Here is a 144,179-nt window from a genome sequence, read left to right on the forward strand (position 1 = left end):
TGGCTGAGCGGGCTGAAATCTTGCCCACACTGGCAAGAAATTTGGTCCCATCTTTGCAGCAGTCAATGTCTGAAGGAGTGCTAGAGTTTTATAGTGTCTGGCTTCTAACTGCAGACATGATCAGAAAGGGACTTAGGCATAGACTTCACCTTGGGCATGTGTGCCTGAGCTAAAGTCACCAGGGACCACTATCTCCCTATGGGCTGGGGAAAGGAAGGAGATGAGCACCCACACTGACCACTACTTGGGCATAGGCTCCTGTTCACATCAGAAGGCCAAATGGCATTATGTGTCCGCACCTAAGCATTTGCCACTCATTTTTCAGGCTGCTAATTGGCCTGACAGTTGCCAGTTTTGCCACAGTGGCTTCCCTGTGTCCTATGGTGCCTGGAAAACCCCTTGGTAAGAGGAGCAGCCTGGGGTCTTGTGGCGCAGGAGGGCTGAGACCTGCAGCCACTGCACTGCTGGACTCTGCAGAATGGTCTCAACAGCAGACAGGAGCAAACAGGGAGAAAACATTTGGTAGCCCAAGGTGTGCACCAGTCTTCAGGAAACCATCAGTCTAACCCAGCAAAGCCCCAAAGCAATGTTGTCTCCTCCTTACAGCCTGTAGGTGCTCGTTGCCATTCCCTACCATTGTAGCCACCTCTCCCACCACAGGCACAGCATGGCTGCTGTGGTGTAGATGAGCACGGGTCTCTTTAGTTGACTTTTTCTCTGACTAGCAATTTGGATGAGCTTGGCTGGGGACATAGAACACAGGGTGACCTCAGCCCTGCCAGCCTGGCCCACCCTTTCAAATACTCTTTCAGAGTAAATGCATTTCTCCTTCTGGCACCCTCAAGAAGAAGGGAAACAAAAGTGTGTCCCCTCCACCCACTTCAATATAGACTTTTTGCCACTTCACAGATTCTGTGGTGAAGCACAGGGGGATAGAGGGTACCCCTGGTAGACATGAACTGTGAATGCACGAAATGCTGCATGAATAAGGCATCCCTCAAATGAAATGATGATTGCTGTGAACTTGGTCTGAGACATCTGTATGTACAAGCAGGCAAACACTCCCATGCATGCTTTTGTTGTCAGTAGTGGGTATTAGAAGCAAATGAACTCTGTAGCAAAGGGTCTATTTACTTGCCCTGCTCTGCACTGCTGTGAGCTTTGAAGACAGGTTTTTTTGCTCTGTCACTGCCTCCTGTGCTCCATTCCTCAATTGCCCAATGCCTTGTGGAACGGGGTGTTTCTAAAACATCACTACTGCTCTTGCACCGCTCAGCAGCAGTGGCCACCATTGCCCTGTACTGTGCATGTCAGTGTGTTAAAGGCAAGCAAGTTTTGATGAACCTGTTTTACTCTGGGTTTATTCAGTGCCTGAAGCAGCGCAAAGTCTGCTCTGTGGCTTTGAATGGCATCAGTGAAATGATTATATAAATTGATGTGTTATATTATTTGGAGCAGTTTTGTCCTCTTGCATTTGACAAGACCCAACCTGATGCAGGAACATTAAAGCCCAATGTATTTGAGTAACTTCCTTATACCACTTCATTTTATTTTATTTTTATTTCTGAAAGGTGGGAAGTTTGCTTTTGTGCCAGACCGTACATAACACAAACAGTGCCTGGGTGCAAGAGTGAGAAAGATGAGACAAGGAAGCATCTTAAAATTCAGGCTGGGGTTTGCATTCAAAACAGCCGTGTAATAAAAACATATTTGATTAGCCTACCAAAAACTTATGACTAGACATAAAATCTCCTTTGTCATACCTATTTGAATTCTTCTTAATTATTTGCTGGAAATTGACAACATTTTCCAGCCAATGCCAAAGGAGTGATTCATGCTTTCTATGGCTTTCTGAATGCACTATGAAAGAATATTAAATATTAACTGGCCTTGATGATGCTAGGATTCTGAGGCATGATGAGAGCTGTCATTTTTATTATTGTTGGAATTTTTGCAGTTATAAATGCTGAGTTGCTTTTATATTTTAAACAGCATACATCTCATTTCTACTACCTTATCTTGAACAAAATCACACTACATGTACATATCAAAATGACCAGAGCTGAACCAAGAAGTGTAACTGAATAAGGTTCTTTATTAGGATAAGGCAGATTAGATTCATTGTTTAAAGGTATTTGCAGAAGGCTGCTAAGCAAACCAGTATAACATTTTCTGCAGGCAAAATTCTGAAGCTTGCAGATTATGAATGTGTAACTATATTGTAAAACATGCTTTACAAATCTAAGCCAGTAATATGTCAGTGGGTTATCATTAACATCTATTTATTTAATGATACAAAAATCCTTTCATGTAGTGTTCTGGCTGCATGTCCTTGACTTCTTTCTTTTTGTTTTCTTAGGAGTGAAACTATTAAATATAAGCTGGTGATTTACTTTATAAAAAAGTCCATATGTAGTTGAAATGCTGAAAACAACACTTAAAGTGAAGTGAAGTTTGATACATTAAAGGTTTAAACAGCAGCAGCTGGGAATATATGCAAGTGCAAAAATAATTATGAAAAACTGAAAACTGAAAGGTGTAATAAGTAGAACCAAGATTTTTCTGAATAATGGGTATCTTGTTAAGATCTCCAAAGAACTTCTGCCTGTGTTAAGCCTTGGCTCAGAAAGGGACTTAGGTCATGTTTTCACTATGCAGTCTTTGGTAAGAAGATCTGATCAAGGAATTTCTGTCTTCTGGAGCCTGGTCAAACCCCGCATCTTCTAACCTACAGTTGTGTTTATGGGACCAGGCTGGGGAGCAGTTGGTGAGCTTACCCACTGCTTTTAAACAAACAAACAAAATAGAAATGCAAAAGAAAAAAAAAAAAAAAAGTCTTTTTTGTGACTGTTTTTAGGTCAAAAATCAGTTTTATGATCCAGCTGAGAGCCTGGCCACATGAACAGTGTTACTGAATCAGCACAGGTGACAGAAAAGAGGTAGCAAAACAAAGAAAAGGCAGGGAAAATGATGATTTCACTGCTAAACCGTGTTTATCATGAAACCACAGTACTAGGCTCCAAAATACCTTTTCAGTTCCTGAATTAGGCTCCGATTCAAAAAGGCACTTAGATATATGATCTAACCCATCTCTAATCAGGAAGGCATTTCACCACTTGTTTAACTCCATGCATGTTTAAGTACTTCATTAACCAGGGATCAATGGTGGTGGGATAATTCCTTGATTCAGAGCTTTTGGGACCTTTGCTCAGATTTTCTGTGTCCAGTGACTCCCTTAGAAGCAGGGGACTGCGGAAGTGAAAACACTCATTGCTGTGGCAAAGGAACATAGGCTGTAGGCTGGCCTGTGAAAAGCTGTGTCTGTACCAAGTAGCAGTATTGCCACAGTCCAGCCAACACCCAGAAGGAATTTGCTCTGTCTCTGAATACAGTTGGCCAGGTAGAGGCCAACAAATGCATTTGACCACTCAGGTACTGAGGTGGGTGGGAGTTAGTGAGCAAGCCCGATCCCTGTAGTTGTAATGCTGTCTCTGCCAGACTGTGAGACTAGGAGACTCCAGTGGTGGGCTTAGTGTGGTGCTCGATCTGAAGGAAATAGAAAGCTGCACAGGTCTCCCAGCTGAGAGCATTACAGGTCTTTGTGTTACTTAAATGTTCCCTTACCACAGAGCAGGGTTAATTATCATTAGCATGACCAGTGGCCTTTCTCATCCTAGTTTATGCAACTGAGCAGAGGCTGGGCAAATGAGTCGGTGCCATTGACAAAAACCTCTGACATTCGTGATTTGATGCTCGATTTCTGTGCCTCGGTGCCACAACCTCTGCTTCTGATTAGGATGAAAGAAACTCAGTGTCTCAAATTTCACGTGAAGATGAAAAGACTCAGAAAACCTTTTGGTTCCCCTGAAATAACAGCCCGTTTTATGGCAGTTTTCAGTTTCAATTACTGGCTTCAGCTATTTAAAGTATAAACATCCTCTTGAAAAGCCCATTGTAGTTCTGTTGTTTTTTTCAAATCACTGTTTTTGTAAGCCACAGTTATACTTACATAAAAAAAAAAAAGTTCCTGGTGTAAATGTCTGGTGTAAATGTGCATGTGTGGTGTCAATAGAGGAAGTTCTACCACAAAGGCAACATAATCGCTCTCTAAAAACAACTTTTCAAAAGCACTGAAGTTTGTATTCCATGCTTCAGACATTTCCAAGAAACATTTCTGACACACCTACATGGGCACTGGAATAATTCCAGCACATTTGTTTTGGCCTGAAGGTATGAAGATGGTTTGGATATGGCCTCTTCATGTCCCTGTCTCCTCTGTTGGCTGAGGGCAGGAGGTCTACCCACAGCAGGCCTCATATCAGATCAATTAAGAACACTAATTATTCTGCTGACATTGATGTATTTACCCTCGCGTCTAAGCCTGGGTTCTGTATTTGTCGTGCTCTTGTTTTCCCTCAGTTTCTTATGGGCTTGGCATCTCTTCTCCTCAGTCACATATGGCTGCAAATGACTATAACATTAAAATAATAATAATAATAATAATAAAGGTGCAAAAGGTGGTGGGAATGGGGAAAGACATGCAAAGAGCAATGTCACATGTATCATGTTTGCTTTCCGCCAGGTGAAAAAGGAGTTCTGCATGTGTGCAAACAATAGCCTGTCCCATTTTAACATTTGCAGTTCCAGTGACAAGACCAGTAGAGAAGCAAAATGAAGTTTTCTCTTTATGTCATTTGAACTGAGAGATGGAAATTTTAGTAAAGGGTTTTGGAAGGACTCAAAGGGAGAGAGTGCTGGCATCAGCCCAAGGGAGATGGATTAAGAAGGGGAGATTGGTGAAGCACTGAAAGGAGAAATAAATGGATCTTTTGCACCAAGTGTCATAGCCAGCTCTTCCCACACCATGACTGCTGGCAGTGATGCTCCTTATTGGACCTGCCTGCTTGCTTTGGGTCACCCCTCCATCTTTAAATAGTGCACTTATTTAATTTGGAGAAAGTGCCTGCAATCAATAAAAAGAGATCCTTTTATCTGCCTCATCAATCTCTTATTAATGAACATGCACTTTTTTTCTTTTTAACTTCTTGGTTACGGTGCTTTTAATTTCTCAATGTATGGGGAAAAAAATGGAGTGCAATCGAACACATGATGGAGCATTTGATGCCACATATTGCTGCTTGTGTCTTTCTGAAGAACTGACATGGTCTTACAGAAAAGTAATGGTCTGGGGGGAGATTATTCGTCCTGCACAGCTGTGTGGTCCTCTGAGCATCCTTTTTTAAGCTGTGATCCAGCAGACATGCGAACAGCACATAACCACCTGTGAAGGTAGTTACTTCCCTAGTGTCCCTGTAGCTGCAAGAACAGAGATAATTCTTAGAGAATGCTTGTTGTGGATTACACACACTTCATTTAAAGCAGTTGGATATTTGAAATCCAATGGTTTCCATGAGAATGAATTGCCAGGCCAAATTTCTGAAACCTTCAGCAGATTTGGGTGTGCTTTCAGCATGACTAAGAGGTCAGTGGAGCGCAGGATATTGTCAGTTATGGTTATGTATCTACTTATGCTTCACTCACATGTTTGTGGCTGGCCAGAGATAGAGGTCCTCTTTAGTGTGGTAATACATCGTCTACCTCCTTTTAGGACCTGTAAAACTGGAGAAACAGATATAGCTTGTTCATCCTTATTTCAGGCTGGAGGTTAATGCTTTGTGTTTCTTCTTGAGTCTTTTGGGAATGGAAAATAGCAAAAATAACGCTCAGTTCTTTACAGAAACACTCCACAGAATGAAATTACAGTTTTGTAAGCCTGCGTGTTTCAACCTGTCACTTACACATGGCAAGAGTCCAAATTCCAGTCACACATTAGCTTCATTAGACTAGAATCACACCACTTTTTCCTGTAAACCAAGGGGATCCAAGCCACATAATAATCAGAAACACGTCTTTGCATAAGGACCTAACAGGCAGGTAATTTTCTTCCTTATCTTTCCATACTGGCCACCAATGGGCTACTGTAGTAAAATTTTGTTACCTACAGGCCCACGCTCCTTGTTTTCCTCTAGGTCTCCCTTTCTATTAACCAGTTGCAGGCTGTTTCCAGGGCACTCATCTCCTCAGCCCGGGCCATAACCCACGGCATGCCAGTGCTAGTGTGGCACTACAGAAATGCAAAAGGCCAAGTAGTGCAGCTGCCAGATGGGATTTCCACCTTGCTTTGGGGCAGGGGCGGGAAAGACCCCATCGACAAGCACACCTTCATTTCATGCATGTATCTGCAGAGACAGAGACAGAGCCCGCCGGCCCTTGCCGCAGCCAGGGCGCGCAGGGCAGCGCGCTCCCTTGTCGGTACGGAGCGCGGGGTTGCATTTTTTGCCCAAAAAACCCCGAGAGGAGCCATCCCCGCGCCGTATCGGGTTGCAGCATCCCGTGCCGGCTGTCCAGGCCCTGCCCAGGGCCACCTGCGAAGCGGTGCCCGGGAGGCATCCCAGCCGGTGATTCAGCATCGCCTCCCTCTCTGGCGCAGGGAGCAGGGTGCCGCCCTGCTCCCTGCGCCCAGAGCCCGCGGCTGGGGGGCGAGGCGGCTCCGCAGGCTCCCCGGGGGGCAGGTGAGGAAGAGGAGGAGGAGGAGGAGAAAGAAGAGGCGGAGGTCTGAGAGGAGCTGGCGGCGCGGTGCCGGAACGGGCATCCTGCGCGCCAGGTCCGGAGGTGCCGCGGGGGAAGGGAGGTGCGGCAGGGGAGGGCACTGCAGCCGGGAAGGGAGCCAGATCCCCGCCGAGATGCTGCGGCCGCCGAGGAGGCGGGGAGGGCTGCGGGGGGGCTGCGGCTGGACGGTGGCGGGGAGCGTGGAAAAGCTGGGAAAAGGGGGGCACCGCACCCCCGGCGCTCTGTGTCTGAGTCCGGCCGCGGCCCTGCACGCAGGGGAGCCCCTGGAGGTGTCCCCCGGTGTCCGTGCGGTGTCCCTGTGGGGGACACAGCGCCCGCAGGGGCGGCAGCAATAAGCCCGGTAATAAGCCGTCTGTCTGTCCAGCTGCGTGGCTTTAAACTGGTTGCTTTAAACTTCTCGGCAACCCGAGCAGGGAAGCTGCGAGATCTCCACGTGCGTTTATTTCCCTTCGCCTCGGCGCCGGGAAAATGTGAGCAAAGCAGAAAGGTGCTTCTAAAAAGGGTGGTCAAATGCGGGTAGGCTGGAGAGAGCAGTGAATGCTACAGAAGATTAAACGCAGGTAGCTTGCCTAAAAGGCTGGTGCTGGAGAGATGTGGACCTGGTGGTGGGATGGACGTAGCAGAAAGCGCAGCTCAGAGCAGTGTCATCAGGAAAAGTGTCTCACTGGAAGTAGGTAGGTTAAAAAATTAGACATGAATAAAGATGGCAAGACATTTTTAAACACTTGTGTCAAATACTCAGATGCTGCAGTCTCTCATCTGTGCAATGAAGAGAATATTCCCAGCTGGTTCTCAACTTTGAAGAGCAAAGCTTCACACCTGAGAAGCAACTTGTGTGTGCGAAAGCGCGTGTTTTTTCCAGATTTACCACTCAGTCTAAGAAAGGATGCTATCTTTCCCTAGACACATTGCCTATTTGTACCCAGAGACCGTCACAGTTGTCACAACGATGCTATGATGTTCCCCCTTCTATAGTTGTGATGTTGTTACTGCTGTTTGAAACACGTTTGGAGATACTTGAAAGAGCCTGCACTCGTGCAGAATATTGTCAGCTAAGTAGTGCTTGTGCTTTGTAATAAGAGGAGCCATGCACATAACTATGCGATGCAAGCTGTTCCTTTCGAGGTTACTGATCACATCATTAACCTGAGGACCAGACACTTCGGTGGTATTGTAGACTAGATTGTATCATGATTTATCTTTTTACGTTCTTCCAGAGAGTGTTATCACTGGCTGTGCTTTAAGGTAAATTCTCCAGGCACTTGAATGTAGCATCATGATTACTTCAGTTGGCTACCACAGTCTCACAGGAAGCTCTGTGATCAGACATCCATCAATTAGTCCTTGACAGGAGAGTCTGTGGAAACACTATGGGAATCATTGAGATTTTGATAAACCTTTTTTAATGCAAATATTGCTAATGTTCCCATGGAGATCTCTGTGAATGGGGAGTATTGTGAATTATGCTTGAGGAAGACAGAAGAGATAGGTAGAGACAGGTGCCTTTTTGGTCACTATGAAAAATATATAACTGCAAATGAAATTCCCTTTTGGATTCCTGACTAAAGTACCAGCAAAAAAAAATAAGTTCAGGACAATTTGAAGTACTTAATTCTTTGTTTCCTTATGCAACCTGCAAACATTTACACTAAGGAGGAAGGGGGATTCACACTGCCAAATCTTTGATGCAAATGTTTTCACAAAGTCCAAGGTACTGTAAATTGCATTAAAAGCCCCTCTCCTCTTATATTAAATATGTCTGTATTGTCACAGACGTGCACTTTTCTGTACGGTAGGATTGGGGATAGGGCTGATTCTGATCTTTATTAACTGGTCTGTTCATTTACACTGCATTACACTGCACTGGTGGGAATGGGACTAAGTGCTAGATATTGGTGGAGGTGAGGAATGACAGGCAAACATAAGAACAAAATGGAAGCCTCGTTAATAATAAAATTCTTTGAGTTTTTTTTTGTTTGTTTTTTTTTACTCTGAGGGAGAGTGAGGACATATTTTAGCAGCATTAGCAGCATGCCAGCTCTTCAGGAAAATGTTAAGGAGTTGGCATTAGTGTGAAGGTTTTGTTTTTTTGGTTTTGGATGGTTTTGGAAGGGAGTTTGGAAAATGCGAAATATTAAAAAAAAAAAAAAAAAAAAAAAAAAAAAAAAAAAAAAAAAAAAGAAAGTTGTTGTCTACGAATTAAATGTAAATTTTTCAGACGTGGGAATGAGTTGTTTGTGTTGGGCTGGGAGTTTTTTTATTGTGTTAGACTCAAGGTGCATCCCAGCATTATTCTCAGTGAATCAAACTTACTCAGAGGCTTGTAGAGAAAAGCTCTCTCTAGGTGTTAGGCAGGGGGAAGCTGCTGCTGGAAAGCGGGCTTCCCCCTGAGAGAGATCGGGTGTCAGACTCGGCGAGCCCAGTCCAGCCCAAGGCGCTCCCACCTACACCCCGTCCTCTCCCGGCTTTGGGAGACCGTGCCACCGGTGTCTGTCTGTCTGTCTGTCTGTCTCCTCTGACCGCGCTCCGGCGGCGAAGAGGGAGCGGGCGGCAGCGCGCAACTCCTGCCTGCTCCATCCCTTTGATTTGATGGCCTTTATTCTTCCTAATTGGATAAAATAGGAAGTCACTGACAGTCCTGCGTTGCTGGGTGCACTGATTTCCCTCAGACCAGCCCTGCAGAGGGCGGGGGGTGGGGAAGGGGAGGAAGGAGTGAGCCTGTACATCAGAGAAACAGGCTGCAAAGGGGGCTGGGGGAGCGGGGCGGGTGGGGGAGAGAGAAGGAGGAAAGTGAATGAGCGCTCAAGAAGGACAAAGAGGGAGGGGAGAGAAAGGGAGTTACCATCGCCTTGGCATCTCTCTTCCTTTCAAACCTCTGTGTAATGATATTGTTTGCAGTGATGCTCAGACAGCGAGCACCTGCTGCTCTGTAATGATTCAGCCTCTTTCAGCCGCCGCTGTAACGCGACAGGATGCTGCTGCTACTGTCACTTCTGCCGCTGCCGCTGTTGTTACAGATTTTGCTTTTGCTCCTTCTACCGCATGACAATTGTTTTCCTCGCCTAAGCAGATACCAGCCTCAGATGCTCAAGGTGAGAGTCTTGCCTTTCGCTCTGGGCTATTGGTTCACTTAATCTGGTCAATTTGTTTGCTCGTTCGTGGTTTTCTTTCTCTCCACCCTCCTTCCCCCCGTTTTGTTTTGTCGTGCTTGCTTTCGGGGGGACGTTCTCTCCCTCCCTCAGAAGAGCTGGAATTGCTTGAGAGGCGTTTGAGGAATTATAAAAGTGGCCAGGAGTCGGGAGCGCAGTAATCGCAGAGCTGCTCTTGCTTCAGAGAGGCAGCGAGAGCGGCAGAGGGCTCGGGGCGGGGGGCAGGGAGGCCTCATTTTCCCCCCCGTGCATCCCTCCTCTCTCAGTTTGGATGGTGTTGCCGGGCTCAGACCTTTTGTTGCCTCCTGCTCTGTGATTTTTGCAGAGTGCTGTGAATATTTCTACCGTCTCTTTTTGTCTGTGTCTCACAGTAATGGACTGTGGTAGAGTTAAGGCCTTTTGGAGGTGAGCTGTGTGAGAACTGATGCTTAAACATGTCTGAAGTAGCCGCCGACACTTTCCCCAGCCCCTCAGCTCAGCTGAGCCCTGATGCATCCCTCGACGGGCTCCCGGCTGAGGAGAACATGCCGGGGCCCCACAGAGAGGACCAGAGGGTCCAGGGGGTAGCAGGCCTTGCCGCGACCTGCTGTGTGTGCCTGGAGGCAGAGCGACTCAAGGGCTGCCTCAACTCCGAAAAGATCTGCATCGCCCCTATCCTGGCGTGCCTGCTCAGCCTCTGCCTCTGCATTGCTGGCCTCAAGTGGGTCTTTGTGGACAAGATTTTTGAGTATGACTCTCCTACCCACCTTGACCCCGGGAGGATAGGACAAGACCCAAAGAGCACTGTGGATCCTACAGCTCTGTCTGCCTGGGTGCCTTCAGAGGTGTATGCCTCACCCTTTCCCGTACCTAGCCCTGAGAGCAAGGCTGAAGTGACAGTGCAAACTGACAGCTCGCTCGCGCCCTCCAAGCCCTTCTTCCTCCAGCCTTCTCTCTACAACCGCATCCTAGATGTTGGGTTGTTGTCCTCTGCCGCACCTTCGCTGTCACCATCTGCCCTGGAGCCTACCACCGCATCCCAGGCGCAAGCAACAGAAACCAATCTCCAAACTGCTCCAAAACTTTGTAAGTAGAAGCTATGTGTTTCTTCTTTGTTTTCCCTTACACACACACAAATAAATAAATAAAAGGGTTCCTAACTGCTCTGCAGCTGTTGTGAATGAGGGCATGTGACTGTGATGCGCTAAGACGGGTACAGCATCTCTGAGGAGAGCACCTCAGGGCCTCTGAACTTTTATGAGGCATGCAGGGCAATGGACGGGGCTTTGTTTTGGACATTTGTAAAGAGCCAGTACCACCCTTTTCTCTGCATCCACCTGTGGGGAAGCACGTGATCTACTTCAAGGGTTTATCTAATAGCTATTCTGTGTGGTCTGCCAGGCTATTTCTCTCACAAATTTGGTTTGTGTCCTCTGCTGGGTCTTCAATGTGTGCTCATTTTCTTTGCCTTGCCTGCAGAGCACTTCTGTTACCTCCTTCCTGAAGTCTGTTGCTGGCATACATCCCTGTCATCCTCCTGAAGCAGTCAGGGAGAACAGTGGGAAAGAGCGACAGTGTATTTAAAGCAGTTAGAGACTGGGAAATTATTAATTTAGCAGTTAGCTTGTGATCTTGCCCTTTCTTTTAAGAGCATAGCACTATTTCTCTGCATCTGTCCTCTCCTCTAGGAGCTGATTCTTGTTGAACCTGAGATATTTCCTCATTGACTTCTGTGGGGCATTTCAGGAAAGTGTTCTTGTCCGTGCCAAGGCAGGAGGAAGCAGTTTCCAAATTAGTCTTTGTTCATCCTTAAAGCAAAAAATATCCAGGGTACCTGCATTATTTTCTCAGTAGCAATCATAAAGCGTCAGAAAACCACATTGCTGAAGTGTAATTTCTTTGATATTATAATTTGTTTGATACCCATCAAATCTGGAGGAGATGAAGCCAGCAGTTCCTGAGCTGTGTAAAACTGTGCTACACCAGTAAAAGAAAAGGCAGTGTGCCATTGCACCAAGAGCACGGGGCTGAGGTTTCCTTCAGAAAGCTGCAATGATCAGAACAAGCAATTTCCTTGCAAATTGCCTAACAGGACCCCATCTCATATTTCTCCCTTGTGCCTTCCCTATAATGCCGCAGGATGTCCACCCTGTAGGTGTTACATACTGGATCTCAGTCCTGAAGTTACCAGAAGTTCACTATTGAGTTTAGCCCCACCAAGACCAGATTCAGTATAGATATGTATAAATTGGATTAGACATGGCATTTTGGGGCCAATCCCTTTTGCTAGAGAAAAAGAGCACGATTAGAGTGATTTCAGTGGAGGTCCTTCCAGCTGAAAATTGGTCCTGGACAGCTAACTAGGAAAACGATTCCAGAATCACTGAAAATTTAGGTATTCCTGTAGAATCCCTGCAGACTTTTGCTTAGATAACAGGTGACAATGGGATATTGGATTAACAGCAATTTATCTGACGGAAAGAGTCTGATAGGGAAATATTGCTGTGCAGCTAAGTGACAGGGCTTTGTCTATGGGAAGTAAGACATTATTTGAATTATTGGGTCACTTCACTACCTTTGCAGGTATACAAAGTTATAGTAAGTGATTTATTTATTTATTTATTTATTGATGATGCAGAAAATCTCTTTTGTAGTGCTGATATTTTAAGGGGTACCGAAGATGCGACAGCTCTTTTTACTCTATGTAGTTGACCAGGGAACACCATCTAGTCAAAATGGCCTCTTTGCTGTGTGTGGGAGAAATGACCAAAAGCTAGTTATGTCAGAGCAACCTTCACCCTTTTGAATTTCCACATGTGAGGCAAGCCTTTCTCAATAACCTGGTAATCTCATTCTGAAGTAAATGAACGGCAAAATAAAAAAAAAAAAAAAAAGAGATTCTTTAGAGCAGTTACCAGCAAAAAGCTGTTATCTGTTTTCAGATCTGCTCACATCTGGGAAGTAAACGGTTGTCCAGAAATTAGGTGGTTGGGTTGTTGGTATTTTTTTTTTTCTTTAACTCTCACCTTGATGTTCTTAACAGAAATGTGTTTTAAGGTGTCATAGACTTCCAGATAGGCACAGACTGAAAGGAGAGGAAGAACTGGCAGCAGGTCAAGCTCAGGTTGCTCCGAGTGAGAAGGTTGTGTAGCTAGCAATTATTCTAACCATGGCACGTAATCCTGGATGTGGCAAGGGGCTGCAGTTCCCTGCAGCTGTAAGAAAATATAGCTGGAAAAGTGCACTGTGGAAGATCTGCCTAAGAATTCAAGGAAGCATGAAAAGAACTTTTTGGACAGCTCTAAAAGCACTGTCTTGGGGTTTTTGAAACAGCTGCATTTCAAACATGTCGTTCTGCTTTATGTAGAGCAAGATTTGTTGGAGAGGTTGACAGATTGCATCAGTGATAACTTTTTTTTTTTATGAATGCCTTTGACAGCTATAAAATTCTCAAAGAGATGGCTTGGAAAGTAGCATCTGTAAATTGGATTGTCCCTTCTTTGCCTCTCAGTGTCCTTTTTTCTGTTCCAGGCAGAGTGAGGTAACTTGTTCCCAGAAACCCCCTTTTATGCTGATAATATTTTCTCTTTCAGTGTAGAACTTAAAAAGAACTGACACATCGCATATTCTGTGGTATTTTTTCTGAATCAGGCCCTTCCGTGAGTTTCCAAGTCCTTTTCTCTTCTTCTCCTCTCTTATTCTGTCTTACTCAGCATATTCCCCTTAAAGCTGTATCCTTCAAGGTCATCGTCTGTTGAGAGCTAATTGATTCTTCTTTTTCCTGGAGCCTGGGAGAGAAAGCAGAAGAGAGACAATCCTAGTAATTGTGTCTGGTGCATTAGATTCAAGACTGGTCTCCCTCCTATTACCATATTTTACCCTTTATCAATACCGAAAAAATCTCTTCCTTTGTGGTTAGTTTCCATCTTATATCATGGCTCTTTTGCCGAAACGGAAGGAAAGGTGAATATTTTAAATCATCCCCATATTTAGGGACCGTGTGAATCTTAGCACAATTACACCCAAGAAGGTTTCATTACATGTGGGATATAATATTACTCACTAGCCTACAGTCTCCCTCACTCTATGAAGGCATGGAAATTGCAGAAATGCTAACACAGTTCAGCAGCTATATTCTACTTCTTCTTCAGTCATCACCATTAAATACAATTCCACCGTTTACCCAGCTGAGTAACAGACTCATTTTGATAGTACTGTCCAACCTGTGTTTTCATGATAACTACATCCATACATCTGCAAACAAAATACTCACCTCTTTACAGATTTTCCCATTGCCTTTTCTTTCCATGTAAGTGGATTTCCCCCTAAACAAATTCAGCTTTTAAACAATTTGGAGAGGAGAACATTGACTGGACATGGCACTTCAGGCACACCAGGGAGCTGTGAATACAAGCACCCAGCAGCAGAAGCAACTTATTTCATGGCTGATACCACATGCAGCTTCTCACGACAGTCCCAAAGCCCCACTGGCAGCCCTGGCTAGGGCATGCAGCACTCCCGTATTTTGCCTGTGCTTTGAAGTAGAGGTGCACAAGCCTTGGGCTGCTCCTGCACTCTTCTTGCTTTGGGCTTCCTGGCCCCCTTGAGATGTAGTGGGCTGATGGGCTAGCTGCATGTCCATCTCCCAGCCTCTGTCTGTGCCCACCAAGCTGCGCTGGCCATAACACACAGACGTGTGTGGATGCTTAGCTCTGTGCACACACCTCAAGGCAGGCAGGGCTGCTAGGCACAGACAGTCACTTGCTGGGATGGAGAACAGCTTCATCCCCCCTCACCAGTTTGGAAAATTAGGTGAATGAGAGAGAAAGCACCACCACACACTGCTGTTAACTACCCCTCCCTGGGACCACTCCCATTTCCCATTTCTGACTTCTGCGGCCTTTTCAGGTGTCCTTTTCTCAGCAAAAGCTGCTGTTTTCTTATTCTCTGTAAAAGTGCTAAAAGAAGACTGGTAGTAGGCATTTACCTGGAAATGATCTGGACTGCCTTCAAAAGTAATCCCGGCACAGTAGCTGAATTTCTAATGCCATTTTAGAGTTAGGGATGGGAAAAAGTTAAAAGAAAACTAGCCTAACACATGGTTTGGTATCATACAGTAAATGCTTCTTGCAGTTCTCGCTGCCTCTTTCACCTCCACTTGTTCTTTCCCAGTTCTGCATTTGATGTCCTTTCTCCTGTAGACAGTGATTTGCAAAGGTCTGTATTTTATCTCTGTGGCAGGCTGGAGGGAGCCTTCCCTCCAGGTACAGTTGCTGCAGCCTGGGGGAAGGTTCTGATTTATGGACAGTGAGAGTTTGCTCCTAGCAGCATCAGATGCGTTTTTTGTTTGTTTGTTTGTTTGTTTGTTTGTTTTTTGAAAAAAGCCTAATTTTGGCCCATGCTCTGCAGTTCAAAGCCCCACTACAATGCTGTAGGATTGACTCTGTGCCTGGCAGCCTCTGACAGTGTCAAGGTCAGGGATGTGTCAGAGAGCTGCAGGGGGGGAGAGTGGATGATGCAGCACAGGCTGTGTAGCAGCTTTCCCTATCCTCACTGTTATTATGCAGGGCAGCACTGCCAAATAGACTGCTTTTCTCCCAAAGCTTGAAGATGCAGGAGGAGAATATCTTAAAGAAAATGTTTTTCCATTTGTGATACCATGTTGGAGTTGATTAGCCTCAGACACCTAGCCTAAGTGCTTACATTAGAAAGCTAAGCTGCCTTCAGCGTCCTAGTCAGCATCAAGGAAGAGACCTCTCCCAGGGTGGTTACCAGAGTGAGACTAGCAGGAGTAACTCTTTCCCCAGTTAAGTGCTGGCAGTTCTTGTAGTTCAGCTTCTAAGTGTCTGCTGCACAATGCAAAAGCCAGGACTTTTCTCTGACACTTGTCCTGTGAATTAACATCTTGTCACAAGAAAATTCTAATTAATCGTGGTTAAGATACCACACAAGTTCTGAGCCTAACTAGAGCATAATAAAGAGATGCTGATCTCCATTAACAAGCAGCAATAAAGCAAGTTCCAATGCACTGAGCCAGCCCAGATTTTTTTTTTTTTCCTAAAACACTCTTTTCTGGCTTCCCAGAGGTCTTGGTGGCTTATAGATGTATTTACTTGCAGTAATACTCAGAGTTAAGTGCTGTTGGGACTGATGGGGTCAGATGCATAAGATGTTGCAAATTTCAGGGAGTTCAGGTCAACTAAGCCTTCTGAAGTGGTAAATGAGGTGTGCACATTTTCTCTCCCCAGCCCAGTTCATCACACTGTCTACACTGTCTACAAAAAGCTCTCAACAAGCACACACTTTGGTCAGATCAATCTCTTTTTTTTTTTTTTTTTTAATCACCCCCTTTTTTAAGAATGATTGCTTACACACACAAAAAAAAAAAAAAAAAAAAAAAAAAAAAAAAAAAAAGGTTTTCTTCTATTTAACATGCAGAGGCCTGAACTGATCAGTCCTTCTTTTCGTTCTCTTTGAAAACACCCCCAAAATCATGGCTTTCGAAACTACCTTGTGAATGAGGTGTTTTCTTTCATGCACAAATATCATGTGCAGATCATGATGGATAAAATGTTCTGAAGTAATTTCTGTTAGTAATAGTATGAATTTGTGAATATTAGCTTCCACTTGCATGTCTTTTTAAAAGCTGCATTTTACTTTGCAAACTCCACTGAGAATATCTTATGTGTTCGTGCTACGTGGAAATTCAGCGTTGCCTTCTTCCTCATTTAAACACATAGGCATATGTGAGTATAAATAATACAATAGGTACATGAAGTATATGGCCATTGCTTCTTTATTAAAAATGACACTTTGAACTGTACTGCATTGTAAGTTTCTAAGTAAAACTGATTACAAATTGATGCCATTAAAAAATAAAATACAGACACAGGGTTTGAATTTTCACTGCAGGGGACTGAAATTATCATATTTCAGTATCTATTGTACTTGTAAGTGAAGTGCTTGATTTCCTGTTCATGCACTGCAAACACACCCAGCTGCCCACCTCAGATTTGCAGTGTCTCACCTTCAGATGCAGAGAAACCTCGGGGAACTTTCTCAGCATCAGATGAGAAGGCAGAATTTGGCTCGCTGGAGGCTAAGCAGCAGGTTAATTGTGATGCAGAGCTGAAACAATATAAATGAGCATTTTCATCATTTGCAGTCTTGCTAATGGAAATGCAATAGATTTGCTGCAGAAATCCAACTCAGAATCAATAGCAATGCAATGAGGCAGCTGGTTCGGGGAGAGCACATGTGATGCCAATCTACTGCAGACAGTACCTGGGCAGAAACTGCTCTGGCTCTGCATTAGGAAAGGGCAGACAGCCCTAGAAGATGCCACAGCAGGTGATGAGAGACTTCTGATAGGAAAAAGCAGGCTTTACCTAGTATTGGGCAGTGTTAAGAGGTAAGGTTTTCTGTGATTGAGGGAAGATAATTGTTTTCTTTGAGAAATTCAGACTACTTTGAAAAGAAAGATGTCTTTTTTTTGTTACAAGGTACTAAGTGAAGCAAAGAAGAGAGTCATTGTGCTTAGGGTCATGTTCAGAGCACATGAAATCAGGCAGGACAGTGCCTCTTGGAGACAGATAGACGCATTTGGACTATCTCCTGTTAAGGGCTCCTGCCCTCTTGCTCCCCAGACAGACTGCGGAGATGAGCAGGCTCTGTCTTTATGTAGATTGCTTTATGGCAGTCACACTGGCTACCCTTACTATTTATACTGCAGGCAGCCCAGCATTCTGGAGAGTGAGCACTGCGAATGTGAATCAGATCTTGCTCTTTCACCTTAAGATGTTTTGAGAAGGCCCAAACTCGGTAGGAGGTACACATTAAACTCAAAACCCTGAGCATGACTGTTGTTCAGAAATTAGAGAGCTTTTGAAAGCAGCAAGGGAGAAGTACCTATGGTTTGTTTTGGGGTGATGTAAGGCTGATATGGCTGCTTATTTACAGCCTGTCCTTTCTCATCCTGTCTCCTGTTCCCCCACGCCCCAGCCCCAATTCCCAGTAGAGACTTAGTCACGAAGACAGAAGGAATGGTTTTAGCCGGAGAAAGATAGGCAGGAACAAATCCACTGGGACAAGGCTGGCTACCCCTCAAGGCTGCCCTAAGCTAAACCAGCGGCAGGGTCCATCCTGCTCTGGACAAGTGTTGGGATTGCGGCACCCATCTATTACCTTTGCTCCTGCATAGTTTTATGATGAAAGTCTCATTCTAATACAGATCTTCTCACTGAGCATATTCAGCTTTTCCACATATGCCTTCACTGCCCCCCTCCCCCATTTTTTCTTTTTTATATCTGTGCTTCATCCTGGAACTTGCTGGCAGTGCATTCTCATAACTCAGACAGCTTTTTATTTTGGCAATGAATATTGCTTCAGTTTTTGAGATGAAAGGAAATCAATACTGGGTTGGTAGTCACATGGCGCAGGGGGGAGTATATGAAGCTATGATCTTCAGCATGATTCGTGACATTGTTCAGTATTTCTATGGAATTCCTGAAAGAGATTTGAATTTTACATTTTTAACAGTCAATTAATTCATGTGATTAGACAGATCAAAGGAGGAAAAAAAGGAGTATCAAGCTTGTTCCACAGCCTTTCTCTATGAAAAAAAAAAAAAAAAAGACTCTATGCTCATAAAAGACAACCCGAGTCTTCTAAGGTGGTAACTGGAAGTCAGTGTAAAGCTTCTGGAACTGGATGTCAAGAAGAAAAGCTTATGCTTTGCACTGTACTAAATTAATTTGGGCAATGAAATTAGTTTTTCAACTTGAACAAAATTGTCTGAATTCTCACTGGCATTAAGATTTTGTGGGTGGTAGCTCTGTAAAATCTAGCAGAGCATTGGAATGCTCTGGTCCATCACAGATGATAGATGATAGACAGACTACATGACACAGAGAATCTTCATAAGGTTTCTTCCAGACCTGCAGCAGTTGTGGTATCAAAACTGATAGCAAGACACTGTCTGCCTTTTCCCTTATTCCATCATCTCTTTTAAACAGGACCACCTACATTGACTTCGAAAATATGTGTTTGTATTCCAGACATTCATTCTTTTACACTTTTCCCACCTAAATTAAAAAGCTCCTCCAAGATGTGCATTTCCCCTCACAGAGGTGATTATACATTGCAATAATCCAAGTCTTTTTGACAAGACAGGCAGGCTGAGCTCCATAATTCACCCCATAGAGGGAATTGTTTTCAGTCCTTGAATTTTTTCAGCCCCCTTCACGCTTTCTTAGTTTTCAGATAAATAGAGCTATAATTTTGATATGATACTTGCACACCGGCTAGTTCAAAATCCCAAGAAAGGAAAATAAAAACTGTTCGGTTTCTCAGTCATTGTTCAGAAACACCCAGAATGCATGAACTAGCACCAGTGTCAGTTTAATATTTTAAGCAGTAAATAAGTAATGATGTCCAGTCAAAGCAGAAGAACCATGTATCAAAAATTCAGGGGCCCTCCCTATCCTGATTCTTGAGCTGTCCTCAGGGTCATGTGGTGCTTCTTGCTGGGGTGCAACAACAATCTTAATGGACAGTCAAGCGAATAAAAGACCAAAATTGCCCTTCTTTGTCAATGCTACATGTTTTTTAGAAGAACTTCCACCTTTCTCGTTCCCCTGCTGGTTCTGTCGTGCTCTGAAGGATGCCCCCAGCAAAGATTTTTGGATGAACAGGAGCTCAAGTGTTTTACATGTAACTGCGCAAACTCCACCAGTTGCTTGACTTGTGCTCATGTTTCCAAAGACTTCTCCCTCTGTGCCTGCTGACACTTCTTGCACTGTTGGCCCAAGAAAAATTGCAGCAGCATGCTCATAATTTAGTTTACTGTCTCAGCTCTTCCAATGTTTGCTTTTCCACAAGTGATAGCATCTTCAGAACATGGGTGTGTGGGAGAGTAGGATTTTGGTGTTTGTGCATTGCTCCTGCCTACCCAGCTTCAGGACAGATCTATGATTGCATTTCTTCTCACATTTTTGTCCCATTATGGGTCTGCTGCATGGTCTCAGCCTGGCAGCGTTGCATGGTGCCCAGGATTCTCATATCATTGCACGACATGGGAATTCAGGAGCATGATCCTATCAAAAAAAAGTCATAATAACTGATAGTTTCAAGATCCTTTTGTATTTTCAAGATAGCACTTCTTGGGCTGTGGGGATACCCAGCCGGACAGTTACCAGTGTGGAAGTAATACTGCCCTGGTAAGGGAGACATGTGTTGAGGTGAAAGAGACAACTGTAGGGGAATGGAAGAATGATCATTTCTGTAGCTAGGCTGAGCTGGTAGGGGAACAAACTAGTGTCCCTGAATATGCTGTTAGGGTTTTAGGAAGTTAAGAGCGTGGGATAAGAGGGATGACTAAAGGCTTCCTGCTGTATTGATGCATGGGCTTGGAGAGGCTTTAAGTCATACAGGCAACAGAGGAACATTATCAAGTAGCCAGAAAAGTGCAGGGAAACTGGGAAGAAGCAGTTATATATACAAAGTACAGGCAAGCAGAGGATGCCTGACACTTTCTTAACTGGAAGAAAGCAGAAAAACCTGTTCCCTAATGCCACAGATAGCTGTCTGGGACCTTACAGGAAGTCTGGAAACAGTTTCTCCCACTGCTTAGGGGCTGGACTATGAATGCAATCACCCGTTTTTAGGCCATCCTGTGCTTCTCAGGGAACCTCTGCAAGGATGATCCTCTCACCACCCATCCATGCTAACTATAGGCTCCTCACCAATGCTGAAGTTCAGGGACCCTTGCACCTTATTTTCCCCAGCTTCCCTGAGAGCTGGAGCTGCTCTACTCTGCCTGTGCACAGAGCAGTGTGGCTCTGTGTCACTGAATTCCCTCCTGTCGCTTTGTGCGAAAACCATTGGTGCACGGCAGCTATTGCCTTATGGAGGTTTATCAGCCCATCCTGCTTTTCTGAAGACTTTGATTTAGCATTAGAGTTAACAGATTTTGAAGGTTATCAGTAACAATTTTTGCAAACTCCTTCAGCTATGTAATTTTCATGACATACCGCTCTGTGTGTATTCTGTTTGTGAGCACATAAAGGCTGTGTTTCAGGATCAAACAGCCAATCAATGCACACAGTCTGTTTTTCAGAGTCAGTTAACAGAAAAATACCCCAGAATTCCCCCCATGCTCTACAAAACAGCATATAGCCACTAAAGCTGACATGTATGCTGGCATTGATCGTGCAAAGATTCGAGAACATGGCTAGCAAATGCTCTGTTGCTTGCTATCTCCAAGCTTTTGAATTCACCCTACAATAGAGATTAATGGACATCCCTCAGATAAGTAGCTTTTCAAGCAACCCTGTAATTTTCCTAATTGTTGCTAATTGACTGTTTAGTGTTTGCAGTTTTTTCCTTCTCCAAATTTGGAGAGAGGATTAAAAAGACATGTTCTGTGAGCGTACACAGATAACTGGTTACGAGCCCAGGAAGCAGATTTACTAGCTGTGAATCAGCGGAAGTATCAATTCCCTTAAGCCACTTAGCCAGGCAGAAGATGGCAGGGGAGGGGAACTTGATAGCGTGGGGAGTGCTGAAGACAAAGAAAATAGAAGAATATTCTGACATGTCCTGAACAGGACTGAGATCCACCAAATGTGGCATGTCAGTATGCCAGCATTCAAAGAAGGGTTTGGTATCTAAATTGTTTTGCCCCTAAGAGTTATTTAGCAGGTTCCTCATGTTGTAGACTGGTATGTGTTTATGCTCTGCTCGTGCATTTTTAGGTCAGAAAATATCTACAATGTCTTCTCTGGGCTGTTACTGATAATTTCAGAATTCTCATTTATTTTAACAAGTGGGTTTACTGGCACTGCTGTTCGATGTTAACTTAAACTTCATTTATACATTAGTTTTCATATTTCTCTATTTTGCAAATGGGTGGTGATGCCACAATGACAAAAAGTCCCTGATAATTAATCCAAAATGATGACTTAACAGAAACACTGAGAATGTTTTTTAGAAACACAGCTTGTACATATTGTGCAAGTCATGTAAATCCTACACTTGCAGAGAACGACTTAAAAATGTCAGTCAACAAAGAAGGATCGGGCAAATGATGCTACCATGAATTGTGTATACCCATAGGTCATATCAAAAGAGAAGCTTCTGTGTATTCAGATATGCCAAGGAAACACCTCATCATGTGAGAGTGAACTGAAAATAGATTACTCAAGGTAGAAATTAACCACGTATTTTGAAGAAAAAGCCAGCTCAACTGCTGGCATTTTTTATCAGGGGGTTAACTGACCCGAATCAATCACACAGTAAGACCACATGTCCCAGCCATTACTGCCACCAACAGCACCATGTTTGCTTGCTACCCCCAAGGTAAGCAGTTCATATCTCAATCTCAACAGGAAAGAAGCTTTAGTAAATTTAAATCCCACCCTCTGATGACTGTGGTGTATCCACCCTCTGGTGAATATAAATTTCTTCATCTTTGCAATAAATATTTGAAACAGCTCCTTACCTCCCTGCTAATTCTATTTTTTCCCTGAAAACTGGTGGGGAGTCCAGCCTCACTGATCTTTGTTTCATCTTGTGTTGAGTTCAGGAGCTGCTCTGTTCCCTTCCAGTTCAGCTTGACCGCTCTGTGATTCAGTGTAAAAATAGAAGAAACCTTGGAATGATCACTTGAAATATAATATGATTCTGCTTTAAATTCTGCTAGCTTAAAGAGCCATTATGTCCTGTTCTTGTGGGGACCCTGTAAAGTGAACATCCTTAAAACACAGGAAGACTATAGCAGAAGGATCACAAACCCACTGATATCTGTGCAACTGTGAGAGGTTGTGGGGGTGCTCACTTGCTAATAGAGTTTTTAACGTTGTCAGTTATTTACTTCCCACGTGTGATCTCAACCTCAATCTTTCTTGTTCTTCACTCTCTTGCAGCACTAGTGATCTGCCCTTTTCTTTGCTTAGGAAGCCTTCATGCTGCTTGGCATTCTCAGCAGACTTGGACCGAGAGATCTGCTCCCGAAGGCAGCTCATGCTCTGAATTATGCATAAGTCCATCACAGAGGGGCTGCACTTCATGGCTCTTATTTGGGGGTGATGATGTAAGAGAGTCAAAGCAATACGGTGACACTTTTCATTTTTCATGTCCTAGCTCTGTTAAGAGCAACCCTTGAATTGTGTCATTTTTCTCCCATGTGACTGTTTAATCACCTGAGAGAGTACCAGCCAGAGTTTTGTGGTAAGATTGATTATACTCCCAACAAAGTGCTTCCTTCATCTGAGCGCCGGGAAGTAGCCTAGTTTAGAAGCTAATGGGCTTCAGTCTGAAGGGGAAATGGTGACTGTGATTGAAATGTCACTTCAGAATACTGAGATCCTGGGGAGGCTGTTGCTGTGGAGAGATGGGGAAAGATATTCTTCAGCTGGACCATACAAATCTGTGCAATGGGGACACTTCAGCTTCTCCTTTGAAAACATGCAGACATGGGAGCGTTCAGACCTGTAAGGAGAGAAGGATGTTGCTGCAGACATAAGGCTGATTTTGTTTGCCCTGGTAGCCTGCATTGCCATAGTACCGGTGCTGTGAGGTTTGCAACGTCACTGCTGCTGTCAGCAAAGAGCACTGCGGGACCAGCTGGGACTCCAGCTAGCATGCCATGTGATGAACAGAGCAGTGAAACAGTGATATTCCACTAAACCTCCCAACACACATTTTGACACCAGCCTGCACTTACTTCCTCTACAGGCCTGTGGGAGAACTCGGGAAATACACCCATCAGCCCTATTTCACAGTGATTGAGTCAATAATAACATTGTAGGTGACAGCTTACAAACACTTTGCTTTGCTTGGGTGAATTCACAGCCTCTGAGCACCAACAGCTCCTCTTAGAGAGGGCTGTATGATTTGGTAGGTATCATGGAGGAAACCTGTGGCAGTGCTAAGAACGCTATCTCACAGCCTGAGAAGCAGCTGTCTTCTCTTTAATGGGTGACATGTGCTAATGAAAATCTAGGAAGGAAGGGGAGAAAAATCACAAATAAAAGGTATTAAAGATACAGAAGAATGCTGGTATGATTTTTGATTCTCAACTCCAGGTTATGTCAGTTTGTAGTAAGAATTATTGCTTAAGATATATAGAAAGACACCAGAACTTCACTGTTAAAATGCTTTCCTTTCCAACATTTATTGCTAAAAATGGATGAAATAAATGTAAACAAAATCAGATCCTGACATTTCAAGTTAGGCTATTTTTTTTGTCATTGCTTCATTGAATGCAATGGACTGTTTGCTAATGGCTTCGTTCAGGAAAAAAAAAATAGCAATGTTGCACTTCATTGACATTTGACAATTGAACATTTAGCCAAAGTATTGGCAATACAACAAGTATTCGACATTTAAAGCTCTAACTTTGAGAAATGTGATTGGGGATCACATTTCCCAAACACAGAGCTTTAAATGTCGAATAGTTGTTGTTCCCTTTGGCTGAACCTCAACCAGCTGCAGAATCTGTTTGTGTTTGTTTCTGTTTTCTGAGGTTATTTTATTAGTTTGTTGGGTTTGGGTTGTTTTCATTTTTAAGTAGACATTTGTTGCATCTTTCCAAATCTTTGCTGTTTTCAACTCCATGAATAAGTGTGCAAAATCATCTGGTTGTTTTGAACACCACCTACTTCCATGGCTTTTTTTTTTCTTCACTACTCCATGTATAGCATAGGTGCAGACCTCACTTCCTCAGCGACTCATGGAGCCCCATTAAATTTAATGGCCTTGGCTTGCACAAAGAAAGGTTACAGGAATGACCTTTACATCAGCACATTCTTCAGCAGAAAAATACACCCGTGCCAACAGTGACCAGATATGCCAGGCACCAGGAGGAAGGAACCAGCATTGTGCTGGATGGAGGAGCATGGTGGGGATGAAGAGGAGCTGTGAAGCTCCTGCTGCCCTGCAGCAGTGGCAGGGTGCCAGCCCAGTGACCAGGCAGGAGGGCAGTCCCCTCAATGCTGGTTGGGGAAGGTGCAGGCACACAGCAGGTATGCAGTGGCTTAACAGGTGAAAAGGCAGACCCTTGAGGAAGGACAGGATGGGACATCAATGTTCTCTGAGTGCTGGTTGCATAGCAGGGGGATTCACAAGTCTGAGAGTGATCTCTTCAGCAGAAACCCCCTCATAGCTGGTCAGCCCTGTTCAGGAAGATTTTTTCTCTTTGCCCTTCACTATTGTCATTACTGTAATAAATTGAGGATAATTGTTTGGCTTGAAACAGCTCTGCCTTCTGCTGTGTAGGTGGGGAAATGATGCCAGGAACAATCCTTTCTTCTCCTGCCAGTTTGCTTTTCTCTGCAGCAGGGATACTATACATACCAGTCCTGTATAGCTGCTGCTGTTAGCAAAAAACAACCTAAGCACTACCTCAGCTAGAAATGCAAGATTGATTACATTAGATGTGCTCTACTCCCAGTGTCCTGCATGAAATCAGCTCTTGAATAGGTTAATACCATTGCTTCAGAGTGGAAAATGCCAATGTTAATACAGGGTTTGTAATGGATAGACAGCTTGGTACAGAGCACAAATGTATGGAAGTGGGTTGCTGGCAGACTTGTACCTGAGGAGGAAGGTCAAATGAAGGTTTGCATGTGCTGATGTCTTCTATGCCAAAGTCAGCACTTGACCAATTACTGGGACACCCCAGAAAGCTGTATCCTCTGTAAGCCTGAGTTCAGCTCTGCCACGATGCTGTTTACAGAAAACTCAAATGTGTTTTCAGCCATATCCCAAATAATTCTGCTGCTTTAAAGTGAGGGCAGGATACCATGCCAATATTTTAAACACTGCTTAGAAATGAAACAGAAAATGGAAGATTTCTCTTTTGAAACTACAGACAAATGACTGGTAGCAGGGCAGAGCAGATGATGCCTATTGAAAGGATGAGAGCCTTGGCAAGATCACAGAACCACAGAACTGTAGGGGTTGGAAGGGACCTCAAAAGATCATTGGGAGAATCTGAAGAGGAATCCTACCTCTTCTTTGGTACCACATGAAGTCTCCAAAAGACACCAGTTCTTAGAGGGATGTCCAGGCCCTCTACTCCAGTGGCCTAGCATGGATGATGAGGTTAAGAGGTTTAGACGTGGCTTGAGAGCTGGGCAGTCCAGTTCTGCTTTGCCCTTACACTCTTATGCTTTTCTCCAGTGGTTCATCAGGCAGAGACAAAAACTGGCCTTACCAGCCATATGCTGCCCAGGTGATGCTGTGGTTCTTGGCTCTAGGGAGATGGATGTGCAAATGAATGGACAACTGGCTTTTCCATCTAACTTGTTTCCAAGAGCCCCACTTTAGTTCAACTTCTGAGCATTCCTGTATGATCAGTGTTGCCTCCCATTTATAAATGTGGTGGCTGGCACTGGGCTACTCACAGCCAGCACAAAGATTTGCATAGAGTTGGGGTAAAATGTGTGGTTTGGAGGGGTGCTCCAAGAGAGTGCTGCCAGTCCATCAAGGACTGGCAGCATATCTACCCTAGGTATCTATCCCTAGAGAGAGCTGCGCAGAGCTTTGCACCGTGCTTCCATGCCCTCAAGGACCACATGCTGCAAAGAAACTTGTATGTGGCACCCCTTTGATGCTAGGGAAATGGAGAACCGTTGTTGGAGAAATGGTAGAGTCATGAGATAACCAGCAGGTACTTGAAAAGCAAACGACACACTGCCCCTTAGGTGAAGAATGTTGTTATGGTACCCTGTATAGGAGGCCCTAATCTTTCCTTGGAGTGAGACCCCACCAACATAGTTAAATTCCGTGGCTCAGGATGCACTAGTTCTGTACAGTTTTACATATTTTCCTGGCTTTTGCACCTTCTCAGATCATAATGTATGTCTCTTCTGAACCACAACTACTCTTAGAGAAATGCAATAGCAGTAACTAACTACAAGGCAGGACAGCGACATCTCTGGGGCTCCTCCTCCATTTCTTCTGTTACTGGGCAAAGATGCATATTCTGTGGAGTGCTGCTGTATGTAAGCCATGAGGCAAAATGATCTACACCTCTTAGACACAAAACAATGAAGAACCATTTGGCTTGCAATCTCCTGGCAGCCAACGTGATGCTCTGCCATGCAACACATCTGTTTTGCATTCAGATCAGGCAGAAAGGAAACACGTTGCAGGCTATTTTTAGCATTTCAAATGAGTTGGTGGGGTACTGCAGTGGGCTGATCTCTCATAAGAACTAAAACTAGGAAACAAACAGCTATTCTTTAGAAGCTACTTCTGAAGCAGAGTGTATGTGTGAGTTAATGCCTGTTTAATGAATCTGTAGTTTTAGACCTGAGTACTAAGCATTTACCAAACGCTCCAGTACCTCTAAGGACCTGTTTCATTTACTTTGCTGGAATGACCTCTGGGGCTGGTGTGGACTTCTACAGGTATTAAGTCTTAATATCTGGAAGACAATTGAGAAGCATGGATTCAGGATGTTGTAGGTGGTGGCTTTGTATGGTACAGCGCTGTCCTTTGACCTTTCTTGGAGATTTGACAACCCCAAAACCAAAACATCTGTAGTAAACAAGGTTTGTTATCCTGTTGCTGTCACTGATATTTCTGATTCACTGTCCGTCTCTCAACTACCCTAATTTACTTTGTATTTTCAAAGTAGTGTTTTTTTAAGAGGCCTCTTGCATCCTGAAGTGGTTCAGTGGTATATTGTTTCATAATCACAATACTTTATGTCATGTCCTGGTTATCTGACACTTCTAGAGAATGACAGTGAAACTTAAAGCTCTTTATCTATTGTCTTGGGACATGGCTAAGACCTCCTTCCACTTAGGATTCAAGGTCTTTATGGGAGAGAGGGGAAGTTGTCATTGCTTCTTACTAGGCTAAAATTACTATATCATTATGGAGATTAAATAGAATAATCTTGAATGCTCTTAATGTATTAACATTGCCTGATTCCAACTAAGAGCTGGTAGAACAATATTTCCAGGGTACCATCTATTATTCATCTCTCTTTCTTCCGCTAAATGAAAGACCATAGACACTGAGTGTAACTAGTTTTACCTTTGCTTCAAAAGAAGTGCCAAGCTGTTTCATTTTTTGAAGTACAATTCAGTCAGGTCCTTTAGAGAACTGCACAGATATCTGCTCTTGCCATGGCCAGGGAGGCCGTCATTTATTCTAACCAGAAAGGGCTCTTCAGGAGTATAAGACATAAACAGAGAACAAACCATAAAGTTTAATAAATCTCCGGAGATAGATAGAAAGCTCTCTAGTAAATGAAGATTCTCGTAGAGCCTCCCACTCCCTTCCCAGTGTGTTGCCAATTTTAGGGAAAATTAAACAATTTGGCAGGGGACAAGGCCATACCATTTCCCTCAGAACAACAGTTACAGCAGGCCTTTCCTAGCAATGTTTTACTCAGTTATTCTCACACAGATCTGTTCTGCTCAGTAATTGCTTCTCATAAAGTACATTTGTCTGCATAACTCCTGCTTTGTCATTCCTGCAGTGCAGGGTCTCACTGGCCCTAGCAAACGGAGCTTTTCCAAGCTGAGGAACAGCAGAGAGGGGTGTTGAAATCCCTCTGGGACTCAGGCTGCCACAGAGGGGTACTGCACCAGGCAGTATTCACCTGGGTCTGGACTCTTCCAAGCCATACACTGACTGAGCTCCTTACGTATCACAAGTGACATTCGTGCTCCCATATGTCATTTCACAAGCGCAGTTGTGCTGCTCTGTGCTGCCCTGTGCAATGCAGGCAACAGGTTCTGTTTTCTCAGGGATGGCATGGCAGCATCTCTTCACGTTTGCCTCTTTGGCATCATGGATGTGGCAGCTAATTGCAGCATGTTTCCCAGCTCTTTCACATGTGTGCCAAGTCATGCTGCTCTGCCTGGCCCACTGGGAGATGGGTAATGCTCAAATCTCATCACTATCAATTGGATGTCCTAGAAAAGATAGAGCAGCCTCTGCTGTAACTCATGACCAGCAGAGATCAGCAGGAAATGAGAGGGTTAAAATGCACCTAAATCCTGGCATGCACAGGTTGTCTCTTTCCCAGTCTTGTGATTGCTGACTGCAGGCTCTTCCAAGATGCTGAAGGACACTGCTGAAGGTGAAATTCAGCCCTGAGTGACTGGGTTCTCAAGCTTGGGCGTTGCATCTCCAGGGTGAGGCAGCTCTTCCCTCTGCTCTAGCTAGAACACCAGCCTTATCAGTGTTGGTTTTGAAGGTCTCTGTGAAAAGACAGACTTCAGCAGGACCAGAATTGCAAATAACTGCAAATGATGCACATATATGTGGCTCCTTTGGGTTTCTGTTGTGGGTCAGCATAGTATTTTCAGATCCTGTTAACAGCTTGCTAGTGTGACTTTGTTGTTGCTGGCATTATAAGGTATGTCTTGAGGCTTCAACCTGCTATGCCAACAAACTGAGATAAGATGCAGAGCCCTTCTTTAAGGTGTTCAGTACAGAGTCAAGAAAGACAATACATGTAGGTTGGAGGGGAAAAAAAAGTGTGATTGCACTTGTGCTGTGAGGCCAATTCAGAGCAAAGGGCTGAATCTAAGGCTCTTTGGTCAAGTCTTCCCTGCTGTTGCTACCTCCCACCATCTCCTGCTGCTGGAGCTGCAGCCATCAGTCAAAGCTACTGCTCCCACACTGTTGATCACCACCCATATGCTCTGGGAGAGCAGCTCTCCGCCTGCTGAGTGGCATGCATGGAGGCTCCAATTTGGCAGCTACGCAGTTTTGGGATAACCCAGTGCTGGGGCAAAAACTCCTCAACCAAACACTGCCAAGTACTGTGATCTGAAATGGACTCACTCTGCTGGTTCAAGTTTGTTCCAAAACAGATGGTGGAATAGCTGTGCACTGTCTGGCTTTGCTGTGCTCAGGTGTAGTCTGCCCCTCTGCAGCCAGCAAACTGCTAAACAGCAAGTGCGGAGTGAAGCAGGTACTTGCAGTTTGTTGCATTGCTGGAAATTAAGAAACCGAGTGCAAACTCTTGAGGGAAAGCACACGGAGTTGCAGTCATCACACGACAGCTCTCCAAGGGTTCAGCTCCGCATGGTAGCGGGGCCAGTGCAGGGAACGGGAGGCTCAGCACAGCACTGCAAGTCTGTGCCCCAGCAGCAGAACCTGCTTTCTGAACCAGCTGGAAGTCACTGCTGATATATGTCAGCAACCTGAAAATAAATAAATACATAATAAATAAATACAAAATAAATAAATACATAAATAAAACCACCAAAAAAAAAAAAAAAACGTGCAGCTGCTGGCCCCTTCATGTGGCAGCTCCCAGTGCATGCAATGTAACATGAGAGCTGCTTCGCACACCAAGACCACTGCCTTCCTCCTCCCTCCAGCCCTGCACCAGACACATCCCCAAAATTTGCCCTGCAGGAGAGCTTCTGTGCCTTGGCTTTTTTTTTTTTTTTTTCATGGACAGAGAGGAGGAAAATCCCTCAGCACAGGGATGGTTCTGTTTTGTGTTATCTGCCTGGAAATAGTCATGCTGACAGTAAAACTTGTGGAAAATATGTGTTCACCTACTGCTTGCAGATGCTCCCTCCATGGCAAACTGCTGGGACTCCCTGGTAGGAGATAAAATTGCAGGAATGACCATATGTGGAAGGGATTGTGTGCTATGTGTGTCAATACATGTCAAAGGTTGTTATCTCTCCCCCTCTTTTCCCCTAAAGAAGCCGTACAAGATGGATGCCTTGTACTCCAAGAAGGAGTTAGGTCCTTCTAGCAAATCTCCTTTGGTGTCATCCAGCATGCTTAGGTATTTAAACCCCTCTGAGAATCAGTCTGTTCATGAGAGAAAGGTTGCACTGCCTCTGAAAAATAAATCCTGCAAGACGCATCCTTGGTCTACTGCTTCCCTTAAGCCTCTCCCAGTTTGGGGAGAATTGGAAGCAAGTCAAAAACGAAACACGGCAGTGCTTTCCACTGCCTTCTTGCCTACAAAAGGGAGGTGACAAAAGCCACCGTACTTGCTGTGGTAGCACGTTTTCCCCACAGCATCTGTTCAGCCATTATTCACCCAGGTTGGCAATAAAAGCTCCTGCTTTGTGAATTCAAGTCGTGTAGATGCTGGGAGCTATCAGCTGTATTGTGGCCCTGATTTGGTCAGCTGTTGTCAAAAACTACTAAACTACTAATGACTATTGATTAAGGGTCTGCAAATGTTAATGAAGATAGCTGTTCTTAAAGCCTCCTTTATAATAAAAAGTGCCTTAGAAATATGGCCTGGTCAGACCAATCCTCTTAGAAGTTGTTTGCAGTCAAGTGAGATATTCTACCTTTCAGCACTTAAAAGATAAGCGATGGAGAGCGGCTTGTAAAATCTATCCAGATATAGACGCCTGCTGTTCTGCAGAGGCCAACAATTAAGCTGTTACCATGAGACTGTCACTATTCAGAGCTCCTGTGACAAAGTGTCAGCCCCTTGCGTCCTGATACTACATGAAAATCTGTACTTCTTTCCTCTCCTCTTTTATTTTTGCATTAATTTCCAATCATGATGACTGCAAAAATAAGCTTAAAAATGCAGGCAGCTGAAGTTCAAAAATCCAGAGGCCAAAAAATAATGTGTTGTTTTAAAAGAGATTTTCATTTTCAAGCCAATTTCTTGATTTTTGAACACTTGGGATTGGCAAGACAGACTGTATAACCTTTTATTGAGAACACAGGCTTCAAATCTTGGCATCTTTAGGAATATGGATTTTAATAGAACTTTTTTTTTTTTTCTTTTTTAGTTGCAAAACACTTATTTTAATTCATCTTATTTTATGGCTTCTCTTCAGACCATATTTCTGGATGACTTTTTTTCTTTAAATAACTGTCCTTGTTCCACAAAGACTCCAGTTTGGCTGAATGAGAATATAAATAGGCCCATGCATGGTATTGGTGGAAGATATGGATGATGTTACAAGTGTCTAAAAGCCTCTAGAATGTCTCAGAAACACTCAGGGCAATTGTTGAAACTTCTGGAATTCCTCCATTAGTGTTTTTTTCCCACAAGAAATGACAATTCCATCCCTGGCAATATACATCCAGCATCCTTTGAATGACACTAAGCTGCTGAATCATGAAATTTGCTTTCCGTCATCCCCCTGAAAAATCTGATGTGTTCGTATGCACATATGCAGACACACATAACATGACCTAACCATGGAATATTACTCAAATGCGACACTGAGATGTCTTTGTCTCCTCACTAATTCCCCTACCATTTCAAGAGCTGCGTGTCCTGTGCTGCAAAGAAAGTCATGTTCCTGAAGCTTAATGACTCTCCCTCTCCCGAGTCTCTAAAGTAGATCTGAGCCAACCAAATGGTTTTCTCAGCTGCCTCATCAAGGTGGCAATTTGTGCTAAAAAATTAGCTACTGTTTCATGATAAACATACCCTAAAAACTAAACTCCTTTTGATCTATTGTCTCGTGTCAGTGGTCTTAACATATGGGTTTAAAGGTTAAAGAGGGAGATTGACTCAAAGCTCATTTGATCAGTATCCTTCTACTAGAGGGGGCACAGAACAGGTTGTCCAGCTAAACAACCTTCTTTGAAAATGAGAAGGAACATCTCATTGGAAAGCCAACGTCTCCCATGAATTAAGCTCCATTTTACATTGGATTGCAAAGGGGTAAATCCAAAGGACAAGTGCTTGATGTCAGTAGAGAAACTGCACCCTGACAAAATCAAGAGTTTGGCACTTAGCGACTTGTTATAGCAATGGTCATTATGTTGTTACACAGCTAAAACTAGACCAGAGATCTAAAGTATAAATGCATGTAGTTTCTGTTGCTCTGTTTAAGCATTTCTGACCTTGAAGTAGCTCATGTTTCATGGGCTTATAGCTGTTCTCTGGACTCTTTCTGGTTTGTCCATATCCTCCTACTTTTAAGAGTAGTCTCATACCATGCAAGCAAGAACAGACTGATGCAGCCCAGCATGGGGTGTGCTTTTTCTGTGACTGTTTTCCCACCATTTGCAATCCATAATAAATCTGAAGTCTTTTACTAGAGTCATTCTTCCCCCCTGCGTGTGTGTTGTTGATTCATTCTGCTCATATGTCCCCATTTAACAGCACCTGTGTATTTCCGCAGTCCATTTCTCTGTTTTTTTCCAAAATCCCTTTCCATGAAGATACTGCCTACTACACATTCACACTCTCACAACCATAACCAAACTTCTCAACCTTTACAGTTTTGCCAGTGCGTGACACAGGCCATAGCAATGTGTGACAAATGACAGAAATGTGGAACATTTGTGCCCCATTGCATATCATGCTGTAACTACAGATAGTAATCGCTTTTAACCATAAAAACTGTTTACAGAATGCTTTTCCAGTGAGCGTGAGTCATGTAAATCAGTTTGTGTCACTCACTTGTTTATACGCGATTAGAAAAGTGGTCTGTGTGGCCAGTTATCTGATGGCTGAGGATCTCAGCTGGGATTCTCCGTTAGTACCTGCATGAGTGAGATGTTGGCCACAAGAGCAGAGGCCATCCCCTTGGCTTAGCTCCAGAGCTTGTCCTCTTCCATAGCTCCGTGGATGAGCCTGCACCTCCCTATGGAAGCTGGACTGGGTGTAACCATTTGTAAATGTGCTGCCGTCTTCCAAAAGGCTCTCCCTCATGCACTCAAGGCTGAAGCATGGGGATTTCTTCTCCCTTCGGTCCCTGCCGGCAGCACGTCAGAAGGCAGAGTGTTTTGGACGGATCAGACCCCAGCTGTCAGAGAAATGAGTGAAATGGGATTAGTGTCCATGTCTGAGAACACACCAGCTTGCTTACGCCGCGCTGGAAGCATGTGGCAGAGCTGGGGATAAAACCCCATTCCCTTCCGGCAGAGCACAAAACCTTAATTGTATAACCTCTTCCTCCCTGCGTACGGTTTTGTCAGCGGTGGCTACAGAGTCAGCAAGTGGAAAGCAGGATAAGGCCAGGAAACAAAGCATGCATCCTGCAGCAGGAGCAGTCAGCAAGGGGCCTGCGACCCACGGGGACAGGAGAACCCCAGCACTGCTTGCCTGGGAGCCTCGTCATCATAAACGTGGTGGTAGAGTCTGGAAGCAACATAAAATAAGTCTTTTGTCCTCCCCCTCCAAACCAAAACGAACCTAGTGAATGCATCAGGAGAATAATAGTACCAGTTTCATAGCAGCTTTAACCCAGCTCACATTTAAATGTGCAATCTCACACCCGTTCTAAAAACTTGCCACATTAGAGATTTGCAATTAAAATGACGGAGAACATTACTTTTCATGGGATACTGCAGAAAACCAATGCTTTTTTGTGTGTGTTGTTTTTAGAAAGCTGTTACCACAGTGCCCTCATTCCATAAACATATCGAATTTGAGAATAAACCAGAAGTGAGGAATAATTCAGTCACCAGAATGGGAAGCGTAAGAAGCTTCTGCAAAAGTGCAAAGATGTCTGTTTGGTTGCCTGGAAATCCCTTGCTGTATTTCCTTCTGTAATTCTCACTTGCACCAACCCCAAGAGTCAAACATTATAATAGGATCAGGCCCTGAATGACAAAGAAATAGATAACCAAAACTGACTTAGCAAAACGCAGCATCTTCCTCCCCTCCCCAGCTTATTATGGGAGTTATTACTTATCCTGGTTAGACGAGCAGGGTTTGTCCAGGAAGAGCTCTCACCCAGGCTTCACCAGGAGCAGTCCGGACACAGAAACACATTGCTGAAAGTCCCATCTCCACTCCACCCCCTAAAAAGAAGAGGAAAGGCATATTTTAGTCTTATAGAAACCAAATAAATTTGCACAAAGACATTGCAAGTGTGGAGAGCTGCAGCTGCTCCTACATAATCTCTGCAGCTGAAAGTAAAAAATAAATAAATAAATAAATAAATAAATAAATAAAAATAAAAAACCTCTAATAAAAAAAAAAAAAACAGGTTCTGAAAAATCTGTTTCCTTCTGCAGTTACCACTAGATCTGCACAGCAACAGCCACTATATAGTGCTTTGCATTCATTAGTTATTATAGTTATTTTAATGAAGTTCTTAAAGATGTTGGAAAGCATAAAGTGCCATGACCATGCTGCTCAAGATTTTTTATAAGCATTGGCAATTAATGATGAGCACTAAATTAGACAGCTTTTTCAGTTTCTTGGCAAAAATATCTGCAAACATATTGCATAATAACTGTTCTCAGGACAATGTTCTGTTATGGAAATTCTGTCATTCAGGCAAATATTTTATAACTTTTCAGAGCCTGATAATTTTCAGACCATAGCCACTTATTTCACAGCAAGAAGACAAGAAATAAAATAAGACATTCTCATTAGTGTTCAGTCTTGCAATATCATTAAGACAATTTATTATTTCAGTGGAAAAAGCTTTCCTAATTCAACAGCACTTATTGATTTTTGCTTTTGCCTTCATAGTACCTGTTTGGTTTATGGCCATGAAGAAGTGTAAGTTATGGAGTTCTGGAAGATTAGCTGATGAGTTTGAATGCTTTGAAGCACAAGTATGAGCTGGTCTTATCTGAGAACTAGATATTATGTTAAAAGATAAAAAATCCATCCCATTGAGGAAAAGGTATGTCATTTTTAAAAGAACGAGGCTGCTGGGAAATCTGAGAAAGATACACCCAGCAAGGGGTAATAAAACAGCATAGTAAAATGTCAGAGAAGAGGTTTAGCAGGGAATGGATGCATTAACCAGTGGAAATGATAAACTTAGGACTGGGCCTGGGCACTGGACAGCATCTGGGGTGTTCAGGAAGGGCTTTGCAATAGGGAAAGGTGGGTATGGGCACTGCTTATAGCAGCCCCTCTGCGAAACACCCAGTGGTGACTAACCAAACACAGCTCCTTTCTGACCCACAAGCCGAACCCCAGGGCCTGCAGCTGGGGAAGTGCCAGTCCTGAGGGGTCCACGCTTTCTGCCAGGCACTAACCTTGCAGCTCCTGCAGTCAGCTGCCTCTTTGCAAATGGTAGCACATCTTCTCCCTCTGTACGCGGCATGGGATGTGACTCGGGGGGCTGGCTCCTGCAATCGGTGTTTGGGGAGCCTGGCACACACTGACCAGAGCAGGAGGTGTTGGAGGCACCCTGTCCATCCGCTCATATTGTCCATGTCCAAGTGGTTGGTGAAGCAGCTTTCCCAGTGTGGTCTTGCCAGGAGGGTGTCTGTTAAAGCTTTGCAACTTTATAGGTAATAGCAATAATTGCAGATACTGGATACAGGGCTGGAGATTCCCAAGTTCCTAGCCAAGCCTTCACAGTGGATTACTTCTAGGTCTTCTTGCCAGCATCGTTTTAGCAATGCATGAGCCCCTTTGGGGTGTGATGATGACTGCCTATCTGTTGGAGGTGTGTTTCTGGATGTGCAAGGGAGGACACACCAGTTACTCTGGAACAGTGTTCACACCTGCACTAGTTAGTGTGGATAACAGCATCCACAGCAAGGGAGCTTGGTCCAGGGCCTGGCAAAACAAAGCACAGATGGAGTCTGCCCTGTCTGTTCTGCTGCCAGGTGGGTGCCACCGTTTCAGGTTTTCCCTTCCAGATTCAGTCATGCACTTACATATGGCAAGGGCATTCCCTTTCCTTGCAGGTGTTGGTGTTGTGGCAGCCTAAAGAGACCAAAGGGGCAGGGATTAAGATGGTGGAGCACTTGGGCTGATGAAACATTTCTCCATTTGTTGGACAGAACTAAGGAAAATGCCTAGCTCGGGAGGCACTTAGGCACTTGAAGGAAAACCATTACTTCGGGCTTTTCAGCACAAGGCAGATATGCATCTTTTTCTCCCTGAGGATATCTCTGGTCACCTACTGTTAGATTCCAGCTGAAGGTGAGACATGAGGCGGTTCCACCTGCTAGAGAGAAATTTAATAATTACTGTGAAAAAGCTGTCTTCCTCCCCTCATCCCATTGTGTTCCCTTCACTGGTGCAGCCTGCAACTGTGAGTCATCTGCCTGGGTCTTAATGAAGTTAGTCTGCAGTGTCAAAAGCAATCAAAGTGCTTTTGCAGAGCAACTCCACACAGTTGCCTTTAGCCTGTCCTTTCACAAGTCCTGTGCAGCATCCGTGGAGACTCCCCTGCATCTGCTGGGGAGCAGTTGTGCTGTTTTTACGTGTGGGAAGAGCAGAGCAGGACTGCTCTTGCACTGGGCACCTTATTGCTCAGCAAGTTGCCCTGTCCTGGCTTCAGCAGCATGGCTTCTGGAGGATTCCCAGACCCCGATGTTGTTTCACAGTCCCTGATGTTGAGGCTGATCTCCCCTCCCCACACAGGGCCCTCAAACCAAAGCTGAAGCTGACACAGAACAAGCTCTACACAGAGCCAGAGGAAGTGAGCAGGGGATGGACAAGGCTGAGTGGCAAATGCATGCAGAACACGAGGGCTGAGCCTTCCCTAGCCAGGACAGGAGGTACCCAGAGGAGAGTGCAAGAAGGTGGTCCAGAAATTTACAGTCAGAAATGCAGGCAGCTGCAGATACAGGGCAGGTGAAAAACAAAGAAGTAGCAGGATTTGAGAGGAAGGCACAACAGGTGCAGTACTTATTAACAGCTCTTATTCTAAAAAGGGGAAATATGGCAGAAATGAGGTAGAAGCTTGCTTTGTAGGTTTGACAGCACCAGAGACCTGTCTGCCTATGCATCCCAAGCACATCTGCCTGACCCCATGCTAGAACAAAGAGGATCCCAGTTCGCTTGCTCCCAGTGGTCTGAGTTTTGCTTCTTCATATTTTAAGCTTTGCTCCTTGTCACCTCATTCAAGCAAAGCAGTATAGATGTATATTTTAGTTCTTTTGTGTCTCATCTGAAAGCTTGTGCTTTCCTGCAGATGACTCTGTGTAACATTTCCTGGTAGTTAATGGAAATAGGACCCGCAAGCAAGGATGTGTGTGTGTGGTCTCGGGAGGTGATGTGAATGCTCAGGAAATGTCCTGCATCAAAGGACATGCTTCTTTGCCATGCAGCAAAGAAGGTCATGTTAGGAATAAGCAGCCTGCCCTACCTCTAGCCTGCAGTCTGGCAGGAGCTGCTCCCGGACTGCTCCACAGTGTGTTTCCTTCCATTACAAGCCTAGAACAGTGGTGTGAGTGAGCTAACTTCATTTGCTCAGAAGGATGCAGGTCTTGTTTTGTTGCTTCAGCATGGTTCTGAGCTGGTAGTTTCCTCCTCCCTGGATCCTGGAAGCTGCAATCCACTGAGCATGAGCAGTGATGGTATCAGCATTGATTGGTAAGACCATCACCCACCTCTGTGCTGGGCATATCTGCCCTGAAGCTGGTCTGAGTAACAGCATAGAAGCCTTTGTGAAGTAATTAGTTCCAAACCAGCCTTCTCCACCCCTCCTTCTTCTTTCCACACACACGTGCCCCTCTGGTGAAGGTGCAGGCAGCAGGGTCTGTGTTTGGGCAGTGGGACAAGAGTTCAGGAGGTGTCTCTGCATCCCTGAAGAAATGCAGTGGTGACAGGGAGAAGCAGAGGTGCTGATGGAAGGAGGGGTGACATTGACACCTCCTGCCTCTGCCAGCTTAGCAGTTCAGAGCTGAACAGTGTGTTGCAAGGCTTCATGTCACTCTGCAGGTGTTGTTTCTGATCTCCGCTGCCCAGCAAATAAGTCATGGAGAGCCCCAGAGCCTCTGCCACAAAGTGCCTATTTCGGGAAGGTGCTGCTATTCTGCAATATAGGGAGCAGAGCCTTCTTTCGTGAAAATCACAGAGGAAAGGCAAGCAGCAAAGCTCTCATTAAATAAGTAAACAAACTCTAATGTCATGCAGACAAACACAGATCTCCTTGCATTTCTCTCCCTTGGGCAGGGTCTGCGGCACTGCATGTTGAAAAATAGCGATTTGCAGCATTATGAAAGGAGAAATGTTGCATGAATATTTAAAAGACCCAGAAAGTCAAAAACAGCTTAGTCATGAGTGAAATAGCCTTGCAACACCCCATTAGCTGCCTGATGTTCTCTTGCTGGTGTAAAACTTTACTGCTTCTGCAGCACTGCTTTTAGGCTTATCTTTGTTTTTAAAGGGCTGGGGTTTTGGATGAAAACTGATCCACAGCAGAAATACCTACCCCGGGCATGAGGAATGTCACATGGAAATTTCCAATGACAGCTGTCTGAGGCAGGCGGGGGGCTGGAGAGAGGCAGGTGGTGCCCTCCGGGTGCACACAACTCTCATTGTTGGATCTGCAAAGTCAGATGAGAGAAACTCTCCGTTCCTGCACAACGTACAGCACTGCAGCCAACCCACTTGTGGTCAGTACCATCTCCAGGCTGTCATCTGTGAGGCATCCCTCTTTATTAGCATGTCAGCCCTAACGAGCTCCCTGCACAGCAGACATGGAGAATCTGGCTTCTTGGGAGGTGGTGGACTGCAGCCATTTGGAGTCTTTGAGCTCACCCTGTGGTGTCACCTTCCCCTGCCCACAAGCTGCAGAGGGATTGCTTTAACACCCTCATCTCACCCTCCCCCTTCAGCCATTAGGTAGCTGGTCATTTAGGAATGAGGGGCAATGCTGCACATGCCCCTTGAAAGACTGCTTCACCATTGGAGCTCTTGCATATTTCCATCAAGCCAAGAATAACAGAGGATTATCAGAAAGTGTTTGAAGTGACACATAATGTGAATTAGCTTTGGAAAACTGCTACCCTGTTTGCAAGTTTGCGGAGTGCTAGTCCAGAAGCAAAAAAAAAAAAAAAAAAAAAACAGTTTACAAATTAGATTGTGAAAAGCAAATGTTAGTCATCAAATACTCATTGAAATTCAGAGATAAATGACTGGGGAGACTCCCAGCCCTTGCATATTTTCACTTCTCCATCAGTGTAGCAAGAGCAATGTTTGCCTGCTGGGGCCTGATTCTTCCTATGTCACTGAGAGAGTGCAGTGGTGTATATTTTGAGGATAAAGCTGGAGCAGGTAAAGAAGTTACTGCCCCTGGCTGTTCCTTACTGACAGTCTTCTGGAGTGATGGTCCAGCTACACTACTGAAGGCATCATGTACCAATTTGGAGTAAATCCATGTAGATCACGGACAGAATAACTGTTTCAGTGAAGTCAGGTTAGAAGTTGTCCTGCTGACTCCATCCTGCTATGAGGAGAAAAGAAGGACTTCATAAGCAAGAGAAATAAAGGAATTCTCTTTGATAATTTTTAAAGAGATTGGGAAAAAAAAAAAAAAAAAGAGAGAGAGAAAAAAAAATAGTCCTGACTTAGAGGCTGTGTATAAGGCTATTAAAATAATAGCTCTGTTTAGCTGAATGTTACTGAGCAGTAGCCATATAGAGAGTCTTATTTTATGCAGTTGTTTGCAATGCATGAGTCTCCTTGGGTTTGTCTGGAAATGTAACACTACCCATTTTTCTTGCATTGGTTTGCTGATCTTTTCATTGCTTTCTGGTGCCTCAGACCATCTGAGGTACGTCTTTAGATATGATGCGACATAAAACAAAGAATAAACATTTATTATGTCTGTGCCCATATATCAACACTTGGAGTACAGGGTGCTGCTAAGACCTTTAGCAGAGCTCCTTCACTTAGCAGATTGTGTGCTGCTTCTGTCATCCCTGGCTCTAGCAAGGCATGTGTGGGCTGTGTCACTCTGGTTAACCCCTCTTGTTCCAGGACCCTAGCTTGGCTGTGGATGCCATGAGGCACATGCATTTGTGAGGTCATCATGGTAGTTAAAATTGTGTCAATGTTTTAGGGTTTTGTAGTGATATCACATGGCACATAACACAGAATGATGCTCTATTCAGGCTTTGTGTCTAGTCTTGCTCATTCAGTATATAAGCCAGCATTGCAAAGAAAGAGAGGAAGAGAAAATGAAAGAAAAAGAAAATGAAAAGGTATCACTTCTAGCAGTACCCCCTGAATGAAAAGACAGTGGAGCTGCTGTTCTGTGATCACAGAATTGTCGGTGGATTTCCTTATTGTGAAAACTCACAATGGAAGGGGAGAAAATCCTTGGATGATTCATTGTCTGTGCATGAAGATGGAATCTCATTACTAACTTCATGAAATGCCTCCCAGTTTCCATAAGAACAGGAAATTTTGGGGAAGGGATGGTGGAAACACGAAGAGAAGGGAAAGGAAAATGACAGATACAGGATGAGGTTTGAACACTGCACTGACAGATACCCTATCGTTGCCTAGTGTCTAAAAATAGGCTCCTGCTAGCTTATACATAATGGATATTCAGTCTGTCTTCAAACTAGGTGTGTGCACATTTTACAAACGCCTCTTTTCTCTCAAGGACAGAAGCAGGCTGCAATCCTACCTCCTCCCCTACATACACACATGCAGGCATGCACGCAAACTCCTGATGTTCATTTGCACTCATTTAGACTTTTGTTTAGACTAGGGATGAAGCAAACCCTGCACACGCAGTATAAATAAAAGGCTCCAGCTCCCACATGCACCAAATCCATTTATGCTTTCAGAGGAGTAGAAACGGACTCGAGAACCAGGAAGAATGAGACCCTTGTGTGTGACTGGCCAAGGAGGAGCTGCTAAGGCTTGTTCAACCCCCAGAGACTTCCAGGGGCAGGTTTCCAGCTGGTGTTGCTCTGAGGAGCTCTTGTAGCCAGTGGAGCTGCAGGGATTTACGGTTGCTGAAGCTGAGACTCCCAAGGCTGCAAGCATCTGGTGCTGACTCACCGCTGGGTGCAGGGATGGTGTGAGAAGGCCCTGACATCTCACACCTTCTGCAGCAAAAGCAGCACTCAAAATGGGAGCATGGCAGGACCTGGTCCCCACCGATCCCCAGGGGAAATGCTCGCCCTGCCAGCAGCCCAAAGAGGAAGCCAAGGAGCTTTGTACAAAGGCTGCCAGGCTGTGCATTTGTTTTAAATTTTGTTTTAAATTGTGTTTTCTCTTCATTGATTAAAATGGGATTTCTTCATCCAAATTGCCTTCTTCCCACCACTACCTCCCCACTCCCAGCCCCAAGGAAAACAAACCTAAAAAGTAGCTTTGGTCCCAGACTATTGCTTCAGTAACTGGACTGGGAATACGCACAGCCCTGCACACAAACTGCTGCCTGGCTGTGCTTCCTAACGCCTGCCTGCATGAGCTCTACCCCCTGTCAGATGTCTCAGCTTCCACATGTGCTCGGTGAGGAGCAAGATTTATTGCAGTGATAAGTGGTCTCTGAAGTGCAGTCCTGCTGCTCAGTAATTGAAGCCAAGAGCCAGGCTGTTCCCAGGCCTCGTGTGACTCTCAGCACAGCCAACACTGCCTATTCCCCGTGGCGTCCCTGGCTGTACTTCTTCCCCATGTCCTTTCCCAGTGGCAGACTCCCTGAGAACTCTTCTCTTGCCAGTCCTATGGCTTAGCTCCACACAAGCAAGGGTAAGCTATTCGCTTTTTAGGTGTATGCATGCTTTCCTGCTCCTACCAACTTAAGTGTTCATTAAGGGAAAAGAAAGCCCTCATCTCAGCTCTCCTCTTGTCAGCAGACATCAGTCATGAGCGTCTTCCTTGGCAGTAATAAACGGAGCATGCTTGGTGTGGACAGGTAGAGTTGCCAGGCAAAGCTGGCTCCCCTGAACAGACCTTTCAGCAGGGGCTTCCCAAACATCTGTCCTTTGAAAAATCATGTCTGGAATGGATAGTGGTCATTGCTGGATTGGTATGAGGCAGCCCAGACCAGATGGAAGGTCCACACATCGTGATTGGTTTCATTCTTGTTTACTGGCTTTACTGTTCGCGTGAGGCTTTCCCTGACACCTTCTTTATGAGCCCTGCCTCACTGCTCAGGCCCCAGCAGGCAGATGCGCAGAGCCTTCTGCTGCGGTCCCAGGGGGTCTGAGAGCTGTTTCTGCATGGACGTGTTTGGGGAAAGCATCAGGAAATGAGAAGAGGTCAGACCGCGAGGACGGGAGGATATGGCTTGAGTTACTTCACAGCTGAAATGTGCTGACTCAGGGCAATTAGGTATTTTCCTAAGTACTGTGCCTGTCTGTAGTTCCAATTCGATGCAAGCTGTGCAAAATGTGGAGGGACACTGTGGCAGGGACTAGGCAAAAAATTGAGGAACCAAACCAGAGGAGCTGGTTTCTCCTTGCTTCTAAGACTTGTTTTATCAGACTGACTGTCCTGTTGGGGAAACATTCAGGTGGTTGAGGCTTCTCACTTGCCTGGCAGGGTGGGCCCCAGGGTGGGTTTCTGGAATGTGAGACAGGCACTCACAGCATGCAGAAGCCAGTGGGGCAGTGCCTGAGGGCACTGGGGTTGTAGTTCCCCCCATTCCAGCACAAAGAAAGAGGCCAGAAAGTGGAAATAAGGCACAGTTTCCCAGGGTGTCCTGTTTCTACCAACTGCTGTGACCCTTGGCAATAGTGGAGGGGAAGAAGAGAGACTGCATGCAAAGAGCTCAAAAAATGAACCAGAGCTGTCAGCATGACTGAACTGAGATCTTTTATACCTACACACATCTTGGAAGCTATTGGCTATTAATTAGCTTCCACATTGCCAGAACAAGTCTTATCGTGATTCTGAATAAGTGCCTTTGAATAAAAACCATGCTGGAGATGTCTGTGGGCTGGAGGGAAATAAGGTGCATATGGGACAGGGCAGTCATTCACAGACCTCTGAGTGTACCCAGCCTGATGAACACTGGCAGCAGAATCACTTGGCTTAGGAGCAAAGACACTTGGGATGCAGCATTAAGGCCTTCAAAAATGTTCATGATTCAGTTGCAGCACAGATCCATTCAGACAGACAGCAAGTGGTCCAGGTGATGCTGGACACTGGCAGTAAATTCCACAAGCTCGGCGAGCCCAGGGACATACAAGATATTGTGTTCGAGCAGTGTACCTGTAATTACCCAGCAGCTGTGGTGCTGGGGCTGGGACCAGGGCTAAGCTGACACTGTGTTAGTCAGCCGGGGAAATATCACTAAAAGATATTATGTTCAGTACGTACACCTGTCAAGCCAAACCCACTGCAGATGCAGGGACCTACGCTGACCTCTGTGAAGTTAAACTCCTAAATTACCAGCAGAAAGAGGTGATTCTGGAGTATAAGGGCAGTGTGGGAGTAGATGGATTTGTTGAGGCTGCAGAGGCCTGAAGAGCCATCAGTGGGCTCAAAAGCTTACCTGTCTTTTTCCAAGTCACAGGTAATTTACCAAAAGATACTGCCTCCGAATACAGACTTTACCACATTTAGAAGTTAAGGTTTAATATTGTGTATGTGTTATGAAGATTTCTGCTTACTTATGTTATTGAAAAAAAAAAAAAAAAAAAGAAAAAAAAAAAGGCAACTAAATCTTCTGTGGAATGACATGAAAAAATATTGCAAGTAGACAGTATTAATAGTATTTACTGTATTTATAGCAGGGCATGCTTAAAATGGATCATCAAAAAAGGCTTCATGTCCATCATTAGGTTAAAAAAAGGTTTTGTCTGCATTAAGATGTTAAGGAAAGCATCAAAGCTTTCCTCTGAATGGATGACACAGCTATAATCAAATGAAAACTTTTGCAGAGCTCCAAACGTAAAGTAATAAATATCCCTGCAAGACAAGCATATATCTTCAGAAGAGGAAGAAGCTGTGCACAAGATCTTCACAAAGATCTAGGCAATAACTACAATACAATGGGGCGGGAAGAGAGTGAAGGGTGAGACTGACCAGAGAGTATATCTGCTGTTTTGGCATTAATGACCAAATCTGAAAGGCCCTGTGGAACAAAGTCTGTTCTCAATAGATAGATAATCTCAGATAATAACGGGACAAGCCATACAGGACAGAGAAGGAACCTACAGGCCCAGGAAAGGTGAGGAACCAGAGACACAGTTTAGTTATTAACACTTTCTCTAACAAGCTGAGTACCTCATTTTCAGGCAAAGGCAAACCTCATCAAAATTAGTTTATGCAGAAAAATAAATAAGTAAATAAGTAAATAAATAAATAAATAAATAAGAATGTCAACTTTTGTTCTTTGTTGCACAGCCTGGTGAAACACTGCACAGCATAGAGAGGATAACCCACACTGTAGCCTGTGGTCGTAGTGGGTATGCATGGCAAAAATGCCAGACAGGAAAATCTTGCAAGACAAAGAGCAGGTGGAGGAGACTCTTTACAGCAATCACTGACTAATTCCTTACAGGCAGTCAGAGAGCCACAAATCTTACTGATGGAAGGAGTCTATACCTGGCCCATATTTAGGAAAAAGGAAAAAAAAAAAAAAAAAAAAAAAAAAAAGACTCAGAGTCAATAAAAACTGCAGAAATGGAGAACAGTAATACTTCCTTAGTCAGAAAAGTGGCTGGGGGCTGGGGATACAAGTCTGGAGGTATCTGTGAAGCATCAAACCAGTTTGGAAGACACCAACCACATGGCAAGGAGAAAAGTCCTGAGACTGGGCCTATTGGAGCTGACAATCTGGACTTTGGATCACCTCCTAAGAAAACAACATGGAAAAGCATCAGTGAGAGGGAGGAAGAGACCATGAATGTAGGCTGGAAAGTAGAAGACAATCCCTATGGGTTGGAGCAGCGGTGGTCTAAGCCACCAGGGAGATGGACAGAAAAGAGTAAAAAGGCAGAGAACAGACACTATACTGCAGTATTTCAGGTGAGATTTATTCTCCATGAATTCACCATCCCCATCAGTTCCTCCTCATCCTGTTTCTTCTGCATCTATCCCACAGCAGCCATGAGGGTCCTCCTCATGCTCCAGCCATGGGGGCTCTTAGTCAGGATCTGTCACTGTGCTGGGCAGCTTGTCACCAAGGCTTTGCCATCATCTACAGACACAGACAGACATGCCTCAGGATTTCAGAGAAACACCAGGACGAGGAGATAGGTTAGAAGCAGACTGTGAGGAAATTGTCAGGGGTGACTTGAGTTATAGTCATCTGGGGTATTTTCTTGGATGTGCTGTAACAAGATGCTGTGCTGGGTGACCTTTTCGGTGCTGTGTTTTCTTGAATTGTGGTCCCCTAAAAATGACTGTTAGCCTGGTGCTCCGAAGGCTCTTTTCTTTATTGCATCCTAACACAAGATACACATAATAGTAACAGGTTTTCTGTTTATCAGCTGAGCATCTCCAAAGAAAAACTCTGTTACTCTTTATTTCCCTAGAAGTTTATTGCCTTTGAGTTGCAGTCAGCATCCCCAAGTTATAACACCCTAGTCTGAAACACAACATGTGCGTTGTGTCCCTGATGCCTTCCAAGAAAATATTTTGCAGCCAAAAAAAAATACTGGGAGGGAGGGGAGGAGAGAGGGATAATATATTGAATACACTGGGGGACCTGATATTACTAAAAACATCTGCACAGATGGCCTTACAATAGACCAGGAAAAGTGAACACACTTTCTAAAGTGATGGTGTTGTGTTTTCCACCAAACCAATTTGTTTCAGAAATATTTATCTATGTGATGAGATCTTTTAATTTCCCCAAGTGTTTAAAAAGTCTCCCTTTCTCAAGCAGGTCCTGTCTTTGGCATTTTTGAAAGGAAAACTATCTATAGGAATTTTAAAAAGGAAGAGTACATCCAGTCTTTTGCCTTAATCACCTTAGCTCCAGCAAGTGTAAATTGCATTTATGTGCACCTAAAGTGAAGAAGAGTCTATGATGCCCGTGGGACCATGGGACTGGCAGTTGAATGAATGCCTTCTGTTGTGCATGATAGAAAGAAGCATGGTTATTGTAATTAGTTCTGTACTGCTCCATGTTGACGACAGAACTTACTCCCAAAGATAATTAATATAACACATTTGCTAGGAAGTGGACAAGCGTGGTAGCCCCAAGAAGATGACACTACAGCCTCCATTGGGCTCACCTTGTACAATATGCTCTTCCCTTGCACCCTGTAAGGAGTACCTGCCCTGTAGGCAGCAGCCCTGCTGAGCTTGAAATCTCCTTCAGAAAGCCATCCCAGCTGAGTCAAACTGATGGGTTTCAGCCCCTATTGTGGGTCTGGTTGCTCCTGTGACCTCCTGGGAGAGGCCAGGCAGGGTGTGAGTTGGGTCCCCTTTCCTGACATTGTCTCTCTGTGCTCCCCTATGGCTGTGCAGATGAGATTTCATCACGTAACTTAGCAGTATTGGAACATCAGATTAAGGTGAATTGTGATCATAGTGAGATGTGCTCTTCTTTCAACTCTGTCATCCTCCAAATTGGACATCAATTACCCCACAGGTCATTGTTCGCTATCAGAACAAAAAAATAGAATTAAATATCAACAACCATGAAATCAGTGTTTCCTGCTGATTTGTGTTTGTCTTTAGCTGTGCTATACGCACATAAATTAGTTCTGCATGTTGTGGTTCCCAGATTACCTCCAGGGACATCTTTTACATAAGAATTTTTTATGCTTTCACTGCTTCAGGTCCAAAGTGACCCAGCTGCAGCCACCCACCCACTGCAGGTGACATTTTAGCTTCAGATCTCAGCCACCTCATGACCCATCACTCACACTACCATGGCTTGTCCTTGTGCTGTGACAGGCCTCGTACTATTGCTGTGTCCTTTAAGTCTGCTACCCGCTTTGCTTGTTAGAAACTAGAGAGTGGATGAAAGACAGCAGAGGTGTCTTGCCTAAATTTTCAAAAAGCACAAGTGATTGCGGCACCATCTGCAAGGTCGAGGGCTGGAGGAAAGGGCCAGTCTGGAGAGCCCAAGAGCACTGCAGTTGGGGATCTGCGATCCTTAAAGAAGCCTTCCAATGAGTATTGGGCAAAAATCAAGGACCCACTTCTGCAGAACCTTGAATGTGCTTCAGGGAAGACACAGGTGCTGGGCAGGAGGTGAGGGGGTGTTTGCTCACCTGGCTATGGGGCCAACAGCACCAAGGTGCTTCCACTCCCCCTGCTCTGCCTCAGCTTCTCATCTGTCCGGGGACCAGACACCTGGGGAAAGTTTACCCTCCTCCTGTCAGACCCTGACTAGCATTCAAGCAAAACAAACTTTATTTAAACACTTGTTTAGAGATTAAGTGCAAAACCATTTTCCCCTGCCAAGATCCAAGCTCAGAGCTTTCTGTTTCCTCTGCAGCAGTGAATGACATCATTACCACTCTCTGACACAGTGCTAAGAGTGAAGAAAGCCATCCAGCGCTGCACAGAAACAGAAAGCAACCGACTAGAAATTTTGCATAACAAATGCATGAGTTTCTTTTAATCATGCAATATTTAAATTGTACTACAGGGAATCTGATAGCTGGTGCCTTGTAGCTAAGGTTGTACAACATTTTCCATTATGAGCCTATGCTGCCAGTCATTTACAACTTTGACAGGCTTTGACTATCCAAGTGGAAATTTTCCCTGCCTCATGCTGTAGGCAGAGCACTGTTTGGAAAGCTTCAGTGGAAAACTGTTTTTTGTACTTCCGAGAACATGGCTAGGAAAGTGAAGAGCAGATTTTCCTGTGCTGAAAAACATCTTGTGTGTACTTAATGGATGTGCTCACAGCCACACAGGCAGGTTGCTGTCTAGGTACAGAGTAACACGGCTGCAGGGACACCACTAGAAAGTGCATATACTCCACATCATATGTCATTTACAGCCTCACTGCACTTATCAGGAAGGTAACAGCCTTGCTAATATTCAGGGAAGACAGTATATTGATTTCTAACAGCAGTAGGCAGCATTTCCTATATATCCTGTATTTCCTATATTTCCTGTATTTCCTATAGACACATGCACACTGCTCCTTCCCAGACCCCTCATTGTGAGCATTAGCTCCCTTAACTCTATCTGTTGCTATTTTTTTTTGCCCATTGGCTTTGAAACCTTGTCTGAATTGGGTGAAATCTACACATGGTGTATGGTCTGCATGAGAGGCTTGACTTCTGGCAGTGGTCCTGGAAGTCTGCTCTGGGCAGGATTTACTGGCCCACTGGGCTCCTGCCAGATCCCCAGTGGCTCATAATCTGTTTCATTCAGCCTGGTAGCATGGTATTTATTTCTGGCATCACCCAGTTTGTACTTGTGTGACAGTTTGTACCTGTGGGCTCGTACCTGTTGCTGTTATGACCAAGATGTCTACTATATTTCTGCCTCCAATCATTGCCAATGCCATAAAGAGGGGATGATGGGGAATTAACAGGAGAACAAGGATGTCAGCAACAGACTGATTTGATTTAGTGGGTTTCTGCGAGGAAAGGATAGATATTATACTTACCATGGTAATCCGGTTCTCCCAAAAAAGAGAAGGGGGGAGAGAGGAGAAGCTTCACTTCAAGGAGAAACTCGCTGGTTTCAGGACTCCTGAGAGCACAGGAGAAGCTGTTTCTGCTTTTGGCACAGCTGCCTGATTCACCATTAAGAGAAAATAAAGGTGATCTGTCTCCTGGAATGAGTCAGCATTGTACACTGGGTTGAGAGGATTTTGACGTGTGTTGCTTATCTTCTGGAAGACTGACTCTCTGGGACTGTGACTGAAGACCACATTGCCCTGAAGCATGTTTTTTTTTTGTTGTTGTTTTGTTTTTTTGTTATTGTTATTGTTGTTATTGTTTTCCTTTCTTTTCTTTTTTTTTTTTTTTTTTCTTTCTTTCTTTCTTTCTTTTTATGAATGATCTGGTTTTCATTTAGCTGAAAGATACAGACTAGCTGATTCACTTGCTGCAGCTTCAAACTACAAATGGAGAGCCAATTAAAAATTAACAATAGGAAAGAGAAAACAGTCAGGGATAAGAGCTGGCGTGATCAGTGATCCTTCCAATTGCATTGAGAGGATGTAGCACAGGCCACATTTCTATTTTCCCCTTTGATTTGCTGTGAGAGGCTGTGAGTAGTGTTAAATAGCTTATGCTGCTACACTTCTCCCATTCATTTCCATAATTTCTTCGTCATCTAAGATAATGCCCCAACAGACAGAAAGAGCGTTGGCTCTGAAACAGTGGCTACTTGTCAAACTAATACTGGCTGCTCCAGGAGAAAAGTCCCTCCTATATGTCTAAATCCCTTTCACTCTCTTCGTCTGCACTTCCCTCTTCTATTCATTTGGCAGTTTTTGTTCTGAAAGCCTCATCTCCAAATCAGCCATCATTTAAAATGCTGGGATAGTAATCATAAAGCAGTCTGGCCAGTATTTTAACGAGCATACAATATTTCCGGCATTGGAGGAGATTCTTTTGTTTAGTCTTTTGAATCCAGGAGTGTGTCTGTGTGTGTGTGTGCATCTCTGTGTATGTGCATAGAGGGGGGGATTGCAGAGAGGCAGAAGAGTATCTTTGGTTGTATAGTTTGCTTTGCTAACCTTTCTACCTGCTGTATGCCCTTTCTCACCACCTCTCTGAAGCTGAGAGACTGTGAGCCTTCCTTTGCTGCCCCAGAAAACTGAAGTCCTTTGGTCACACAGCGCCTGTAGAGCTGAAAATGTACAGGAGCATTAACAGAGCATCAAGCCCTGCACTGCCCGTGGAGCTGCAGCCCCATGTGCTGTGGTGCAGTGCCACCAGCCTCAAAGCAGCAGAGATGGGGGCACAGGGAGGTTACAGAGGCTGCCCAAGGTGCTGACTGCTGAGGCACAATGTAAGCAGGAATTAGCAGCAGGTTGGCACTGCAGGTGACAAAGCCCTGGCTGAAGGAATAGCTTTGGGAAACAGCTGATCTGGAAGCAGAAGGCTATTGAGGTTTGGGAATCCCATATTTCGAACAGTGCTTTAGCCTGGGACTTTGTCTATGTTCATTAGCTGAGGAAGGATCTTCTAGGCTCAGAAATGGGGAATTAAGTGTCCCATTGGCAGTCAACAAGTGAGAGCAGCATCCCATCCACCAAAATGCTGGGGTGTCCCAGCATCTCCTGATACAAAATGGAGTCTGCTTGTGACACCAGACATTGGCATCGGTTTGCCCTTTAAAATCTTCAGCAGATTGCCTAAATTTCTGTCTATTCTTTCACTTGTCTTGTCTGTTATTATTGCATTTGCTTTGCTTAAGAAAGGGAAAGTTCAGAAATACCTCTTAGGAGTTGTTGGGGAAAAGAGGGTAGAGGGCAATAGCTTTTGGTAACCCTGCAGCATTTCAGGAAGAAGACCATATGAGATGGTCTCAGATTCTCACATCACATTTTGCCCTTAAGTGCATTTTCTCCTGCAGCAAAAAACTGTTATCTTTAAATGCAGTTTTGGACTCACAGAATGGAGATGGTGATTTCCTTTGTGTCCTGTCCCATTGCAGACACCTCATCAAGTCACAGTGCAATAATTTATTGTAATGCTTTTACATTTTTTCTTCCAATGAATATACTGCATAGCTCTTCTCTCCACAAGCCCTCATTTTCTGTGTTTTTTCTTTTCACCTCCACACACTCCTCAGGTTCCTTTTCAGTGTTATGTATCGTGATGGCAAAGCTCTTCAATGTACTATTACCTTGCCTTGGTACAGAACAAGTGTCCAAATCCTTAAAGAAGTACCATCTCAGAAATGCCAGTAGTCATAAACCCATTTTAATACCACAATTGCAATCAGTTCTTTTCCCCACCACGATGGTTTCAAAATCTGTTTTTGTGAGGTACAGATTTTCACACAGCCACTGTAAAAATCAGGCTTTTCTATTTCAAAACAACTGGTGGTCTCTCTGCAGCTCAGGCTGTGACTAGCTTTCCTTGTTAAGCCTGGAATTAATCTCCTCTTTTCCTGCAGCCAAATGAAATCGGTCCATCTGTGATGTACATATAGTTTGTTCTTCCTAGGGACTAATAGTTTCAGAAAGTCAAGGATACCTGAATGGGAAAGAGGAAGGTTGTCAAACACGAAAATTCAATATTAGCATTTTTGCATGTCTCTGGTGGCTACTGGATGGGATAGAGAGGGAGGATGACATACAGAAACAACTCCATCAAGAAACCTAGATATATGTTTTTCTGTTGTGTTAATTGAAAGCCAATGCACTGGTTTGTGTAGAGTGCAGCATTGTAGCCCTAGAGGAATGGATAAACCAAATATAAACTCCTCCAAATCTCTGGCTTGGATTTTCTAGTTACATTAAAATAGATCTTCTCTAAGTCAGGGGACTGAAAAATTGCAGCGATCTAGCTATGTATTAACAGAGGTTGATTTACAGTTTTATAATCACTTAGTATTCCTTCTCTTTTTGGCATCCTGTTTTGTGTCACTAGAAAACGTGGCTGCTTCCAGCTTCAGACTTCTTAATTTGTTAGCAGTCCAGGCAGTGTTGGAATGAGGGTGATTCATCCTTATTTTACCTTTGTAAGCACGTAAGCACAAGCAGGCATCAATCCATATCAAAGTACCACCTCTTTTAATTAAGCAGACACATTTCATCTGTTATTCCAAAAGGCCAGACGTCCTCTTTCCTTCTGTGCTCAATACGCAAAGAAATGTTAGGTAGCACAAAGACAAGGCAGGGCAGCTGGGGCACTTTGCGTGGGCTGGCCCTAATAATTGCTGGGGACATGAAGTCTTCCCAGTTTGGAGTGGGGCCTCAGTTTATCTTCAGTCCAAGAGTATTGGCTGCACCTACAGCTAGGCTGCATTGTAGTACTTCGTCCTGCCCAAATCATCTGGCACTAGCTTTTCCCTCCAGATCATTCCTGTGGTTCATCATCAGATATTAGCTACTGTATAGGCAAGACTACTCCATGCCTACAAGTGTTGCCAGAGTGTCCACAACACCGTGCCTGCACTCAGCAAATTAGATGTTCTTACAGGCTTTACCAAATGTAGTTCTTTCTGATGGCAACAAAGGAGCCCCAAGAGCAATCTTCCTTGGTGCATTTTTCCTGTGTGAGTTTCAGGCTATCTTGGACCTTTCAGTGCAGCAGAGGATGTAAACCCATCATATTTACCATATATATGTGACAGCTAAAATCTTGAGTCATCAGGGATGAAACAAATTGAGTTTGGCTATGAATATGAGGTTCAGAAACTGCTTGTTCAATATTTTACTACACACACTTCCATCCCTCTTCCTTTGGTCCTCCATTGTCCTTTGTCCAGTAGCTGAGGTTTAATCAGACAAAGCTAAAGCAATGCCCAGAGGAGGTGTTGGAGAGGAACAGGCATGTGGGGTGAAGTTTGCCCCCTCCTGTTAAGCTGGTGTGCCTAGCCATGTGACGCACTGGAGAGCTGCTGTTGCCAGGTAGGAGTTTTCTCATTTATATCTGGTTGGAAGCACGCGACCTTGAATGTCCTTTGCAGATTTTGCTGCCACCATTCAGGTCGTTGTCAGTTGGAGGCTGATGGTTACATTCTGTCCTCACTCACTGTCACCTCCCATATGCTCCATGCCCATGCCCCATCCCTGAGGCACATGAGAAAGAAACAGCAGGAGATACAGGTCCATAAATTTGGAGCTGTGCTTTTACACCGTCTAACACCTGGTAATGCTGAGAGGGAGGCAGCATTATACCAGCAGCCAGGTGACTAGGTGCCATATTTTGGCTCCACATGGGTACGTGTAGCTTTCTCCCAGGTAGTACAAACTTAGAGGTCGGGTGGACTACTTTCTTTGTAGTCATTGCCCAGCTCATAAGACCTGGGATAAGACAATAAGTTCTGTCTCTGAGGATAAAAATAAGTCCCTACATAGTCCCTGAATGGACTTGGAGACCAAAGTGCCCTGTCCTGTCCCACCTACAAACTGCCCATAAATCACTAATGGCATGTCAGGTATCCTGGAACTAGAATGGTCCATCCATGCCTGTGCAGAAAGTAGGCTCCACATTAGGTCACGAATGAACTCTGCATCATTTTCTTCTCCCCTTCATATCCCTTAGAAGAGACAGAAGGGAAGCAGAGTGGCATCATGCACACTAGGGAAAAAAAAAGAAAAAAAAAAAAAAAAGTAAGAAAAAAAAAGTTAATGGGGCAGCTCAGAGGAGTGAAAGGCTTGCAGTATTTTCCTGTTTCCTAAGTGCAGTTGCTTCTGCACTTTGCCCTTGCTCCATGACTCACCAGAGGCAGCATGTTCTAGACTCACAGTGTTTCCTTGCTTGCGAGACAATCTGTTCAGAACCAAAGCAGCAAAGACAACAGCCGTCAGGAAGAGACATTCTCCTCTATCCATCATGATGGCATTTTATGTGGCATTCAAGGAGCTGGTGAAACACAGGAGAGGTTAGAAAACCTGTGACCATGGATCTTTGTGTTCCTAACTTCATTGAAGCATTCATCCTACAAAAATGGCATTGCAGAAAATAGATATGCACTTGTGCCTATTTTTACTTCGGAGCTGCGGTAAGCAGCACAAGATGCTTTTACTAGGGCCTTTGTGTCTCTGCACAGAAGCACTTGGAGTCATTCACTGTTAGTGAAGTGTTTGAATGCCAGTGGAAATTTGGAAATCCTTGGCTACCTTCTTGTCTCTTGGGGAGACAATTACAAAGATGCTTAGTTTCCTAATCCGCGTTAATGACTCCAACTGAAATGTGTGGATATTTGGATACTCATGCGAGCCTGTCCTCTTGCCTTTGAGCTCTCAAGGTGTGTGCACACAGAAGACTGAGGCAACACACAACTTAAAAGAGGAGGGAAGTGTCTTTAGTGGCTGCTTCTGTAAGCAGCTCTGAATATGCAGCACCCATCAAAAGCTTAGGGGTAATGAGTGATCTGTTTTTTCACTGAAACAGAGCCAATTGAAACATCAGGATCAGAAGGAGGTGCAAGCAAGGGACCATGACTGAGAACCAATACCCTCTCAGCTACCAACACTAAAGTAAAACTAAGGTTACAAAAAAATATTATGGTTGTACAGGATCCCAAATGCAGCTGGTTCTATATGCTTTGTAAGGAGAACTTTGTAAAATTCACTTTTATTTCTCCCACCCTCCATTTGAGAGAGCAATGCAGAGGGCATTCTTTCTTCAGTACAATTTGCATCTGTCATTAACCATGAGTAAAGACTTGTGCAAGAGCTATGCTCTTCACTGCCTTTCCTTTACATGTGTTTGTGTTGTTTTTATTTTTTACTGCTTAGTAACACCCAGTGCTGGATAAATATCTGCTGATCTTTTGCCCAGTCTAGCAGTGAGGTCATACACCTGTTTATGCTCTCACAGACTGTTGTCATGGTACCGTGACTCCAGACATCTCGAGAAATGACTTTATTGTGAGACCAATTAAGACAAGGGGCTGCGATGCAAATTTCTTTGACAAAAGACAATGTCCAAGCATGCAGATCCACTGCAAAGGCAAAGTGCAGTCCTGCAAGCTCACAGTTACCATATGTTTGCTGTTTTCACACACCTTTCATTGATTCTTTTTGTGTCATTTGCTGAACATCTTGTTCTTTGAAGTACTGCGGTAGTTTTGAGGCCAACACTGTACAATGCTTGTACCTTGTCTTGCGTCATCTCAGACCTCCCATGAGCTTGAATGTATCTCCCAGCAATTGTTCCCTTTCTGTTCAGCTGACTTCATTGAGTCCCCTGACCACTGGCTACCCGTGAATGAAACTGCCACACTATTGCTACTCTGCCTTTAAGTACGTAGTTGTTGAAAATGAAGCAGTTTCACTTCCTCCAGTTTAGTAGGTGACAATGATTGAGTGGCCCGGTATGCCCAGAATGGCACTGAAATTGATTTGTTAAATTGGATCAGTTGTAAGACCCAGATTTTTATTAGTTAAACAGCTTGCTTTGCTCAGTGATTAATGTGATTGCAGGACTGAAATCTGTTTTTTCTAGAAGATAGAGAAGACAAACCCTTATGAAATACAAGCTGTGGCACACATCTAATTATCAGAATGGTGACCAGAGCAGTTGTTAAGTGTAAGGCAATGCTGTGTTTTTGAAGTCAAAAGATGGAGTTAATGCTACAAGCAGCATGAGGAACAAATCATCTATTTCTGCAGAGCCAGCCATGAAGGATACATTCTTGGAGTAAATGCAAACTTATGTCACTGTGTCATGGATCTTTGCGAAGCCCAGATGACCCCATTCAGCCTGAGTCCCTGTGGGTGGCTGCCACTACTATCCTGGCAGTTTTGCTCTTCCCCAACTGAGAGCCTTCATGGTGGCAGGCAGTGATGCTGGAAACTGATTTTCACATTCACATAATACTTAATATCAAGAGATACAAAGCACATTGCAAGATCAAGTCCTAAGTTACACAGATATTTTTTCTACTTGGGTTCTCAGAAAGCTCAGCTTTTAATTTAAGGATGTTTTCCCCATTGGAAAATCTCCAAGGAAGGATGTCACTGGCACTGCCATCTGTTCCCTTTCCGAGAAAGTATCTCTAATGAATAAGGAGGAATGCTGGCAACTAATAGCAAATTTTACCCTTGCCTTTGCCAGTTCTAGCCACTGGTCTATAACAAAGCACTGAATATATTATATAAGTAAATAAATCAAACGACTGAACTAAAATATCTAAAATTCTAAATTGTTACATTGAAGTTAGGTGGGGAAAAAAAAAAAAAAAAAGGTTTTGCTCTGGACACACAACTCTAGAATCTATTTACAGAAGCTCTGGGGGACTGACACATCAGTGTGCAGACTACTTGGGTTTGTTTAGGTGATGCCTTCCGTCCCATTGCCCGTCGTTGAATCATTGGCACAATTTACACCAATAATAAAGGTTTCTCCCTTCTGCTCCAGCTCTGGGCTGAATATCTATTGGTGAGGAAAACAGGAAAAGAGGAGGGAGGGATAAAATAACAAAATCATTTTTATTAAGACAAAAAAAGTAAAAAACTAATAGAAGGAAATAGTTTTTCACACAGCACACAATTAGCTTATGGAACTCATTGCCAAAGGATATGGCTGCAGCCAAGACTGCAGGCCTGTTCAAAACAGGATTAAGCATAATATGGAGAGCAATGTTAGCTAGAGTCATAACGGTTAATACTTAAAAATAAACAAGAGATTTTGGAAGAAATATAAATCCTTGGGCATCAGGACTAAAGCCAAGTTCTAGCTAACAGGGCTTATGAAGAAATTTTCCCTGAGGCCTACTTATTCCATAACTGAGCATTAACAGAGCTTCTTGCACCTTTCTGTAAAGCATCTGGTGCTGGCCACTGTCAGAGAGGGGACACTGGGTGACTGGGCCCTAAGCCAGACATAGTCTGGCAAAATTAGTTTTCTTTAGTTAAATGCACATTCAGAATTAAAATAGGAACAAAGCAAAAGTTTTGGGAGAGCAGAACAAGTTTCCTCAATTCACATTCTGTGAGCAAAAAAACAGAAGTTAACCTGTCCCCAGGCAAAAGTAAGAAACCTAATACCTAGCCTCATGTGCTGACGCAATCTGTTGAATTCAGTGAGACCTAACCACACACATCTTTAAGTCTGAATATCAGTTTGCATCTGACAGGGCACATCATCCCCTCCCTCTGTAATACTGGGGCCAGTCAAAATCCTTTTCTATTTCTAATGCTACTTTTCAATTTTTAAAATAATTTCAGTAGGATCTTCTGTGCAGGGTGGGAGGTGTGGCAGTTCTGCTAACCCAGCAGAGGGTTTGCCAGTAGTAGGTTTCTCTCAGGACCTTCTAGAAAAATTATCACAGATCTGCAGTCTCCTGTGAAAGAACAGCATGCTTCTAAGAACCAAGGCACTTATGAGTATTTCCTCTCTCTGGAGAGAAAGGAAAAGGTCCCCATGTTTCAAATGTAAGTCAGTGTAAGACTGCAGCAATGTGATGGGGAGGACAGGGAAATGGGGAATGAAGCATTAGGAAAAATATGGACCATCAATCAGGAGGATGTACCAAAAAAGAAGGCAGAGTTCAGTAGACGACAATGAAGGAGACCTGGCAGGTAGTTTAGCCAATAGCTTGGATACATAATTTTCTAGTGAATAGGTATGTACCTAAAAAAAAAAAAAAAAAATTAAAAAAAAAAATGCCTGCTGAACAGAACAACTCACCCAAGATGGGTTGCATTCTGTATTTCTAGGGCAGAAAACAGCCCTAGGAGAGCAGCATAACTTCTGTCTGTCCATCCACCCTGCCTGCCCACTTTCCCCTCTCCCTAGTGATGCTGCTCTTGTCCAACCTAAAGTGGCATGTTCCTTTCATGCAGGACAGCCTTTTCCCCAGTGTTACAGGCAGCAATGTGGCAGCAGCCATATGCAATCTCAAACACTGCCCCTCACCATTAAGGGCCAGCTTCTGGGACATGTTTAGCACCTACGATGCAACTTCAGCTAACAGCTAAACTTGTTAGCAGAGAGCTTGATCAGAGGAGCTGGCATGTGCTGCATGAATCAGCGCTGAGAACTTCACTGTGGGCAGTGCTCAACATCACATGCTACCAACAACAGTCCCCACAGAGGAGTCGCAGTGGGAGTTATACTGCCTCTGAAAATCAAGTCCCAGTAGTGGAAACTGGCTGCTTTAAAACCTGGAAACATCCACCCCCAACCTGTTAGGGTATACTTTACTGCTGCAAGATTTGATTTCCTCTGGAGGTCAAAGTCAAGATAATTTTCCTCAAATTTGTTCAACTTCTGCTTTCAAAAGCAAAGCAATCTCTTCTTAAAGCTAGAGACAGGACGTTATCAATACTGGAGATTTCTATTCTGAACTGAGGCATACAGGTGGAAATAGATTAGAAAATCAATGTTGGAAATGTGGGAGGGAGGAAAGCAAAGGTCTCTTCTCCAATTAGTATCGTATGTGGTTCAACAACATGAGTCAGATTACTGGAGAGCTGTTACTTGAGTAAGAAAGTTCACTGAAGCATCCAAAATAGTTACCTATATAATTACTGGTCATGACCCAGATATGCCAATAAGAAAATGACAAAAAAATAAACAGCAAAAAGTGAGAGAGATACCCATTTATAACCCAGACCAGCTGTAAGGCTAAAAGAACCCCTGAGACTCCTGGAATAAGGAACACATATTTTGATCTCCCTATTTACTCCTTCCCCTCTACCCTGAAAAACACACTGTGGAGTGTATTATGTCTTTCATGGATAACTAGCTGGCTTTTATCTTTGTTTTCTCCTGTTTTCCTCCTTGAAACCTTTGGATCAAAGGCTTTGCTTATTTCCTTGTTGAAAGTTAAACTTTGGCTACAAGTAGGTCAGTCAAAGTTTCATTGTCTCCTGGGTGACAGTATCTGTGCTGATCTATTGGAGAAGAGATTGTGGAATAGAATTATTTCTCATGATTCACACTGAACAGAACTGGGAAATAATACATGATGCAGGGCAAAAATGGAACAAGAGAGCCTCTTAGGGGGCAGTAGAAAAGGTAGGATGGATGCAGAAAGACAGACTATGGGAGACAGATCTGTTCCAAGAGCCCTGTGATGGTTCCCTTTCCCGTAATCAGGTTGTTTGAGATGACACAGGCAGAGGTGTAATCAGTCTGTTTCCTGGGGGAAAGCCAGAACCTTACTGCTCATCCATAGTCTTGGCCTTTGTTAAGGACACCCATGCATTTTCCCTGCCTCTGCTACTGACCCTCTGTCTATGCTTGGGCCCATCACCTCTTACCTTTTATCTGTCCAGTCACTAGATTTTAAGCCCCTTAGGAGTGAGTCTGAATTTGTGTTCCAGATATTTCTGAAATAGAAATGGCTTATTCCACTTCTACCTAAGCACAATTGTAGCTCAGATTTTTTTATTTTTTTCATTTTAAAATGCAAATGAAAAGCTCTTTTGCATACCCCTTTGTGCTGAAGAACCCAAGTGGATGTTAGGAAATGTAGGAATCAGAATGGGAAAAATAAAGGAAGACATGCAATGCCTTCATACAAGCTGGTGATATACTTTTTCTGGATTGTCGCCTGCTATTCCGTTTCACAGATAGTATAGCAGAAGTAGAAAGGGATCCAGCAAAGACTTAAAAGAACAGCAGAGAACTTGGAAAAACTCTTCAGGTTCTTCCTAAGTGAAGAATCTCCCCAGTATGTCCCCATGTCATATGTCCCATGTCATATGTCCCCATGTCATATGTCCCAGTATCTCCCCAGTAAGTGAAGTCCCCCCAGTATTGTCACTCATATCGGAGATATGAGTATAATTTAGCTCATATCAGAGATATGAGCTGAATAATTTAGGTGACATACTGGGGAGACTGGGTGATGTTAAAAACTGCCTTGAGAAGGTAAGCAGGAGATTTTGCTCCCCTTGTCCGCTGGTACAAAAGCTCAGTCACACTGCTTGGTGGACTAAAAAGCTGGTCAAAGTCAGTCTTGTTCTGTACAACATGTAGTTAAACTGTGGGGCTCATTGCCACAGGAAATCATTAGGCTGAAACCAGAATGATACTTTGGTGGATTAGACTTCTGGCATGGGATTGTCAGGAAAGCCCTGGAATTGCTCAGTAGAAAATGTCAGAGACCCTGATTTTTTGTGTTGGAACTATTTGTGGGGTAATGGCACAAGTGGCAGTATCTGGCCAACTTCAAATCCTGTACCAAAACAGGAATATGGGCCAAAGCAGTGGATGGGTGAAGAAGGAGATTGCCTTGCCTCGGACCAGGAAACAATGCAGATGAGAGTGGTCAGCAGAAGGAAACGCTTTAGCTGTGGAGCGGATGGAGTCTCTGGCTAATCTGTCTGGTTATCAGAAACCGAGCACGCTGGGGTCCTTCAGGCCACTCGACAGCATCACGAGGCAAAAATGGCAGCTTTCCAATGGCAACCAGCCAGGCTCTTCCAGACAGACAGGAATGCACTGCAATAGCGCAGACCTCTTTCACCTTCAGTCCCCCAGCACATGGGCAGGAGGACCTCCTGGCTGCATCTGGTACCAGGTTTTCTGCCCCCGCAGAGCAGAGGGTCTTCTCAAGTGGGTAGGGGAATCCACTGAACAGGAGAGGGAAACGGCAGGGGTAACAACAGCAGACTTAGCACCAGTCCTCCTCCAGGGCCACGCACTTTTTGCTGCCAAGTGATGCTCGAGCCTCACAGACTTGCCTTCCTCTGCTCCCAGCCCTCCTCCCCGTGGCTGCATAAATGAAGTAACAGGGCAGTAACAGAGGCAGGACCCAGCTGCTAAGGCAGTGCTCCAGGTTGCAGGCATTGTCTCACTACCGATGAACCTCCCTCTATGTCCGGAGAGCAGCCCCGGGTTTCCAGGGCTCCAGGTTAGCTTTCACAACTACCCTAGCTGGGCTTGAAGTAAAAAACATAGCTCCGGAAGCCGATGAAGCCAGTGTCACAGCCCATGCTGCAAGAGGAGATGTGCTTTCAATTACTGCACTTTCCTCCCACCATGCAGGTCTTCTCCTCAGGAAACATGAGTCTCTCTAGAAGATTATGCCCTGGCCCCATACTGATAACAATGAGGGGGTTTACTCCCAACAGCAGGTTCAGTGTGGGTCCAGGCTGGAAACAGATGTAGCTAGACTTTCACTCTAAAAAATGAAACAGGCAACATGTTAAAACTTGAAACCTGACTCTCTACAGGTGGATTTGAATTAAAAATGCTCGCTATTCCTCTAGATACTAATAAGTGTTGACAACAGAAAAATGAGCTATTCTTGCCCAGTTGTTTCAGCCTAACTTCAGGCTTTTCAGGTTTTTGAATATAAAAGTACTGGTTTTTTATATATTGTTCTCTTTTTACTCTGCCGGACTGAGACTATGTAGAGCCAATATCTAACAGCCCACTTTGGATACTGTAACAAGAGATTGTGTTTCTTTTAATAATGTGCTCTTCTTGCTTATGATTTTTAAATGATTTGTCAGATCAGAGGAGAAAACTGCCAGTGTGACTTATTAGCACAGGGAATGCATGATCTGAAAAAGTAAAGCAGAGAGACTATAAAGGAGAAATTAAATATGACACAGAAAACCTTCTAACAAATAGGATCCAGTTTTCTGAAGCAAAGGGTCTGAAAACAGTGAAATACAGTGAAACAGAAACATAAGCAAGGTGTGATACAGGAGCTGATGCAACTTTTCACTTAAAAACAATAGCTGCAAAGCAAAATCAAATGCATTTTTTGCTTTTCCACATACTAATAAAACTAGAGGAAACCTCACAGTGAAATCTACAACATTTATTTATTTATTTATTTGTTTATTAATTTATTTATTTATTTTCTAGGGATCACACACCCCTAGTGCAATCCTATTATACATTTGTGATTTATGGTCTGCCTTGCTCATATCCTTGAAATTCATTGACTCTTTCAGGGACTTTTCCTTTAATAATGTATCCGTACCCTCGTGAAAAAGCCAGTAATTCCACAGACACTTCCGTATGCTGACAGAAACAGCTTCTGCCTCTGGCTGACAGAGGAATTAGGAGGGCATTCAAACCACCCTGGTGCCAGTGTGTGACACACTGCATCTGCAGCACAGTTAACACCCAAAGGCAACCACAGCCTCTGTTTTCCTCCGTTTCTCCCTCCCTGCCCCAGACCCAGGTTTTTAATTTGCCCAGGTTTTGTCTATGCAGAAGTTGGGAAGAATAAAATAAACAATGAACTAGACCTCCCACAGATACTACTTTGCTTCATCATTTTGGGATTGTTACCAGAGACCAGCTGGTTGCCCATTGATGCTCTGGCTGTGGTTGGGTTCCCTGTTAGCTGATGTGACGCTGCCCATTCTTAGGTCTTGCTCTTGCTTGGCAACATGAGAATGATTTTCAGATATTTATGAGCTGATGGCTCCATGCAGCTGAATCAGCTTTGTTGTGATCTCAGAAGAAAAAGACATTTGAGACAACAGGCCTTGGGATTATGGTCATTTTTGCCTCTATTTCTGCATGGGAGGGCTGGGTAATTCAGAGAAGCCTGGGGCAGTGGGCACTGGGCTCCTGCCCAGCTGGTGTTAACCAGCTTGCTGTCTTTCAGATGTGTCACACATGACAACAGGGGCAAACTGAGGGCCCTGAAACGATGGCTTGTTCTCTTAGAAGACCTTTATAGGAGGTCTGAAAATTTATTTTCCTGGTTGGAGGTGAAAGGGCAGAAGAGTGTGTGTTTATTCAACCTCAGCTCCTAGCACTTTAATGAAGAATCCAGTTGGTTTCAGCACTCCTTGTAGCCAGCAGAAGCATACCTGGAATTTGATTTAGAAGCGGTGCACACCAGAATGCTGTTAGTCCATCAGTACCGCAGGGCCCTGTCTGCCTGAGCCATCTGTTGCTGCTCTGCCTATTGACCCAACTGCCAAAAAGCAACACCAGGTGCAGGCATATAGGGGTTTCTCTGGGAGCACCCTGTGCACTGGTCCTGGCAGCATCCTTGCACAAAGGTCTGCCATCGTGCATGTAGGAGCTGGTAGTCCTGTCATTTTTGCCGCTGATGGGGGGTGTTAGCAATGTATGCAAAGGTTCCCATGGCTAGGAAAGGTATCTCCCACATGAGCCTTCTTCTGAAGTCTTTGTCAGTTGGGTTGAGAGGTCTGAGAGGTTGAGAGGAGAAGAAGGAGGAGAAGAAGGAGGAGGAGGAGAAGGAGGAGAAGGAGAAGGAAGAGGAGGAGGATAAAGAGGAGAAGGAGAAGGAGAAGCAGAAAGAGGGAGAGGAGGAGGGAGAGAAGGACAAGGAGAGCATGGCCTCCTCCACATTTGTTCAGCACTTTTAGCATGCCTCCACAGAGGCATATGAAAATGGGAAGGCAGGTGGAGGAAAGATAGATTCATCTGCTTCTGCTGCTTCCCAAGAGGCATAAGATTGTCTCTTCCCAGCCACTTTCTCATCTGGCTCTAGCAATATCACATCTGTTGCCTGTGGCAGGAAAATTTCCTCCTTCCCTTCAGACTCCAGCACCTTCAAAGGCAGCATGTGACCCAGTGTTTTCTGCAGTAGAGGAGATCAAGGCCAGATTTGATCTAATCTGAATTAGGTGTGTGTAGTCATAAGGAGGGCTTTCTGTGGGCCTGTTAACAAGTTGGAAGAAGAAATCCTGACAGCAATCACAGCATAAAGCCTCTGCATCCTCATGGGAACCTTAGAAAAAGTGCCTCTATTTTTTTTGTAACATTTCAGAGAGTCTCTTGTCTCTTTACATTCATGCACCTGTAGCATCAACACAGTGAGCTGAAGCTGCATGAAAATCAGAAGAAGAAATTAAAAAGAAGAGTTGTTAAATTACTTCTTAGTATAACTTTTAAAGCAGCTTCATTTACACAAAGATGAGGGCAGTTTTAGTTAGTCCAGTTGGATACCCAAATGCGCAGTTGTCCAAGTTCATTGATCTGCTCAGATACACAAAATCTGTCAGCCCTAGTGCTTGGTGCCAAGGGCCTCCAAACCTTTGGAAACTTGCCATCAGATTTCCCCATCTCATAAATCACAGATCTTCCACTGAAAACTGCTGCTTCCCCCTGCTACACCAAGAGATGTTGCTTGAACAAAAGTCTGAAAAAAATGTAGCAGGTTAATTAAACAAAAGTTATAAGCACCTGCCAGTCCATTTGGTTTCACTGAAAGCTACTCATACTCAGCACCTATGAAAAATGTAGTGTATGAGATCATGGTTTAATGATAAATATTTAGACACAGACAGAGTTAAGGACAATGCTGAATTCTGGAAGATTCACATTAGCTTTGAAATCATGCCAAACTTTTTTTTTTTTTTTTTTTTTTTTCCTTGTGTTAGTGTACTGATTCTAAGGAATAGTGGGATTGATCCAGACTCATGAGCAGGGAATTGGGAATTGCATGTGATGTGTGATTTCACATGGTTAAATATCCACCTGGAAGTGCGATCTTTCATTTTAATAAAAGTTTTGCAGATTTTATATTTAGTAGGCAATAGACCAAGCACTTTAGTTTAAGTGCTCCAAGGGACAAAAATAGCAGTCATATACAAAGGATCTAAAGATCTGTAAGTGTTGGGATCCATACACACATTTGTCTTCCCTGTATATGTCTTTTCCTTTTTGGAGTTTGCTGACCCTTCAGAAAAATAAATGCTTTAGAGCACTGCAGTCTGGTTTACATATTGGTTGTAAGATTAATGGCTGGACATGCTCCTTAGGAAGTAAAAAAACAGAATTACGGACATGCTGTAAATGGTCAGAGATGTATCTTCTACTTACTTTTTCTTGGTTACATGAATAAGTTTCTTTCATACTTAATTCCATGAGCAAATAATCTCTTCAATTATTTAACTTACCATAGACTCTCCGCCTCCTGCAACAGACCATTCACAGAAAGCATGCCACCAACTCCAAAATTTCACTTGATTCTTTTCTCTTCAGTGTTTTAATGCATATCTTCTCTGAGACAATCATGGTCTGAATCCATGTGTTTGCTCTAAGTATTACTTCTACTTATATTGGGAAAAAAAAATGTGAAAGAAAGGATGTGATCTCCTAAAATATGTATATATAGAGAGAGAAAAGAAATTCAACAGGATGCTGCTGCAGCACTGCTGACTGCAGCTTGTAACTGAAAGCAGCAGCACCAGGAGACCTGAGCTCCTCCAGAGCTGCTCAGCAAGGTATGACTCTAGGCAGGGCTTTTCAAGACACTCAAGTGATGCTGGCAGTGCCCACAATCTCCTTCTGAACATATAGGTACCTTGGAAATAGTATCCATGGGTGCTGCATCAAGGTGGTGTTTTAAGCAGCTTGCCTGGGCCATGGTGTTTTTTGTTTTGTTTTGTTTCAATTTTTGTTAATTACCTTTATTATTTAACAAACTTTTAAAAATGGCTTTCTTATTTCACATTCCTTACTTCATTGGCTGGAATTAGTTCAGATACCTGTCGCACTTTTCTTGCCCTGCCCTGCTTGGTAGTTTCCTCTCATAACATGCCCATCACTTGCTCTTAATTGACTGTCTACTGGAAATCCAGAAAAGCTTAGGCAAGGGCTACGGAAAAGAAACCCAGAAATAAGCTGAATCTCCAAGTTCAAGGGCAAAGCAATGAGTTCTATATAATAAATAAGGCTGCTAAGTCCCAGCAAAATGGGTAACTTGCTTCAAAAACACTTTAGAAGACTTTCTGTCAGACTAGGTAGCTGAGCTGAGGCTTCCCTTTGTGACCCTTTATTTAATACCAAGGGCATGTTCTGCATCAAGACATAACCAGACCTGTCTCCTGAGAGCAGTCAGCCTAGGAGAGGAGCCAGGCACACCAGAAAATGCAGGGGATGCAATTACTGATAGCTCTGGTTACTGTGTCAAGCCTACTCCCATGCTAAAATAAATAAATAAATAAATAAATACCCTGAGCCTCAGTTACTCGGCTGGATTGCAGAATTGTCCTGCCCTCCAGGCAAACACGTACCCAGAGATAAGGTGGGAGAACAGCCCTGTTCAGGTTGGTCAAAGGAAAGTTTTATGCATTTGCACCTCCTCCAGCTGTGCTGCCACACACATCACTGGCCCATGGGAGGGCAGGGCTGCATTCATCTAGGTGTGGTGCTGCTGGAGCTCCAAATCATCCCTGCTGCCCTTACATCTGACAGGGACAGTGATGTAAAGGGACATGTGGATGGAGCTGGGGGAAGAAACCAAAATGGCATCAAAAGTAGAGAAGCAGGAGTGGTGTGGGGAGAATGAGAGGGAAGAAATACGTCAAGAAGGGAAGACTCAGACAGACAGATGGGCTGGTGGTTTGGCAGTCTGAAATAAGCTGTTTTGGGGAGGGTGGAAAACCTCTGAAAACAGAAAGGGATAAACACTGTGCTCTACAGGTCCAGTGCTACAACAGTGAGAGACAGGTTTGGACTTCAGCTCTGCAGGAGTCAGGAGAAGTATCATCTTAGGCAGCTGTAATTCTTCCTCAGCCTCTGGAAACAGTCTAGTTGGCACATTGCAGGCTAAAATAAAGCCAAAGATGAAATCCCTGAAACTTGTTTTTTCCCATTTTATCTCAAAGCAATAACCTCTTCCATTTATTTCTCCAGTGTGACATACTCCACCAGATCACACAGAATATGTGTGAAAGATGGGAGGTAATGAATGGCATCCTGTTCTCACTCATTTATAAAATGTGTCTGCTATTGACTTGGGGCCAAACACTGATCTCAGTTACAAGAAGACAGACCCAGAGTAATTGCACTAAGAGCTCATGCTGTGGCATTTAAACTCAGATTTTAGAAATACATTCCTGGTTTGGGGGTGTACTCCAGTTCTAGGGACTAGAGTCCCTAGTTCAAGGCAGCTCTCATGGATTAGCCCAGCCTGTCTGAAAAGCAGGACAACTCAAGAGATCTTGGGAGGTCTTGAGTTGGTCCAACCAAAACCAGCAGTCTATTTAGCACCATTCTTATATCTCTTGTTTTCAGAAGAATCACTTCCAGGCTATCCCAGCTACTGAGCATGCAACGGCTAAAAAACAAATGATTTTTGGTACAAATTATTGAAAAATAACTATTACTCTTCAGATCTGGGTAATTTTCCTCTCTTGTATGGGGACTTCATGTCACAGACAGCATATACTGCAGCACTCTGGTAGACATGCATGGGACACACACCAGACAAGAGCTGTATTTTTTGAAAATATACTTTAAAAATTTCACATATATTGAATATATTTTTGAAAACATACTTATCAAATATTTCAAAAATTATTCAGTTCAAAACTTTTTTTGAATTATTTTTTACTATTTTTCATGTATCATATTTCATGATAATTTAGAGCAAAATAATAAATGGTTGTTTTCACTATGACTGTTAGAATTCCTATTCTTTTCCAAATAAATTACAAAAATATACTCTAAATGTTGATCCTCCTTTTCTTCCATTTTGGTTACTTTCAATTCCTTCTAAAATAGTACATATTCTTCTTAACTGCTGTCTACTGACTTCTTGAAGTTTTTTTCTGTAGTTTTGATTAGTTATTGTTGGGAAATAAAACCTAAGTAATGAAAAAAGTTCTTAATGCTTTTGGAAGCATAAAATTGTTTAATGTGGTCATCAGGCTCTTTGAACTTGTTTCTAGCTTTGCAAAATGCATGAAAGATTTTTTCATTTTATTCTTTCTAACATTATCTATTAATGGATATCTTTTTGATATCCAAATTTATTCTGATCAGCATGAGTAATGAAGGGAAAGTCTTCTTCCACAGCAAATTTCTGAAAGACCGCACAAAACTAACAGGCCAAAACAAGAGAAAAAGGCTTACTGCAAGAAGTTAAGTGAATATATTTCACATTACACTTAGTTTGATTTTGTTATCCACAAAGTCATTTTGCCATTTGGCAATTCTTTAATCAGAGCTATCATACACTGATTTAGAATATTTTTCATTTTAAGCTAGTCTGATTAAATAGTCTTTGTTTCCTTCCCTAGCTTAAAATTAAGATTTTTGTCTAGATGCTGAAATTCATTTATTTTTGTTTGGGTGGTGTCTCAAACTGTTTAATTCAAATAGCTGCTCTTAGCTTTACAAGCATTAATAGAAAACTGTGCTCAAAGGACCACTCTTCATTGCTGCTTGTAAATAAAAGCAGATAAATCATGCAAAAATGTCAGAGAGGAGAAGGACCCACTCTCTCTCTGTCTCTCAGTGGGATCAGTTTCTCATTTCAATCAAGTCATAAGTGACTGTGGCAGATAAATCCTCCTGGCCTGTTTGCCCTTTTCTCTCAAAGCAGACTCCTTGCACAGTAAAATGCAATTTCATCCCACTCGGTGAGTTTCATAAAGGCCATGGAAATTAATGGCACTCAGGGGTCAGTCACTGCAGTGCTGGGAGAGTAAAAGATTGTACAGACACAGTAACTGAGCTCACCATTGGCATACCACCAACACAAGATTTTCATGTCATCAGTTTTAAGTCAAACTCCTTGCACATTTCATTGGTGAATTTCTCTTTGAGTCATTGCTGCCATGGCATTGCCACTGCAGGTAACTGAAAGAAAGGTTTTTGTGGAATGAAGCAAGATGCTTTGGGTAAATGGAGGAAGATAATTAGTGTCCTCCGTAAACCAAATGTGACTGCCACAGCTGTATTTGTCGTTCAGGTTTTGTGTCTTGCTGACCAAGGTTAAATAAGCTGACACAGGTTTCTGATTCAACAGGAAAGTTGAAAAAGATACAAAGTCAGCTTTGTTTGGATGTAACAGAATACCTTGAAGAAAGCAAAAATCATTCTGTTTTGCCCTGAGATACTCAAATGCTGTCTTGTCTGCATTGACCTTGAAATGCTTTCCAGTGAGGAAATGCATCCTGTGAAAGGGAACTAACATAGGGCAGGTTTAGGCTAGAATTGCTGTTGCTACTTTACATCCACCAGGGTCTCTTTGATATAAAACTTACCAAGTCTGCAGTGGTGCAGATTTGTCCAGAAGGGCTGCAGGGGAGGGTAGAGGGCAAGAAGGGCATTAGCAGTGATGTCCCCAAAAGTCTCCACAGCTGCAGGATGAGGTCTCGTGCTCACAGCACTGGCCGTGGAGGCAGAGGGATGTAAGCACTTCAGGGGCACAGCCATGAGGCCACCATATGTAAGGCTGGTGCCCCTTTCCCCCAGACACCCCTCAGCCCCAGAGAAAATCACATGATGTGGCCTGCAGAAAGGCTCAACCTGGTCTCAGTATTCCTAGCACTCAAAAAATTGGTCATTTGTGAAATCCTCACCATCTCCCAGGTGGGTAATTTTCTCCTTGCAGTTCACCCTGGGTACAGCAGCCAAGGATCCTTTGAAAATGGTACTTAAAGGCAGCTTTGCAGCAGATCGCACTGTTTCTCAGACTCCAGTAAAATGCTGTTGCAGTGCTACCAGCACGCAATGTTAGCATAATCCCTGCAGTATTCAGTTTCTTTCTTCAAGCTACATTTCAGATTTCGCATGAAAGGAAAAAAGGGAAAGCCTAACTTCTTGGGTTGCAATATTAGATAGACTCAAATTCTGGAAAGTAACGAACCTATAAAAACACTGAGAGAATATATATGAGAAGAATATTTTATATTCTGCTGTTCTCTTTTTAAACTTATCTCAGGATTTTGAAGGCTTGATTCAGGGTTCTTGAATATCTCAGACCACAAATCTTCTTGCTTTGGCTCATGCTGCAGGACAATATTTTTTAATAAATAAATGCTAAGCCTGCATCTTCTGTAACTTCATGAGAGCTCCCAATGCTACTGTCAAATGTTTGCTTAAAATGTTCGTTCTGAGCACTTGATAGCTTTCCCTTTCACTGATCTGTGCCAAACTGCTGTCTTGTCCTGGAGCCCTTTAGGAATTTGTCTTTTTTCCTCACATTAGAACAAACATGGAAAGAGATTGAAACATCCATCCAATAATCATGGCACACGAAGCACATTTTGCTAGATGGAAACAACTCCTACCTTCACTCGTCTAGGGTGTACAATCCTCTTCCAGCCTTTGGGCTGTCCTTTGGACTTTGTTAAATTATTGGCTGAAACAGAGAGCATAATGCTGTCAGCACAGCAGGATGATGGGGGCAGTCCCCGGGGTCTCTTGTGTGGGGTGGTGGATGGCAGCTTCCTCAGACACCTGCAGGAGGCAACAACAGATTTGAGACTCAAACATTTCATTAGCACAGATTTTTGCTTGAAGGTATGCGTCATGGCACCATAGGACAGATGCAGCAGTCAAGCGACTGTAACAGTTCAGTGTGTATACTAACAGAAGATGGAAAAGCAAACTCTCTAAAAGATTTAGTAATTAAAATGTGGTTTAATTTTGATACAAATGGACTCAATTCTTTGGAGCAAAGGGATTGCTCAGGTCAGTAGTAGGATACCACATGCACTAAACCATGCTTTCTTTTTCAATCCCTCCAGTGGCTTCTCATCTCATTGCATGCCTATCTCCTCTTCCCTCCCATTCTCCCTGTAGATGTCAGTTACCACCAGATGTCAGTCAGCAGTTGGGTGCACTGTCCATAAGTCGCTTTTCCAAATGGTCACTTCACATAAACCTCCCCTGCTTGAAGGTGTTCTCTGTTAAACAAGCACCCTCATTTTACTTGGAAAATTCTCTTTTGTGAAGCATCCTACAAAAAATCTTGGCTATCACCATGCAGAGTCCCCTAATGTTTTCTGGTATTTCCAATGTTTTCTGGTATCTTTAATGTTTTCTGGTATTGCCATCTCCATATAACTCTGTTCTTGCCCTTTACATACCCTGTGAGGTCTCTCTATTTCTGACTGGTGTTCTCCTTGACATTGGCACACAACAGTACCTGGGATCTCTTTATAGAAACAATTAATATCAGTGAAGAGCCCCTTCTAAGTTGTAGAGTAAGGAGCAAGAACAGCACTGATTAGCAAAAATTGTTTACATTTAAAATAGAGAGCCACCATGTATAAAAAAGGTGGAGTTTTTTTGGTTACCAGTTTTCTTCAAGTGGCTGTATGTGGACTGTTGCCACATCTCCACTCTTAAACAAAGACCTTGGCTTTCTGCTGAAAGTATGATGTTCATCTGAACTGCAAGTTCTCCTTCACTCTGACATTGCCTCTTGCAGAGAGGGAGACTCCCACTCAGGGAGTTGAACCCTTTCTCATTCTCGCAGATCCATCCCTTCTGCAGGTCTGTGTCTGCACAAATACATGAGTATGACAGTGACTCCATTAGCACAGCAATTGCTTGGAATCCGTTAGCACTTCATTATAAATCTGATTTTTGACAGATTTATAACCAGACTGTAGAAATTAACTTCTGGAGGAAATGTGCCATTTAGTCTCAACATGAACACATTTTATTTTTCTACATGGTTGTATTTTTTCTTACTAGACTTTTTAGTGGCTAGGAAAATAACATTATGCTTGTTTTAATGTACTTCTTTTAAAGTGAAGAAAAAAACAACAACATTTTCATAAACATTTCAAAACTGTCTGACATAGTCACATGTTTATTGCATAGTCCTCTGACATTTTTTGAGAACAGGTACCAATTAAATGACAGTCAGCATATCAGCACATTAAAATACAGCTTCAGTGAAGAAATAGAAGATGAATAAAATAAGGTTAGCAGGTAAATAAAATAAAGAGACAGATAAACCAGTGCTGTTGACAGATGGAAGGCAGCCCTTTCCATTGCAATAAATATACTACTGTTCATTTTTACAAAACCAAGTTGATAACAGATATTAATTAAGGACAGCATCTCATTGCCTTAACAGTAACCTGTGGTTTTGCTGTGGAGCTGGGCCAGTGAGCCCAAGGTGAAGTGCCTCACACCTCTTGCAGATGGGGAGACTCATGAGAATACACTAACAAACACACCTGCTGTGATGGGTGGAATTGTGCCACGTGGCACAACAGTTGCTCAGGTACCAGCCTTAGTGAAGCCTTTAAATGAGACAACTGTTAATAGGTGTTTTTTGTTGTTTTTGTTTGTTTGTTTGTTTGTTTGTTTGTTTTAACTATCCAGGTTAATCCCCTTCAAAACAGAAAGGCACTGTTGCTGAAGGCAACTGAGCTGTGCTTAAAGCTATGTATGGATATAGAGACCCCGCCCAGGCACTACCTTCCAGTCCACTGTTCCCCATGTGAGCCAGTCTGACTCCACAGCAGTTCAGGAGATCCTGGGCAGAGGTGGCAGTAATTACAGGCAGGTTTTACTGGAGGCACACTAAGCTAGTGCCTGCCAATGCTGCTGATCCTAACACATTGCACCATCCCTTGGAGCCTGGTGGGGTCAGTGCCAGCAGGGCTACAGCCCACAAGTCATAAAAACAAGTAAACAAAGAAATAACAACAACAAAACCAACAACAACAACAAACAACAACAACAACAAAAACAGGCTTCTTTCAGGCTGGTTTGACAGTTCCATAATTCCAGGCTGGAAATCAGGGAAGGAAATGAGAAAACTCTTCTTTATTGCAGATACCACTTTCTTTGAAAGGAATCTCTAGTGTTTTGACAGTTTGCTGTAAAAGGACCCCATTTACAGAATCCAATGGCTCTCACTACAAGCAAAGCACCTGGTAATGTTGTTCTCCACCACTCCAATCTGGAGAGAGAAATTCAATTCCAAGCAGGAAAATGCGTTTTTGAGAAAAGGCATATCCCTTGACCGTGTTGGTGGGTAGCAGAGTGGTAATTTCCCTGTGCACCCACCCACAGAAGACTTTTCTCCTTGGCCTCAGTGAGTAATAGAGCTCAGGAGGCTGACTCATCTAGTAGAAGGGAGTAAGTCTGAACAGCTAGAGAACAAGACAACTTTTGTGCTGGTTGTATCTCAGAACTTGTGTTGTATTATAAAGCACCTTTAAAAATTTTGAGGCCTTGGAAATCTCTGCTGGAATACAAATATCAAAGTGATCTGACAAATAAATTTGAGCTTCAGTGCATTAGGAAGGAAGCTGTCTTCACTAAGCATTCTTGTTCTATATTTATCTCCCATACCTGCCTGTCCCATTGGAGGCCCTTTCTAGTAACGCTTTCTAACTGCAGATATCTAAGAGACACTTGTCAATCTATAAGAAACGTTTTGTGTTTTCTGAGAGAAGTTGTGTGTTTGCCATATCTTTGACTCAAAAAGAAGGCATATTTCTATAATAATCTGTGCTCTGCTGTTCCTCAGCACCTGGGGACGAGCTGTTACTGCCTCAGGGCCTGCCTTGGGACTGGGTTCTGGGTTGAGGACATACCCGTAATGGCTTCAAAATCAATTGAAGCATGTTTCATTCTGGAATTAATAAACTGGTAAGTGTTTTTCACTGCAAAGTACACAGCAGAACACAGATTAAAGCCTGCCCAGGGATGTTGTACGGGATATTCAGAAATAGACAAAGGTTGCAGACACGGATCCCTTTTGCAAACCTGTTTAACCTGGTGTGTTTTAGTGGGCAAGTTTTGCTTTCTAAAAGGCTGAACATTTAAGGCACTGTGCTAAAATCCACTCTTCGTCAGTAAAACTTTTTAAAGACATCAAGAAAAAGCATGGAAGACAATGTGACTTTAAATTAAGCAGGTACTTGAGTACTTTCTTGAATTTGGGTGAGCTTATGTGTTCAGTTTTAAGTGTGTTCTTGCTGAAATGCTCTCCTGAAGAAGGGTTCCTGACAATATAGGATTATCAAGTTGACTCTGTATGAAATATCATTTGTGCTTGAAAGATTGAGTGATTCTTTTCATAAGCTGCTGAACCGACTTTACAGTCCCTGAATCTCTGTGAGCAGATAGCACCAAAGAAGTGAAGAGATCATGTACTTATCTGCAGATGTGTAATTGCTATACTTGGAATTAATAAGAAAAATCCTTCAGTGAAAAGAGGAACAAGAACAGACTTTGACTCACCTTGTTGTAATGGGATGGAAGTATATCAATGCTCAATGTGATAAAGAAATAGATATGTCTGTATCACTCTGTACCCATCAAGGCAAATTTGATGGTGACAGTTGGAACCTGTAATACAATCCCCTGCCACAACAACTATGAGGTGCAGGAAGACAGCCCCACTACTTGAGCTGGGACTAACTGAGGAGGGTTAGATTTTCTTCTTTTTTATTTTAGTGATTGAATGTGGCTTACAGAATTGGTGAACCCCATGATTGACCCTCACATAAAGTGTCAGACATGGACTGGAGAAGGCAAAAAATCTATATTTTGCATCCCAAGGCAGGAACAGTACTCTATGCACAGCTGTACTTGCTGCCTCAAGGAGTTTACTCCCAAATCTGCACTTAGGTTTGGGCAGCTGGCAGAATATAGGATAATATAAGAACTTTTCTCTGGACAGTTCTTTGAAGGCCAGTATTCTGACTTAATAATCTTTATAGTCTTTGTCCTTTTGTTTCTGTTATGGTTCTTCATTTATTTATTTATTTATTAATCTTCTTGAGTTAAAAACATTGAGTACATTTGTTTGGTCAAAGTAGAAATAATGATGTTCATGTTATGGTCACCATTCTGCCTTGCAGAATCAGGGCATTTGAGACTTGAGAAAAGAGCCCAAATTCTCTGGTTTACCAGTTCAAGTCCAGTTAATTTTCCTACCAGCCTCTGCCTTAAGTCAGTATCTCCGTATCTTTGATGTCTATCCCTCACCCTGTATGAAATAATCTGTTTATTTTGGAAGGAGAGGTGTCAACCATTTTCCCTACCAGCTCAGGTTGCCCCCTTACCTGGCCCCTCACAGATGGACGCTGCATCCTCGTAAAACAGGGGAAATGCTGCTCCAAACTCATGACATTTTCATGGGATCATTTGATTTTCTAGGGCTTACTGCTGTCATGGGTGATGCAAGGAAATAAGCATTTTCCATGGAATATAAAATAATACATGAGTGTATTTGCATTTGTTTTCCTTGTACCCCATGCACACAGGGTGTTAGTCTGCAGCACAGCCACTGCATGCCTGAGGAAGTTGTCCTGAATTTCCACCCCAATGAGTTACTTACCTAATCTTGCTGCACAGAAAGCATGGAGAAGAGCAGGATGAAGCCTCTGAGGCAACACAAGCCAGGCCTACTTCGCTGCAGTTTGTTGGCCGCTCAGGCTTTTCCTCATGGTGGGATGCTCTCTGGTGCAGCAAAGGCCTCCTCCATATTGGATACAGTTCCCTACTGTAACATTTGAATTCGGCTCCTTATCTGCAGTCTGCTTTAATCAGGGTCTTCAAGTCTTCAGACCCTCCCACCAATTCCTGGCATTTTCAAGGTTGTTTGGGAGTCCCCTGATAGTAAAGACCCTTCCCTATCTGGCTGTCAGTTCAGCGTTCCTGTTTTTAGGCCTGTTTTTCCCTGTTCCTTCTACGCACGTTTCATGCGTCCTCTTTCCTTCAATTTCAGCTGCCCCTCCCTGCTACACACAAATTTTTCCTCTCAGGACCCTTTAGCCTGTCACTGCCTCCTGTCTTGCCACTCACATCCCCCCTCCCTAGGTGGGGAATGTTTTCTGAAGGCTCTCCCAGACCTCTTGCAGACACTTATCACATCACCCAAAGGTGAAAGCTGACATTCTTCATGGCAGGGGAAAAGTGTGCTTTGTCTGAAAGCCCAGTTTCAAGCGGGTCTCTCTGTGCACCCTCATTCTCTTCCACAACCCACATTCCCCCCTTTTTACCAAAAAACGAAGTACTGTGTGCAAGCAGTTGCTAGGAGTGATGAACTCATATCTCACCTGATACTTTTAGTCAGAGCAGTAATTGCATTCCCTCACTGACAGCTTGTGAGCTGTGTGTGTCCCCGTCCATCTTCTGTCCCATCTCAAAATTAAATGAAGCAAACACATCTTTTTTCATGGCCAGGCTGTCTTTAACATGTGTCACCTCTCGACCCTCTGTGGTGAGCCAGATGCTGTGCAGGTCTTGCTGTCGCACGCCTGCCAACTGGGTCAGTCTGTTGGACTATCGGGGAGGAAGCGATCTGGTGCAGTGAACTAAGTGTCTAAGTGTCTGCCTTTTGTTTTTCTGTTTTTTCTTTTTTTTTTTTTTTCCTCTTTTTTCTTTGCTTTGCTAAGCCTGGATTCATGAGGGGAAGCCACTGCTGAGCCTGTGTCAGGACTCATAGAAGGAAGAGGGACACACTGCTGTGGTTCAGCAAGAGTTTATGTGCTCTCAGTCTTTCCTGAAGTTTCTATCTTGCAGACCCAGTGATTTCCTGTTTCCTTCTTGCTGGCCCTGATCTTCATAGAGATAGGGCTAGAGTAAGAAAGCATTGTCTGAAGGCCAGAGAGTAATTCCCCTAACTTGTAAGCGCTCAATTCCAGCTCCTGGCAAAACAGCAGGCTCCTTAAATGATCTCATGTGAAGGTCCTAGGAATCTGTTTTAGTGTCTGATATTTGTGAAGCCAGAGTACTGTATTACATCACCAAAGCAATGTGAAAAATTCTGAGCAGTCTTATGAAATGGACCAGAAAAGCCTCCTATAGAGATCTGGGAGTTTTTGCCTGAGTTACTTTTGTTGGTGGTAGTGGTGTTTTTTTAAGCCGTTGTTATGTTCAGAGGTACATGGATGCAGGTCCAGCTCTGGAAACAGAGAAAGGACATGAAACACATCCTTCTACATGTCTGGTAAAATGGAAATTCTCTGTTCAGATAGAAGCTGTTGTTACATTGGTCTCAGTTTTTGGCTTCTATTCTCTTTGAAGGCACCCATCTAATTTCTGCTACCCACAGTTATGCTGGAACCAGCAGGTTTCCTCATTCAGAGCCCTACAGAAATGCAGAGCTTTTCTGCAGATGCAAGTACCTCTCCACACTTTGCAAGTCAGGCTCATCAGTGATGTTGGAGTAAGTAAAGAGTCCTCCCTACTCAGTGGGAAGAAAACGTAGATGGTTTAACTGAGACATAGAGGGATTAAGTGTGACAGACAAGGTTACACAGGAAATCAATCTACACTGCAGGTCAGGGCTGGACATCTTTAAACTGCCCATCAGGAAGTCAAGAGGGAATTGCACTGAGCTTTTAATGGAAAGAATGAGGTTCAAGTGAGGGAATGTGGATTAGTAAAGATGTGTTTCTTTTGGGAGCACACACTTAGTCACCCTGAAGCTAGCTTGCATGCTCTCCTTTGTAAGTGATCTGTTACCCTTCTTCTCTCTGTCCCTTCCACATCCCATGCAGGTCCCTTCCTCTTCCATTGGTAAGAGCTACAGCAAGCTTTGTCCAAACCTTAGTTTCAGAAAGCAGGGATAAGCAGAAGTGTTTGTTTTGGTCCTCCCCAGTAATCTTCTCTTTTTGTTCACAAAAGGAGGCTGGAAAGATCTCTGTCTACAGTCCAATGAAGTGGCACATTTATGTCTCATAAGTGCCCTTCCAGTGACAATGGCAAACTGTCCTTTGTCATGCAGCTGCTACTGAACTTTGTCTTCCTTTGGTCATAAGCATCTCTGCTGTCACCTTGCAGGACTTTGAGTGTGTCCACTGATTTTACACCAGCTTTGCAGAAACTCAATTCAAGGAGGCACAGATACAGTTCCATTTAGGTTGCAAATTTGTTCCTTCTCAGTCTGTACTCAGAGATACCTTAGGACTCCTTCCAGAGCCCAAGCCTGGGAGTCCAACTGCCATAACCACTGTACTTCAGAAGGGGTCTTTGAAAGCAAGAGGGAGAACGAGAATGCATTTCTCTCTTCCGGGACAAAAACAGGTCAGAGATCCCCCAGGTAAGCTCAGAAATATGTGAAGTGGTGTCTGCCTGATGTGAAACAGTCCTTAGGTAGTTGTACAGCAGTAATTCCAGTTTCAGATAGTAGTTTTTGAAAAATGCTGTATCTATTTCTCTTTTTCTTAAAGGCTTTGGGCAGTTCCCCTGGAGGGGAACATACCTCATTGTTCTTCACTGCCAAGTGAATATTTGCGTTAGTGGGGACTTTATTCAGACTGCCTGCAGTTGCTTTTTGAGTACGGCATTTCTGCATGCAGAAAAATAAAATAAATAATAATAATAATAAAAGGTAGTGTGTAGCATTTTCAGACATTATCTTATGCATGACATTTTCAAATTTCATTTTAGCATGTAATTTAGCCTTTCAGTAAGCAAGGGGTTCCATGTTGGACTGTAGGACATACCAGCTTGGCTAGCTTGTGCTTGTGTAGCTGAAGGAAATATTACAGAAGAGAAAAGAGGTATGACTTTTGGCTAGGTGGATAAAGAACAACACTCAGATATGTGGTCTACAGCTGTGTTTTACCTCACCCCTGCTGGTCATTCCCACTATACATCCTCCAAGTCCCTCTCTGCTAGAGAACTATGGAAATGCAGTGTTTTAGGGGTAGTTATGGGCTGTGTGGAATGGGCTCGGATGAACACCTGCTCTCAAACACCACATTTCTTCCGTTATGTGGCTTTAAGTGAAACCCAAAACCACAGTTAGTGTTTCTTGTATTTAATTTGTGAAATAGACTTACAGTGCATACACTGAATACTGGCTTTATGCCATAAAAACTGTGCATCCTTTGCAAAGAAAAACTAATACTAGAATTAACTCCCTGGAGACTTTTTTCTTCCCTTCACCCCATGCAGTTACAAAGCTCAGTCAGACTGGGACTCCAGTGCCAGTGAATCAGTAATGCAGAGAAAATTATTGTGCGAGATTTATACAATGGTTTTGAACATATGATGCCAAAAATGAAGGGTAGAGGCACCCCTCACAAATACGTGTAAAGCCCTTATATCATGGGATTTCTCTGAAAACTGCAGATTATTCCCATCTCTACTAATCAGTTCAGAGCAATTGCTGCTATCCAAAGCTCACTTACATCAGCTGGGAAATAACTGTTACTTTGAAACTCCACTGTGATCTGCTTTTGATTGAACTGCTGCTTAAAGAAAAAGCAGTAAGCAAGATGATGAAAACAATTATAGATAGCTATGAGCCCACTTGCTACTATATCTACCTTCATAATTCAATTTAAAGCATTCCATTAGCCAGCAGGGTAGCAGTATGGTTTTTTTGGCAGAAACACCACAGACAATATTGCTTTTTTTTTTTTCTTTTTTTTTCTTTTTTTTTTTTTCACTCACAAATTAATGCATTAGCTTTCTGAGCTCAAGGACATCCTCAGAGTGCTTGCCTCTCCTGCAGAACAAAGTCTTTTAATGAGGTAAAAGGACACAGTTGTGGATAGCCTATAAGTAGGGATAAGCTTAAAAGTGAGTTTACCTGTTACAACTCACAAATGCTTCATGTGTCATACTGTACAGATGGGATTCACTCACTCAGGTTTTGTCATATCTGAGGTCATGTTATGCCTTATCCTGTCATGTCAGGCACCTCCTCTGAGCTTATAATCAAGGTTCCTTTCAAGTCAGTGTAGAGGGAAAGGCAGAAGGTAAAGCTCCTGTCCTAAGATTCGTGTCAAGGATGGTGGCCAACCCACAGACATCAGGCATAGACGACCCTTCACCGCTGAGCTGATGACAATCTGTTGGCCAGCCTTTTGTCAACATTGGGTGCAAAGTCCTGTTTCAACCCAGGCGAGCTGAAAAAGTGTCAGACTACTTTTAAAACATGACCCCTTTTCCTGTCTCTAGACAAGGCATAAATTTATCCTGATCTGAGAGGTTATACATCATGCTTTGAGGAGCCATGAGAAAGGAATTTGTTATTTCGAGGAATTAGTACTCTATGTTTGTGTTTCATTAGCACCCAGAGGCCCCGGTCAAGATCAGGATCTGATGGGACATGATACGATGGGTGCATGCAACAGTGAGAAGCAGGGAGAGTTTGAGTTTCAGAAAACTTCACAAGAGCACTTTTCAGAGCACTTTCAGCCTATTGGAGAGCACCCCATGCCAACAAGGCATCATGAAAGAAAGAAAAAGAAGTTGCCATGCTGGTGATGGTTAGCAAAGCAGGGAAGGGGTTTGAGAGACATTAACTGTACAGGCAGAAAGGATTTTGATGGAACAATAGGGGAGAACTTAAATATACCAGAAATATCTCATATATCATTGAAACAAGATGACTAAAAAAACATTCAAAAACTGATGAAAACCAAGATGGCCCATTCTCCCCAGTGTCAAGTTCTAAAAATTCAGTTTTACTTGGAAAATGATAAGAAACACATGAAAACTGAATGTGAGAGGGACTACTTCATCCTTATTCGCAGAAAAAAAAAAAAAGGAAAGAAAAAAAAGATCTCAAAATGCATAAGTGGTATTTGTTAACAGCTGATCTGCTAAAAGCATGTTTTCTTTGGATTCAGTGTGTGCAGCAAATATTAGAAAGTCATACATTACCTAGTACAAACGCCCCTTGAGTGCTTTTCATGTTAGAAAAGGCTTTGACTATCAGGCAACTTTTGTGTAAGCATTTGCAGCTTTCTAGTCAACTCCAGTAGAATCGGTCAGTAGATGAAACAGTTGTTCCACCTCAGGGTAGAAGTTATCTTTCAGAATAAACAGGGGAAAAAAATAAATAAATAAAAAAAACAAACAAAAACAAAAACAAAAACAAAAACAAAAAAAGAGAAAGAGAAAGAAAAATACTGGGATTTGTTTAGCTCTGTAAGAAAATTTCTCACTTCTACAGGTCTGGACGTAGCTAAAAAAAGGACCATATAGAAAATGGTTCTTGGACCACATAAAAAATTAGGGAACATTCTCAAGGGCATAAGGTTGCCTTGCAGTTAATGTGGACAGACAGACACAGTCAGGAGGTATTTATCGCACCCACTGGGAGGATAAGGTGGGCAGCTTTCTTGGGCTGTAGAGAGTCTTACAACTAAATGATTTAGTTTTAGACAAAGTCAAACAAAGTGAATCTAACTTTGCTTGTGACTTGCCAGAGGTCACACAGCACGACATTGTCATGGTTCCTGAGATGGAGACTGACTAGTTTCCAGGCTTGAATCATGCCTATCCTGTTTTGGCAGTATTCAGGGAAAAATGTTTACAGAAAAATGTATCCAAACTATGGGGTTGCTGCACCAGCGGCTGCAATTTGTGTCTGCAGCCTAGCAGGTGCATGCCTGTCTTAGGTGTAACCTGGCTCACGGAGGCAGTTTTGCAGCCACAGAGCAGGGTGAGGAGCTGAGCATCTCCCTATCATCCCTGCTGCCATTAGCTGGTAGCTCACCTCACAACAGGGGTTACCAGCAATGGCTGCAATGCAGACAGAGTGAATTTTTGAGCACTCCCTCTCAGACAGTACTGCTCCCTTTGGCCCAAGACACGTTCCTCTCCTTGACAGGCACTGCAGCAGCAAATCCTAGGGCTATTTTTATTCTCATCTTACCCTGTCAGCCTCCTTAATTTTTTTTTTTACCAAACTCTGCTCCTGCCAACCCTAGGTGTTCCCTAAATATAGCAAGGTAAGAAACACTGTAGGTACTTCCATTTAATGGCAAGCTAGACACCTAGCAATATCTAACAGAATGTTGTAACTTCACACAGATAAGCCCATCTGCAGGAGTAGCTAGGCTGGCCTCCAGTTCAAGGTCTCCTGTGGATGCAATGGTGGCAATCATTTACGCATAAGAAGGGACAATGCTTCCAGCCTCTTGCACTCTCCCTGCCTTGTACAGGGTCAAGGCAGAGCAGCAACAGCTCTGTGTCAGACCATCTGTAAGTGGAGGAATAGCCATGAGGCATTCAGCCAGTCATCCTCTCCTCTAGTAAAATGCAAGGGTTGGACCGAGTGGTTCAGTCTCAAGGGTCTGTTTCAATTCTATATTGGGCCACAGGTTAACCTCCAATGGAAAACACCTACTTCAAGGTAATATCAGGAAGGAACCTCATCCAGGGCCTCACTTTATTAATGTAAGCAACAATGAGCTATATCAACAATGCACTCAGAGTTCAACAGCCTGTAATGAATCTCACACCCCCAAATCACTTGAATGATTAACACGATATAAGTACCTGCATATAAGTCACACAGCCTGATTCAATTACACATACCTGAGTGTTGCAGAAATTTCAGGTTGCATGATGGACTGGAGCTAGAGAAATACTGCCTTCCTCCTAGGCTAGGAGTGGCTTTTGAACTCCACTTTGTGTATCAGCCAACAAAACATGGTATCAAACAATTCATAACTGTGGTGGCAGCAGATAGAGAACTCGCTATATATGCCAAATACTCCCTGGCCTTACGTCTTCCCTCACATACAAGTACACTTACCAGACAGGAAAAAAAGCTTAAGCCATTCTGATCTGTATTTTCATTTTGTCTTTTCTCAGCTACTTCTACATCTACAACTGGGACGAGTCATCTCACGAAATGTGACGTAAAGCAGAAAGCCTTCTGTGTAAATGGGGGAGAGTGTTACATGGTTAAAGACCTCCCAAACCCCCCAAGATACCTGTGCAGGTAAGAAATCCTCTTTGCTTATTTTGGTGGAGAGACCTGGTTCCATAAATACTTCTTCTTTAAAGAAGCACCTGAAAATTTTCTTCTGCTATACTTGTGGTGTTAGATATTTCTTCTTTCTTAAGTATATGGATATGAGGCATATCAGAGACTAACCAAGAAATCTTTCCATGAGGTTAAAGGCACAGCAAGCCTCACTGATGTTTATATGGCATGAAGTAACACAATTTAAGCCTTATGTTAGACATAATGAAACAGGTGCTGTAAAGAAAGTACACTACAAATGGGGAAAAACAAACAAACAAACAAACAAACAAAAATGTGTTGGTAACTCCCTTGGATAAGTGACCTTTCTACATGACAAAATGTGGTTATTTTTATTGTATGCTGTAGTAACTAAACACTCTCTGATCAGAATGGATTCTCAGCTGGATTTTTGCTGTGGTGCTAAATGCGTAAAAAGCGATGAATGTAAAGGCAATTGGTAGAGGTTGCTATTTCATCTGAGAATCTTTGATTCAGGAAAACATATGAACATGAGTTTAGTTTTAAGTGTTGTGCTTGTGCACTTTTCTCAAGTCCTGGCCTGCACTGTAGCAGGCTGTTGCAATAATCCTTTATTTTGGAGAGCAGCCGTTAAGAACTACAGCATCAGAGTACACCTCCTGCCTGGTATCACATCATGAAGTATTTACTTCTGGAGTTAAATCAGTCTTGGTAAGCTATTGCTTCTCTCACTTCAGAGGAGACTTGGCACTTAATGCCTTGGGAAACATTCTTGGGATCTAGCAGGACTGAGTGGAAAGGAGGAACTTTTGTGAGGATGTTGTGGTTTTTTTTCATGCAGATAAGAGACTGCTCAGCAGAAACCGTTGTCTGCTGTAATAAGTTTTCAGTCTTCTCTGGCTAAAAATCAAATAACAGTACTTGTAATGTGTGATGTGTGAGAGAGCAGAAGGTCTACGATACTTTCATTAGGCAAGAAAGTCACAGACTGTGTGGCACTGTTAAAAAAAAATCTACAATGTTCTGCTTTTTGAGTTTTCTTTTGTTTTGTAGATTGATGTTACCTGCACTTTATGAGCTTTGTTTTGCTTTGGTTGTTCACAGATCGCATCATTGCAGAAAGTGATGAATATTTAATTGATTTTCAATTTGTTTTTAGCTAAATTGAATATGGAAAAATTGCTGGCTCTGGTGGGCTGGATGGGAGAGAGAGAAAGTTGTGTTAAATTTACGTGATCATTATACAACAGCAGTACACGATGAGCATTCTGATATGACACTCCTGGGCACGTACCAGGGCCTACCTCCCTGTTTTAACTTCTTATCCAAAAATAAATAAATAAATAAATAGATAAATAAATAAATAAAAGCACATGGCAGCAGTGTTTGGCATCTCCCAGATTTGTTAATAATTAGCACTGTCTTGACAGTTTCAGAGCTACCCAATTTTCATTTGTTTGGGAAGTTGTTGTTTTATATACATATATATGTACATGTATATGTATACAGGCAGAGATCTGACTGTGTTCTTTGATGTTATATGTTGGTTAATTTTTTTAATTAATTTTCTCAGATACATTTCAATGGAATGGAGATTTATTTTCTCCCGTGTAGACAAGAAATAACTCTTAATTCTGTGTCTGGAGTTGAAAGAAAAGGCAATTCCCAAATTTGGCAGATGTACCTCTCTCTGGGTGGCCCTAGACATATTTGGAAAAAGCATCATAGCTGTAAAATCAGAGAGGGTGAATCTCATTTACTGTAAAGCAGTGGAATAGGATTCTTATCTTGTGGACAGTCAGGGGCACTGATACTTTGCAGGCATTTTGCTATGCCCTCTAATACTTGCCAGAAGTGAAACTGTGTTACGTAGCAAAACAAGATGCAATATAGCAACATAAGAAATAAAAGTGTGAGTACTTGAAAGTGGGTGTGCTGGGAAACTGAAAAGACAAAATACAGTTCTCGTTTCATTAAAAATACAGATGTCTACATTTAATTCCAGTATTCCAGTGTTAATTAAAATAAGTATCTATCCAGTACACATTGCCTTCATTGTTCTGAGAAAATAAATCTTCCCTCCGAACATGCTTGTGGAAACAGAATGCTTGAAATATGGTACTTGCTCTTCATATTTCTGCCTCAGTAGCAAGTTCACATTTTTCCATATGGTCCATCTGTTGAAAGCAAAAACAAAATTTCTAAAGTATGAGCCATATCATTCTAAATTTGTTTTATCCCTAACCAAAAAAACATGACTCAGATTCACAACAACCATGGAATTTTCCAAGTGGTATCGTGGTATCTCTGGTTTTTTAAAAAAAAAAAAAAAAAAAAAAAAAAAAAAAAAAAAAATCTGTTAAAATCTAGACCTATGTATTCAAAAAAATCCTGTTGTAAAATACATAGTATAATGATCCAGACTGGACTTGATTTTGTTCTCATGGTTCCTAGTGTGAACTTCAAGAAAATTCTTTGCTTTTAAGAGGTAACTTGGTGAAATACTCAAGAAATGTGCAAAGACTTACTAATGCATTGTACAGCTACATCTGTGGTTACATGTATGTTTCCTACATTTATTTTAATTATGGTCCCAGGCTGAACAAAACAATCTCAAAACGTGAAACATGAAAAAGGAAACTTTGAGACTACCTAAGTAAATTAATGTGCAAAATCTTCAGACATTTCACAGGAACATGAGTCACATTTGGAAAATGGTACAGACTTCAGAAGCTTGAATGTTACTGGCTGTACTGAGGTTCTTATGTCATTTCTGTCCAGTTAGAAATGTGTCCACCAGTCCACTGAAGACAAAAAAATATATAGTTTCTTCAATAAATGTAAAATTAAGACCAGAGTCCCTAGCATTTCCTTCTTATCTGAAGAAAAATGTATATGAATATAATAACTGTTATGCTTTTATAGTGTTCTTTTGAAGAATTCTACCATGAAGGCCTTGCTGGTCTGACTAATTGATTCCTTACTAGAAGAGATCATCTTTTCTACTGCTTTTGCTCTTACTGAAGAAATGAATTTACTTCCAATTTTCACTGGATGAACATAATTCTCTCTAATGCTCCTGCCTTTCTTAACAGCAAAAGAGTGAATTACATTTTTTTAATGACATAGCCAGTTGCTATCCGCATCTTCATTCAAAGGCTTTGATTGGATAGAAATTGACAGAAAGTTCTTGAAAATGGTGAAAAGAGAAAAATTGTTTCAACAAAGCTAACAAAAGCTCTGAAGTTGCTCATTTAAAAGGTAGAATGGAAATACTAGTTCTGGCATAAGCTATGAAACAGCCTACTAAATAAATCTTTAAAAAAAAAACACTCTACAATATATCTGCTTATAGGCAGTGAACGAAAAGTAACTGTGATGTTTTGATCCATTCAGCCTTTCCCTTCCCACCAAAAACCACTGATGAAATGCATTTGAATTTCTGAGAAGTGCCTTCTGAGTGCATACAGATAACTGAACCTTTTGAATACTGAATGTAGAAGAGAAGAGCAATTATTTTAACCTCTTTTTGATTCTACCCAGTTAATACTGTAATGAATAATCTCACTAGTCTGTTTTTTAGGCCAAAAGGAAACTATAAGGCTATAGTCATACAAACATCTATTTGTGTAAGGAATCACTGTTGCCCTGGTTTACCTGATTCCATTTTTTGCTAGTGTCCTAATAGAAAACTGCAGGTGGGTAATGAACTTAAAAATAAATAAGAAAAATGAGTAGGACATGTTTCCAAAATGACACCATTACAAGTGCTTGTAAGAGCACTGTCTACAGGAAACAACCTGCCAAAGAGCTCCGGAAACCAAGTGGCATTTTACACCTGAGCTATGAAATGCCTTTAGCATTCACACAAAATAATAAGAAGGCTCATTTCATCTCTTGTCTCCACTGTCCTGCCCTGGACCTGTTCTCAGTGGCAGATGCTGTAGTTCATTTGCTGACAATGGTTTTGGTGTAAGTACAAGCACAAGAACATCTGAGCTCTTTTCAGCACCATCTCAATGGGACTGACCCATCTTCCTCTGAAAGCAATTTCAAACTTTTCTACATCAGTGCTTGAGTTCTTTTCATCACCTCCACAGCTGCACCAACATCTGAAAGCAAGCACAGACTGAACAAGCAAACACCATCAGCCAGCGGCAGGAGTAAAGTCCAAGACATTTAATCACCATGCTTATTAAAGTTATGAAGGGCTGGGCCTGAAGAGCAAGAGGGAGAAATCCTTGTGAAGTGAAAGGTGGTGCACATGCAAATACCAGCTTTCCAAGGATAGATATTTAATGAGATGTGCAAAATAAAACTGAAATCAAGGGGGTAAAGCATTTTCACTCTTAATCAGTAACAGAGATCAAAATGCAGTCTCCTCTCATGCCCAGCAATTATCATCTTCGCACAACAAAATTAATCCTTGTTGCATTTTTCTCAACTGAATATGTCTCTGGAGACTGGGATCTCTCTACGTTGTGTGCTTGTCAGAAGATACGATCTTGGCTCTGAAGAACATCGTCTCCCTTCCTTAATAAACAAATATACATCATTACAGGAAATCACCTCCAAAGAATCATCTACAGATACCCAGAGTAAACTCTGCTACACCAAGAGTAAACTCTTATACCAAAGTAATTCCTCCATGGTTTATTTGAATAAGATACTAGTGTTTGTCTGACAATGGTCATCTGCTGATCAGGCCCAATTTCAGTTCACAAGGCAATTCTGATGGACAGAAGAGGCAGAGGATTGTTCTGAACAACTTTCATTTGCAAATAAAAAGGCTCTTCATCCCGTGAAGAGTAAATGGTGAGGAGGTTTGAAACAGAAGTTAGCACCCAATCAACAGCAGCAGAAGAGAGGGAGATTCTTGCACCATGGCAAAGCTCATGGATATTGTCAGAAAGAGACAATGAAAGTGAGATGGATTCAAGGAAGGAGATAGCAGATTATTAACATCTATGTGTTGAGTAAGAGTGCATAGCAGAAGAAGGAAGAAGACTGAAGTCTTTATATTTTTAATGTGGTGGAGAGTCATTCAGATTTGTATCAGAAGTACAGGAGCTTCCATTGCTATGGTAATATTTTGGGGGCAAACTGCTGAGTTCTGCCTCAAAATCAAGAATAAAGATGAAGGAAGAGTTGACAGCCAGCAGCCTAAGGGAAGATAAGCAAGGCATGGAAGTGGAATGTGACCAAGGGGCAACCTGCACAGAAGACCACATGAAATAAAAAGGCAGACAGCTACGGAGCTTCCAATTTTGAGAGCACCTCTGCCCAATTGCCTTACCTGTTGGCTAGGCTGACTCATTTTCCTTTTGTCAGCCATGTTGAAGATACCTCCTGCCTTTGTGTTTCACTTTGTTGTGACTTTTTGGATTTATTTTTTTTTTGACTTTTCTGTGATTGCTGTTTTAATTATCTCCCATTTAAGGAAACTACTCAGAGACACAATATGTCATTACAGAAATAGGGAAATGAAGGTATTTTCATAGATTCTGTATGACTGCAACAGTATAAATCACAGTTATACAGCACATTGCAAATTTTAAAAACTCAATCTGATCCCTTCATGACATGGAATAAGCAATGAGTTGATACACATTTTTGCTAGGTCTTCTTTTTCAAAACAGGCAAACTAAAAGACTTCCTATTTTTTTCTCTGGTGGATTTTTGCAGTAAATTTTGTGAAGTGCTATCTTCCAGAAAGATTACACTTTCTTGCCCCTTTTCTGGTCATTTTTCACTAACACCTAACCAGGAGGTCATTTAATGCACTACCATCTCCATAGGCCAGCAGATATCAGTCTGTTAGTGCAGTGGTTTTGGTGTACTATTGCTTATCACGTTTTTGCCCTTTAGGTGCCAACCTGGATTCACTGGAGCAAGATGTACTGAAACTCTGCCCATGAAAATCCAAAACCAAGAAAGTATGTTAAAATAATCTGAACTTTGCTTTCTTCCCCAACTACAGCAACAAAATCAATAGTACTTGGTGTTTTCACAGTTCAGCTGGAACCGGCCTCTTTACACACTAATTTAAGACTTGATTTTCAAACGTAAAATCTGTACACCATGGCATTATTGACCTCCAAAATGTTTCTCATTTCTGTGATTTTTGATCTTCCATCCATTTGCAGATGCATTTATTGCACACACTGGCAGCTTTCTTGTTTGGGAAACTGGTGTAAACTGCTACTCTAAAAGAACAAACTCATGGAGATGAGTGCTGTACAGATCTTGTGTCCTCGCTGCCTTGTGGAAAGTGCATCCTAAAAGCAATTTGTGAATTTGAAGTGGTGATTTTCTCTCTTACATATTTTGATCTTACACACTTTGATCTGGATTGGTTTGGTTTTGGCTGGTTTTTCTGGGGGGAATTTCATGTTCGTTTCCACAGAGCAAATGAGTTGCTCTCAACATTGTGAGGTGTTTTGACACACTAAACCGAGATTCGGTTTCTGAAAGTGAACTCACCAAGTCATATCAGTTCACACTGAAGGAGCTTCTTTCTTAGCATATATTCACCTCTTCTCTTTTCTCTGTTTTTTCTCTACCATTTTTTTTTGTTTGTTTTTCCTCTCAGGTGCCCAAATGAATTTACTGGTGATCGCTGCCAAAACTACGTAATGGCCAGCTTCTACAGTACGTCCACTACCTTTCTGTCTGTGCCGCAGTAGAAGCATGCTCAGTCGGTGCTGCTTTCTTGTCGCTGCATCTTTCCTCCAATTTATTTTTTTTTTTATATCTTTAACTAGATTTGTTGCCTAAGGCCTAATATTGATTGTCTCTGCTTGTTGCATGAAAATGATAACAAAAAGCTATTGCAGTACTCTCCTGGATTGTTTGGCATTGAGGTTATGGGGAAATGCAAGACTTAGGAACGCTGTGAAATTAACACTGAATGGTGTGGTACGGACTTCCCACTGACATCAAGCAGTAAAAGTGCAAAAATGGCATTTTGAAAGTCTCACATTTTATTTAAAAAAAAAAAAAAAAAAAAAAAGCAGTAATCCTTCAGTAAAGGGATGCAAGGGATGCATAGATGAACTGTTTATCTATGAGTTTTGTTTTTGGAACAAGTTAAAGGTAATTGACATGCTTACATTGTTTCTAATGAGCACATTCTGAACAGGATCAAAGTGTTCTTTCTTCTCATTGTCCAAGTTTCAGAGCAAAGAGAGCACAGAAAGAAAAAGAAAAGGAGGGAAAATGGAATCAACAATGGGGCTTGAAGTATTTATTTGTGGGTAACAGGTGCAAGAGATCAAGTATTTCAAAGCCAGATTAATAGCCTAAAGAAGTGTAGCACGCACAGGCGCACAAAGAGCAATCTATGTTAGATCACCGGGAGAATCAGCACTGCAGTCAGATCATCTTAGAAGCTTTCCCATGGAGGGATGGGTTAATTATTATTAATCGTCAGTGCAAAAAATGAAAGCACACTGAATATTTATTGTCTCATTGGCTATAACAAAGTCAAAGGTAACATCGAAGAAAATTGCTTAGATCTTACATTTTATTTCATGACTATTATTCATAATTAATTGTCACTGGCATCAGAATGTACTATGATCTAAGATCAGTATTATAGGAACTATTTTTTTGATGGATTGCTTGCCAGCATGGAAATATTTCAGAGTCTATAGGCTAGCTTAATTTCCATTAGTACATAGTACAAAAAGCTGTTAGCATATGCTGGACATTTTGGAGCCTGAAGAGATGCATAGGTTTTCATATAGTGATGGATGAAAAATGCCCATGCATAATTCATACTGCTCATCATAGAAGCTACCCATGTAAATCCCAAGGGTGCTGACTGGAGACCAGACCTTCCAGCATTCAAGTCTGTGTTTTATCCTCCTGTTTTAAAAGCTTTATTGGTGTGAGTTATTTTTAAAACATCTCTGGTAATGATGAATTTTAATTTATTTATGCTATTACAGTGTTTAAGTTTACCAAGTGTTAGATTTAAATGGCCTTTTCTCTGTATTGTGATGAAAAGCACAGTTATGCTTTTTTGTCTTAGAAAAAAAAAATTAAAAGGAGATATTATAAAAATAAAATATCCATTAATTGCTACTGAACTAATGCTGAAAACTATGGTAGAATTATATGTGGATCATAAATTAATTTTCCTACCCGGAAAACACAGAGAGAGAGAGAGGTGGGTTTTCCCTCCTCGTTAGTTTTTTAGTTTCCTATCCCTGGTTGGGATTTTTAAAGGCATCTTTAGGTTACAGACACCAACCTGAGTTTTTCTGAAATTGCCTCCATGACAAAGGCATAGATGCCCTTGCCTCGCAGCAGGTGTTATGCTCAGCTATAAGCACTTGAGCCAGCCCAGTACACCTCTCCTTGAAATGCACTGGAAGAAGAGCACACAGCTACATACTCTGAGAACCCCAGGCAATGGCAGTTGGACCCCACCACTTCAGCCTACTGTGCATCTGCATTATAACATCAGGTTTCTTAAGTTGCTACAAATCTTAAAACAACACTGTTGGAAAAAGTCCAGTGAGGGTACATTTATATTTAACCAGAAAAATCAATGAAGAAGCATTTGTATGACTTATTATTACACCCAACACAGTCAAAAGGATACATTTAAAAGGGGGAGGGAAGATAATAATGGGAGTTTTTTTCAGGCAAATGTTGTGTTTGGGGCTGAAAGGCAAGCTCATATTTTGCACCAAGTGTTGCGGGTAATTAATTTAATTTAGCTCTATTGATGAAGCTTTTGCAAACTACAGAGCAAATCATAGAGTTAAAGAACATAACTGTCATAGGAAACAAAAGTGTAAATGTGAACTATACAGTGATATCTAGTTGTAATTGATTTTGGAAGGCTCTTTTTTCATTTGAAAAAAAAGCTTCAGTAGGGTTCTGTGCCAAGTGTGCCTAATGTGTGATGAGCTCTTGCTATCTTCAGGCTTCATTGCTGAGAAAAAGCTAGCTTCATAAATATGCCCTGGAGTCCTGAAGAGTTCTGAAGTTAGAAGTTGTGCTGAGGGCCTTTTACAAGGTCAGAGTGAGGCCAATGGTCAGCATTTTACAAATCCTCCACCCCAACAAGGTGCAAGGCTAACTGGTTTATATTGGCAGTGATTCGATTAGCCCTGTAGTATACAGTTATCATGATGCTCTAAAAACAGGTTGAAAAAGAATGCAAGAAATCAGATGAACCTCCATTTTAAGAAAACTTCCTTCAAAGAAATGGCTTTCCTTTTTGACAGTGGAAATTTCAGCATAGCTTATGTGATGAAGCCTACTGGAAGGTACACATTTACATTGACTGTCCATTGGCTTCCAGCTTTGCAAACACACAAAACCACAGAACAACCTGTTGTGGCCAAGAGGTGATGAACCACCACAGTTCAACTTCTACTTCTAGTCAGCACATCTACACAATTTATCCGCTGGTGCTTCCCACTGCTGCAGAACAAATGAAAATCAAGAACAAACTGTGCTAGTTTGCACATCCTTTATGCCTGGCTGGTAGACCCTATAGCATCTTTTCCCTGAGCACAGATATCACACCTGCTACCTGGTGTTTTCCCAATATCCTTGATCTAACCAGTTTTTCCAAAGAGGAAGGGCAGATGTGAGAGACACATGCTATGCAACATGTACAAGCAGGTTGGGGTTGTTGGCCAGGAGTTCATGCTGCACCCTGAGGTGTCAGGAGATACCAAAGCGCCATCTGTCTTTTTGCTGCAGAGGCTTTGAGGGTCGTGGGTCCACTCTTGTTCCATAAGATATCAGAAGGTGGTCCATGGAAGTATTGTGAAAGTACATCTGTTCCACGCAAATATACTTGCTCTATTCCGGTGTTCACACATTCACTCCTTTGAAGGCAGGAAAGCAAAGTAAATGGAGGAAACTAGAAGTAAGGAATTAACATAAAAGTGGAGGATAATTTTTATATAGCTATGCATGAGAGCTCTTATATCAACACTGTGCAGAACGATCCTTGGAATAAGAAACTCTGGTGGAGCCTTGGATTGATGAAAGGTTGAAGACACTTCTCTAGAGCATAATCACAGGTAAACTCTTTGTCCTTCCAAACATCCCAGATGGTCCAAGGACCCCATCCAAAGGTCTCAGTGACTCACTTACTTCATCGGCTAATAGTTTTATATATGCATGGTGAATATAGAACAACTTGGGCATACTGTGAGCAGCCTCAGGCATGACTCAGATGTGGTCTCTGCACTTCAGAAGGCAAGCATTTCAGTATGGGACACCAGTTTGCCTTGTGTCCATTTCAGATCTGCCATCTTTAGAAGGCAAGAGGGACAATTTCAAGAGGGAAAATTCTGTTTAGATAGCCTTTGCCTCATACTTTCAAAATGTACTTGGCTAAGAAATTACAGGAGGAATAAGGCAGGAGTTCAATAAAGCTATAGTATTCTAGAGGGATAACCACAACTCTGCTGTAATACCTTAACAGCCTCAATTTTTCAGTGTTTCTGCATAAAATGCTAATCTTTGTAAGTACATTTTCCAGCCATTCTGCTAGTTTATTATTTCTCAGTTTCTCTATATTTCTCAAATGGTCACATCTCTGTGAGGGTATGAGGTAATCTTACCTGAAATTTTAATTTTCTAAATCTTTTCAGCACCCTAAATTGTGCTTTTAATGTGCTGAGACCAAGACTCCTGAATGACACAAATAGATTGGAAAAATGTTGCTGTTTTCTGCCCAAGATTAAGGAAGGCAGTTTTTTTTTTCACTATAAACTGCTCAGTTAATAATTATGAAATGCTAAATTTGCTATGATATAGTAGTCTAATTTAAAAATGACATTTTCTGAAGTCTGATATTCAATCTAGTTGTAGGATTATACTTTTGCAGGAGCCATAGGACTTTACATCGCATGTTCACAATTGCTTTTGTAGCCTAAGTACCACTGAAATGAACCAAGACCTAAGATCCAAAGTAGATCCTAAGCCACAGGAAGAAAGAACATCCTACTCAAGCAGAGTTGGCCAACCTGCAGTAGCTCTAGTGTGCGCAAGCTTGGGGGATTTTAGTTCTTTTCAATTCAAGTTAACTAAGAGGATTTTCTAGAAAGCCCCATGACCCAGAGAACACATTTAATAAGACAACTAAATAATGGCCTAAGAAACACTACAGCTTGATGCTTCTGAGGTGGAATTGGTCTCCCTGGAGCTCTCTGCTGCTGCATATTCATTCAAGTGGGTCGTTCCCTCTGTCAGGTGTAAGGTTTCCACACAGACCTCTACTCTGCCCCTCACTGGGCAGTACTGTGTCCCCATGCTCCCACCCACCTAAATCTATAGGACGGCCACCCCAAAATCTTGAGTGCCTAGCAGTTGTGTCACTCTTCTCATGAATGTAGCATATAACTCTAGAGAACCTGTTCCAGGATTTGCAGGCACCATATTCTTATTCTGTAGATGCTAGATCCAACTATTTCCAATTGTAGCTGTAAGTCACTTTGGGGGAAAAAAAATACATCCCGAGCATTACATCTTCCAATTATGCTCTGCCAAAAAAAAAAAATAATAATAATAAAATAAAAATCTTTTCACAGAATGAAAACTGAGTTGTTAAAAATAATTAATTGTATTCCTCTTTAGAGCACCTGGACAAATATTCAACAAAAAAATACACATTGTAATCACACCTAATAAATATGCAACAATATTGGGTTAAATAGGAAAAGATCAAAAGTGATGATCTGTTTATAAAATGAAAAGTGCTGGGATATTCTGCTTTCTTTTAATCACGTCTAGGCAATGTAGCTAGGAATAACAAAGATAAATAAGAGCAATATGCTATCTAGGTTTGAATAAGTGGTGCATGTTTCTTCAGCATGTTTTCTTGTTAGGGCTCTCAGCCAGAATACATTCCCATTTAAGTACCAATTTCCCATTGGATTATTTGCAATAGAAACTGCATGATACAAATTACTTCCCCTAAAATTAAATTATCTCCAGGCTAGGAATTTTACCTGTAAGCAAGCATAAATACAGCAATATATATGCATGGGCATGTCATTCATTTTATCAAAGACTTAACCAAGCTTTCTATGCAACTAATGTATATCATTAGCAGTGTTCATGTAGGCATGTAAAACTGTCACTTTAGGAAGAGATCTGGGTGGATTCCAACCTACTTAACCCTTAAATGTTACTGATTGGCAGGAGAGAATTGGCATTCCCAATGTGCACAAGCTATATAAAAATCCATTTGGTCAGAAAATTAGGGTTGGATTTTAATTATGCATCATGCAAGGACAAAGAAAGTGAGAGCTGCCAAGGTTATGGATTTGGCCCTATGGGAAGGATCTCCAAGGGTACCAACTAGAGGGAAAATCTCTGTTCTGCCTCTCCCCTGATGCTGGGGCCTGGGGGTGTTAATTTTGGCAGGTGATCTGCTGGAAATGGCATCAGCCCGTGTCCCCCACTGGGCATGCAGCCAGCCAGAGGGTGATTCTGGTGAAGGCAAGGGAAAGTGACTGGCTCCTTATCTTCTGGAAAGGAAAGCCCTGCTGAAGGCAGTTCCCAAAGCTGAGAAGGGCTCCCACTGCTCAGCACGTGGTCCTAGCCACCGTCAGGTAGCTGCTGACAAGAGCGAGGACCCACACAACAGGGACGGGAGCAGGGCCAGGGGAGAGGGCAGTGCACAGCCCCTCTACTAGAGAACACCACTACTTGTAAGCCACCCTGTGCCCCCATGGTCTGAAAACGGCTATTTCACATGGCATCCTTGAGCCGTAGCCCCCTTCATCTCAGTAAGATGTTTAAGGATTAATGGTTGCTGCTGCGTTCACTGCACTGTGGCTGTTCAGATACCCCGTACATATTTTGGTGTGTAACCCTTACAGAAGCTCTGGTCATGTAGCCCACAGAGGTGCTCTCAAGCACTGCTCAGTTAACTACACAGCCCTTTGCCTGTTTCATGTGCAGACACAGAATAGCCATAATACTCATATGTGATTTGTTTTATGAGTACAGTGTATTGCTCTTTTCTGAAACTTTTTCCTTTTTCTTTCTTTTTTTTTTGTCAACTTTCTGCATTGGCAGAGCATCTTGGGATTGAATTTATGGGTATGGACCAATCATTCCTTTTAGCCTGCAGATTTTAGAGCCTGAGAGATAACCCCTTACCCCCTCCCCCCCCCCCCCCCCCCCCCCCCCCCCCGCTTTTTTTTTCTCCACCTCCCCTTTTCAATTCCTAACCAATTTCTTTATGCTTTAGAAGGGATCATACAGCTATAACAACAACCTGTCAAAATATTAGCAGCAATCATCTCACTAAAATGGTGATACTGGTAGGGTATTCCAGATCTAAGGAGGTCTAGGAATCACTGAAGTAATCATAACATAGTGTACATTTATTTTTTTCTGATGTGCAATTTTGACTAGTTTTGACATTTGCTTTTGCAAAGTTCTTCTAGGGTAGCCAAATTTTGGAAATGCCGAAAGCATTAAGCAAAGTGACTAACTAGTCTATAAAAAAAGGATATGCTGTTATAGCCACTTAAAATTCTGCAAATTTACAGCTTCAAGCTTTGGTTTCCAAGTAAAGTTTTATCTCTAAACCCACAACTAGGTATGTAAATAGGATGCATATACATAGTTGTAAATGATATGCATGTATACATACATTTCTAGGCCTGTAAATTAGCACTGAACTAAAAGTTATTTAGGAACTTAAATAGATGTTTACAGGAAGACTCTAGGTCCTCGAGTCAGCAAATATGTGAGTACTTATAATAATAAACTCAATAATTGTACCCATCCAAGAACATTGGCAGTGGATAGTTTTTTTATGCTACTGCTTAAGATAATAGAAACAGATCTTTAAGTCCTCTTCATGAAGAGACTACTTACCCAACTAATGTTTGGTAATCTTTTAACAACGTACCTCTTTAACAGACTAACTTCAAATTCAAGTCATTTTTATCCTGGCATCTCCTAAGATTATCAGCACATGATTAGAACTGGCAACCGATGTTTTTCATACAGTTTTAGTTCATGTTCTTATTAAAAATGCCCACATAAAATGTCATTAGCTTAAGCTGTGAGCTATGGAAAACCCATTACAAATCTAAATTTAGAAAATCTATCACAACCCAGTTTATTGTTATTATTATCACAAGATAATATTAAGTCTCAGTCATAAAAACTAGGTTTAATTAGAAGATATATGGCTACATTAACACATGAGAAATTATATTAAAATCCTTAGAAAAAAAACGACTTGCAAATTTTGCTTTCTATCTAAGGTAACACCAGTGGAACCACCTCTTGGAACCAAATTATTTCAAAAAATGACAGAGGCCTTTAAGAAGAAAAGCTTTAAAATAGAGCAAATTAAAGATCACATTTATTATCAATTATATATAAATTAGGGTTATGTGAAATGAATTGCATAATGTGCATGTTTGAAGGGCTGCACATAGAGGGATTTAGTATCTTAGAGTCACAGAACCACAGAATCATAGAATATTTCAAGTTGGAAGGGACTGACAAGGATATGTGAGTCCAAGCGTTGTTTAGATTTTCCTAACATTATGTAGGGAAATATATTTATTTACAGAATTTTTGTAGTTAACGGGCCAAAAGCAATTCTAAATTCTCACTGCACACACACTCCTCTGTGGGCTTTTTCCCAAAAAAAAAACTTTCTCTGTGCTAGTGTGATGAGCACTTCCAAGGCAGCCTGTATTTCTGTGCTTGGTATCATCAACCAGCTCTGCGTGCACTGCAACAGGTAGCGTGCCCACTCCATGGGGTTTCAGGGCCATGCAGCCTCCTGAGGCACCTCTGATATTCCCCAGGAAGGAGTTTGGGAGTGAGATTCCCTGTAGGAGAGCCACTGGTGTGCCACGTTCTCCCTACATAGCTGTCTCCAAACTCCCTGACACTGCAAGGCCTCGGCTGGGACCCCTGTACCCCATCCCCTACCACCCATCAGCCTGAAGTGTGCTGAATTTTTGGTGGGAGCTTGCTGGTTCCTGGGTGAAAACCCCATCCTCTACTCCAGACCCACCGCTCAGGCCACTAGGCTGGGGGTACCGCTGCTCCAGACCCCTCTGTGCCCCCAGGGCTCTGAGCCCTGCCAGGCCCTCTGGAGCTGTTGGCTCTCCTGGGGAGCCACTTCTCCCCACAGTTTAGGGAGAGAATCAACTTAGGCTGGATTGTCCTCATTCTGAAAGGTGTGGGAGGGGATTTGGTTAATGAAAGCATGCCCTGGAGTGTATCTTTCTATGCCCCTAAGGACCTACAAACCCACAGATGTGCCAGTGTGAGAAGCATCACTCACAGCTTTCCCCACTGCCGGGTTCTGTTGCTGCACCCTCGTTGCATGCAAGCCCAGGAGAGTCCCACACTTGTGTAGCAAGCACTGACAGCACTAGCAAGGCAATCACCACTTTGCTGCCAGGCTCATCTGCAGCCTACAATAACCCTCCTGAGTCAGTGCAGTTTTTGCAGTTTTTCCTCAGTATAAACAACCAAGCACAGTTTCCACTGCTACTTAGTCCTCCTCCTCCTCCTTTCCCTTCCCATCCAAGGAAAATGGGTTGATACATATTTATTCATTTTGCTTTTACAAGCTAACAGCTGACAGTCATCAAAATTTAAAAAAAAAAAAAAAAAAGTAGATTTAAAGCGTTTCAAATTTGCCCCTAAATTGCTTAGCACAATTCTCCTGTTTCCTGTGACATTCGTAATACACCATTTTCATGGCTAACTAATAAGCGCTTTCAGAAGGGGCATAAATGGGAAGGGGATCAAGTGCCACTAACTAGCCTAGGCAAGGAGTTATGCTGTATGAGAAATCCCTTCAGACTCTGCTTCAGCCTTGTTCTTTTTGTCCCCAAGCATTTTTTCACTCTGTTTTTTCCAGTATCAAGCATGCTGTGCCAGGCCTGCAGTTGATTTCTCAACCCTTTAACCTCATTTTTCCCTGTTTTTCACCTTCCTTTTTTGTCTTTGTCCTGGTTTGGTTTGGAGTTTCATCCTTTCCTTCCTTCCTTCCCTTTTTTGACTTTCTGTTCTTGGAGGTTTGTTTTGTTTTGTTTTCTTCAATACATTTTTGCAGCATCCTAGTTTTACCAAACTCACTTCTTCTTCCCTCCCCCTTGTAAATAATCAGTGCTATTAATTTTGTCTGAGAGTGCTCATGACCTGTTTGCTGGTGTTTTTGTTTACAGTGGGTTTGGCTTGTAGGAAGAATTATCTCCATGATAAGGTGGATTGTATCAGAGAAATTAAGATTTTTTTCTTGCTTGGTGATTTGTTGCATGTAAGATTTGACACCTGTCCTGAATCTAGGGCAGTGAGTAGCTGTGCTGAGGCTGGAAAGCCTCAAAGGGCTAATGCCCTACTGATATCTCACAAATCTCAGCACTGGATGCTGGGTCGTATCTGCACTGGCACCTAGCCATCTATTAACAGTTGGCCAAAACATTTATTAAATTAATTAACAGTTATTTCAGATAAGTGAATTACAGTGATTGAAACCACATTTCTGAAGCAATAGCTTCAGCAATCCCACCACCATGTTAGCAGTTAGGATAGGCAGCAACCACCTTTATTTCCCCAATATCCATCAGTCCACACAAATTGCAGGGTTTTAAACCCTTGCTGATTCTGCTCAGTCTCAGTTCTTTTTGCATCCCTTCTTTCCTGGGAAACAAAGTAGGTGTAGATTTAGACGATCACATTTTGTCTCCCACAAGCTGGGAAGACCTAGCACAGTGACAAATTTAAGGGAGGTCCTGCAAGGTGGCACAACTTGCAGTCTCAGGCACACCTCTGTGCATCTTGGTGCCCACAGGAAACACATGAGAGAAATGAATGTTCCCTCCTTAGTAGGAAGGATTTCCTCATTAAATGATAGAAGTACCTTTTGTGCTGGTACTTTTTTCATTATTGAGATGAGAGAATGTATTCCATGCTGATTTCTCCCCTGGCCTCCTTAAAGCTCCTTTCAGTCCAGCATTTTAGAGACTCTGAGCTTGGACAGAGACTTATGACACATGTGAGGGACCATGACAAGGAGGTGATTCTCTATATCACCTGGTGAATTGCCCCACAGGCCTTTTATGTTTTTGTAAGACCCTCTTGTCAGTAATAATGCTGACATTTATTCCTGAGGCACTGCAGCCCTGTGCAGCTTTTATTCATTGACCTACTTTTAATCACCTGCTGGTATTCCAACTGCACTCAATACTGCTGACTGTCCTAATGCCACCCTCCAGTCCAGATCCTCCAGAGCAAGCTTTTGGGACTGTCTGCTTAATCAAAAAAAAAAAAAAAAAAAAAAAAAACCAGAGACCCATTTTTGTCCTAAAAACAGGAATGCAAATCAACATTCATAAAAGCTACCTCTTCTGTCAACACAGAATGTGTGTCTCCATTTCAGCACTCCTTACGTAACGTTTCCCGAGTACAACACACACTGATACTCTCTGCCAAGAGTGATTGAGGCTGGAATGCAAGGGTAGCTCCAATCCAAACATTACTGGTGCTACTAACTTCTTTATAATAGTAAAATATCTCTCATGAATGAGATCAGCAGCAAGTTCTCATCACTGAGCAAGTTGCCGCTCTAGATAGAGCAGAGTTCCTTAGCTAGATATAAAGAGATTCAAGTGAAAACCAAGAATTTCTCTGATACAACGCACTACTAGTTATTGATATGGCTGTGTTTTCTGAGGTGCACTGGAGAAACAGTCTGAACTTTATGACCAGAGCTCAAAATCTGTGTTCATTTCCATTGGTAATATGTTTACAAGCCAAGCTCATGTTTCAAATGTAGAAGGATATTTTGAAATCTTTCCTGCAAAGACAATTGAGATACAAGTTGGCATGGGGGCAGAGGGACACTGGATATGAAAACAGTCCAAAAAAAAAAAAAAAAAAAAAAGATAATAAAATCAAGAAAATACATTTATCTAAAAGATTTATAAAGTTGGCTTTCATTCCAGCTGTCTTTGCAGAGAAAAACTTCCAAAGCATTTGCAAATTTATGTTATTACCTTAGTGTGTTGCACTTTTATTTCCAGCAAATGCTGAGTGTTTGTCAATTGTGAAGTTTTTTTCTTAGATATTATTCTTGTTGACTTAAACAAAAAGAGATTACTTTTGACTGTAATTGTACGGATGATCACTCGTCCTCGGTACACTGTTTAGAGCTTATGGTATAGTCCTGTTCTCCTTGCAGTCAATCATGATTTTGCCTGAAGTGTGGTGGCTGTGTTTCGGTGTGGCTGTGTGAATCTGTGCAATGGTATGTAGCATGCCAGCTGTGGACTGTGTGCATCTTGCCTAGCTATCCTCCATGTTGTGACCTTCTCTGTTTTTGTCCCTTTCTAGAAGCTGAGGAACTGTACCAGAAACGGGTGCTGACCATAACTGGCATTTGCATTGCTCTTCTAGTAGTTGGCATCATGTGTGTGGTGGCCTACTGCAAAACCAAGTAAACTTTTCTCTTCTATTTTATATCTGTGATTGTCTGTCAGGGCCTTCCCAGCTGACTATAGCTTCTACTTCTCTGAGCATTTGGTTGTTAATGGGGTTTCTCCAGAGCTGAACTGAAGAGACAGCCCTGTGGTTAGGGTACTATGGTCAAGCAAGGCGGGTAAACGTCTCCATATCAATAAGTGCAAAAATAAGACGGGTATCTGAGAGGTTTCTCACCATTCATATGTGACTCAAGCAAATTTTACTGACTTGCAATTCATTTATCACACATTTATGATTTTCCTAGCTGGATGGGAACAAACCTCATCAGTGGAATCATGTTGCTACCCAGCAGTAAATTTTAAGGATCAGCATAGTTTGTTTATACTTGAGAAGATTAACAGTGCTAAAAGTTACTAAACACCAAAGGCCAAAGAACTGAATGTGAAAGTACTCCCAATGCAAAAGTAGGCACTTTAATGCATTCTCTGAGCCTTTGTAAATTACTGGGGGTGACTCTCAAACATGCATGAGGCATTCTGGGCCATAAATTATATTGAACATCAGCAGGATTTGTGCTGCCAAAACTTCTGGCTGCTGTTATAAATCTCCCCACCAAAACACAGAAAACCCTTATCATAAATCTTCTACATTTGTATAAACCTGTAGATTTACTGTTGCAGGGCTGGATCAGCAGTTTGGTTGTTGGTTTTCCTTGCAAGCTCCACCAATAATGGATGTGTTAAAAGCAGGGAGAGGGTCATTTGCCCCCTCAGTGAGAGTCCAGCCACACACACTCATATGGCTCCTACCCACAACCTTTGTGCCAACGGTCAGCTGGGAGCTGGGAACCACTGAACACTAATAAAGTCAGATCAATTATTCTTTTTAGAAATGACAACGGTCAAACTAGGGCAGATAAACAACATCGTTCCTGATCCAAATATCATTGAAATCAGCTAAGGCCTCCACATGAATTTAAATAAACATTTAGTCAGGGTTTTGAAGTACAGTCTTCTATATAAAATGCCCCCAAAGTACACCAAGAGAATAGATGCTTTGCCACAGCTCCTCCCAGATATCAGCAATCATTGCCAGCCAAAAGTGAATTGTTTTCAAATACAGCTGGCAAGAGTGAAACTGAACTGCCAGTTTGTGGCCCTCCAAATGTAGCAGTGATGCCAGACTGCTATCTATGAGATATTCCCTGTATGCTTTTTCCTCCTGGTAGGGGGGACACATTAGCATTCTCATTATTCTTTCTCCTTTCTTTCTCCTTAGTACTCATTCCTAATTTTTTTTTTTTTTAGTTAATGTCCTTTAACTGGAGTAAAAATGACACACGTGGAAGCATGCAACATGCAAATATACTAATCTCTAAATGTGGGAAGTAATACGGATTCACAGGGACAGATTCCCAGGCAGCAGATGGCAGGATATGAGCCCCATAGATGATGAATCCAAACGTTCTAGAACCCACTTTCTCTAACAAGTAAAGGGGCTTGGGTCATCCTTAGTTCCCACCAACACAGCTCCAATATAAGGGACCTTGAAAGGTGCTGTGAAATCAAGTTAAACATTTGTGTGTGCTTCTTCTCAGCCCACAGTGGCTTTGGGTAGCTGTTCAGATATCTCCCTGCCCTACACTCTCCATCCAGTTAACTACCTGCATTTTCTAACATGATGTTTGAGTAGCTGTGACTTAGATATCTCCCAAGCACAAAGCCCAAGTAGACCAGTGATCATGTCCCGCTGAGAAAGGAGCATTTCCAAGACAGCCATGTCTGCTTGCACCATTTATATGGAGTGACATAAATTAGGTGTCCTCCACTATCCACTATCCAGGCCTAGGTGCACAAAATACTTAAAATGCAGTGTGTCAAATCATGTCTTCTTTTTCTCTAAGCTTCCCTGGCTACCAAGCTTCAACATATTGTTTTCCCTCCCCTCTCCTTTTTGGAAAGCTTGGAATTGTCCCCTTGAGTTCAAAACATGATTGAAAACGGTTATGTCTTACACCATCCTATCCTGCCAAAAATATTTGCACTTCTGCATACAGCTTAGGGAGTTGTGTGTGTTTCAGCTCTTGCCACAGCCAAGGTCATTTGCATTCTGCAGTGTGATGGAGCCTGCATCCTCCCTTCACTTCCCTGGATTATGTGGCAGGAAGGTGGAAGTCCTCCAATATAATCAAGAAAACTGGGGAATATTGATAAATTAAGCCTGAAATTGAATAGCACGCTCCCTGCTTATTTATTTTGGTGCTCCATTTAGTGTATTCTGCATGGCCTTTGCAGCACCCAGTTGTAGTATGCTGCAGATTTTGTTATCGACAGCTGATAACAATCTCCTGAAAAGTTCTCTTGAGGAGAACTGGAACAGTTAGCAAATGGGAAAGGAGCAGCTGATGATGGGGCACAACATAAGTGTCTGAGTCAGCTAGAGAGCGTGACATTAGTACAGAAGATGGTTCTCCTGAATGCATTAACTGCCCTGGCATCCATCTGCTAATCACTGGGTTCCAGTTAATCTGATGTTGCTGTAATGAAACCTTACAAAGCTGCCAGGATGGCTGCAGGCTCAGTGATACCTCACACAGCCTCTCTCTTTGTATTATTTCTGGAGCTTCCTCTGCACCCTTTAACTTCTTTAACAAGTTTATACATTTGGAGCACACCGTTGGGGTAAATGGGGTACATCCCACAAAAAGTGCATAGCTGCAGGACCACAAAAAGTCCCAGTCCTAGCAATGCTGTTAAACTTTGCAGCTGATAGGCACCTTGGCCTGCCTGTGAAACAAAGGCCATGCCAGAGAGGAGGCAGAAAGGAGGCTTTTAGGTAAACACACACCACTACTGCAAACAGCTGCATGCAGGCCCCAAGGTCTAGGCCACCCTGTAAGGTGTGGCAGCTCCCTGTGGAGAGCACAAAAATGAGACCTGGAAGACTTCTGGATACCTGACTGTGGCCGTAGGGAGGGTGGCAAAGGTGTCAGGGTTAAAATCTCTCCTCCTTCCCTTTGGAGTGCAGCAAAGAGCTTCTCCTGAAACAGATCACAGCTTGGAAGTGGCCTCCTTCTCCCTCGCACATTTTCCCATCCCCTTGTGGCCTGCAGACTCCTGGAAGGGTGCCCACACATCTCTCCCCTCTGCAGGTCCCCACAGCTCCAGCTGCAATTAGACCTGCAGTCTTAGGGGTGACTCTGAGATCTTGCAGCAGTGGGGAAAGTGCTGGCAGTAAAGAAACTTTACATTATCATTATCATCATCATCATCATGCTGAAAGGTGCAGCTGCTTTCCTTTTGTCTATTAAAGCCATTTCCGTGTTTCATATACAGGAAGCAGAGGAAAAAGTTGCATGACCGCCTTCGGCAGAGCCTCCGCTCAGAGAGGAACAACGTGATGAACATGGCCAATGGGCCGCACCACCCCAACCCACCACCCGACAATGTCCAGCTGGTGAACGTAAGTCCTACTGCCCACCTTTCAACCTAGTTTGCCAGTGTCATGGCAGAGCTTGCCCTGACACTGTGAGACCTCCCTGCCACAGGCTGGTGACTGAATTCAATTGGCTCTCTCCACCCAGAAACAATCTGGGACTCTGTGATAAATACACAGTAGGATGAGATATGTTTCCGCAGATGGCCATTTCATTGGTGCAAGCCACAGTGCTGCAGATGTGCCTGCAGGCCTGGGACACCAGAAGCAACAGCAATGCCTCAAAACAAACAAACAAAAAACAACAACAGTAAAAACAACAAATAAAATGGTACCAGCACTGCAGTTGGGCTGAGCATGTCCACAGCGATCGGTTTCTACAAACACACTTTCTTGCTCTTCTTACCACCCCCGGTGGCTGCTAAGTGGGGCCAGCCATTGTGGATCAGGAGTGAAACTTTATGAGCACAGACCTCAGGCTGTCTGACACTGTACACGTCCAGGGAGCAATGACAGCTGTGATCCTCAGATCAGTAGTCCTCAAAAACAAGTTTCTTTTCTGAAATATAACAGCAATGCAGGGCTTGTAACAAGACAGTGAAAGGAGAAAGACGCTATCAACCAAAACACTGCTGCACCAGCTTGAGAGGAAAAGTTGGTGAAGAGTTAAGAAAAAAAAAAAAAAAAAAGCCTTGGGGTAAAAGTCTTGCTACAGTCTTCACCTGGATAGTAGCAATGACTGTGGATATGTGGATGGGTCATGGTGTGGCCAAGCCATGGCTAGCCATTTGTCAGAGAACCAAAAGCAATGGAAGCAGAGGGCCAGTCCCCACCTTATCTCTTACCCAAGCCCTTTTCTCTGCTAAGGCAACATCAGTGCTGCCACTGACATTGATTAAGACATATTTTCAGAAGAGCTCAGCTTGTAATATTTCCCCTGAAATGAACTAAATCACAAACAGCTATTAAGAGACTGGAAACAAGTAGTCCACATTGAGTAGAATAGAGAGTCCTACCAGGAACAACATCTCTGGTGATATCAGTGGGCTACAGATAAAAACGGTTCAGGAGTCTAGGCACTACACACCTCTTGCGTTGGTACTGAAAACAGTTATTTCCTGCCCAGATATTTATGGTGCAATGAAAAATTGCCACTGCTAATTAACTACTCCTGTCTTGTCCACTGGACAATATTTTTTTTAATCTGTTAAGTGCTGGTTGCCTTTCCAGGTCTCTATCCTTGATGACTTCTCATTTCCTTCTTACATATGTAGGTTGATTATAGTGTGATTGGGATGCGGCCTTTTGCTAATTTCCTCATTTGTTCCCTTCAGTCTTGAGTTTAAATGGGATATATATACATGGAGCTGTACATGAATGTACTCAAAAGTGTAAGTGTTATGTTGGCCCACATTTGAGTGACAAAGTAAAAGTTTTGGTGCATAAAAGAAAAAAAAAATGTCTTTATGGAAGACAAATATGTTAATTACATCTGCAGATGTGCTGTAAATTTTGGTTTGTAAACATAAGGTTTGTATGTTTTTTCTTCAGCAGTACGTTTCAAAAAATGTAATCTCCAGCGAGCGTGTCATTGAGCGAGAGACAGAGACCTCGTTTTCCACGAGCCACTACACCTCAACAACACATCACTCCATAACAGTCACCCAGACGCCCAGCCACAGGTACTCAACTGGGAAGTAAAACAGCACCTATAATATACATCCTGCTGCTGTTGCAAAACAGAAAAGTTATGAGAGAGATAGAGAGAGAAGTCATCGCATTTTAATTTTATGACTAACAATATTTAGTGTCATGTCACCTAACTAATTATCTTTCCAGGAATTTACAAAGTGCTTATTGATTGAATGGCATTCCAACACTGTTAGAGTGAGTTTCAGTATATGCAGATTGCTATATTAGTGACTGATCTGTTTTAAAGATCAGTCTCATGTCCTAGAGTATGGAAAGCCTTCCTTCTTCTTCATTTTTTACAGATATGCAAAATCATCTCAGTGTGTGTGGATTCCTATAATTCACAAAAATCTGCAGCCCCAGTTACTAGCCCTAAGGCGCTGCACATCCAAAGCTGCAGCAGAGTCCTTGCTACCCCCGGTTAAACTTCTCATATGCGTATTCAGTCAAAGTACCCTCTGACCCTCTGCTCCCTTCTCCTTCTTCCCTGCAGCTGGAGTAATGGCCACACTGAAAGCATCCTCTCCGAAAGCCACTCAGTGCTTGTCAGTTCCTCGGTGGAGAATAGCAGGCACACCAGCCCAACAGGGCCACGGGGCCGCCTCAATGGCATCGGTGGGCCACGGGAAGGAAACAGCTTCCTCCGGCATGCAAGAGAGACCCCTGACTCCTACCGAGACTCTCCTCACAGTGAAAGGTACCACATACTACCTCATTTCTTCCAGCTGGCCAGGCCTGGTGAGCCCAGAGGGTTTTCCTGCTTGGCACCACAGGAGGAATCCCAACAGTGCTGCTCATGTAGGGCATACCTCCCCTCATTTGTAAAGGTGGAGTGATTTACAGTCAACAAAAAGAATCTTGCCTTCCTGCCTCTGCTGGATTTATTCCTAATAGATGCAATTCATATTTGGATAAGCTCCACTGAAGTAATTTTTCAGAAATTTTCATTGTAGAGTAAAAAGATCTCTGACTAATTATTGATTTTAAAACTGAGAGATTTTATCAGACACAAAAGACCGGGAGAAAGCAATGTATGGAGACAATGTATGGAGACAGTGAGAAATGCAGGAGGAGGGCAACAAGGACTCCTAATACTATAGGAATTCAGCCACCACCTACTTTCTGGGGGATTCCAGGTACTAAACCCATTATCTCTTTTGAAAATTCCCCTTGACATCTTACTAAATAAAAGCAAAGAACACAAACTGTAAGCCAGAAGAAGGTAAGTCTTTATTGAATCAAGAGTAGTCAGAGGCGGAGTTAGCCAGGATTTTTCCAAAGAACTAACTTTTTTTTTTTTCCTCTGGAAGTCTCACTCATTGATACCTAATGTCTACCTTGAAGTGAATGAGTTCTAAGAAAACTTTCACTGAAAAAGGCTTTTCAGGCTGAAGTTGGGATTTTATCTCAAGATCATGGCATAGCCCCAGAGTAGAAAAAGAAAGACAGAAAAAACAAGGTATTTGAAGACAGCCTTGCTCCCAGAAATCAGAGGCCAAAAAGAAAGAAAACAAAGGGTTACTGGACCAATTCTCTGAGCACTGTGAAATCAGAAGAGTTTTGATATCGTGGGATGTCCATGATGTCAAAAATGCAGCCAGGCAATCCACAAGGAGACCAAGTTATATAGGAGACTTATTGTGGTTTCCAGAAAAATGAATGTGCAAGTACAGCAAAAGCCATTTCAGTGGTACTCCCTCTGCTATACAAAGACCAATTGTTTAGTGGCAGGACAGTGGACTACAGCTGAGGGCCCTCTGAACATGGTTTGTAGGACCATGAAGGACAGCAAAATGGCCCTCTTCTTTTAAAAATATCCGTAATTTACCATGCAATTTAGTTTTCAAAATATGTGGTTCACATGAGATAAACAACCATGGCCGCAGTCCAGCAGAGCACTTACTCAAGATTAACTTTTAATTGTGTGAGTAGCCCTGTTGAAATCAGTGGTATTACTCATGCGGGTGAAACTTGGCATGTGCTTTGCAGGATCAGGACCTACAACAGTAAATACAGCACTGTCCTCTGCCTGGGAACTGAGCTGGAAGCACTGCCACATGCCCACCAGCACTGTGTAATAGAGCTTCAGATATATGGGCATCTGGGTGTGAGAAGCACAGACCATTCACACAGGCTTCACGTGCTGATGCAGGTGTCCTGGGGCACACAAGAGCCACACCCTGATACACCATGTTTTTAGGGAGAGAAGAAGCATGTGCCCTTCCATTCCAATGACAAGAAAAGATGTTTTGTAAATGATTCAGTTTCTGGACTATTATGGTACAGGTGAAAAACAGCAACATTTCTGTGATAATTCACCATGCATTGATGGCTTGGCCTGTGCTCGAAATGACAGTGAATTTGGAATGCAGAAAATAGTTCCCCAGGCTTTAAATTAGGCCTCATCTATATTTAGAAAGCAGGAAATACATGGAAGATCATTTCTGAGAGATGGATTGCGGATATGTGTGTGTATATAAGAGAGAAAATAAGAGTTATTTGCAACTAAAAATGATTCTGAAACATAAAGGAGCATGCAAACTGACAAATAACTTCCTGAAGCAAAGTAATGTTGAATTAGCAAATCAAGTCTGTGCTCCGTTCATCTTCCAGGTCCCCAGCTCCCTTACCATTCTGGAATGAAATGGAACAGACATTAGCAGAGACTCTTTTGCATGGCCCTATCCCTCCGTTGCATCCCATGCTGTGAAATCTGTTTATATGAGCAGAGGTCTCAAGCATATGCATTTTAGAAGGTCCTTAGCCACCTGACAGGAGAAAAACTCATAAAATACCACCTCTGCTTGAGAGGTGAAGTTAGCAGCAAGTAACCAGTTAACTGGCTGGATGTGTATACACTCTGATCCCCTTTCATCAAGCCAGCATGGATGGCCAAAAATCTGGATAAATCCATCACCTTCTAACCTGAAAGGTTAAAATTCGTGAAAGGAATTTCAGAAAAGGCTAGAGCTGCATGTGTTCAGTGCCTGCACCTCAGCTTGTGGACAGCAGCTTGTTAGCACTATCCCATTGTACTGTGTGGGAATACACCAGAAACGTGGGAATGCATGACACACCAGCACGAGTAATTTCACTCTGATGGAAGCGTGCACACAGAGTACATTGAACACATTTAAATAACTTAGTACATTAAAAGAACCAGTTTGGCAAAACTCCATTGTGTCCACAAGACCTATGTCCAAAGCTGTACCAGAAGGCTTTAGAAAGGCTTCAGTTCCTCAGACCCCACCTATGTTACAAAGCAAAAGGGATGAAAAGCTTACTAGTGCAAGGAAAAATAAAGAATTGTTTTGTACATTTAGTATGCAAACCTATTAACTTCTATTAGTTCCCACTTGCAACCACCTTGATTAATTCTTGTGCATAACTCCAGATTTTTTTTCTTCTGTTCCTCAGCTGATGTAAGTCATTGACCTCAATTGAAACCAATTTACCCTAGTTCACATCTGTTCAGGATCTGTGCTGGTTTCTCTTTTCTCCAATAACTGTTTTAAACAAGAGGCATACATGGAACTGAGTCATAGGTTGGATGAGGAAGTTGGATTCAGATTTATTTTGGTACTTTCAGACTCAAATAAATAAATCACTAATGAAAAAATAAATAACTTCATGAACCATAGCCATATAACTTGTCTCAATGGGTCTGTGTGAGAGATGTAGCTTAGAAAGATTTTAAGTTTGGACGGAGATGAAATTCAAGAAAGTAAACTTAGGATAAGAAAAAAAAGCAAAGCCAAATGATGCAAAATGTCATGTTGGGCACTGTGCCTTTGATCAGGAGGTTTCAGCTGATCCTCATGAATCTGCGTGACCTCATAGCATCCCACAGAGCTCCACTGATCCAAACCAGCTGAGAGTCCTCTTCCTTTGAGACAAGTTCAGTAGCAACAGCTGAGCTTCACTTTCAGAAGTCACCTTTGACCACTCCCCATCCTACAGAAACTTTTGACAGAAGAGGTGCAAACTTTGCAGAGCATTCATTAACACTAAGTTAGAATGTCCTCTCCATCAGCGTTTGTTCCCTGATGAAGACAGATAAAGTTTCATGTTTAGGCTTATGAAGCGTTAGCCAGGCCCATCTGAACTTGGGCCCAGTCAGAGAAGGCAAGGAAGCACATGCTGATATGTAATAATGCCAAAAGTAAATAATAATAATTTTAATGCTGCAAAACCCAAAGGGAAAGTTGTAAGGATTACATTGCACTGAAACAAAAGCTGGCATTAAAAAAAAAAAAAAAGAAAAAAAGTGTTTCAGAAGTTTTATGTTGTTTCAAGACAGGAACAGGGTTGTAAGGTGGTAGCTGCAGTGTGGAGATGATTTAACAAGTGCTCAGACAAGTGCAGTGCTTATTGCAACTTCCTAGAGGACGAATATATGATTGCTTTTGAAATGCTTGAAGCTCTATACACTCTAGTATCAAGAGTCCAGTCTGTAATAAATGTCCTGATTCTCATGCTGGATTCCTGGGCATGCCTCAGGCACTGCACTATGGAGCCATGTTTCTTTGCAGATAAACCTACTGGATAGAGTAGCTAGCTCACTATGCACAGAGCAGAACAAAGCTGCAGGGACAGTGCTGCAAATCCTCCTCTGACTATCCCTAGGAATTGAAATTAACAGAATCTGGCTCTAGATTTTGTCCAGACTTTGCGTTCCTCCTTATCCTGAGACAGTCTGGTTGCCAGAAGAGGGTGAAGCCCCAGGAGAACTGTCCCTCAGTTCCCTCCCTTTTTTTTTCTCCTATTTGTTTGCATGTATCCCTGACCCTGGCCAAATCCTGCCAGAAGTGCAGCAGCCATTAGAGAAAATACTTGCAAATGCATTTTGTTTCTGGCAGTCCCCCAGTCTCTGAATCCCTTCCCTGGCTTCATTCCAGGAAATTATTCTGGCAAATAATTTACAGCATCTCCATGGCTCTTCTGAGGTGAATAGACCTAGGGGCTTTGCTCTGCTCTTCCTGCTTTCAAACATTTCCCCCCAAAGTCCCAGAAGTCAGAGGTTTTACAGGCTCATATGCTATAGAACTAATAGCAACAAGAATGTCTGGATGCTGAGGATGCACATGAGGATACTGGGGATCTTAAGGGGCTCTCTGCCTTCTTCCTCACAGCCCACATAAGCAGCCATGTTCACGTGTCACGGATTCTGTGTCCACAAACTTCTCCCATCTCTTTTCGTCAGGTATGTCTCAGCTATGACCACACCAGCTCGCATGTCACCTGTTGACTTCCACACTCCGACTTCTCCCAAGTCCCCCCCATCTGAAATGTCACCGCCGGTTTCCAGCTTGACCGTCTCCATCCCTTCGGTGGCGGTGAGTCCCTTTATGGAAGAGGAGAGGCCGCTGCTCCTGGTGACCCCGCCACGGCTGCGTGAGAAGTACAACAACCACCTTCAGCAGTTCAACTCCTTCCACCACAATCCAGTTCACGAGAGCAACAGTCTGCCACCAAGTCCTCTGAGGATAGTGGAGGATGAGGAGTACGAGACCACACAGGAGTATGAACCAGCACAGGAGCCTCCAAAGAAACTCACCAACACCCGGCGGGTGAAAAGAACAAAGCCCAATGGCCATATTTCCAGCAGGGTAGAAGTGGACTCCGACACAAGCTCTGAGAGCACCAGCTCTGAGAGCGAAACAGAGGATGAAAGAATAGGTGAGGATACACCATTTCTGAGCATACAAAACCCCATGGCCACCAATATGGAGCCGGCCACTGCGTACCGGCTGGCTGAGAGCAGGACTAACCCAGCAAATCGCTTCTCCACACCAGAAGAGTTGCAAGCGAGGTTGTCTAGTGTAATAGCTAACCAAGACCCTATTGCTGTATAAGACATAAACAAAACACATAGATTCACATGTAAAACTTTATTTTATATAATGAAGTATTCCACCTTTAAATTAAACAATTTATTTTATTTTAGCAATTCCGCTGATAGAAAACAGGAGAGGAAAAAAAAACTTTTATAAATTAAATATACGTATGTACAAATGTGTTATGTGCCATATGTAGCAATTTTTTACAGTATTTCAAAAATGGGGAAAGATATCAATGGTGCCTTTATGTTATGTTATGTTGAGAGCAAGTTTTGTACAGCTACAATGATTGCTGTCCCATAGTATTTTGCAAAATCTTCTAGCCCTCAGTTATCCTGGCTTTTTTGTGCACTGCATTATAATGACTGGATGTATGATTTGCAAGAATTGCAGAAGTCCCTCTGTTTGCTTGTTGTAGAATCCCCAGATCAAAAAAGCCCTCTTATGGCACTCCCACCCTACTCACCTCACCAGAAAATGACAAAAAAAAAAAAAAAAAAAAAAAAAAAAAAAAAAAAAGGAAAAAAAAAAAAAAAATCAACAAAAAAGATATTTTCTTCTATAAGAAGTTTTATTTTCCTTTCTGTATATGAAATGAGTTTTGTCTGCTCTCTGCCAGCCAAAAGGTTTGCTTCATTGAGCACTGGGATAATAGTAGATCCAACAGCATGCTACTATTAATTACAGCAGGATAACAAACAAAACAAAACAAAAACAAAAAAAAAAAAAAACACAAAAAAAAAATGCATTAAGTAATGTTACTTATAGAAAGAAAGTAATACTGTGATTTTAAACCAAATATATTATTAATCAGAGGTCAGCTTGTAATCACTAGGAGCTGCCATTTCATTATTTTCCAGATCTAATTGTTCTAGTTATCCCTTAGAAAATGGGTTTAGGTTAGCTGAAGCTTTGAACCCAATATTCTATTTAAAAGTTTAAAAAGAAAAAAGGAAAAAAAAAAAAAAAAGAAAAGAGAGAAGAAAAAAAAAAAAAAAAAATATTTATATTAGTTTAATTTAATAGGGCAAATATTATAGCAGATATCTGTAACCAAGCAAGGAAGAGATCTAGCTGGAAAACAAATGCCACTAATAAAAGTGCAATCAGTTTTCACCTCTATTTTTTAATGTTGATTTTTAAGAGATGGTTTATTCTTTTTTCCCCTCAGTTTTCTCCTGTTTCTTCCCCTACTCAAAAAGATCCCTGACAAGCTTCTAGCAATACCTTGTTAGCATTGCTTTTGGAGTAAGGGTTATTCTCGGACACAGAAATGACTTTCAGGGAAGAATTTATCTGCTGAGTAGTTAAAAAGGATAGGCAGTAGGAAGGACATAGCAAAAGTATGGAATTCATTTCTAGTCACCTTTATTGACTCCATTATTTGGGGTGGAGGAGGCCAGGCTGATGCAAAGGCAAGCACACGATGTGGGTTACAGCCGTACTGTGCGTGGCTATTTGATATGAATGTTTATGTAGCCACTGATGGCCTTGAAGTCTTTGACTAGTAATGAATAAGGGTGCTGTTGGTGCTGGAGCTGTTGCATCCATTCAGACAGAAGCAAATGGCCTCTTTTGCACTGAATTCCTAACAGTTTAGTCAGGGTCACTCTGCCTCTTCTCTTCTTTTCATTTTTGTTGTGTTCAGTTGGCACAGCATAGACTCAGGATTGATGTGGAAAACAAATGTTTTTCCTAGACTCCGGGGATTCTGAAAATGAGAACATATGTTCTACAGGTATTACTGGACTCTAAATAAGAGCCATGTCAAGAGAACAAGACTTTCAGCCAAACTACACTCATCCTTTGGGCCACGTCCTGGTCCCAGTTAAATGAAGAGAAATAAGTCAAGGAAATTTTGTGAGATGTAAACCCAAGCAACTAAAGTCCTGACTCAGTAAATTGTTCAAGCATATGCTTATGCTAATCCCAGCAAAAGTTATCTTCAGCATGTGCTAGACTCCCATTGACGCATCCAGTGTATGCATAAAGTTAAGCATGTGTTTAAGAGTTTTGCTGAACAAGATGTCCTATTGATTTCAGACCTGAAAGCAAAGTTTAGTAAATGAAGCTATTTATCAGGAGGATGAAAATTAATGAGTTTCTCACTGTATAGATCAAGCACGTCACATTAGTAAGAATTTGGAGGAGTCTAACTGACCACCAGATTCAGCAGAAAAAGAACAAAAAAAAAAAACTTAGAATAGGAAGAAAATGATGACAAAGTTGGATGCTAGGATGCTGGTGGTGGAAGCAAAAGATGAGGAAACTAGTACAGCTTTGGGCTACATGGTGACTTAAATAGCACTGCTTATTTGAGAAGTCTATGGGAGATGGCAAAGCTTGGCAACTAAAAACTGTCCAGACTCAAGACCCTTTTGCCGTTTCTTCCCTAGCTGGCATGTACTTGAACACACTTTGCCTTTGCAGACCAAAACAAAAGCTCTGTACGAATTCTTGATACCATACACTCATTTTCATCCCTTTAGTCATGCCTATTTATCTGCAATCCCATGCAGCAGTACATCCACCTCCCCAGTAACTCTACAACTCAGTAGTACAGAGGGCCAGGTGAACTTTCCTGATTGCAGACCACCAGTTTCCAAAAGTTTTGCACTGTTTAGTTTCCAGAGGCACTTGAAAATCTGTCCTTTCAGTAACATTTCTGATACTGCAAAGATCTTGTGAGACAGACAAGACAGAAAAAGGAGGGCATAGAAGCAAGATACTTGCTCCCAAAATGCCCATCTTAGTGGCAGAATAGAGATTATAATACAGGGCTTTTGTAATCTCCTCCAGTATAGATCACATACAAGGCCAGCTCACATTCAGGTGTCTGTGATAGCCCAGACAGATTAATCAGGATGGAAAAGGATCTTGCCTTGAAGTGGAGTAAATTATTTGACTACCCAATAGGGCCAATAGAAAAGGAAGGAGCAATTGCATGGTTGGGAGCTGTACATGTGAGATTTATTCAGTGTGAATCTAGGGGAAAGTGTCACACCTCTTCTGTTGCAGTGCCTCAAAGTCAAAGCGGTGTGCAGTCCCTGCTCCTCCCCCTGGTACATATAGTAGTGTGTTATAGAGTAAGCATGAAATTAGGCTGGGGACTTCACACAGACCTAAGAACAAGAAAATACAATTGGGGATATGGCTGCCTAAGCCCTTAGGTCTTTGGGAAGATCCCAGCCTTACAGCACAATTCATGCAGCAGTGAGTTACGGGAGTTGCCCTGGATTGGCACTCACAGAAGTTGGAGCAGGACGCGGCCCCCTCCCCTCTGGACTTGTTTTTAGCATACTGTGAGGATGGTAGGCATCGTCCACGTCAGTCAAGTCCACACCCTGAAGTTAGCAAGTCTACATGGCCACAGGTTCTGCTGGCGGACTGCAGCCAGCTCCTGCTGGCCAAGGTGCTGGAGACTGCAGCAATGCAGAGCAGAGCCAGCAAGTGCCTACAGGAAAGGCCAGCTCCCCCCTTGGGGATGTTCGCTTCATCAACCCGGACCTCTGAGCTAGGCAGTCCCAACGCCTTTGGGCCAAGTCTTTCAGATTGTCCTGGTTTCTTTTCATGTCATTTAACTTAAGCCGTGAGTTTTCCCTGTGTGTGTGTTTATATGCAGAAGTTCTCCAGGAAGAAAAAGGCTTCCTTCAGGGGTGTATAGCTGGAAGATGTTGTACACAACCTGGTACAGCCTGCCTGTTCAGCTGGTGTAGAACATTACAGCTCCACAGAAGTTCTCTTATAACAGAGGAAAGCCTACTCCCTCCTCTTGGCCCACATATTCCCTTCCTCACTTGAGCCACCCCAACACCCCCAGGTTTGAGAGATCAATCACTGCCTTTATCAGGGAACCAGGGAAGCTCAGTCCTCCAAAACAACACTGCATCTCCCTGCTTCTCTCACACACACTACAAGCAGTTACCTGAACATTCAGGATAGCAAACTTGTGTTCCTTCAAAGGACACATCTCAACCTGTTGGACACTTCCTGGCTCTGCAGTGTGGCTACATACCATCAGCTGGGACTTACTTCTAGTAAGAAACAAAAAAAAAGCACCTACGAAATGCTGCAGAGAAGGGCAGACAAAGAACATGGCCAATTATCATCATTTGTAATTCTCTATTCTATTGTAAATACATCTTGTACATACTTGGATGTTTTCATCATTTACTGTCTTTATGGATTATGTGTTAAATAAGACTCTCTTAGTTTATTGTGTAACACTGTAAATAACATAACGTCCTTTATTATTTATGCATAGGCATCTAACACGCGGAGAAAGTTATCCTCATATTATTTTAAGATATATGTCAAAAATATGTTGCATTTTTCTTTTTGCTTTGAAAAAAAAAATTGTAATATATCCTCTTTTTCCCCTCTTTTCCTTTAAAGAAAAAAAAAAAAAAAAAGAATGCTAATTTATTGTTCAGGAGAGAAAGGGGATGTAACTGAAAGGCAAACTGTTCAAAGAACATGCTATGGAAGCCACAAGCTACTGATAAACTAAAGAATTTATTATCCCAAATACAGCAATAAGTAATTGTTGATTTATTAAGGTTTTGTTATTCATTTTCAGTAAAAGAGGTGCTGGATTAAATTGCTTATGTGTTGTACTGACCCAGCTGCTCAGCAGACTGTGTCAGACCAGTAGTCACCATCTTTTCGGATCCAAATGTTATTGTAAAGGTCCTGTTTTGCCTAGCTCCAGGTTTGTCCCAGAGGCTTTATGCATTTTGAGCCACTGTTCCCTGAGTTTTCTAGATTGTTTGTATGGAGGCCTCTGGCAGACATTCCTATTCCTAGGTAAAACATTTGTAGTTTCATAAATCAGAATAATTAGATTTACCATGACCATTTTACCACCAAAGTGGGGTGGCAGGGGAGGAAGGAGGATGGGGAGTGGAGGAGTTGTTGCATTTTGGGGCTATGAGAGGCTGCTCTACAAATGTCACCTCACTGCTCTATAACAGTCAAAAAAGCAAAATAGATGGCTAGGAATTATTAGAGGACATGACCATAATGCAGTATAAATCCATGGTTAAATATAATGAGTGTTTCTGTTCTTCTTGTTTCAGAATAGAATTATTGGAATTCATTTGGAATGGTTTGGAGGGTGAAAAGGATGAATACATATCTGGAGCCAGCATGGTCCACGGGACAGGGAAAAGGCTAGGACTCATTAGCTGGGAAGAAAGGACTGCTGAGGGGTGATATCACAAGGGTCTATGAAAACATATTTCATAGCATATTCATAGCAGAGGCTACAAATGGGCTGTTGTTCAGTATGTCTTCCACTACAAGAAACTGAGGGATCAAACAAAACTAGTAGGCACCGTCTTCAAAAAGATGTGATTCTCCAATGGAGGAAGAAGGAACTTGGAGTACTCCTTGCTGCTAAAGTTTATGTGTCTTTAATGCTTCCATAGGCTTAAGGGAGGTCCTGATTTCAGACTGTAATCCAATGAGGATTACTAAATCAACAGAAACCACATGAGATTTGGGAAATACCTGAACTGAAACCAAGTGGAGGTTGCATAGGGTGGAAATATCAAATATATTTGCCCTGCAGTTACCTTTCTGCACATTAAATTAAAGAAGGAAAGGTATGAGCGAGTAAAACAAAGAGGAAAGCACAAAGACATCCTTCACGTCTTTAACATCCATCTGTTCCCAGGCCCAGTGGAAATGTATAGGTCAGATTCCTGCCTCCTACCTGTAGGCACTGAATAAGATACTGGGGGGGGGAATAATCTTTCACTCTCTCCCCTGTTCTCAACACAATGAATTGGCCTAAGGACAGGTTCATTTCCTGTTCCCCTCCAACATTTTCTCTGCCTTGCTATTGTCTGTACAGGCATCCAGTAGCTGGAAGTCTGGGTGTTCAGGCTGTTTGCCTCACCTGAACGTGTTGGCTTTGTCACCTCAGACCAAGCCCAAGACAGCATCTCCTTGCACAGTAGTATTGTCAGGAGAGGAAGGAGCTCCTCTTATCTTCCATTGTAGGCTGCTAAAGTGGGAATGAGTTGCTCCAAGAAGCAACAGCCCTTTCTTGAGTGGGAAAGGAAGGAAGAGCAATTCTGAAGAATTTAAGTACCATAATAACCACTCACAGTCAATGGGACTAAGGACTTTATGTCATAATTGACCCAGACCAAATCTGGAGTGCTTTAGGAAATCTATACTTTTGTGTCCCAAATGTCCTTGCAAAACCATTTTTCATAACTCCATGGTGTCTTTATCCTATCACCTCCCTCTGTCAGACTCCTGCCTCTGCTCTTCTCCATAAGGTCTGAGAGCAGATGGCCTCAGAGAATACTAGAGCAAAAGCAAGCAATACCCTCTTCTCATTTCTACAGCCTACAGCTGGGAATGCTATTAGCATGCCAATTCCACCCAGTTATGAATGAATGATTTGGATGACACATTTCCCAAGCTAGTGCTGTCCATCTTAGCAACAGCTGACGGGAGGAAAACTGTACCAAATGCCTAGAGATGTTGTGGCTAGTAACTGGTGATTAACCTGCAGCCCAAGTGTGTAGCCCAAGCAAGGTAGCATAGGCTGTTTTTAGGTTACAAGTCTGAAATCTCTTGACAACAGACCCTTCACAATGGGCCTGGGAACGCTTCAGGGCTATGTTTCTTTCACCATTCAGAAACAAGACAGGGTACTGGGGATTTCTGATCCCAGAGCGCCTCTTCTGCTTAATGCTGCAATCTTTTGATGGAGTCATTACAGATTAGCCCACATTACAGAAGTTCTACTGATTGCAAAATTATTTCCTACATCTCCAGACATAGGGAATATGGGACAGGCATAGGAAATTCTAGCAGAGTAAATGTCATGAATCACTGGTATGTTCCCAATGCCTCCATTGCCACCTATCAAAAATGGGTCTTAAGGCAGGATCCACATCTCCCAGCAATAAAGAGCTGGCAAAGCACTCCTAGTGCTGTGATGTCAGTGGAGTTGAGCATCCTACATCTCTCTCTGTCGTGGTTTAACCCCGCTGGCAGCTAAACACCATGCAGCCGTTCACTCACCCTTCCCCCTCCCTCTCTGGGACAGGGGAGAGAAATGGAAAGTGAAGCCCGTGAGTTGAGATAAAGACAGTTTAATAAGACAGGAAAATAATAATAACAATAATAATAATAATAATACAATGGTGATAATAGTACTACTACTAATAATGTGTACAAACAAGTGATGCACAATGCAATTGCTCACCACCCGCTGACCGATGCCCAGCCTAACCCCAAGCAGTCCGGCCCCCTCCCCCCGGCTAGCCACCCCTATATATTGTTCAGCATGACCCCATGCAGTATGGAATACCCCTTTGGCTAGTTTGGGTCAGCTGTCCTGGGTCTGTCCCCTCCCAGCTCTTACTGCACCCCCAGCCTGCCCGTTGGCAGGACAGAGCAAGAAGCTGAGATGTCCTTGGCTTAGTATAAGCACTGCTCTGCAACAATTAAAACATCAGGGTGTTATCAGCACTCTTCTCATCCTAAGCCAAAACATAGCATTCCACCAGCTACTAGGAAGAAAATTAACTCTGTTCTAACTGAAACCAGGACACTCTCCAACAGGGGATATTTAGAGTTTCTGCACTTTCTAAGCACTGAAGGGACTGACAGAGACTGAGACAAAGACATCAGCATGAAGATTTCCCCTTGCAAGTTAGACCTCACTCTCTAAGCCCTTAGTTCTAGGAGGTAATCTAGCATCAACTTTAATTGGAAGCTGGACTTTTAACATAAATGACAGCTGCTGCCCAAGTCTCCATTTTATTTCTTCCCCCTGGGGATAACAAGAGACTTTCTTGCACTGGATGTGATACCCCAGCAACTCAGAAGAGAGGAACCCTAGCAGCAGTGTAGCAGTGTAGTATAGAAATCACACAAAATAAGGCCAGATTTTCTGATGACAGCAACAGAGGAGGTGACAAGAGAGTTGTTGCAAGGTTACATGCTCTTCAGCTGTTAGGGAGTACAGTCATTGTTAACAACTGATTAAATCATTACCCTACTAATGGCCAATTTGGAAGCAATCTTCAGAAACCAAACATTGTGTGGGAGGTATTTTAACTTACCCTGCACATCGCTGCAGACAATTGGGTGATGTGTCCTCTATGTGTGCACACACATACACAGTCTCCCAATTTATTGTAATGATTTCCTGATGTTCAGTGCAGCTCAGTGACAGGAAAGGAAAAAAAAAAAAAGATTCAGTAAGGCCATTGAACAGCTGCAAAACTGCCTGTATCCAGGAGGAAACACCTTTGGCACTACCAAAAATAAATAAATAATATATATATATATACATATTTTTAATGAGGGTGGGTTTTGTGCTGTACAGCTGTGAAGGGATTGAAAGGGAATGCCTCCTTCCCTAGTTGGAGAGACTCAATCATAGCTTGGAGAGAATCCTTTGACAGGGCCAGGACTGAGAAGGGACTGGTGGGGTGGAAGAGTAAGGGGACAGACTAGGGTTGAGGGTGGCAGTGCGCCACTCATTTCATTGAAATAAACCTAGGCTATTTCAAGGATTCATCCTAAGCAGGATGAAAATGTCCAAGTGATGGGCCCAGGAACCTCTATGTGCAGCAAAGAGAAAATCTCAAAAGAGCAATTCTCTCTTCTGAGTTCTGTCTCTCAATAGGTTCCAGCCTTGTACTCCACCTTTGCACCCTGAAAGCCCCCAAATTGGTGAGATGAGTCAAATCCTCTACAGAAGTAGACAATAAGGAGAATGTGAATGAGGAGACTGAGATACTTGTGCTTATAGTGTCATTCCTGGAAAGAGCAATGGGAACTTACTGGTGCTGTGAAAGCAGTAACCCAAAACTACAGTCAGTAAAGGCCATTTATATGAATGTTACAATAAAAATTCAGTAATATGCAATTCAGCATCCAGGCTTAAAACCTTCACCTAGAAAAAGCTCTAGGAAACAGAAGAATGCCATCCTAGTGTTACATGAAACACCTTAACCACTGAAATATACTGGAATTCCAACATGCAAAATTTCTCTGAAGGCTAATTGATTACAAAATATGAAGCTCATACTATGAATCCCAAAGATAAAACTTTAAAAAAAAAAAAAAAAAAAAGAGGCTGGCAGACCAAGGTATCTTGTTTCTCCATTGTAATCAGCAGTTTAATTATCATGGTATTGAGTCATGCAGCCTGGGTCATCTAAACGAAATCACAGAAAACAACTCTTATGTTTTAGTCCTTCTTACTTCTTTCATTCCAATTGCCCACTTCTTTCAAAGCACACTTGCATAGACTATTACAAACAGCTTTATAAAATCCAAAGAGAAAATTGTGATTGCTGAAGTCAAAGTAACAGGACTGTCTACAAGGTAATTCTATGCTCAGATCTTTCCTTTGTTTGGCTTCCTGATATATAGCCCAGAATCTATCCAAATATTTCCATGCCCCTCCTAATTAATTGCAATTGCCATTTTAGGACTTTAGATATGTCAATCACAGTATTTCTAGTAAACTTCACTCTGGCAAATTAATGTCATTCTCATGGGTTTCAAAAAGCAAGGCTTTCCATCCTGCAGCCTTACAACTTCATTTGACTGACAAGCACTCTACTGGCTCAAGAGCAGAACAACTCTCAGCTTTGTCCCTAGGTGACAGCAACTGTTCTTAGTTGTAGAAGCATGCTTGCTGCTTGCTCCTTCTTTGATATTTCACCAAAATCATGTCAGCATATAGTTCCAAGATCTTTGGAAATGTTCCTTGGTTGAAGATCTAAAAGGGCTAAGTTTGTATGTTTCTCACCACCATCCCACATGCATGCATCACATCTTTAAGATTTAAGAAAATGAGATTTTGGGGGGCATAGCAGAACAAAGTCAATGCTATAACATTCTCTCTTAGAAGTAAAAGATGAACAGCTCTGCCATCAAGCACATACTTAGCTTTGGTACACTTACCAAGCAAGGCATCATTTATCACAAACTGAGGTGATGGGAGATGTGCCATACTGCCTGAGGAATAGCTTCATGCTGGCCTTCAGGGCACAGGCTCAAAACCCCTTTCAGGCAAGGACTGGCACCCACAGACCTTACTGAGCTGAGAGCCTGAAAGGCATTCAGAGGATTGCTCTGTTGCAGCCATTTGAGTGCAATGCAGTGCATCATGCCCAAGGCATGCGTGGGGGTTTCAAAGGTCAGCCATTCTTGGCTGCAACTTGCTTTCAGGGGTGTGAAGTGACTGTCAGGGAAGCCCTTTGGCATGGAGACGCCCACCCAGGGCTTGCTTCCTGCAGCCAGCAAGGAGACCCAGGATCTCAGCAGTGCTCCTTGAAGCCTGGAGGAGGAGGAAACAAATGTACAGCTTGACTTTCTGCATGTTGGCCTGAAACCAGACACTCTGTCAATACTCTGCTATGACAGCTATGGTCATGAAAATTACTTCATAACAGAGGCATCTAGCAACTTAGAAGCTGAACAATCTCTTGCACCAGAGAGCAAATATTTTCTCTGATTTCTTGGAGGAGTGGTGGGTGGGAGCTGAGATGAGGAACTGTAGTTCCTCCTCCTTCTGCATGCATGCTGGGTTAGTTTGCAAAAGAACAGGGACACAGGCAGCAAAATAGATGCTCTCATCTCACCCACTACGAACATGTAGCCTCAGCTTAGTCCCAAAAGTAAATGCACCAGATGGTCTTCAGGACAGGAAAGGGCTTGGTTTAAGCAGTGACATTGCTTGGTGGCTGTGATAGACACAAGAGGATCACAACTGTCCTTTTACACCTAAGAAGTGACATGAGACTATAGTCCAGTGATTGTAGTTCTGTCAGCTGTCCTATCTAGCTGTAGATAAATGTTGTATCTATGTGTTAAGAACTTGATGGAGGTTATCCACTCCCCCTACAAGACATCCATTGTGCCTAAAGCATGTAACTGCTCTCATCAATAGTGTAAATGCTCCCAGAGTTACTCAGTTAGTAATGATATCACCTCTTTGAGAGTCCCAGAGACTGGGCAAGCTGGAGTCTCTCAAAGGGGAGAGGATATCCTATCCCCTTTGTTGCTGACAGCAAAGCAGTGGTGATAACACAGAGCTTAGGATGCACTGACAGCATGGGCTACTGAGCGAGGCTTCTGAAAAGATTTTGAAGTTCTGGTCAAGCTCTCTAGTATGATAGGTATCGGCAATCTACCAGCTTGTGTGTGCCAATGTGAGAGGTGGGAAGGTTCCCAAGAACTGACATTTCCAGGAACTGCTGGAAAAAGGGGGTAAACCTGGTAGTCCTAACTTCTTGTTTATACTCAGACTATTAAATTATCCACCATCCATCTCCCTGAGATATTTCACTTGTGCAGTCTAAGTACCAAACATTCTATGTCATGTATGCTGAATTCTGCTTCTCTGGATCCATGATTCTCTTTTCCACTATTACATTCAACAGGAGAAATGCCTGAGGTCAGATTCTGTAGGAAGGGCTTGGAGAAGTGTAAAAGCTCTAAAAAGTTGGACAAAGAGAACCCTGCTTATGAATCATTAATGCTTAATTAGTGCCTGCCCAGAGCAGAAGATGCTCTCTTTAACATAGAAATGAACATAACCAGGTTAAATGCATAGTCTTCACCCCAGTCATCCCAGGAGAAACCTTGATGCTTTTCTTGGTCTTTGAAGACTAATGACTTACCCTGGGGAGGAAAACCTTCTGCAATGAGTGCAGGACTCATTTGCATGTGCTGATTAGTCTCAATATCACTATAGTTTGATTGTGAGGATGAGCACTCTGCAGCTTCTCAAAAGATAATGAATGTTCTTGTCTTCATTCACAAATCTGTAAGGGTTTGGCAATGGCATGAATAACTGCTTTGCTAATAGCAATCACTAATGTAATGGGTAGGATTAAAAATAGGATTGCTAATGCTGTTAATAAAAGTGACAGTGATAATGTCACAGTGATGTATAGCATACATGTATAACCTTGTTACCTTAAGTCTGTTGCCACTAACATCCTTTTGGGGTCTCTCTCAGCTAATTTGCCAAAACTGTCAGCTGTATACAGCATGTTTTGAGTATGAAACATTCATACTATTCATCGTCCCTGTTTTTGGTAGGACCCTGGAACAAAAATACATCTGCGCCTGGTGCAGCCCATAGAAAACAAGAGGAAAATGCCTCAAGGTCCCTGCTGGCAGCTCTAACATGATAAAGCTCTTTAAATTGCCAGTTAATATGGTTTAGTCCTGTTCCATGATGATTGGTGCTCATAAGATGACTTTTAGGATGCATGTGATAGCCCATGACCAGCTTCAAAGATGTGAAGCAATGAGCATCTCTGTGGTGCTCCCATTTCCTATGGACTTCCTGGTAAGTCTGCTCAGAGGTCTCCATGTGGGGTAGGGCAATAATCTGAGCAGCAGTCAGTACCTAGAGCCTTTGGGGAAGGAAGGAAGGAGGGAAGGAAGGTGGGAACAGTTCAGAGATCATAACTGGAAATGAATGCCATAAATTTCTTGCTAATGAAAGGGACAAGGAATTCCACGTAGATATAGTATGAGGAAACATACAAACACTGTTAGGGACAGAACTACAACCCTCTGGGATGAATAGCTAAGATTTGCAGATCTGCTTTGAGCCCATACATGGTACTGTACTTCTGAACCCTACACGCTACAGCCCCAGTCTGATGGTGTTAGAGGACTGGAGCACATGTTGTATGTGGACAGGCTGAGAGAGCTGGGCCTGTTTGGTCTAGAGAAGAGAAGACTGAGGGGAAAGCTCATCAATGTATATAAATATCTGAGGGGAGGGTGTCGAGAGGATGGAGCTGGTCTTTTTTCAGTTGTGCCCAGTGACAGGATGAGAGGCAATGGGCACAAACTGAAGCACAGGAGGTTCCAGGTGAATATGAAGGGGCACTTCTTTACTGTGAGGGTGACAGAGCACTGGGACAGGTTGCCCAGAGAGGCTGTAGAGTCTCCTTCTCTGGAGATATTCAAACTCCACCTGGATGCCATCCTGTACAACATGCTCTAGGTGATCCTGCTCAGCAGGGGGATTGGACTAGGTGATCTTCAGAGGTCCCTTCAACCTCAGCCATTCTGTGACTCTGTGTGACACAGGCATTTCATTCCCACTTGGACATGTTTGCTTGTGTTGATGTGACCCATAGTCTTACTTGGCTCTTCTCTTCCTGGGCCCAAACATCACCCACCCAGGCCGGTATTGTGTTTTACAGTATGGGCATATCTATACTGACTTTCTTGTGCAAAACATTGCAAAAGACCTAATCAAGCAGATTTCCTATTTAACACTGGAACTACCTTCCCTACCCAAGAGTCCTGTCACAACATCAGAATCTTGTTTTTGTTCTTTGGAGTTTCCTCCTCCTTACAAAAAGCGTTCATTGCCTCTGGGAAGGCATTGTTTGATAGCTGGCAGTAGCAATGCTTGCCTGAGACTTGAGTGCTGAGACCTTATCAAGAAAAATGTGAAAGCTCTTGTGTCCTATATTCAAACATTTTCCCTAGGTTAGAGTTGACTGACATTACTCCAGGACTGAAATCTGTGCTAGGGAGGATGACATTTGCCACTACCTCCTAGGCCTCCTGAGAGGGACCTAGACCATCTACACAAACGTATCTACAGACCTACTAGAGTTGCTGGGATTTTCCCCATTCTTTTTCAGACTTTAACAGTGACTGTGGAGAAACAGTCGAAGAGATGGCATTTGTGAGGATAGTGATAGCCAGGGGCAGGAGAAGAGCTTTGACTGTTTCGCAGAAGTCTTATTCTAGAGAGCCATGTGCTCAGCAGTCATCATTCTTGTGTCTCATAAGTTAACAGGTACACCTGCCTAGTCATCAAGAGCAAGTAATAAGAGGAGGAAGAAAATCAATTAGACTGCTGAATTATCCATCTCCACAAGGTCAAAGACTGTGGTTGGAGAAGCACACAGTACTTCCTTTTCCACAGCAAATAATTGTGCACAAAGTCTATGAAGACCCCACTGGAAACTACCCCAGCACGAGCTGGACTAGAGGAAAATAAACGTGAGACAAATAGTACCATTAGTTCAGTGAGAGAGTCTGCCACTCTCTGCTCCGCTGCAGTGCCAGGAGAGAGGCCTGATGGCTTCCTGGCAGGCAGAGATCCTCCACAGCAGAAACAAATTGACAATGGATTTCTGCAATTACCAGCATTAAGATTCCAGAAATTGAGGCTTTTCCTCTTTTACTCTAAGGATAGAGGAAGAGCAAGCTCACTAATTGCTGAGGACATGTTTGTATGGTTGTCCACTCACAAATCCTAGGCCCTGTGCCAATTAACAGGCCTGTGTCATGTCTGAATTATGCTCATTAGAACATTCTTGTGTCCTTTCTGATCTAGCTTTTCCACTTTTCTGAGTAGAAACACCCCCGTCTTCCGAAACAGAACATATATGCTTAGCCTAATCCTCAATCTGATGTTTATCCTGGTTACCGTGTGTCTAATTCTACCCTGATCTCAGACAACAAAAACACAAACCACTAGAAAAGAAAATACTGGTTCCTACAACCAAATGTGGACAGAGCTTTGTGTTTTGGTCTTTTGCCTGTTCAATTCTTCTCCTCAAACATCACAGCTTAACTCCTGGGTGGCTGCAGACAGGGCAGCTTCCCATAACAGCATTGTTCCGGTCTCGCCACGCTTCATCCAGCTGACACAGCTTTTTGCTTTCAGGGTACTGAGAAATTTGTTTCTGTAGAGAGGCTAGTGGCAGAGCATGTACTGTTTTCCTGTGGCTCCACAGGACTGGGAGGACTGGGGTTTTCAGAGGTGTGTTGTGGGCTTCTTGCAATGATTTGCACTAATAGTGAAGATCCTGGCTGCATGTTGGCACAGTCCGTTACATTGCTATTTCAGTTTGCCATGACTACAGGAACTGTTGTGACTCTGCCTGGAGGCTCAAGTAGGTTCTTGTGGACCATTGTCACAGTACAGCTACACCCCTTGGCAAAAAGTCCCTCCCCAGCTTTCCTGTAGGCCCCTTTAGGCACTGGAAGGCCACTATAAGGTCTCCCCACAGCCTTCTCTTCTCCAGGCTGAACAACCCCAACTCCCTCAGACTGTCTTTGTAGGAGAGGTGCTCCAGCCCTTTGACCATCCTCGTGGCCCTCCTCTGGACTCAGTCCAACAGGTCCATGTCCTTCTTGTGCTTCAGGCCTAGTAGAGTTCGGGTAGATGACTTCAGTTGCTCTTCCCTTATCTACCATTACTGTAACCCTGGCATAGAAGGCCACCAGATCTGTCAGGCACAATCTGCCCTTAGTGAAGCCATGTTAGCTGTCCCCAGTCACCTCCTTAATTTCCACGAGCCTTAGCATAGTTTACAGGAGGATCTGTTCCACTATCTTGTCAGGCACAGAGGTGTGACTGTCTTGTAGTTCCCCAAGTGTTCCTTTTTTCCCTTTTTAAAAGTGTTTCCCCTCTTCCAGTAACTGGGAACTTCACTGAACTGCCACAACTTTTCAAATATGATGGATAGTCGCTTAGCAACTTCATCTGCCATTTTCCTCAGGATCCTCCAATACATCTCACCAGGTCCCATGGACTGGTGCACAGACCATATAACCTGACCCACGCCAGGTCACAAGCTGGGGGAGGGTACTCGACAGCTTTGGCACTCTATTTGCCTTCCTACTTACTCTGCAGCAAGTAGAATTGAAGGTCCCTTGTTCATTAACTGTTAGAACTTTTTTTGCATTAAAACATTTCTTAAAGACATACCTGCAATTCTAACAGTTTGTTAATTAAAACTACACTTAGAAAAGATAGTATAAAGGGTTAAATCATGTTGAAATGCATTGTCAGCCTTCTCTTTTAGTTGATGATACTACGAAACATTCTGGTTTCTATGCAATTGGAACAAAAAGACACTTGCTGGAGTGGGAAATAGCCTAAGCAAGGTAAAAGTCAAGAAGGTTAATTAATATCTTTTTTTTTTTTTGAGTCAACTTGTGCATTGAAGTGCAACCCCTCAGAAAATCATTTTCCGGATGCATAGAATGTGTAGCTGTAGGCAAGGAGAGAGAGCCAGAAATATGATCAGATTTCTGGTCTCGCTTTAATGCTGATTTATCCTATCCAGTGCTATTCACGCATTAAAAAAAAACCCTGTCAGGGGCAGGCTAAGTCAATTTCAGATTAAGAGCACTGAAGGCTAAAGAAGCACAAAAGGAAAGGCTTTCCAGAAGGTATAGACAAAATAAAAGGACAAGAGAGTAGTCATAGTTGCCATAAATCCTTATAGCCCCTTGACCTCCTTGTCTTAAGCAGGCATGTACCATGTCAAGCCAGCTTTGAACAGTGTCAGCAGATGATTCAGATTGGAATTAAAGGTATCTGGGGAAAAAAGATGCACCATCTCCAGCATTTTGCCAGACTATCCTATAATGCACATGTACATACTATTTTTGCTATACGATATATTTTGCTATACTATACTATAATGTTTTCTTCTAGTGGCATGGTCCTGGCTGTGTAACTCCAGGCATCACACTTGTTGAGATATGAGCTGAACAATTAAGTCAGTACTCAACGCAGTTATGCTTAGGCATAAGTTATCAATGCGTAGGCATAGCTTATCAAATGTCTGCTTGCTGCAGGATCTCATTATAAAAAGGGACATGCTAGAAGGAGGCAGAGAGATTGTAAAAGTAGTTGCTAGTGTCTTTAGTCATGTTGGCTTTCTCAGATTCTGTAGTGGGCAAGAAAAACTGTTTTAAGGATGCAGACTCTCCTTAGGCTAAGACATCTCTCCCATGACCTAGCTGGAAGGGCTGAATTCAGTTATCTTCTTCAAAAAATCCCATTACTTGTTTGACTTTCCCCTTGTCCCTAGTATGAGGAGGGATGAATCTGCTTTATCCAGCGGCATGCTCTGCTCTTTTACCCCTGCCAATATATCCTCTCCCTGTGAGGCCCTTGAGGCACTCGTGGATGGGAATGTTCCCTTCCCAGATCTATTCAAAGCAGAGTGCCTATGGCCTGCCACACTGCTCTTCCCATACAGAACTGGGACACCATTTCACAAATGATAGTATAATATCATCTGGTTCCCTGGTTGCTGTCTCTTTGTGCAGGACTTCCAGTAGAGGGGGCCATTTTAATCTCAGAGGATTAAATTCAAACTCACCCTTAGCATCATCCACATTTACAACCTGAACTCGTGCCTGAGAGAAATACAACTGGCAAATATGGTGACACCACCCTAGTGGGACTCTGGAAAGGATTGTATAGAGTAGAGGATTAAAAAGGCAGGTGCATTGGCCCAACAGAAGACACAAAGGCATGAATAAAGACCAAAAGTTTTTTGTCCTGCTGACAAAGATAAACAGAAGGGCAAAGAACAGCAAAGTTCTTTGCAGTTGTCTTGCACACCATGGAGTCAAGTTCAGTGTGTGGAACCTGACTGGGTCACAAAATCCAGCCAGTTTTATCCTTCCACCTTTGGGATTAGCTCCTTGCATACTGAACCTGTGTTTGCATGCAAGACATCAATCAAACATTGGCTACTTCTTGCAGCCCAGTGTATCAGACAGAGTAGGTGATCAGATATGCAAGAGAGACATGTTTGACCCAGAGCTGCAAAGGAATATTTTCTCTCTTATTATTATTCAACAAACCTATCTCTAATTGAGCTGCATTTCCCTCTTTCATGAAATTGCTACTAAAACTAGGCATGGTCTTTGGTCTCAGAGATACAAGAGCATCTACTTGTGCATTTTTTTTTTTTTTTTATGGGTGTCTAAGAGAGTGTTAACAGAACCACAGAGTATCTGTTTAAATTATTTCGGCAGCTAAGAGAGTTACATACAGTGTCAGATATTTTTCAGATTAGTCCTTTTAGCAGCTGATAACATATGGGTCTGAGCTGAAATGCTATGATGTAAGCCGTGCAACAGGCCTGCAAGGCAAATTAAGCAATAACATGCATGATGCTCTGGCATCATAACAAACTGTGTTTCTTCCTAAGTGGTGCATGGCAGGGAGAGGTATTCCCTCCCCTTCACTCTCCTCTCATTCACCCTCAGGCACAAGATGACAGACTCTGTGCTAAGTGTCTCAGGCTGCTTTGTGTGGCTGATCGTACCAGCTGTCCTCCTGGCAGCCTGCAGGAGTGGGACAGAAGGGCAGCACCTGGAGGAGCTGGCAGGATCCGTGCCTCCCGTTGTGGGCAGAGTGCCCCAGAGCCACTTAAGTGGGGACAGCAGAGCAGGACATCCTGGAGAGGAAGGCTGGCCTCCCAAACTATGGATGGGAAATCCAGGAGGAACTGAAAAACAGTGGCACATATATGAGGAGTTCGGGGGATCTGGGAAGAAAGGGGATGCAGAGTGGATAGGGGCAGAGAAATGGCCCAGGGCAGGACAGGATGGGATAATGTGGAAACCACTCTTTGTCTGGGAGCAATTCTTCTCCTTGAGCCCCCTTGTGAAAAAAAAAAAAAAAAAAAAAAAAAAAAAAAACAGAAAGCCCAGCTCCTTGAGCTCCTTGCAGTCCTCAGCACGTGCTTGCTGTTTGCTGTGGAGGAGAGACGCAAGACTTGTGCACACAGGAAAAGCCACACTCCCTCACGTTGCATTGAACCCTGACACTTTCTGAAGTCCAGCTGCATGTCCTAGAGGTGCTGTCTGCAATACTAATTGCTAACCTTGGTAACTTCGTGCCTTTCTGGGTCCTTGGAAATTCAGCCTAGCCTCGGTGGCAAGGTGCAGATGGGATATGCAGGGACATGTCCTGTACTGTGATGCTGTGACAGGGAAAACTCCTATTTTTGAAATTCGTTATAATACCTAGCTGAACTGCATAAGGTTCACATAACACTTTCTGGCTGTTTTCTAGCCAGGAAACCCAGGCCTCAGTGGTGAGATCATTAAAGCTATCCTTCTGGAAACTCAGAGGTGTTTAGAAAGCCTGTTAATTACTGTACTAATCCTTAAAACAATGCTGGCTCCTGGGATTTCCTGAGCATTAGCATTTTAATAGCAGCTGGGCCCAGATCACTGCATTCCCCACTTGCAGGAGTACCTCTCCATGCAAATAATGCCAGTGTTCTCCAGGGCCATGCACCAAGACAGCCAGAGGAGGCAGAGAGTGTCAGAAGCTGGCCCTGAGCATTTCTTAGCAGATGCGAGCCCTTTTTGTCTCATTACCACAGAGCTGACATCATCTGTTTGCTATGTTTATCTGACACCTATGAAGCGTCAGATGGTCCCTACCCGCCGTGGAATGAGCTGCCTGTTCTTTCCAAAATCGTGTCCCTGTGAGTGCCTTACCCCAGGATGCTCAGCAAGCCAGTGGGTTAGCAGGGGGACAGAGTGCTCTGGAGCCAGAGCACAGTTGTAATGACACAGTGGAAACTAGATGCCTAATCCATGAAAAATGCCTATGACAAAATACGAACAACTGAATTTATAGTCGTAGTAACACTGGGAACAGAGCTTGGCAAAACAGTTGTATTCTTTCAATCAGGGAAATAGCTGTTGCCCAGCAGCCCTCACTCTTTCCAGCTGGACACTCACGTTCCCAAACACACACCGTTGAAGGCAAGCCTGCCTGCCATTGGCAACAGATGCCCCTGCACAGCAGAGGGAACAGCAGCATTTAGTGCACCATTTGTATTTAACTATTTCTGACAGACCAATCAATGGTTCTCTAGCAAATTTCGCCATCCTGGTTGAATGCATCCACAACTGGTCTGTGTTAGTGCAACTGACAGTTGGCAAAGTGGGAGCCCCAACAGCCCTCAGGGGGTCCCCCACTGCCCCTGGACTGCTCCTGCTCCCCTGAAGGCAGCACAGAGGAGGTCTGGAGCTGAAACTGAAACCCAAGCACACTTTAGTCAATGGGCACAAAGGCTCCTGTATAAAAGGTGTTGCCCAAGGGCTATCATTTCTCTGTTTTTGTTATGTCTACAGCACAGAACATGTGCAAAGCATGCTTAGACAGATGTACAAGGATTTGTTTGCAGGGTCTGTACCTGATGGCATGCACAGACTCACAGACTATAATGATAAAACTTTACTTTCAGGGGAAAATAAAAATGAAATGAGAGAGAAAGACAAAAGGACAGGGAAAAAACTCTTTGGTGGTGAGTGAGAAGAGAAGTAATGGAGGTTCCCAGGCAACTGTCCCTGTCTTGGTTTTGCCTCCAGTGCAGCAGGTGTTCCCCCCATACCAACCATAAAGCTTTTCATTTGTCCCACAGACTCCCTCCCATTTGTCCCTGTTGATGGGATGCAATTTTCTCAGAGGTAGGTGCTGCACACTGGCTGGCTGTTATGCCCTGTGTGTGCATGTAACTGGGCTTCTGAGCATAATAAATGTTACAACCGAAGGCAAGGAAAAAGGGGGAAAGCAGGTAAAATTCACACATCAGTAGTAGTTGCTTCCCATGAGGACCCATCATAACAACATTGACAAAGGCTGCAGGTGTAAAGCCATGAGAACAGTGGCACCACAATAAAGGGAAAACACTCCAACCCACAGCTGGAAAACACAGCCACAGAAGACTGAGTGAAAAAGCACCAAGCAAAAGGCAGGCTGCAAGGCTGCAAATTTCTGCTTGCAGGAGGTCTACTTGCAAAGGCTTTTAGCATTACAGAAGCTAGGGCGCCTGAGACACCTTGTAGCAAGCAGCTTCAGGAGGAAAGAGTGCTCATGGTTGATCTGTGCTGGGCTGGAGCACTCAGTTTAGGAGCTGGAGAAGTGTTTATGCTGGGCATCCTGAGAAAGGTTACCTCCTCCTGCTCTGCAATATTCCTCTGCAGCTCACTTGTGTCAGGTTTGGATAGACGTCAGCTTGTCCTCTTTCCTCAGATTCTAAAAACTCACTATGCCTTGCTTCAAAAATTCTCTGTGCCTAGTCTGAAGACAGGAGAATCAGAGGCATAGTCCTCAGGTGTTTCTGTGAGCTGAGCACTAGCTCCGCTGTGGAAATATGTCTTCAGCTAGAAGATAACACTTAAACCATTGTTCAATAAAAAATGGCACCTTCAGGCAAGAGTAGTCAATTAATGGGTATTGCAGGCTAAAATGTTATTGCAACCCATGGTTTTCTGTCTTCACTTATATAAATCAGGTGTAACATTGGCAGCTCTGAGAAGACCATCTGTGTAAGTGTGGTTTCTTTGTACAAGAAAACAAAGGGCAGTTTGCTCTGCCTGACTGTGACATCATGTACCTGAGTAAGACAGACTGCTGAAGAAGACTGGGCTTGGCCTGATCTCAAACTGAGAAGTTTAAGTGGATTGTCACCACATTTCTCCCATTCTGGAGCTATGTGGTTTAGTTAACTGATTAGCAGCTAGCTCAAGTTAACTGACAGCCTGCTCATGGCCTCAAAACCAGGTCTAGACAATGTAGGTTTCAATCAGGTAATCTGAACACAATTAAAACTAGGATCATCAGGGCAGCTGTGATGGTTTTGTGTTTCCACAGCACCGCACTGTGGGTCTGCTCAGAGCTCACCTAGATTTCTTTAAAAACCATACTGGCCAAACACATGGATCTGAATAAATCCAACAATTGTTGCTATTTGAGCATTAAGCCCTCACCTTCTGATGTGAAGGTCACATAAAAGCACATAAATACTAATCTGCAACATAACATATTACATACCAATTTATGTAAGCACATCAATCTTAAATTAAAGGGTTTTCAACAACAACAACAAAAAAATAATCATGTTTATTTTGATCAGCAGTGCTGCAGGAGGATCTTGGCAGACTCTTGCTACTAGGTTAGTAATAGTTTTGATGCCATAAGAATTAGTTTTGAAGTCTATGTGTTCTCATATATGTTGAAAACAACAGGACACAGAAGGAAGAACTGGGGAGAAAGAAACAAGTCCTTCATCTGCAGTCGGGGATGTGCCCTAGCTGAGTTTCCAGGTGAAGTACAGCAAGTTATGGTGGCTGAGGGGGACAAGCAGAGGAGTACCTCCTTACTGAAATACCAGTCTCTTATAAGAATTGACAACGTTGTCAGACATGGTGCCTTGGTCCCGGAGCAGACCAAGCAGCTGTTCTGCTGCAATTTGCTCTGCCCTTCTTTCTACAGATGTGGATTAGAGGAAGACACTGAGGCTTTCTCTAGCTGCTACTAAATTACGTAGTGTAAAGCAATGGAGAATCAACCCCAGATATGTTTGTGAGAAAATGAAATAGTATGATGTTTTCTTTCACCATGTGCGTTGCTGCACAACATCGCCAAATACAAACAAGATTTGTCACTCTGAAGTAGCAGAGGGAGATCTTGCTCAGCCTGTTATGTATGGCAGGAACAGCTTAATCACTAGTAGGGTTGCTTACTTGCCTAAGACCATAGCTGTATCTTTCAGGAATCATCAATGTTCCACTTAGGAAATATTTTTGCCTCCAGTGATTTGTATGTGTATGTTAGCTATCCAGCAAAAGATGGCATGACTAAATAATCCAACAAGTGTTTTATCAGCTTGTGTTTGCTCCCGATTCAAAGACAATGCCCCAAAACAGTCATTCCCCAGGAATGCAGATCTTAGAGCTTTGGCATTAAATTTCACTTAATGGAATTTGCTGCACAGATAAAACACAAAAAACAGCAAGTCTTGACTCTGAGGACATTTCCTCTGATAACAAACAGTTGACATAGGAAAAAATATAATTTATCCACTGGTTTGTCTGAGGTCAATGATTTAAAAAAACAAAGTTTTTAAAAAAAAATAAAATCCAGACAAGCACCCCAGAAGAATGGATTTCAAATTGATGAGGTATTTCATCTTGATTTTCAAGTCATATGAGCTCATTTGTTGCCAGACATGCTTTAGAGGACTGGCACCAGGAGCTTCAGAGGAGTTGTGTTGCCATTTCAGCAGCTGGAGGAAACCACTTTTCATATCTGTTGCCCCAAAGCCCTCCGGACAGCAAAGTGTGACAAAGTCCTGGCCTTGATGAGGAGAGTGGCAATGAATCTTACCACATACCTCAAATGTCTCTGGAACAGAACCAGCATCCACAGGTCTCTTGGTCTCCTGTGCCTGATGGTCTGCCAGGACAGACATGGGGAAGCTTTCTGTAGGTTGCAACAGGGAAAGAAGAGAACTGAAAGAAGTTGGAATATGTTTTATAACCTTGGCACATGAAGGATTTGTCTGGTGGGCAACTGCCTCAATTAGTTATTGCTCTGGCATACCAGTCAGGCACCAAATTTCATAGCAACATAGAATGGTTTGGGTTGGAAGAGACTTTAAAGATCACCTAATTACAACCCCCCTGCCATGACCAGGGACACCTCGCACTAGATGAGGTTGTCCAGAGCCCCATCCAACCTGGCCTCAAACACTTCCAGGGATGGGGCATCCAGTGGAGATTATGCATCTCCAGAGACTATGCATCTCTGCATAGTCTGACAGTGTTTTGTCACACTCAGGGTAAAGAGTTTCACTCTTTAACTTTAAAACTATTACCCCTTGTCCTATCACTACACCCTCTGATAAAGCGTCCCTCCCCAGCTTTCCTGTAGGCCCCCTTTAGGTACTGGAAGGCTGCTGTAAGGTCTGCCCGAAGCCTTCTCTTTTCCAGGCTGGACAACCCCAACTCCCTCAGCCTGTCTTCATACGAGAGCTGCTCCAGCTCTTTGATCATCCTCATGACCCTCCTCTGGACTCAGTCCAACAGCTCTATGTCCTTCTTGTGCTGTGGGCCCCAGAACTGAATGCAGCACTCCAGGCATGGATCTCGTGAGAGCAGAGTAGAGGAGAAGAATCACTTTCTTTGACCAGCTAGATACACTTCTTTTGATGCAGCCAGGATACGGTTGGCTTTCTGGACTGCAAGCACACATTGCTGGCTCATATTGAGCTTCTCATTAACCAAGACCCCCAGGTCCTTCTCCTCTGGGCTGCTCTCAATCCGTTCTCTACCCAGTCTATATCTGTGCTTGGGATTGCCCTTGCCCATACAGAGGAACTTGCACTTGGTCTCATTGAACCTCATGAGGTTCATACAGACCCACTTCTCAAGCCTGTTGAGGTGCCTTTGGGTGGCATGCCTTGCCTCCAGCATGTTGACTACACCACACAACTAAGTGTCATCAGCAAAGTTGCTGAGGGTGCACTCAATCCCATTGCTCATAACACCAACAAAGATGTTAAACAGTGCTGGTCCCAATACCAACCCCTGAGGAACACCACTTGTTACTGATCTTCACCTGGAAGTTGAGCCATTGACTGCAACTCTTTGATTGTGACCATCCAGCCTTATCCACCAAGTGGCCCATCCATTGAATCCATGTCTCTTCCTTTGAAAGAGGATATCGTGGGGGACAATGTCAAACGCTTTGCAAAAAGTCCAAGTAGATGATGTCAGTTGCTCTTCCACTATCCACCATTACTGTAACCCTGTCCTAGAATGTCACCATATCTGTCAGGCACAATGTGCCCTAAGTGAAGCCAAGTTAATGGAGGTTCTCTAGCCCCTGACTTGTCAAGGTTCCAGAAAAAAAAGAAAAAAAAAAAAAAAGATCAGAACATCAAGTGGGGATCAAGTAACAGGACAGAGATATCTATTGTCTAGCTGCATCTCCATTAAACAAGACCAGCTATTACCTTCCTCATGTTCTGTCCTCCTCTAATGGCTTTCTAGTCTGAAATTGTGATGCTTAACTGCATTGTGCCATGGAGTGATTGATTTTCTTATGCCAAAGCAAGGGCCTATGCAAAGAGACCTAAAACAGCCAAGCTGCTCCACTATAATAGGTCAACTCTGCACCATAAACTAGCTAGAGGCACTCTTTCAGCTGATACACGAACATGTTGTGCAGACCAGTATGCCCACTGGGGAATATGAAAGGGTATTTTTCTTCCCATTTCCTGTCTATTGCTTGTCTCTCTGAATGACAGCCCTGAAATTAAGGTGCGTTTGCCACCTCTGTTAAACCAAGTGTTAAACACTTCCACTCTAGAGGATATTAGAAAAGGAACACTGAGTAGTTTGACATTTGCTATCACAAATGGCAGTCTACATGCTCTTTTCAGGAGTAGATTTCAGTCCCTAGGTGAGATATTATTTATAGCTGAACACATGGATAGACACAGGCCTCTGACTTTCTCAGGAAGAAAAGAGGAGGAGGAGAGGTCCTTAGCAATAACTCAGTTCCTTGAGCTTCCCTGCCCTGCTCCAAGGGCACTGGTATTGCAAGGGTGTGTAGAATGGATCCATCTGCAAAGTAAAAAGAAGTCTGATGTGAGTCTTGCAGGTTGCTGGTGGAAAGGAACTCCATTGTCTATAATTGCCAGTGGTTTTCTCATTTACTTGTCTGCCCATTCAGTATCAGCTTTTCTAAAGTGCTAGGGAAGATGTGATAAGGGAGCCATCATTCACAAACAATGACACCTTGACTGGCCTCCAGAACATGCAGGGGTCTGTCCTTATCAAGAACTGAGTGATTGTCCTCTTTCCAATGCTCTGCACCTGAAATAAACTGACAGTGATAAACAACAAATGTCACCTGGAGCAGAACTGTTTCTATTCAGCTTACCTTTGCAATAATCAAGTACTAAGAAATAATGCCTTCTTGCCCCTGGGAGCTCTGCAGTCTTCTAGCTAGCTCTGTAGCTTGGAGGGCAGAAGAAGATGACAGCAGGCAGGAGAGGTTATTTGTAGAATGGGTTGGAAAATTGATTTGTTCCAACTGTAAAGTAGTGTGGGTGAGAATAAAAATAGAAACCCTTAGTCAGATATATCTGCATTCACTATCCATTCTTACAGCTTTTGCTAGAATGTGGAGAGGAGCTCTTTGGGGGGTCCATTATTTACTTTTGTCTGTTTCCTCCCTTTTCTTAAATATTTTCACTTGTCAAAATCCTGTCATATAAGAAAACTGATCTTTCAAGAACTTCCTTTTCAGTGAAAACTCTTGTTAGGTCTGATTTTCGTTATGAGTCAGTTATATAATTATGCTGTCTGTTTGACATCAGTCATTCTGTTCTGTAGGAGTAGGTGAAGGTATTGGCCAATATCTCAGAGGATTAAGTTTCCACAAGTTTTATGGAAGTTGACACTTGGGTAGAAGAACTATTGTAAAAGGAACTTTGACTTAAGTTCACCAGGCCTTTGAGTTCCCCCATTAACCAATGTCCCTTGTTCAGCCAGCAATTAAGGATCAGCTGGAACAGAGAAACTGTGGATGGGACGTGTTTGGGAACACTAGCTGTGCTGCTGAGAATGAAATCTTGTACAAATTTTTGAGGAAACCAGCCTTGATAGTGTTCCTGCTAGTTTGATAAACCTTCTCAAAAGTAAGAAGAAAAACAGCTCTCTTTATTCGCTGCTCCAGAATGAGAACAAAATATGGACAAATTGCTTTTTCCTCTAGCTCGTTACTGCTCAGATTGAACAAGCGTAGGAATCTAACTGTTCCTATTACCTTCATGGTCCCAAGGCCAAGGAAGCCTCTGCATCTTTCTTTGAGGAGCAGTGGAGATGTATTTTGGAGTGGGCATCTGGGACAAGAGCTGAACAATTAGTTTCAGCCCAGAGAGGGATTATAAGGTCCTTCCAATATCTTCCAATACGTGTGCATCATTTTCCTCTTGAGAACCTGAGGGATAGCATGCTAAAGACACAAATCTTCAAGGCAGATAATTTTTTTTGCTCTGACCATAGGCAGAATGTGGTGGAAGAGTAACTAAGTCATCTGATCTCTATGAGGATCAAATTACGTGAAATATAAAAGAAAATATCTATCTGAAATATATTAAAAAAAAAAAAAAAAAAAAAAAACACTCTAATAAATCTGAAATAGGACCCCAGTTGATCCCATAGTGTATGACATATCTTTTGACTATCCAGCTGTGATGCCATCTCATCACTCTCTGATGGACTTTGTCCCTCACTAGCAGTGGTCTGAAGATCCACCACTTCTCAGGAGTTTCTTTAAGCCATCCTGTGATCTGCAAAAATAGTGCTGTGAGTTTTTAGAAAACAAAGACAGATCATGCCATGCTGCAACTGTCATCAGAACACTTGGAGACTCATTTTAAAACATCTTTTATGGATACCTGAATTTCTGATGACAAATATTGGAAGGCTATTTTAATTGTTGGCTTCATCTTTCATGGAACACATCCATTTCATGGATGCAATTAGGTTCTTCCCTGACTCCTCAACACAAGAGCTGTCCGGTGAAATTACTTGTGTGTGTAAAAGACTGAAAGGAATATTTTGCTCTGTGTATAAGTTCTGACACTTTTCTTGTTTGGTTCTTTGATCTTTTCTGCATGCAACACTTGAACCAATTTAAATAGAATGGGCCCTTGTGCAAGCCCTCCTGTGGAAATACGTTCAGTAATTTAACTAACTGTTGTGGTTTGTACATCTAAACATATCAATGAAAGTTAACCCAAGACAAGCTACCTTCCCTGATGTAATTTTAAAGCACATTTTTAGGGCTTTGACAAAGGAATTATGGTGAGTCAGCAACAGCAGTTGGAGGACTTATAAGACCTTTCCTGATCCTGGTTTCCCCTGCTGTCATAGCAGCCGTGACCACCCTGGTTCCCAGCCCCGCTCACTGTGCCAGTGAGATGCCTTGTGAGAGGCAGCAGCTGAGCTCCAGGCAGATCACTCCCTCCACAATCTGTGGCTGGGCTGTGTCCTCCAAGAGCAGTGAGCAGCACAAAGGCAGTGGCCAGTTCAACAAGAAGAGTTCTTAAGCCTTCCACCCAGAGTACTGGGAGATCAGTCAGTTCATATGGCCAAGTCAAAGCTCAAAATGAGGGTTCAGATGTTGCCAAGGTGGACAATAGTCAAAGGCAAAGGACATTGTCCTATCCCAAAGATGTGACATAAGGCAAGCATGCGTTGTTTGGGAGGTGACTGCAGAGGAACAGTAAGGGAAACTTTCAATTGCTGATGATGTTCTCTGGTGACACTTCCCTCAATGAAACTCATGCCACCTCCATGCTAATAGGCTGGGACTTACTGCACTTCAGGACTCTGCATAATAACACGATCAGTCACCTTGCCCAAAGTTTTTCTTTTAGGTTTGATATCTGAAGTGACTTTATGGCTTGGCACAGCCAGGCCTTTCACTTGTAATTTCACAGTGGATGGTTAACTGCATTTACACAAGTGCATCCTATAGTGCCTACTGTGCTAGTCTTTCTGCAGCAGTAACATCTAATGTGCTAGGTTCTGTGCAAACAAAGATGTTTATTATTGCCCTGAATGCCAAAATCCAGTAGCAAATGCTATATAAAGACAAAATCTTCTGTGTTTGTCTTGTTACTTAAGGGTTCTTTTCAAGGGCAGCTATTCCTGGCAGCTGGAGTAGGAGAAAATGTTTTGTGCTAGTGTCGGGAGAATATGGTCCAGCTAGGCAGATGAAAGCTCCTACACATATCAAGTCTTCATGTGTACTAAGTCTTGTTTTGGAAAGGCTAGGCTGGACAAGACGGTCTCTGGATTTTGTAGGACTAGACACATACCGCATCCTGTCTTCAGTTGTATGAAATCCTATTTGAGTGCCATGACATCCCTTGGGAGCAAAGACTTCTCTGGCTGCAACAGCTAAATAGGTGCTCTAGAGCTGGAAGAACGTCCACTGTTTGATCACTGTTTTGGTGTGAAATAAAGTAATCTGGCCTCTGTATATGATTTACTTAACATTCTAGTGACATGATTCAGCTTGGAACCGTCAGCAGGCTTTGTGCCATGTGGAGAAGCAGTTTGAATTTGATTTCAGGTTCGCTTGTATAAGTGCCAGAGGGCTTTGTGAGGGTGCTAAAGTCCTAGAATGCCAATCCACCATCCAGATTTGATTAAAGTGTATGGTGACCATTTGTTTTAACAGACAGCCTGCCAAGAGGTCTGTAAGAGATTGTATTACTTTAAGCCATATATAACACCTCTACAGAAAGTCTCAGCTTCTGTGGGCAGTACTTCATGGGCCAAAAAGGGATAAGGCATATCTGGACTAGCTCTTTGCTGTTACACTGGTTGTGCCAACATCTTAGGGAGGTATTGGATGAAAGAGTGATGGAAAATTTACATACTCTTGAAGCCTCTCCTCTCTGATGTGAAGAGGCAGAGGCTGCCCTACTCCTTTCTTAGGGTTTGCTCAGCAGTGGCACAGTACTTTTCAGATCAGACTGAAAAAAATGATGCTGCAGCCCCAGATGTCTTCAACAGTCTGGATGGAGAACTATGGCCTGCACAGTGGGTGCCCATGACAAGTACTTGTTGGCAGTTTGCCCCACTTAATCCAGACATGGTGGATTTCTAATCTTATTTTTCCTTCCCAAACTTCTCTCTGAGACTAGTAGGTGTGAACTGCCTCTCATTCATCTAATTTACGGTGTCTGGTCATTGCTGTAAATGAAATGAGATATTTTGTGTGAAGAGACTATAGAGACTTCAACCCATGGGTTTTTGTGATATACTTGCACTTCCAGATTACCTGTTGGGAATTTAGTTTTTGTCATTCTGGTGATGTAGACTACATCACAAGATCACTGGAGTGTCACTGATTATATATATCAGTCTTCCTTTTCTTGTTTCATGGATTTATTTTGCTGTGCTTTTGTCAGTCATCTAGTATATTTTTGTTTTGACTTTCCCATCTTATCATCCTGTCTGAAAGGATGAAGATTCAGACTTCCTCAGTTTGGTGGGACTTACCATATAAAGTACCCAAACGTCATATATGAAAGCAGAGGTTTCAAAGAAACTTTACCTCACTTTGTGTATCTTGTTTACAAGGGACATGGCTAATCCCATACACAAAATGACTGAGAAAAGCACAACAAAGAAACTGTCTCTCTGTCTTCCCTTTTCTCCTCTCCAGAACATTGACTAGTTGACCCCATATTTTGCTTTGACTGTTCTTTCTTGGAGATCTCTGTCTCCTACACTCCTTCCCCCTACATAGCAAGGGAGATCACAGGCTGGATGAGGTGCTGCCCATAAAAATTGCAATGTGGGGAGAAGGGATGTTTAGGGAGTTGTGGTCCCAGGAGAGGAGTTTGGCACCTAAGGGAGAGAGGTCTTCTGTTTGCAGGGGTCACAGCCCATAAGAGGACCAAACCTAAGAGGAAAACACCCGCATTGTATGGCTAGTTTTATGTAGCTTGATGAAAACAACTAGAATCCAGGGAAAATAGTTCTTATCTCTCCGGGTTTCCTCTGATACCTTCTTTATTTCAGTCTGTTTATGGATGGAGAAAAGGCATTTGGGAAACAATATTAATTCCAGCTCAGTATTTTGTCATTATCCCATTTTCTTCCTAAAAACACTCAGATAATACAAGCTCAAGGCTCCAGATGAGGATTTTTGTAGGCATTTTTATCCTGAGCCTTAGCAGTTATGTTCATGCTCTAGGAATGTGTGTTATCAGTAAGTCTGGTCCCTCAGAGACTATGGTCATACTACTGTATGAAATCTACCTAGCAAGGTCACCCAGTATCTCTGTGCAAGGGCGGCTGTGGACCTGTGTAAGCTGGTAGATGTCAGTGTTAAGTGGCTCTTCAAGATGTGTTATCTTGGAAACTTCTTTCTCAAAGTGCCATGTCAGGAACAGTGCAACACTACAGCTGATGCTGCACCTATGCAAACTGCTCATAGGAATGACAGCTCCACTGAGCAAATGTGATGGGGAGGCAGCCAGGGGAGGAGGAAAAGTACAGACTGTGTGAAGACTGGTTAGTGAAAATTCAGTGGTAGAAAGAAGGTGAGAACTACTGCTTACTGGGGCATAAGTCTTTTCCACATAAGCTGCATTCATTTACAGATCTCTTCTGCAGAGCTGGTCCGGAGGTGTATAGTGGGTTTACAAGGCAAGGTTTTGTTAGTGGGGGGCCATAGGAGTGGCTTATGTAAGAAGAATCCAGAAGATGCCCTGTGTTAGATAAGGGCCCAGCTGCTGGCCAGAGCCAAGCCAATAAGCGATGTTATGTGCACTTCTGTGAGAGCATAATTAAGAGGGAAAAAATAGTGCTGCGGAACAGCAGCTGAGAGAGCGAGGAGTGAGAAGCAGCCCTGCAGCCCCTGCGTGAGTGCCGCAGGAGGGCAGGAGGTGCTGCAGGCAGGCAGCAGCAGTTCCCCTGCGGGCTGTGCAGGGAGAGGCCCCTGGTGGAGCAGGCTGTCCCCCTGCAGCCCATGGGTCCCACATGGAGCAGATCTCCACGCTGCAGCCCCCCCATGGGTGGAGGAGCCCCCGGTGGAGCAGGTGGATGTGGCCTGGAGGAGGCTGCGGCCCATGGAGAGCCCCCGCAGGAGCAGGCCCCGGGCCGGAGCTGCAGCCCATGGAGAGGAGCCCACGCAGGAGCAGGGGGTCTGGGGGGAGCTGCCCCCACCCGTGGGGGACCCGTGCTGGAGCAGTTTGCTCCTAAGGGATGGATGAATGGACCCCATGGGACGGAGCCATGTGGGAGCAGTGCTTGAAGAGTTGCTGCCTGTGGGCAGCGCCTGCAGGCTCAGCTGGGGAAGGATGGCATCCCGTGGGATGGACCCCACGTTGGAGCTAGGACAGAAAGTAACCATGAAGGGGTGGTGGAGTCAAAGTGCTATAGACTGACCACATCCCCCATTCTCCCATTCCCTCATTCCCTCATTCCCCCATTCCCCTACACCGTTTAGGGGGGAGGAGGTGGGAGAAAGTGGATGGGGGGAAGGTGTTTTTAATTTCTTTCTTCTGTTTCTCACTTCTCTAGCTTGTTATTAATAGGCAATAAATTTTACCATCTCCCTACTCTGAGTCTGTTTTGCCTATCATGATAATTGCTGAGTGATATCCCTGCCCTTATCTCAACCCTTGAGCCCTTTGCATCATAGTTTCTCCCTCTTGTCCTTTGAGGAGGGAAAGTGAAAGAGCGGTTGTGGTGGAGTTCAGCTGCCTGCCTGAGTAAAACTATCACAGGGTGGGAGTTGTCCATCATCTCTTTATACAGGCAAGTACTGCTTCTTTACATGCTTCCTTAGATGTGTCTGGACTGAAAAGCATCTCCAATTCTGACCCTGACAAGATGTCTTTGTCTCTAAATTGAAGAAGCATAGATATGATGAATAAACCACTCAATTGGTAAGGAATTGGCTGGGTGGTCACACTCAAAGAGTTGCAGTCAGTGGCTCAATGTCCAGGAGAAGATCAGTAATGACTGGTGTTACCCAGGGGTCAGCACTGGGACCAGTGGGGTGTAATATCTTCGTCGGTGACATGGACAGTGGCATTCAGTGCAGCCTTAGCAAGTTTGCCGATGACACCAAGCTGTGTGGTGTAGTCAACACACAGAAGAGAAGGCATGCCATCCAGAGGGACCTGGACAGGCTTGAGAGAGGGGCTTGCATGAACCTCGTGAGGTTCAATGAGACCAAGTGCAAGTTCCTCTGTATGGGCAAGGGCAATCCCAAGCACAGATATAGACTGGGTAGAGAACGGATTGAGAGCAGCCCAGAGGAGAAGGACCTGGGGGTCTTGGTTAATGAGAAGCTCAATATGAGCCAGCAATGTGTGCTTGCAGTCCAGAAAGCCA

At 43.0% G+C, this 144,179-nt stretch overlaps 1 protein-coding gene across 5 annotated transcripts; it reads left to right on the forward strand.

The window, feature by feature from the left end:
* The first annotated feature begins 9,421 nt into the window (after positions 1–9,421).
* Positions 9,422–111,717, forward strand: NRG1 (neuregulin 1). 5 transcript variants are annotated; one of them, XM_032205417.1, is made up of 10 exons: positions 9,422–9,722; positions 10,151–10,844; positions 82,089–82,218; positions 88,817–88,875; positions 95,287–95,310; positions 100,591–100,693; positions 104,016–104,142; positions 105,667–105,797; positions 106,301–106,504; positions 111,011–111,717. In XM_032205417.1, exons 2-10 carry the CDS (start codon positions 10,214–10,216, stop codon positions 111,660–111,662), a joined length of 2,061 nt encoding a protein of 686 aa, XP_032061308.1. In that variant the 5' UTR covers positions 9,422–9,722; positions 10,151–10,213; the 3' UTR covers positions 111,663–111,717. The 5 variants fall into 5 exon arrangements, with proteins under 5 accessions (XP_032061308.1, XP_032061307.1, XP_032061309.1 ...); XM_032205416.1 differs by having other exon boundaries at positions 9,422–10,844; XM_032205418.1 differs by having other exon boundaries at positions 9,422–10,844; positions 105,670–105,797.
* Positions 111,718–144,179: the final 32,462 nt, after the last annotated feature.

This window comes from Aythya fuligula, chromosome Z, assembly GCF_009819795.1.
Source record: "Aythya fuligula isolate bAytFul2 chromosome Z, bAytFul2.pri, whole genome shotgun sequence".
NCBI classification, from domain to species: domain Eukaryota; kingdom Metazoa; phylum Chordata; class Aves; order Anseriformes; family Anatidae; genus Aythya; species Aythya fuligula.

What these genes read in the sequence shown, in the direction of transcription:
- NRG1 (XM_032205416.1), top strand. Translation starts at nt 10,214, where the DNA reads ATGTCTGAAGTAGCCGCCGACACTTTCCCCAGCCCCTCAGCTCAGCTG. An exon ending in CGTAATGGCCAGCTTCTACA is followed by an intron (nt 88,876 to 95,286) that starts GTACGTCCACTA and finishes CTGCATTGGCAG; the next exon opens with AGCATCTTGGGATTGAATTT. An exon ending in ACCCAGACGCCCAGCCACAG is followed by an intron (nt 105,798 to 106,300) that starts GTACTCAACTGG and finishes TCTTCCCTGCAG; the next exon opens with CTGGAGTAATGGCCACACTG.